At 45.6% G+C, this 144,179-nt stretch overlaps 1 protein-coding gene across 4 annotated transcripts; it reads right to left on the bottom strand.

Annotated features, from left to right (window-relative positions):
• Nucleotides 1-27,881: 27,881 nt before the first annotated feature.
• Nucleotides 27,882-113,973, bottom strand: METTL4 (methyltransferase like 4). 4 transcript variants are annotated; one of them, XM_029591087.1, is made up of 9 exons: nucleotides 113,500-113,973; nucleotides 99,534-99,599; nucleotides 88,274-88,652; nucleotides 73,694-73,763; nucleotides 72,117-72,230; nucleotides 60,739-60,913; nucleotides 60,395-60,501; nucleotides 59,990-60,081; nucleotides 27,882-28,594 (listed from the first exon to the last, which is right to left on the bottom strand). In XM_029591087.1, exons 1-9 carry the CDS (start codon nucleotides 113,737-113,739, stop codon nucleotides 28,581-28,583), a joined length of 1,257 nt encoding a protein of 418 aa, XP_029446947.1. In that variant the 5' UTR covers nucleotides 113,740-113,973; the 3' UTR covers nucleotides 27,882-28,580. The 4 variants fall into 4 exon arrangements, with proteins under 4 accessions (XP_029446947.1, XP_029446944.1, XP_029446945.1 ...); XM_029591084.1 differs by lacking the exon at nucleotides 27,882-28,594 and adding an exon at nucleotides 39,009-41,835 and having other exon boundaries at nucleotides 113,500-113,972; XM_029591085.1 differs by lacking the exons at nucleotides 27,882-28,594; nucleotides 59,990-60,081 and adding an exon at nucleotides 39,009-41,835.
• Between the last annotated feature and the right edge of the window lie 30,206 nt (nucleotides 113,974-144,179).

Here is a 144,179-nt window from a genome sequence, read left to right as displayed (position 1 = left end):
AACATCTTCTGCGACAGCTGTTGTACTTTCTCTCATCTAGGTTATTTAAGATTTCAGGTATAGTGCTATAAGATGCAGCATTTTTTGATTTATTGATGTTTTGTTTTTGTTTTGTATTTGCCATTTTTTGTTCTTGGAAATTTTTTATATGTTTGGTAGATTCTGTATGATTCTATATGATTTTTATTGTATGTCTGCCTGTGTAACACGATTTCCGGCGGGATATAAAATATTAATAAATGAAATGAAAATATCAGCATAAAATACTGGGATAGTAAGTAGCATGGTTCATAGAGAGGAGATTCAAGAGTGGGTTTCCTTGATCCCGCTCAGAATTTTTCTGCCCCTCCTGCCTCTGGGCCCAGGTCCACTACAACATCAGCTTGCAGGACCATACTCCTTTTGAACCCTACTCTGAGAGACTGGCACTCAGCCCAGGCAGGTGTAGGACCCTTTCACATTTTATGCCCCATATATTTTCTTCGGTTCTGTAGTTGTCATTTTTTGCCAGTTGCAGAGCTACTTCATCAAAGTTTACAGGTTATAGAAAAGTGTTACAAAATACAAAGCTCAACCTCACAGTGGTTCCACAAGGACGCACTTTGGGATGTACAAATCCAGAGTTCAAGAGTCCTGAAACCTGCAGCTTGTCACATGGCAGTCTCTCTAAAATTGCCCGCCATTTTTCCCCAAGCATTTTCTAGAGTTTTTTTTTGAAAACTAAAATACATTCACATACGTTTCTGGAACATTTGAAGGTTGCACGCCACTCTTCTATCTCAGCTACACACAAGCAATGCCAGAGAAGAGCAAACAAAGATTATATTGTTAAATGAAATGTCTAAAAGGGTGCATGGTTAACAACGAAACAGCAGTATAACACTGTCAAAAGAATATGGAATATAATTACACAAACTAACTAGGGTGGTGTAATAATCTCTTACAGTATTTTACGTAAAACTCTTTATACTATTTTACTCAATCCAGTTAAACAGATGGACTGCAACTGTATTTCACATGAGAAGAGCTTCTCACTCGATTATATTCTACTCAAGTGACAATTCCCAGAGTAACAGAGTTTATCACTGGATAATTGAACACAACTAAAATTAAAAGGCCTGACTGAAGGGCAAAAGCACCTCAACAAAGAATTAAGGACTATTACGGCCGTAGAGCTTGCTAACAAGGGGATAACTATTTGAAAATGGAATTATAACACTCTTTTAAGATGTATTTCCCTTTTATACCTTTTAAACCTATTGCTAATGCTTCATCCGCAGCTGCTAACTGATAGTGTCCCCGCCATGATTGTTCCTACATTTTGAAATAAAAGTAAAGCAGAGATGCTGATAAATTGTAATACAGTAAGGGGAAGATTCAGAACGTTTACACCGCCAATATATACCTATGTAGTTTTCCCAGGTGTTTATTCCCTGGCAAAGGCTACATTTGTCAGTTAGATCAGTCGCCCCTGCCTTTGCCAGGGAACAAACACTAATGCAGCTGAACATCAACCACATAAAAGGTCTGAATTGGCCCATGTCTGTACTGCAATAAATAAATAATACAGGTCCAGTTGCAAGTGAAACTGCAGGAATTGTTTTCCTCACTGCAAAATTAATCACCCAATGTGTTACTGTTTGTGGTGAAGAATTCAATAACATTCAACAGCAGCTACGTTACTTCCCTCTGCCTCTGAGATGCTAAAAGCTCGCTCCTGTCTTTTCCACAATTTAAAAGCCCTTACGTAACTGTTGTCTGGATAATAAGGGTGACAGTTGAGGCCCCTTAAAGTTCAACAGAGTGACATCATTCCTGCTAATAACAAGCTCACACTGAAGAAGGAGTGATTTACACCACTGTGCCATACCGATACTGCTCCCGTGTACAGCATCTCACACACAAAACATCATGACAATGAAAGGTCAATATCAGTCCTGACTGCACTCGGTAGCCTTAGTTAAATCAAATGGAATAACTACTGGTGCAACTAGATATAATCAACAAAAGAAAACTTAATACAATATTCTGCTAATCAGCGTGACATACAAAATACACAATGTATACACAGTTCCCTGGGATCGGGTCTCAATTGTGTCTGGAGATTTTCATGGGGCCTATCGTGAAATAGATGTCTTGCCTGAATTTAGTGCTTTGACATTTTGTTGATTCCTAAATATGAAAGTTACAGTATTAGACATCTTCCTGCTTCTTGGGAAGAGACTAATTAGATTATTTGTAAGGCTGGCTCATAAAAGCAGGAAATACTGAGGCGTCACAGTTGGTCTCGAAGATAAATACCTGTGCAGCAAGAATTCAAATGAGAACACTTATGTCTTATGTGGGTTAGCATTTCAGAAATAAAGAGGATGAACCAAAGAGATATCATTTCAGATTCCATGACTGCACTAGGAATCTTAGCAGCACCACTGTAATTCCATTTATTTCCACAGGATCTTATTTCCACTTCCACATAAAATGTTATGACTGAAATGAAGCAAAAAAAAAAAAAGAATTCCAGCTCAGGTGAGCCATCAGAACATCTGAACAAAATGAGTATTACTGTAAAACAAGGAAATCCACAATCCTGTTTAGGTTTCTAATGATGAGTTAAACTCTGTTATTGAAAGGAAGAAATCAGTGTTCATTATTGGTACAACCTTTCTAGCCAATTAAACAAAATCAAAGAAAAGCAGCTCTGGAACACATCGGCAAGCCTTTCTTAGTCCTTCTTAGGTGCACTTTCTACCTATCTCTTCTGGATGGGCAGTTCTGACTCTCACAGCTGGCAAAATATTTTTTTCAAATCAGAATCTGAGAGAAAGAAATATGCAGCTCATAAAGGATGCCAGACCTATCTGCGTAAGTACACATTTCCACAGGTAACTTTGAGCCGGGAGGTGGACCCTTGGCCTGGTGCAGGATTGGTAGGCTCCCTGGTCGGACCCAGAGAGCGCCTGCCACCAGGAGGTGGAGCACTAGAGGAGACAGAGGCTAGCTGGAGCTTCGCCACTAGCAACCCAGGGTTTCCTCAGCTTGAGCCCTTGGTTACCCGGGCCGCTTGGTCTTCGGTGGGCCTAGCAGGATCTCCTTGAAAGAAAGTTCAGAGGTGTGCCCACCACAATCAAGGGGGCGCGGTTGATGCTCAGGCTAGAAGTCCGGGGTGCCTGAGAAGGCCAGAAGAGAGTCTCTGAATGTATGGCAAGGATCAAGGCCAGAGTCAAGGTAATGTAGTCAGCCAAAGCGGGGGTCAATACCAGTGGTCAGTCCGTGAATAGTCAGCCAAAGCAGGGGTCAGGTTCCAGGCGGCAGTCAGACGTTGTCAGTGGTCAGGCAGAGGTCAGTTCCAGGCAGCGTACAGACATGGCCGCGAACCCTTTAAATTTAAACAGGAAGCGCGCGCCTAGAGGACCTGGGGGAGGAAGTAGCCAGCGGCAGCATGTCTGCCTCATGGTAGGGCTGCGGAGAGGTCGACCGCGGCGCCTCCAGCGGGCTAGGACCACCGAGAGGGAAGCAGCACGGAAGCTGCTCCCTCTACACCGCAGAGGACCCGGCTCACGCTTCGGCAATGGCACCAGCAAGCGTTAAGGATGGCTGGTTGCGGGTCCCGCGGCCGGCCGCCACAACAGTAACCAAGTTGTTTTCATTGTAGAAGCACCAAAGCTCAGTGTAAACTTTTGTCAAGAGATACCCAGCCTAGATGTGCATAATTCCATAAAGTTTGCTTCTTCTGAGTAGTCATACAAAAAACCCTGTGTTAGCAAGATCACTTTTGGGGGATGGTATATTTGATAATCCAGGATTCTGAGACTAGATTCTGCAGCAAGGTGTGTGCAGCTCTGCAGGAAAAATTGCTAAATTCTGCAGTGTGTCAGCTGTGTAAAAAAAGTACAGCTATTTCTCTTTAAATAGTGGAAACAATGCATACGGAGAGGAAATATTTATTTAACTAAAAAGATATTGAAAACCCTATTAACACTACTTAATTTTGTATATGTAATCAAGTCAAAACTCACTCAATCCCTTTTAAATGATCTGTCTGTTATACAGCAGAAAGAGGGAAGGTTACTGAATATATTATTTAACTGTAACTTTCCATTAAGAGCTGACCATTTTGACCTATCCACATTGATTCAGTGTTACAAGTTCAATACACTTGTTGACAACAAATTAAACTGTGCTTAACTTAAATCCTATTTTCTTTTACCTACTTCCTTTCAGGCATTTAAGGGCTCTAATGTTCTCACCCATATAACTCAGACAGACATTTGCATCTTATGAAGATGATCAAGATTGTGTTGCGTGTCCCGTCCGCGCTAGGCCCGCACACGGGCCTGCTCACCTTGCTCCTGCGCTAATGGGCCCCGGGTCATCCTCTCCCGCTGCCGCTACCAGTGCCTCTCGTCCGCAACCCGCAGCAGTGTCTCCCAGGCCCTCCACCTCGGGCCTAGCTCCATGCCAGGGCACGGTGTCCTCTCCGGCGCCGTCCCCACCCCTAGGCGCATGCGCGTGGAACGCCCAGCCCTCTAAAAGGGCCAAGGGCGGGAACCAACTCCACAATGCAGGACGATGATGTCACATAGTCTCCGTATAAAGGCAAGGCCCTGCTCCCCAGGACCTCGCCTTGGCAATCGGGTCGACACCGTGGTGGTTTGAGTTTGCCTAATCCTTGTTCCAGTGTCTCCTTGTTCATGTGTCTCCATGTGTTCCTGCTTCCCTACTCAGGTAGTACCTTTACGGACTGATCTTTGGTTCTGACCTCTGCCTGCCTGACCATTCTCTTGTCTGCTGCCAGGAACCGAGCTCTGTCTGCCTGACCATTCTCTCGTCTGCCGCCTGGAACTGACCCTCGCTTGCCTTGACTATGCTCGGACTGACCTTGGTATTGACCCCTACTTTGGCTGACCACATCTGGACAGATACTCTGGCTCTGACCCTTGCGCTTCACTTGGACACTCTCTTCTGGCCTGCTTTGACCAACCTGTGTGGAATTCACCCACGGCTTCCACGTGACTAGACCCGCAGGCACTGCCTGTCTCGCCCGGAGGACCTTCCTGAACTGTTTCCTCCCTAAGATCTCCGGAGCTTCCAGTTCAGGTCTAGTCCATCCTCTCCGCATCAGCCACACACCCTTGCTCGTGGTGGGCACACTCCTCCGCTATCTCTCCGGGAGACCATCCGAGGCCCACCTAAGTCCAGGCAGTCCGGGTACCCAAGGGCTCAACCTGCAGAAACCCCGGACTGTTATTGGCAAAGCTCCAGTCAGCCTCTGTCTCCTTGTGTGCTCCACCTCCTGGTGGCAGGCGCTCTCTGGGTCCGACCAGAGGGCCGTACCAATCCTGCACCAGGCCAAGGGTCCACCTCTAGTGCAACAGATTGGTCTACCTGCTCAGTGCCTTAATATTAATGTCGAACCAGTCGGAGACATTCTCCAGCATTGCTAAATTTGCTTCTGCAAAAAAAAAATGTACAATAGAATCTTTTACAGTTGTGCTCTTGCTTTGCTTTCAATTATTAAAGTAAAAATAGTGAGGTCAATAATGAAAAGTTATCTAGACAAACTCCAAGATTCAAATGTTCCACTCCACCAACAAGTTAAATTATAAAGGAGTAACCTTTTACTCAGGTAAAATTTAGCCAGATAAAAAAAAGGTAAAATGGGAGCATTCCAGGGGCATGGCCTATATTTAGCCAGGTAGTGCTGATATTCAGTACTGTCCAGGCAAATTTAAGCAGGTAAGTCTGATCGAGGAAGATCACAGTCCTAAGGTTACCTGAGTAACTTTATGCAGACATATTCAGTGGCAGACTTACCTAGGTAAGTCTCATGGAATATCCTGGCTAAATTTGCCTTGGTACCTTCCCACTCACTACACTGATCAATATGGACTTCAGCATGTGTTTCACAGGAAAATGATGAAATGGAGAAATTTTGCTGCAGAGAGCAGATTCTTTGGAGGTAAGAAAGGTCAATAAACAAAAAAAAAACAAAAACGGAAGTCAATATTCAGTAAGACAGCTAGTGCTGAAATAGCTGGCTAAATATAAATGATCAAAAAAGAGTATGAATATTGAAAACTTATCTGGCTAAGTCTAAATATCTGGATATAGTCGGGTATAAGTTTAAATGGCTACACACATGTTTTAATATTGGCAGTTAGCCATATTACTGAATTCTTTGACTATAATCTGAATATCACTAATTAGAAAGATAACTTTGTAGCAGTGCATCACAACCCTGGTGGGAGATATACCCTCTCAGCCATGTTTTCATTATCCAAAATGGCTGCCAGGAGCAGACAACCAAATTTTATGCTCTGAGAAGGAGCTTCTGGCCCACTTGGTACTGCCTAAAGAGGCAGTCCTTTATCCACCTGGCCCCAACAAAGCTAATGTACTGGGCCTTTAATTGGTAATCAAACTGGGAATTCAGGCGTGTCTGTTCCCATCCCTGAAGGAAGGCTGGGTGGCAAATGTCAGAGAGCTGCATTACAGCACTTATGGCCAATGGGTCCTCACCCCAGTAGAGTAGCAAATTGTAGAGTAGTACTTGGGAGTGGTTCCCATGTAGGGAGCATTAGCATCAATAAACAGGCAATGATGGCTTGATAGGATGGAGTGTGGAGTGTGCCAGAAGTGGGGGTAGGGCAGAGGCTCACATCTGGTGGCAGTTGGGGGTTGACAATTTTTTCTTTGCATTCATTAATAACAAATACCCAATCTTCTTACTTGCTACATTTTAAATGTTCTTATTAGTATGATTTTAATAGTTTAAAGTGAGGGGTTCCAAGTAAGATACAGGGGGTGAACCGGGGATTATGGTGGGGGGGAGAGGGTGCCATATACTTTAGGTAGACAACTGTTTGTGGGGAGTCGGGGCCGCCTCAAGTGGCAGCCCAGGGTTGAGCCGGGGGTCAGCACTAGGGATGTGAATCGTTTTTTGACGATTTAAAATATCGTCCGATATATTTTAAATCGTCAAAAATCGTTAGAGCCGCGATACAATAACAATTCCCCCGATTTATTGTCAAAAAATCGTAAATCGGGGGAAGGGGGAGGGGAAGGGGGAGGGGAAGGGGGAGGGCGGGAAAACCGGCACACTAAAACAACCCTAAAACCCACCCCGACCCTTTAAAATAAATCCCCCACCCTCCCGAACCCCCCCAAAATGCCTTAAATTACCTGGGGTCCAGAGGAAGGGTCCCGGTGTGATCTTTTACTCTCGGACCTCCGGTGCTTGTAGAAATGGCGCCGGCGCTACCTTTGGTTTTTCCGTACGGAAAAAACGATTTGCATGCAGGAAGTCGTTCCCGGACCCCCACTGGACTTTTGGCAAGTCTTGTGGGGGTCAGGAGGCCCCCCCCAAGCTGGCCAAAAGTTCCTGGGGGTCCAGCGGGGGTCCGGGAGCGATCTCCTACGCTCCTGACCTCGGGGGACAAAAAACAAAATGGCGCCTGCGCTACCTTTGACCTGTCATATGACAAGGCAAAGGTAGCGCCGGCGCCATTTCTACAAGCACCGGAGGTCCGAGAGTAAAAGATCACACCGGGACCCTTCCTCTGGACCCCAGGTAATTTAAGGCATTGGGGGGGGGTTCGGGAGGGTGGGGGATTTATTTTAAAGGGTCGGGGTGGGTTTTAGGGATGTTTTAGTGTGCCGGTTTTCGATTTACATGATTTTCACGATATTTTAAAAACCCAAACAGCGACGATCCGATTCCCTCCCCCTCCCAGCCGAAATCGATCGTTAAGACGATCAATCACACGATTCACATCTCTAGTCAGCACTGATCCTCACTCAACCTTCCCTCTTTGCTGGGATTTTTTTTTTTTTTTTTTGGGCCAGTGGTCCTTTAAGGTGATAGTGGTCCCATGACATTGGGGCTACAATTGCATTAAAGGGCCGCTCACCATGTTGTTTTGCCCTGCGGTGTTTGGCTGTGAGACAAAAGAATGCGCCATACAGCAGCAATGTTATTTGGGGGAGGGACCCCACAATCGCAGCGACACCCTCCTGCGATAGTGGAACCCCTCTCGCAAAGAAACATCATAGCTTAGTGGCTCCAGGCCTAAGTGCTTTAACCATCTAGAATTTCTTTATTTGCATAAGCAGTAGTCGCATATTTCGTTTCTAACTGTACAATTTCTATCTGGCTATGGATGGATGGCTATCTCCTTTAAAAAGGAGATAGCCATCCATTTTCAAAAGTTAGCCAGTTATATTCCTACCTGCTTCCCAGAGGTTGGCAGCATGGGCAGGAAATCAGCAGAGGATATTTTTTCTATCCATACAACCTGCTGGTGATGAACATCAGCAGCTTTAACATACTAAGACCCAGATGTGGAATAGCAGAGGGGAAAACCACAGTTGCATTCAGAGGATCGTTCCTGTCTGGGTACTTTTTACATTGCCTTACACTGTGAATATTTAGTAAATATTTACCTAGAAATATTCCTGAGTCAGCTTTGTCTTAGATAATGGTCAGCAGCGGGGACCTGATTTTGTATATCTGTTGCACTAGTGAGACCTATCTCACCTTTCTTCTGCTGAAGTCTGTGGATTTCTAAGGGGGATGAACACCCATGTTTTTTATGAGTAGCCTCTATCACCTGTGCAGTGGAGAAAAAAAGAAGTAGAGTGCAGCAACTAATCTTTATGGAGATATGCATGGTATAAAGTAAGGCATCTGAAAAGATGGCCTCCAGTTTCATGATGTCTGTCTGTATTATATGATGCACTAGTATATACAAGCAGGAAGCTCCTGCATAGATCAGAGGTGATTATGTGCCTGACTCAAATAGTGCACAAAATTACTTCTTTGTTGGGCACAAGGAGAGAGGTTAATATCCTGGATTTTCTGCATTATTCCCAGAGTCACTTCCTAGACTATTAAAAGGTAAGTCATAAAATAATCTTGGAAGAAAGTAATTTTGGAAGCTCTGACTTACCTAGGAGCCAAACCCTTGCTATTTCTCAACACTCAGACTGCTCTACCAGTCCAGTGTGTGCAAAATAAAAGCTTCATGGTGGGCTCCTTGATATTTGCCCCTGGCATTCCAAACTACCTGCATGTTCACCGAGTGAAAACCTTTCCTGTTCCTATATGCTCTTTCATGCTGCACTGAAGGCCTTAAAGCCACATGTATGCAATCAGCAGCACCAATCACAGACAGAAAATCCACTATGTCCAAGAAACCGTCGTAGTTTCTTCTCTCTGCTATCTTGTAAATTGCAAACATATATAGTCATTCATTCTTTGGCACATAGCATTAATAAATTGTTGTATACAATGAGAAGTGGCTGACTGAGTTATTGTATGCCAGTACTGTCACTTACAGTGGTTTGGAAATTGCCAGTGGCTAAAAAGGCCAAGTAAGTGGTGACTCATATGTACTGGCAAAGCATGACTTCTCTAGATCCCTTTTGATCAAGTTACAAATATCCAAAATAGTTTGCTTGTTAAAATGATACCTAGAAAACACTTGCTCTTCTGAAAGGTTAAAATAGTTAATTATGGACCTTTTCACCCTTGCTGGGTGATATCTCCTTCTTCTCTGCTGCCGAGCCCATCTCCTTCACTGCCACCAGTGCCATCATCACAAAATGGGAAGCATATTGCGTCATTGCAAGCCTACAGTCAGAAGTTATGCTGCTATAGTTATTTAAAACATTATCTGAATAAAGTTATTTGTGTATTTTGACAGGCCCGCTGCTTCAAACGTCTAAATAGCTGCACTAAACTTGGCTGGATACACGTCAGAGTTAGATGCCTCTGAAAAGCTGAAAAGCTGACTTTTGCAGCTATGTTTTGACCACGCCCTTGAATGCCTCAAACACCTTTTTTAATCCTGCTAAATGGTGCCATTCCTCTATGATATTTGGTTAAGCCACCACTGTTGAAAATACCTTGTAGTCAGATAAGCATTACTTATCTGCCTAAGTACCTCTGTGAAGATTTTTATCTATGCCCTCTTAGTTTTCTCACCTCCTTTTATCCAGATAAGGAGTGCCTAAGTTTTTGAATATCAACCTCATGTATTGTAATGCCTTCTAATTGAACTATAATTTAATATATTTCTTGACTAGTTTTGAGGGGCTAATACTTCCTTCCACAGTTCCAAACAGAAAGAGCAGGTCAGAGCAAAATATTTTGATTACCAATAAATACAAGAAGAAAATATTATAATTACCAAAAAATACAAGTGAATCATAGATCACGACGTTAGTGTGAAATGGAAGGGGAAAGAAAGGGTTTATGTGTGATAAAAAGGTGTCAGAGAATTATGCCTGGGGTGACAAAGAAATTACAAAGAGTTATGTCTGTTAAGTCTTTCATGATATATTGAAGTGTGTAATGAAGTGGAAGAGTAGCCTAATGGTTAGCTCAGCAGGCTAAGAACCAAAAAACCGGCGTTGAAATCCTGCTTTTCCCATTGATCCTATTTCTGACCTTGGGCAAATCACTTTCCCCTTCATTGCTTCAGTTATCAACTTATAGGCCAATGCAGAAAGGTGCGTTCAGTCAGACCTGGAGTTAAGTTTCCAGTGCTACTGCGCTGGCACTTAAAAGCACTAAAAAAGGGAGATAAAGTTGTTTTTTTAAGTTTTAAAATGTCCACGGATAAGTGACAGCTGCTGCCAGTCGCCCAGATAAGTCTGTACTTATCCGTGGACATTTTTAATGGCATGCACAGTAATAGCTGCCCATTCCTCTCCTGTGTATGACTATGTGCCACCATTCCTCGTCCCAGTTGGATTTTTCAGGATACCCACAATGAATATGCATGGAGTAAATTTTGCATACATTGGGTTTACAGTACATGCAAATGTATCTCATGCATAGACATTGTAGAAATCTTGAAAACCTGGCTGACTGTCAGGTCCTCAAGACAGGTTTGGGAAACCCTGAAGTAAAAAAATGTGAACTGGTGTCACGAGAAGGCGGTGGCAGCTAATAATTAGATAGGGAGAGCCAAGATCTGCCTTCAACAGGAATTGATGTGCTTGCTTAAGGAAGACTTAGAGCATCTGTAGTTGGTTAATTACAAGCAGAAGCTCAATAAGCAGTCACCACCTTGGGTGAGAAAGGAAGCTATGAGAGAGTCTATAATGCCTACTTGTAGAGAAAGGAATGAAGATAAGAACAGAGAATGGAAAAACCCAATAAAATAAAGACATCCATAGTAAGAAGTGGCAAAGCTGGAAAAAAAGATCCCACAGTTGAAAGGGAGAAGTCCATTATACTGAGTAGTTTGGAAGGAGGGATATGTACCCAGAATGCACTGTCACAAGCAAGGGTTATATGCCTGAAGGGGATGAAGAGGAAAAGAAGAAGGGCCTAGGTACCGGCTAAAATCAGGCTATGAGCAATAGGCCCACTTCAAGGAATAATTAAAGATGAACTGTATAAGTAATGATGTATATATTGACACTTAGCTCAAAAGGAACATCATCAATGTAACTGTGTTGTTAGGATGTGACACCTCATATTTTGTGTGAAGCCTCTCAATACTTTTCAGAGGGTGCTCTCGTCAAGTCGTTTTTCAAGCGTTAACCATGATATGTGGACTCGGTTATACGCTGTATGGACTTGTTGATTTTATAATCACTGGTGTCAGCAATCCCTGATCTTAAAGCAATGGATTTGCAAACATGAAACAGAAAAAATTTTTAAAGAATTTTTTAAGGTTAATTATGCGATGGAAAGCGTTCACTTATCGTATTCTGCTGAGCGTGCATGGGTGACAGCTTTTTTTCACAAACACCGGTTTAAACCCGACACGTCCGTGTTTCGTGGACTTCTTCAGGGGTTTTTTACTTTCTCAACGGTGTATAGTTGAAAGCTTGTCCCATCTTATAGACGCTTCGTGCGCGATCACAGCTTGAAAAAGCTGTGATCGCGCACGAAGCTGTGATCGCGCACGAAGCGTCTATAAGATGGGACAAGCTTTCAACTATACACCGTTGAGAAAGTAAAAAACCCCTGAAGAAGTCCACGAAACACGGACGTGTCGGGTTTAAACCGGTGTTTGTGAAAAAAAGCTGTCACCCATGCACGCTCAGCAGAATACGATAAGTGAACGCTTTCCATCGCATAATTAACCTTAAAAAATTCTTTAAAAAATTTTTCTGTTTCATGTTTGCAAATCCATTGCTTTAAGATCAGGGATTGCTGACACCAGTGATTATAAAATCAACAAGTCCATACAGCGTATAACCGAGTCCACATATCATGGTTAACGCTTGAAAAACGACTTGACGAGAGCACCCTCTGAAAAGTATTGAGAGGCTCCACACAAAATATGAGGTGTCACATCCTAACAACACAGTTACATTGATGATGCCACTTCAAGGAATGACATTGTATTAGTTAAATATATATCACAACATTTGGGCTATCCTACAGGTATTAGTCATACTTGATTAAATATACAATATATACCTGTTTTTGCTTTTCATAAATATTTATTTAATTAAATCACACACATATAACATATATCATCTAAAATCCCTATATCATTAACACACATACCACATTCACACTCACAGTGTTCCCTATTGCACAAATCCCTTTATACATTAAATACTTATACTACTAGACACTGTATTTCCTATTATGTTAAAATACATACAATGTTGTTTATTAATACAATTGAAACAATTCTCACATTTTTATCAATTAATATTATCAACAGTTCCCATGCCAAAAACAGCAAGTATATTTTTCTTATTCAATATTACTCCTTTTATATATCTCTCCCTTGCTTTATAACACTCTCGACAAGAGACTCTTGTTTCACCTAGTGGTTTCCTCTGGGGATCACTTTTGAGCCGTTAATTCTCGTTCATTTTGTTAAGGGAGTATCTGCTGAACTTTCTGTAGTTCTTAATTCACAACGGGAACTTTACTTCTTATAACAATGTTGTTGTCTTTCACCTCACTTCTGTATAACAAAACACATGATTAATTAAATATATGAATATGAATACCACTGAAAAATCACATAAACGGACAATTTATTCCGATTACCACCATCAAAACTATATTCACTCACCCGTTGCTATCAGTTAATGTTTCCTGCCACTATCTACCACCTCCACTCACTATTTTTTTTTTTTAATTATTTATCAATTATTAAACAATTTTGTTACATAAAAAATATCTTGTAACATGAAACAATACAGATCGAAAGGAAAAATTTTTTCAAATCAGAAATTTAACAACTTAGATAACATCATCTTTCTGTATTGACCAAATAGGAAATACAGGAGTAGTAAGCTATATGGAGCTTTGCACTACATCAATTTCAAAAAAAGTAAAACTGTAGGTATCCCTCCTCATTTACTTTCTTTTGCCTGAACCTCGTCTCCCAGCAGTGCCCCAAGATGTTCCGGTGTCGTAAACACATAATTGTTACCCTTAACTTTAACAAAACATTTACATGGGTATTTTAATAGGAATTGTCCTCCCCCCTCTATTACCCTTTTCCTATAATTTAGGAATTTCTTCCTCCTTAATTGTGTAGATTTTACAAAATCTGGGTAAATCCAGACTTTTTGCCCATAGAAACTTTTCTCTCTATTTCGAAAGAAGTTTCTCAATACATTTTCCTTGTCTGACATGAATGCAAAGGAAATCAATAAGGTAGCCCGTTTATCAATACTTATTTCTTCCTGTGACTTCATCAAGAAGTCTGTTAAATTCATAGATGTTTCAGTAACTCTTTCTCTTTGATCTTCAGGTTCTTTACTTTTTATAAATGTATTCAAATAAAAAGCTCTTGTTATAGTAGGTATACATTTTTCTGGTATCCCCAATATTTGTACCACATAAGATCTAAATAATTCAGTTGGGCTCATTTTATCCATCTTAGGGAAATTTGTAACCCTCAAATTAAGAGCACGGGTATGATTTTCTAAAAATTCTATTTTACTCTGAATTTCTCCTTCTCCTTTTATTTGTACATTTTGAACTTTCTCTATTTGTGTTACACGATTTTCTATCTTAACAATTTGTTTCTTTTGAGTTTCCATTTCATCTGAATTTCTTTTAACTACAACATTAGAATTTCTTTTAACTACTGAATTTCTTTTAACTACAACATTAGTTTCCTGCACAACATCACTCACTATTTTTACATAACGTTATAGCCAGTAGATCTTTGAATTTCAATGCGATGTCATAAACCCACAGCAATTCATCTCCATTTAAAAACTACTAAAAAACACACATTTTTTTCTCTTCAGTAGCTTATTAACACAATATAATACCTCAATATTCCATCAAGCATTTTTAAAATGCAATATGTACCAACCTTCTATAGATGACCTTATTCTAATTATTACTTGCCCAACGACTCATCTGATTCACATCAAATTCCTTCACAATTCCAACCTAAAAAGCTGTACAAAGAAATATATATCACATAAAACCAACTTTTTCATCACATGGTAATCACCAAACCAATCATTTTATATATAATACCAACCTCCAACGATGTTCAACACTGGTTCCCTCACTGGCTCAACTACCAAAAACGCTGCGACTGTGCTCAAAGGCGCTTCCTTCCTCCTTTTAAATTCCTCCCGGTTACTCCCCCTATACATACATCATTGATCTCTGCAAATCAAATCCTAGTGACTAACTATATTCTGAACTCCTCATCACGCCTATACAGACAACTTACTGAAAATACAATTTGACAATTCCATCCATCTTTCTTCTACAGACACCGATCTTAAATACAGTTAAATAAATGCACTCCACTCCACATCTTGATTTAACCCCAAGGGTTGCATGGTACCCCAATTAAATATATATCTTTGTTCCTTTTGAATCAGTATTTTCGAAGCATCTCCTCCTCTTTTTAACATTACTTGATTGAGAACACAAAACTTCAATTCATCAACACTATGATTTTTCTCATACCAGTGTTGTACTAATGGTGCATTCTCCCTTCTGGTACGAATATTGCTCAAGTGTTCAGTAATTCTAGTTTTTATCATTCTCTTAGTCTGTCCAATATAGTACAGCCCACATGGGCATATAATGGTATAAATCACTTGAATGGACTTACAATTAAATGTCTTCGGTAAATAATATATTCTTCCTGTTGATGGAATCTGAACTGTTGTAGTTTCATATACATTAGAGCATACTGTACATTGTGCACATTTATATTGTCCAGCTTGTTTACCACCCAACATAGGTACTGGTAACATGGTAGATGTCAACATGTCTCTAAGAGAGCGTTTTTTCTTAAATGCAAAAATCGAGGGTTCCTGAAATACATTCTCATCTTTAATAATTGCCCAGTATCGATAGATGATATCCTTTATATCCTTAACTCGATGGGAGAATGGTAGCATGCAAACAGGTCTAGTCAGGGGGATCTTATTACCAGTAATCAAAAGATTATCCCTATTGGCGTAGAGGGCACGTTTAAATGCCCTTTTTCTTATCTTATGTTTGTACCCTTGCTCCAAAAATCTCTCTGTCAATTCCCTTGACCTAAGTTTAAATTCATTGACAGTTGTGCACAAACGCCGTAAACGTAAAAACGTTTAACATAATAGGAAATACAGGGGCGGATTTTCATACTCCGCGAATAGGCCTACTTTTGTTTGCGCTCCAGGCACAAACAAAAGTACGCTGGATTTTAGTAGATACGCGCGGAGCCGCGCGTATCTGCTAAAAACCTGGATCGGCGCGCGCAAGGCTATCGATTTTGTATAGCCGGCACGCGCCGAGCCACGCAGCCTACCCCCGTTCCCTCCGAGGCCGCTCCGAAATCGGAGCGGCCTCGGAGGGAACTTCCTTTTGCCCTCCCCTCACCTTCCCCTCCCTTCCCCTACCTAACCCACCCACCCGGCCCTGTCTAAGCCCCCACCTTACCTTTGTCGGGGGATTTACGCCTCCCTCTGGGAGGCGTAAATCCCCGCGTGCCAGCGGGCCTCTTGTGCGCCGGGCCGTGACCTGGGGGCGGGTACGGAGGGCGCGGCCACGCCCCCAGACCGCCCCGGGCTGTAGCCACGCCCCCGTACCTGCCCCCAAAACGCTGCCGACACGCCCCGAAAACACCGCGACGACCGGGACCGCCCCCGAAATGCCCCCGACACGCCCCCCTCGGAGAACCCCGGGACTTACACGAGTCCCGGGGCTCTGCGCGCGCCGGTAGGCCTATGTAAAATAGGCACACCGGCGAGCAGGGCTCTTAAAATCCACCCCACAGTGTCTAGTAGTATAAGTATTTAATGTATAAAGGGATTTGTGCAATAGGGAACACTGTGAGTGTGTTAATGATATAGGGATTTTAGATGATATATGTTATATGTGTGTGATTTAATTAAAAAAATATTTATGAAAAGCAAAAACAGGTATATATTGTATTAGTTAAGCCAGAATGGGTTGGAAAACAAAGTGACAAGTAGCCCAAGGGAATCTGGAAGAAGCTTTCTCGGAATGGAAGGGGAAGGTATGGCATTTGTCGGGTGCGAGAATGTGATGGAACATTGTGCTTGTAAAAAAAATAAAAATAAAAATAAACTTTTATATTTTTCTTTTATTTAAACTTTATTCCAATTCTTTACCTTTTCTTTTCGCTTGTTAATAATTTTAATTAGAAATGTTCTTTGTATTAGACTATGGAAATTTATTTCCTGCTATTCTGTTTAATGTAAACCGGTATGATTTACATCGGATGTAAGAATGTCGGTATATAAAAATTAAAAATAAATAAATAAATAAATATATGCATGGGGAAGTGGATGAAGATGACTGAATGGATGTTTGTAATTGATATGCATGGGGAAAAAAGGGGGAAAATCTTTCTCTGTGAATGGATTACATATGATCAGTTATATACCAGATGTAATTGTTGAGGACCTTTGTATTATGTTGAGTTATTTATTTCTCTTGTACATTTCTGGAGACTGTGCTTTTGGCTGTATATCCTGTCATGAATTCATGGAATAAAAACTATTTTGAAAACAAAAAAGGAGGAAAGTAAGTAATGTAGTAGAGATTCAACCAGAGGAAACCTTGAGAGCCAGGGCAGTTGGCATGCCAGAAATGCAGAGACCACTTTGTAGGTGAAAAGTGAAAGGGAGAAAAGAGGTAGTGTTGTTTAAAGAGAGAAACAGCTGGGAATCACAGTTCAAGGAAGTTATGATCCAGAAAAGGAAAGAGGAATTGTTTTAAACAAGGCAGCTGAGAATCATAGTTCAAAGAAACTATGATCCAGAAGAGGAAAGAGCAGGGCCATCGGAAGAGGCAGGTAGGATAGACAGTCACCCAGGACACCAGGCTGGGATGGAACCAGCATGCCATGCTACCACTCTCATAAAATCAAAATCTAGGTAAAAATATGTCTGAATGAATCAGTACATCATGGAAATGTAAGCTTCAGCCATCAGGAACATCTTCACACCATGTTATCAGAACGTAAGATCTTCCCAGTTGGTCATGTCATCGAGGGAGACTGCCCTCATGGCTAGGTTATCAGAGGGGAACTCTCTTCATTGTTGCATCATTGAAGGAGCCCTCACCAGACATTGGAGGAAGAACCCCTACTTGCTGTCTGCATGGGGATGCCATCATTCCCTTGATGGTCCTGGAAAGAGGTAATGTTCCTTCAAGAGAGAGGCAGTGGGGGGTCACGTGGGGCGATGTGCTGAGGCAGACGTGCTCTCCTTCAGCTCTGGGTGCCCTGCCCCCATATCCACCAGCATCGTGAGTCACCGGACGAAACACCTCACTTTAACACCTGGAGCCGACTTAGCTCATGTCGATTGTTCATTACATGAACAAATCCTCAACCCCGATGGCTGCCTGAGGAGGAAAAAAGGACCGAGAGAAGGGGAAAGCCGCGGATCCCAAAATGGCGGCAGGAGCCGGCGAGCCCGGGCCATCCACAGGAGCGCCGCTCACGGTGGATGTCTTGAGAGAGACCCTGGACACAACCCTGGATCCCAAGCTGGCCAGGATAGCCTAGGACCTGACAGAGGTAAAATCAGCACTGGCGGACCTCGGCCCGCAGATTGACCTCCTCAAGGGGTGGGTCTCAGGGCTGGAGGACTGGAAGGCGGCCCAAACCACACAGGCAGGAGCTCAGGCGGAGGCCTTAAAAGCCTGTCAAGACAAATTAGATGATATAGAAAATAGACTCTGGTGAGATAACCTCCGGTTTCTGGGCCTCCCAGAGGGACTAGATGAGAAAGGCCTGGGGACTTTCTTAGACTGGCTCCCAGAAGCGGTCGGCCTACCGGACATGAGGAGCAAACTGCGAGTTGAAAGGGCACACTGATTGGGGACCAGATGCCCTTCGGACACTAGACCGAGGATAGCTATCACTAAAATTCTGAACTCAGCAGATAAACAGCGAATCTGGTTAGCATATAGAAAATGCCTGGAGCTGCTCTATCAGGGACAAAAAATACGTATCACTCAGGACTATTCAGTTCTGATCTCGCATCAGCGCAGGAAGTTCTCTCCAGTCTGCTCCAAACTATTTGAGAAAAGAATTAAATTTGCCCTTCAATACCCTGCTACTTTAAAAGTATGGCAAGATGGCACGCAGCATAGTTTTTCAGACCCGGAGGCAGCCTTAAAGTTTCTTCAATCTCCTGGGCCTTAACTGGCATACTTCACGCAGGAGCATGACTAAGTTGGCTGAGGAATGGGGACAGTTTGTTGTTCTGTTTGTCTCTGCTGTTACAAGTTGTTTCATCTGCCCCCGGATACAGCTGGCTCAACCGCACTGGGTTACAGCTAAAGGGGAAAATCACTTTGAATGACACAACCACACTTTTTGGTCGGCGAGGCATGGCTAACCAATGTGTGCTTCCCAGCTCAAACCCACGTGGCATACAAGAACTCGGGGGGTGGATGGACAGCACGAAATACTAACTGACTCTCTTCACTGTCTGTAATTGTACCGGCCGGGTTGTGCTGGCAAATGCTCGTTGACAGGCTCTGCAGCGGAGGAGACTTTTCAGCAGTGGCTCTGGACGAGTACCTACAGAGTTAAAGGGAGCAGGGCACCCACATGCCCCTTAAGCGTGGCTCCTCGACCTGACCCTCTCTTATTAGCGAGGGGGTAGGCCATATATATTTGTGTCAGATGCTTATGGGGATACAGAGGGCATGGGGGTGGGGGAGGGGGAGGGAGATGGACAGAGTTTTTGGGGATGTGTATGGTTATCATCTGGGAATGCTGTATCGGTTTTGGGGGGTGTGGGTATTGTGGGTGATGAATGTGATGAATGCATATCAGGAAGGGAGAGTAGCTGGGACCTCTCTCCTCTGAGATACCTTAGTTTTCTTTCCGGCAAGCATACCTTTAACTCTCAACCTTTATGTCTAAGTTAGTGTCATGGAATGTCCATGGGCCGGGCTCACCTATCAAATGTAAGAAGGTCTTAACTCACCTAAAGAGATTAAAGGGGTACTATTGCGTGCTTGCAGGAAACTCATTTGAATGAGACAGAAAACCTTAAGCTTAAGAGGGACTGGGTGGGTGAATGTATCTTTGCAGAGGCTCATAACCGGAAAGCGGGGGTAGCGATCCTCATCAGTAAAACTGCTGACTTTGTTTTGGAGTCATCCGTGACTGACCCGGAGGGCAGGTATGCCCTTGCGATAGGGAAGTGGCAGGGAACCCAAGTCACAATTTGCTCTGTTTATGCCCCCACTGTAAACCCCCAACAGTACCTCACTCAGTTTCAGAATATACTGCTGACCCACCGCACAGGTCTGCTGCTAGTAGCTGGAGACTTAAACTGTGTGGCTGATAACACTCTGGATAGATCCAATCCAAGGGAGGCACGGGGAGGTTTTCAGAGAGAAGGCGTAGATTCCTTTACAATAGAGATGTGAATCGGAACCAGAATCGGTTCGGTTCCGGTTCCGATTCAAATCTTGTAATTTTTATCGTCCGGCCTGATTGGTTTTTTGTTTATCGGCTGCGCCCGATCCGATAAACAAAAAACCCACCCTGACCCTTTAAAACTGACCCCTTATCCTCCACCACCCTCCCGACCCCCCAAAAAATGTTTTTAAATTACCTGGTGGTCCAGTGGGGGCACCGGGAGTGATCTCCCGCTCTTGGGCCGTCGGCTGCGCTAATAAAAATGGCGCCGATGGCCCTTTGCCCTTACCATGTGACAGGGTATCCGTGCCACTGGCCGGCCCCTGTCACATGGTAGGAGCACTGGATGGGCCGGCGCCATCTTTAAAGTGCTCCTACCATGTGACAGGGGCTGGCCAATGGCATGGATACCCTGTCACATGGTAAGGGCAAAGGGCCATCGGCGCCATTTTTATTAATGGCAGCCAACATCCTGAGAGCGGGAGATTGCTTCCAGCACCCCCACTAGACCACCAGGTAATTTTAAAACGTTTTGGGGGGGGGGGGTTGGGAGGGTGGGGGAGGCTAAGGGGTCAGTTTTAAAGGGTCGGGGTGGTTTTTTTTTTATCGGGCCATCAACGCCAATTTTATTAGTGGCAGCCGACGGCCCGAGAGTGGGCAATCGGTCTCGGGGCTTCCACTGGACCACCAGGTGATTTTAAAACATTTGGGGGGGGGGGGGGGGGTTGGGAGGGTGGGGGAAGGTAAGGGATTAGTTTTAAAGGGTCGGGGCGGATTTAGGGGTTGTTTTGGTGTGCCGGTTTTCCAGCCCCCCCCCCCAAATAACTCCCGTTAGTGGACACAAACCCGATTAACGATTTTTCATGATAAATCGGGGGAATTTCTATTGTATCGCACTCTTTAACGATTTTTGACGATTTAAAAAATATCGGACGATATTTTAAATCGTCAAAAAACGATTCACATCCCTACTTTACAACACACGACTCTTGGATGTGTGGAGGACCCTTCTCCCAACAGAAAGGGATTATACTTTTTACTCACACCCACACAACTCCTTCTCCAGGATTGACTACATACTTCTGGCGGAGGAAGGTTTTTCTAGGGCCCTCAAGGTGGATATTGAAACTCAGGTGATTTCAGATCATTCGCCTATCTTTCTCTCTCTCTCCTTGGGTCTTAGAACGCAGGGTAAAGCTCCCTGGCAATTCCCCCAGGACCTTAGAGGGGACAAAGATTTCCAATCTTACTTACGGGATAAATGGCTGCAGTACAAGACTCATAATGTACAACATGTGGATACCCCCATTCTGTACTGGGAGGCAGCTAAAGCAGTTCTTCGGGGGGAAATCATAGGATATACTGGGGTCTTACTAAATAGACTAGGCGTATGCTGGTTGACATCCCATCGGAGGATAATAGGAAGGCCTATCTGAGTGCCCTTAGCCAACTGAATATGGTGCTTCATCTAAGGGCCAGTAAAGCTTTACAGGTGGCTCAACAAAATTTCTTTAAATTTGGTAACAAGGTGGGGAAACCTTTGGCTAACTTAATTCGGGCACAACGCCCACGAACAGTGGTAGCTCAAATGCGTACAAAACAGAAGCAATTGGTGACCAAGATGATAGATATTTGTGAAGTATTCCGTGTCTTCTATAATACTCTGTACAAGGCTGACCCGGTTCCTCCTATAGATCATGAACAGGAGTTTTTCTCTGATGTCTCCTTGGCATGTCTCACCTTGACCCAGAGGGAATTTTTAAACCGCCCTATCCAAGCATATGAAGTGGCCCAAATTATAAACACCATGCCCTCTGGAAAATCCCCAGGGCCGGATGGCTTTTCTTACGATTTCTATAAGATGTTAAGCATCCAGGAAGCCACCCCCCTGACAAATTTCTACACCACGGGTCTGGTGACCAACTCTTTCCCAACAGACTTTAATAGTGCCCGTATTATAGTTCTCCCCAAAGCCAGGAAAGACCTCGAAAAACCAGAATTACAGATCCATTTCCCTACTGAATAGTAATTTAAAAATTATGGCACGGGTAATGGCAGAACGCCTGAATCTGGTCCTACCCCACTTGATCTCGCCGCAGCAAGTGGGCTTTGTCAAAGGACGTAAAGCTACGAGCCATATTCTGAAACTGATCAAAGCCATAAGATTTTGTCAACAGCAGGAGGTACCGGCAGTGGCCATAGGCTTCGATTCAGAGAACGCTTTTGACAGAGTATCATCGTCATATATGTTTTCTGTTCTGGATAGATATGGTTTTGGTGGGGAATTTCTGCAATATGTTCTCTTATTATATGATACACCTACTTCACGCATTATTGTTAATGGGAAATGTTCAGATAAGGTCTTAATAATAAATGTTCAGATAAGGTCTTAAGGTCTAAATCCTAGCACCTTCACAATTTGGCTTTCGCAAAGCACGAAACACCGAGACTCTATTAATTTCTTTAACAGACACCATACTAATGAATCTTGAAAAAAAACAAACCTGCCTACTCATACTCCTCGACCTATCAGCCGCCTTCGACACGGTAAATCATTCAATACTCTTGGAGCGACTATCCGACATCGGCATCAAAGGCACCGCTTTGAACTGGTTCAAGTCTTTTCTACAAAACAGATTTTACAAGGTCAGAGTCAACAATAATGAATCACACCCCGTTTGCTCTTCTCTGGGAGTCCCTCAAGGCTCCTCATTATCCCCGACTCTCTTCAACATCTATCTATTACCGCTATGCCAGCTCCTCTCCAAACTAAAACTAAATCATTACATTTACGCAGACAACGTCCAAATACTCATCCCGGTAAAAGAATCCCTACAAAAAGCCCTAGAATTCTGGAACAACTGCCTTATATCCATCAATAACCTGCTCTCAAGCCTTAATTTAATCCTCAATTCCAATAAAACGGAAATACTCCTCATCTCACAGGACGGCAACTATGCATTGACAAATCCGATCCCCACCAGTCAACCAACTTTTTCTTCTCAAGTAAGAAACCTCGAAGTCATCATGGACAATCAATTAAACCTAAAGAGATTTATCAATAATACTACTAAGGAGGGCTTTTTTAAATTACAAGTACTAAAACGACTCAGTCCACTCCTCCACTTCCAAGACTACCGATCGGTACTTCAAACAATCATTTTCTCAACAACAGATTACTGCAATTCTCTTTTACTCAGACTCCCAGCTAATACCATTAAACCCCTTCAAATGCTACAAAACGCTTCAGCCAGGATTCTAACTATCTACTCAGACTATCCATCATTTAGCAACCCAACTCTACAGTCGATCTTGCCAAGCTTACTCAGTGTACTAGGACCTTAAATTAATTCCAATACGGACCTTGATCCTCAGCCAGACTAGACTTGGCTCAATCATTTTATTCTTTTCGTTAATCTTTCTTTTGTTTGCTCCCATTTTATCTTTTCCAAGTTCTAAACCCTGTTCTATGTAATTGCATTCTTTCATGCGTTTGTTTTTCCGTTATAATGTAAACCGAGATGATATGTAACTTCTTACATGAATCCCGGTATATAAAAATGTTAAATAAATAAATACAACGAGGGGTACGCCAGGATTGTCCCTTATCTCCCCTCCTTTATATACTCATGATTGACCCCCTCATTCAGAGAATTCAGGCATCCATGGAGATCCACGGGTTTGAGAGGGCAGGGCACTCATTTAAAGTGACGGCATTCGCCGACGATGTTCTGGTGTTTTTAACTCGACCTCGAGCATCCCTGACTCCTTTGTTGTCCCTACAAGAATGCTTTGGGGTCTTTGCGGGCCTAAAAATCAATAGGGATAAATCTGAAGCCCTAGACATTACGAATAGTGTCCAACAAAATTGGGAGGAAGATTTCCCGCTGTTTTGGGCTTCCAATGAACTCAAATATTTAGGGGTCAGAATCTCAGCTTCTTTAGATACTATCTACCGTTTAAATATAGCCCCCAAACTGCAATACACCCAGGAAGCACTGAAGCGCTGGCACACACTACCACTATCCCTGACGGGGAGGATTCACCTGTATCAAATGGTAATCTTGCCCAAATGGCTGTATATCTTTCAAATGTTATCGATTTTTTTGGCTACTCTGGATGTACAAATTTTACATACATCTCTCCGGCATTTTTTATGGGGAGGTCGCAAAGCTCGAATAACTTTACAGATGTTGTTTCAACCCTTGTCTGAAGGGGGTTTGGGCTGCCCTAATCTTGCGCTTTATAATATAGCGTGTAACCTGCGCCTCATAAGGGATTGGGTCTTCAATACCTCGGATGTTTTACCCGCTCAGCTCTTCACTGCCTGATATGGGACTCCCTCCTTAAATGGACTTTTACATATGTCGGCAAGACAGGTTCCCCCCACTCTACAGAGTCAACTTCTGGTTGGGACGTGCCGAGCCACATGGGCTAAAGTATGCCGAATGCTTCGACAGCCACTGGGTATCACACCCCTGTCACTCATAGTTAACAATCCATTTTCCCCCCCAGGTTCGGGCCTCTCTCCCTTTTCAAGATGGCAGGGAAAAGGTCTCACCGATCTTCACCGATTATTTCACCCTGTCACTGGGGTACTACATTCCTTCTCAGACCTCCAATCTCAATACTCTCTCCCTAGGGAGGATTTTTATGCTTTTTTGCAAATTAGACACTTTATGCAACGACATACCACCTATTGGCGGGATGTCCAAAGAAATAGCACATTTAATGACTTGCTCTCAGAAGCTGCTCCTAAACACCCTAAGATCTCTGGATAATATGTAGAATTGAGGACTAAAGGTTACGACCATAGTCGTATGATGGCACTTTTTGCAAAATAGAGTCTCTGGCCGGCATTTTCTCTCTCCTATAAGGATTTTATACAAGTGTTTTCTCAGATAAAAGCAATTACAACCAATGAAAGCTTACAGGAAACCCAGTTTAAATTTTTATGGCAGGGGTTCCACACACCTGAGCAGGCTTTTAGATTTGGCCTTAGTGACTCCCCCATTTGTAGGAAATGCGGACACATGACGGGCTCTTATTACCATGTGTTTTGGGAATGCGCTCACATTTTTTGTAGGGAGGTACAGCACTTTTGCACGTCTCTATGGAAGAAGGCACTTCCCTTAGACCCACAATTGTGGTTGATAGGGTCCACTACCTTGCTCCCACCACCTAGATCCAAGAATTTATCACACTTTCTTGCTAAGGCGGCAGTAATCGGGAAAAAAGCTATCCTAATCAAATGGTTGGATAAAGTGGCCCCGGATGTAGACCAGTGGGTTAAACAGATGTTGAGGCTCTGAACACACAAACTTTATATCCTACACCATCAACAAACTTCCACGTCAGCAGAGGGCGAAGAGATATGGACTCCCTTTTTATCCTACTTGCGCCCGTCCCCCTCCACTTAATGTACAAGTGTTGGACAGATTTTGTCTACCAGATTCTTTCTAATAACCTTTCTAATAGGACGGGTGGGGCGTTTTTGAGCTCATGATAACCCAAGATGATCACACATACCCACACACGTCTCTGTTTTTGTTTGGTTTCTGCTGCTGTGTTTGTTCACTATTTCTGTTTTCACGGATACATGGATCTTACCCACTCCTGCTCACGGAGGTACAGCACTATCCATTCCCATCATTTACTTACCAATTAACCAAGCTATCAGTATTTCTACAGTTTGTTTATTGATAAATTGGCTTAAAAATACACACCCCAAGGGGGGGAGGGGAAGGGGAACAATGAGAAAGGTTTCTGTTGGGAATGTTAGGCCGGTTGCCTACTCTGACGGAGAAAAATTTAAGAGGTGTGCACACACGAATAATTTTTAATTAAAAAAGAGAAAGAAAAATAAGACACAAACTATGAGCAACGGACTAGTGATGAAGCCATACTTAAAATATTAAAAGATTTGTTCCAATAAAAAATGGAGATTGGAGGGTAGTTAATGATTAAATTAATTATGGCATTATGGAGTCTTATAAAATCTAAAATCTATGAAACTACCACCCATCCTCATAATAAATTTTATAAATAAGTTTGAGTAGGGCAACAACATTAGTTAGAAATATACATTATTCAGGTAGTATTGTAGGATGTCTGAATCCACCAGGGCAAGAGTTTGAACCAGACGGTCCGCAGATCAAGGAGACTGGGAGAGAGAGAGGAGGAGAGGGCGTAGTAAGGCCTAAGAACAGTCCTCCTGCAGGACTTAGGCCCGTCCGTTTCCTGGATGAATTGGGCATGTTAGGACATCGTGACCAGTCTGTCCACAGTACATTCATAGACCCCGCCTCTTCAGAAGTCTTCTCTCTTTGGAAGTCAAATGTCCGCGACCAAGTTGCATCAGTTCATCTCCACTGGCAGCAGGAATTACTGGAACCATCCGAGATGCAGGTTTAGCATTAGCCTCCTTCTGCCCAAGTCCTCTATGAGGCCAGAGCTCTTTCACCTTATCATGAAACCGGTGATCGATCCTAGTAGTCAAAGCCACTAGTTCATCCAGCGAGTCAGGTGTTTCACGAGCGGCCAGCTCATTTATCAAGCAAGTATCCAGGCCTCTGAAGAAGAGGGTCTTCAGGCATTTGGGGTCCCAGCAGAGTTCTGTAGCAAGAGTCTTAAACTTTATCGCAAAATCAGCCAGTGGTCGGTTGCCTTGTTTCAGGTCCACCAGAGCAGAACCAGTAATGGTCACTTGAGCAGGATCATCGAAAATGGATTTAAATAAGTCCAAAAATCCATCTATGTCCTGCAAAATAGGATCCTTGCGTTCCCACAGTGTAGAGGCCCAAGACAATGCCCTTCCATTAAGATAAGATAGAATGTAAGTAGTCTTGGGAAAAGCTGTGGGGAAATGAGAAGGCTGTAATGCAAAATGCATGCAGCACTGGTTTTAAAAAGCCCCTGGTCTTCTGAATCTCTCCCGAGAAATGAACTGGAGCAGCCAGTGGTACAGCAGTCTTCATGTAACTGACCTTCATTGCTGGAATTAGCGTCTTGGGTCTTCTGTGTGTGCAGCTGATGAAATGCTGAAGTGAGTTTCTCCAATGTGTCTTGCTGTTCAGAAATGCGCAGGGCCAGACCCAGAATGGCCTACAGGGCATTGAGCTGTGCCGGATCCATGGAGTTAGCAATCTGTTATTGTTTGTAAGGTTTTGGGTGGACCCTTGGACACTGTGGCTGCTGACCACACCCACGGGGGGAAGACCCGTGAGGGGCCACAGGTCAGGCTCAGCTTTAGGACACACAACACAGATAAATCTTTTATTAACAGTATTGAGGAGCCACCAGAGGTGGCAGTAGTGAGCAGAGATGGAGCCTGGCTGGGCTTGTAGTGCCTCAGGGCTCTGGAACAGCGATCCCTCAATGGCTGTGCTGTAGTGAAGAGAAACTGAGATAGTGAGTACAATGAAGTATATGCAGGGTTCTGGAATAGAGCCTCAATGGTTGAATACTCACACAGTGGTTTCTCTCGGTAGGAATCACAGGAGCTGGAGTAGAGGCAGGCCCTCGAGGAGCGAGTACCTGGTTCCAGGAAACAGCTCTGAGAGAGAAGTAGATAATAACTCACTGATGGTGTAGGCAGCGGTATCCTCCAGGCAGAAGTGAAGTCCAGGCAGCGAGTCCGGGAACATGGGCCCTCGAGGAGTGAGTACCAGTTCCAGACAGCGACCTGAAAGAGAAGAGAGTGGCCCCCGAGGAGCGGGTACCCCAAATACAGTAAGTCCAATAATGGAGAGGCAGAGTAGCTAGGTACAGAGAGCGAATCCCATCCGTAAGGAGCTCACCAGTATGAATACCTGACCCTTGCTAACTCGATTAGCTAGCTGTAGTGTAGGCATTTTGTATCCAGGATGTGTGACGTCATCTCAGGGAGATGCCCCTGAGGTTCGCGCCAAAGAAAGTATTTGAAGCAGGGCTGCTCAGCGCGCGTGCCCTAAGGCAGCTGGACAGCATGGCAGGAGGCAGCGCCCAAGCCAGACCGGGGACGCCGGAGAGGATGGCAGGCAGACGCCGTGGCAGCCAAACGTCCATCAACCACGGGAGGAGTTACCAGAGAGGTAAGGAGGGCGGAGTGGAGACGTCGGGCAGCGCCAGTCGTAACAATAATGAGGCTATCCCTTATGAAAAGAGAGGGGGATGTCTCTACCTGTGTCATCTGAGGTGGGTAGCCTTCCTTAGAGGAGGTGGAGATGTTGGTGGAGAAGGCTTCCTTTGAGGTGATGGAGCCATAGGAGGAAGACCCAGCATCATTTGTAGTATTGTACACTCAGGACAGCCTCCCACCAGGATGGTGGAACTACAGCAGGCAAAAAACATATCATGTGGTGGCGGTGCCATGCAAGGGGAGGCTACATCTAGGGAATTTGTGGCTGCCAGGGAGCCTTCAAGGCTGGCTGCAGTTGGCATGGGCACAGCCACTGGAGCATCTCTCTCCAGATAGAAGTCATGGACTGCATTTTCTCCCACAGCATCCAGCCAAGATCCTGCATTTCCTGTCTTACACCCTGCATTTCTTCATGCTTCACTTGCTTGAGGCCCTGTATATATAAATACCTACAGTAGCTGAATGTAAACCGATGTGATATCTCAGATCAAATGTCGGTATATAAAAAAAATAAATAAATAAAAAATAAAAATAAATATATCCTGCCTCAGGTCTTCCAGCAGGCATGCCACTTTATCATTTTGGAGCAGTATTCAGCTCTTAGCTCCTAAAAGTAAAACATAACATATAAAAATCATTAGATGAAAAAGTATTAAAATACATTTTTAAAAGCTTAATAACATTTCAATAACAATACAATATGAATCACAAGCCCAAAAAAAAAAAAAAAAGCAAAATAATGAAACCTGAGGTGAAACTGCTTTCTTCCTGCTGGTTTGAATCAGCATGGGGGGAGAGAGAATCGATTTGGTGGTGTGGATGTGAGGGAATAAGCTTTGAGCCTAATATTCAAAAGCTATTTAGCCAGATAAATAGGACTTATCCAGCTAAGTGGAGGCCACTGAATATCTGGCAATGTTCAGCGGTCACCACTTAGCCAGACAAGTCACGTATCCTGCTACATAGATAGCCGAATAACTCAGGGGCTGGCAATGGAAATAACAGTTTGGTGCTACTTATCCAGTTAACTTAGTTGAACAAGTGCCAATATTCAGTTATGCAGTTAAATTAACCAGTTGTTAGACCTGCCATAGAGCAGGTATAACTTAGCAGGATAAGATTTATCTGGCTAAGTAGCAATTTGTACACAGATATTCAGCAGAATGGCATTGCTGCTAAATATCCAAAGCAAATTAGCCAAATAAGTCTTATCTAGCTAACTTACATAGGGGCCGATTCAGTAAAGTCAGTGGGAGAGCGGACAAACGCCCGCTCTCCCGGCAGGCGCACAGGCCACTCTCCTGTGCGCACGATACAGTATTTAAATTAGGTGGTGCGGTAGAAACGGGCAAAAGGAGGCGCTAGGGTCACTAGCGCATCCCTAGAGCCTCCTTTTGACCCGGAGCGGCGGCTGTCAGTGGGTTTGACGGCCGAGATTTGTACAATGTTCTCTCAACCTAGCTAAATGGACTCTCTACCTGGGTAACATCAAGCTAGGTTGAGAGAACATTGTACAAATCTCATACCATAAAACACGCCCCTCTTCTTATCACATGCAATATTTTGATGAATCCAGCCCATAGCAAGGTTTAAAAAGTGATTGGATACGTTCCTGGAGGAAAAGTCATAAACCTTTATTAGTCAGGTAGACATGGGAAAGCCACTGCTTATCTCTGAGAGTCAAGCAACAAGGAATGGATCTACTCTTTGGGACCTGTCAGGTACATGTGACCCAGTTTATTAACTGTTGGAAATAGGACGATGGGCTTGATGGACCTTTGGTATGACCCAGCATGACACATCTTATGTTCTTACTGTGAATACTATACTCATGTACCCAATTTACTTTTCCTTTCAAAGATCGCTATATATGAAGAAATGTCCGCCCAGTATAATATTCTCAAAAAGGACTCAAATCTGTTTTTGCCACACTTGTCTAATAAAACCACATTAACTGTTTCTTTCCTGTTTTGACTCCAACTCAAATATTTTACCAGCTAGCTTTCATGTTACCTCTACTAAATATAACCAAGCCCTGCTTTGAATTTAGCCTCACAAGTCTAGGCAGGGTGTTCAGGGAGTGCTTAGTATGATGGTCCATTTTTAATTCTGGTTATGGTAACTATTAATACCATTGATTTGTTTGTTCTCCATAGGATGTTAAATAAATAAATAAATAAACATAAAGGGTGGTACCATGTTAGCCTTCCAAAAATAAGTGCAAACCTGGCATTCTTCTTGATTCTCCTCGCATGAACACCTAAGCTGGCATAACAGTGGTTTTATTGAGGACTTTGAAAAACCAATGTCTATGGGGTTAATTCTATTCTGCTATTTATTTATTATTATTTATATTCTGCTAATCCAAATAAGATCTCAGTGGAACACAATATAATAAAACAATACACCAATTGAAATAAAGCAGTTACATAATATCAATAGGTGAAAACCCTTTCTGACAGGAATAAGCATAGCAGGTGCAGCCAGAACCTCACTCCACCTTCTTTCACATCATATTCAATAAGTACACCACACACTGGTATGGGAAACATCAAGGCCGCAGCTTTATTAACAATATAACTAGCCCGAGCCCTTATAACATATAACTCCAGTTATCTGCCACCAGCCAGCAAGATAACCAACCCCCAGACCACCCGGCCTGGTCCTAGTTAGACAGCACCCGCTGTCTAACTCCAGCCCCCGCCACCGGCCAGCAAGGAGCTAATCCCAGTTTAGCCAGTTGACTGACGGGTAACGCTCCAGCCAGTATGTGCCCCCAACTGTCTACCTGTCGAGCCACCACCTGTCATTAAAGAGACTCGGGCAAACCGCCAACCCAAGCTGCAACAGCAACAAACCAACCCGTTACAAAAATGTACAAAACACAAGGGCGGGAGGGAGGGTCGCTGCTCGTCCTGGAAGCCCACGGGGAAGAGGAACGCAGCCGGTAAGCATGCCCCTTAAATAGGGAAATAGGGCTCTCCTACTCCCGATACTCCCCGCGGCGCTCGCCAATGCGATCGCACTGCAAGGAAGTATTCAAAATTTCATCCGGGGACTCGGGGCTCCTCCCCCCCATACCCACCCCTTCCAGCATCAAACTGCCAGAGCTTGTCTGGTGTGCCCATTAACCTCAGGCAGCCCAGCACTCCAGCCAAATTGCCGTTACAGAATTAAAAAACACAATTTTTTATTTTGTACACAATTCCAGTGGCAGTGTTCCAAATAGATGACACAATTTTGGAGAATGTCCTTGATCTGGTTTCACGTTGCCTGCAGAGATCTCTAACAAGAAATCCATGACTGACAGGACTCTGTAAAATCAAGAGCCTGCTGCAGCAGAATGAACCAGTCAGCAGCAAGAGCATAATGAGTTCCATATTCAAAAGGATTACTTCAACTAAGTTCAGAATTTAGCAGGACAAAACGGGGGATTAGATATCTTTCCCCACTGACCAGATAAGTTTTCTATGAGTAAGTCATTACCCAGTTAAAACTTATCCAGATAAAATAAAAAAGGTAGTGTGGGGGCATTCTGGGTGCAGGGCTTCAACTTAGCTGGCTAGTGCTGATGAATATCAGTGTTACCCAGTTAAGTACAGCTGTGTATATCCAGTCATGGTGGAGAAGAGCAGGTCTAAAGTTATCCAGGTATGTTTAATCGGACAACTTGAAAACAAAAAGGAAATTCACTCGAAGCAGGTTACATACAGCACATTAGAAAAGCAGCATACAAATGTTGAAATCTAACCTGCTATATGCTGAATATAGCTGATTAAGGAAAATAAAAACCCTAGCCAGGCCTTTGATTTGAATACCTGGTGGCAGAAGTCCGGGCGCACCCTCGTTTGCCACGCGCACCCTTCTTTGCCGCGCGCACAGTTTGGATCACATACCGCTCGATACAGTATTCAAATGAGACGCAAATGCAAGCCACGTCGAAAGCGGGTCCATGAAGCAGTAGGCGTTCGCATTCCATTTTACTGTATAGAGCACTCTACAGCGCCTATACAGTATCCTGGGTGCGCTGGTACCTGTCATTTGAAATGTCATTCCACCAGGAAAGTGGATGGTTCTCCTACAGACCCTGCTGCCTTGAGCGCCCGGCGCCAGCAAGCCCCAGCAGCCAGCGATCGGCGGCAGGGAGCTCAACAAAGCACCTGTGCGCGCAGCTCCGATTTTCCGCCTCCTTCAGACGGGCAAGAGCCTTGAGCGCCCAAATAGGGCGTACAGGCGTGCGTTCATGCACCTTTGCCGGCGGGGGCTGCTGGAAGCCACCTCGCATGGGGAATGCCCGATCCGCCCCGGGCTGCTGAAGCCGCTCTCGCCGCCGGCTGCCCCCGGGAGGCAGGGGAGCTGCGGTGTGCGCCTCAGGAGGAGGGGAGAGAGGATTGAGGCTGCTCCAGAACTGTCAGCGCGCCCGCATGGGAGACCAGCACCTATGGACGCCCTTTTGCGGCTGCTGCTGGGGGCTTGCATGGCCGCGGCCAGGGCAGGTGAGCGGGGGCTGGGGGAAAGTTTGCTCGTGAAATTTCGTCTCTCTCTTGCCCGTCCGAAGGAGGCGGAAAATCAGAGCTGCACGCACAGGTGTTTTTTGTGCTCCCTGCCGCCGATCGCCGGCTGCTGGTGCTTGCCTGACGCTTGTCAAGCTGGCAATCCCCGATGCCCGAGCGTAATACAGAAATGATTTTCGCCCTGCGCCTTGTTTATTTTTTGTAATAATTTTTCCCCCTTGTGCAAGAAGCATTTTTTCTGTGGATTGGGTTGGTTTGGGACGGGGCGGCTAAGTTCACTACACTAACGCCAAGGTCAGGGTAGGTGGTAAATTTGCAGGTTAAAGACGCGGCAAAATAGCTGGTTAAAAAGGCGATAATCTGGGCGCATGTTACTGTATCAGAGGGAATAGCTAATCCGATCATTAACATATCATATACATGCCGCGGGCGGAAAGGGATACTCGTCGATTTCAAGAAGCGGTAAGGACGCATAAAACTGGACACTGAATCGAGGGTTAGACATACGCGTCCAAATTGTGCGTACAAAGCGGGTTAGAAACAGGGTAACCGCGGCCGCACTTTACTGTATCAGCCTGTTGAGAGGCAGAGGGGGAGAATCAGGTGGAAAGCACCAATATTTTTAAAAATTATTTTGAAGGAGTAAAAAATTATTTTGGAGTGGGGAAATTGGACCTACTTAGTTGAGACATGTTCTTTTTGCACTTGACTGGCTATATTCAGAAAATAGTCGGTTAGGTTTAAATTTATCCAGGTAAACTTAGCCAGAACTTTATCCATGTGTATTCAGTGCCATAGCTAAAGTTATCTGGCTAAAGTTATCCAGATAAGTTTAACAGTATATTCGGTGGAGGAATGAATATTTGGGAGCTGAATATTCAGCTAAAGTTGTCTGGGAGCCTTTACCGGATAACTTTGCTATTCGCTGGCTTATTGAATATGGACTTCAATGTTTCCTACTGAGGGCAAAGGTTCTGTGACATCTGACATGGAGCTGAAACAAAGTTTGCACAGCACAGAAGAAAGATCACTGGGACAGAGACAGCAGAAGACAGATAGAGCAGCTTTCTCAGTCTGAGCTCCAGCTCAGAGGCTAGATATGAGCTGTAGATGCAGACAGAAATGATCTCTCCCTGCCTTTCCAGACAAAAAAAAAAAAAAATCCACACTGTGAGACTGAGCAAAGAGAGGAAGTGAGCTCTCCGCCACATGGAGAGAACCAAGAGCCCCCCCGTTCCATGCTTGCAGGGATGAACAGGATTTATGACTGGGAATACTTTGTGTCAGCCTGACACAGAATTTGTACCAAGGAAAAAGTAATTTAGCTGCTGTTTAAGGAGAAGCAGTCAGTGTTTCAAGTTTGTGCTGACATCAATAAAGACCCCGCGCGCACGCGCACACATACACACACACACACACACACACACACTGTTGCATGTAGACTGTTTTAATAGTGATCTTGCTAAGTTCCAAAGCAAATAAACAACCCCAACCCTTCCCCCCAGGACTAACCAAAAAACTTGATTCAGCCAGACTTTTACAAGTGAAAGGAAGTAAGTTGCCTACCTGTGAACCAGGCTCTCCATAGACAGCAGGATCAGCCATAACCAGCAGGTGACATCATCCTTTGATGCTGACACAGACCCAGGTCTCACAGCTCAGAAGTCTTGCTGAGCATGTGTGGATGTTCCCATATACGATTTCTGCCTCTTGAGCTCCTCAGTCTCTACCAGACTCTTCAGGGAAGTGGGTGGATAATAAATATATGGCTGATTTATCTTGATGTCTATAGAGAACCACAGGTGAGCAACTTTGCTTTTTCGGTCAGCAAGCAGGATTAAATCAGTCATAACCAGTGGGGAGCTCCAAGCTGTAGATTGCCTTGTGGAGCAACTACTTAAAAACAGACAATCTGAACTCTACCCAGTGGAAAGTGAACTATTGGGTGAACAGACTGCACAGAACTGCTTGTCCAAATGCAAGGTCTTTTCAGAATGTGCGGACCAGACAGCAGTGGGATGTGAAGGTCCAGTTAGGCAGATGTCCTCAATCAAAGTGGCTCTCCTATTTCATGATCCTTGACAAAGTCTGTAATCTGTAATTCAGCCAAGGCTTAGCAATGCACTATACAGTCCACTAGCCAATTGGAAAGAGTTCTTTTAGACACTGCCCTACCCAAATCTGATGGGATCAAAGGACACAAAGTTGAGAGATTTCACACTGAACTAGAGTCCACTTGAAGTAATATGCATTGACTCTCTTACAGTCCAAGGAGTGAAAAGCCTGTTCTCTTTTGTGCGTATTTGTGCACATTCAGTTTTGGAAAGACAGCACATTTGACTAGTCGATGTCAAATGCAGATATCACTTTATGAAGGAAATGAGGACGAGTGCATAGAACAACTCCATTGTGAAAAAAAAAACCAAAAACTGAAGGCATAGCAAATAAGAGACCAAAGCCTGAAATTCACTCATTCTCTGAGCCAAGATGTTGGCTACAAGAAACACCATCCAGGTATGGAAATTCAGGTCCACCAAATTGGAGTTTCAAAGGGAGGTTTCATAAGTTGTACCAGGATCACTCTGAGGTCCCATGGTACTGGTGGTTTACTGCATGGTGTGCAACAGTCCTATCATGAACTTTGACATTAAAGGTTGGAATAGGAGCTCCGTCCAACCGCTGGCAAAAAACCACAATGGCACTGAGATCCACCTTGATTAAAGTTCTGAAGCCTGATGACGAGAGGAAGAGGAAGAAGAGATACTTAAAAAGGTCCCTGGGACCAGATTGGTTTTAGTTTGCTGTTGGACTCATGAGAAATCAAGAAAAACTAAACTAAACCTCTTCCACTTGAAACTGTAAGACTTCCTTGATGAAGGTTTTCTAGCTGAGATTAGAATATCATCCACAGACCAAGAAAGGAGCAAGGAGGATACTACTGTGTGTGTACTCAATATTCACACCATGAGTAACAAGGATGGAAAATTTGGGTGGCATAGTTTTCTGTCCTCGAAGAAAATAAATTTAGAATCTGGTGTGCCCCAAGGATCATCACTGTCTGCTACATTGTTCAACATCTATATGTTACCAATTTGTCACCTGTTGGCAGGCATGGGCCTGACTTACTTCATTTATGCTGATGACATACAGTTTCTGGTACTGATTCAGGATTCCATTGAAAAAGCGCTTAAAACAACCTCCATGTACCTTTTGGTAATAAAAACTTTACTAACGCACATGAAACATACTTAATGTAAATAAGACAGAAATCCTATTTCTGGGTAGAAAAATGGCCACTAACAAACTCCTGCCTCTTAAAGTTGATGACACCCATATTGAAATCAAATTAACAACTTTTACCAGAGAACTTGGCATTTTTCTGGGCACTCAACTCAATTTGAAAAAACGCATTGCCCTAAAAGTGAAAGGTGGTTACTATAAATTATTAACCCTGAGATGTTTAAAACCTTTACTATCTGAGAATGATTTCAGAACCGTACTACAACTACTAATCTTTTCCAATACTGATTACTGTAATTCCATGCTATTCGGCCTGCCCACATCAACATTGCGTCCCTTACAAGTTCTACAGAATTCAGCGGCAAGAATATTGATAGAGAAAAAGAAATTTGAACACATTACTCCTGTATTGATTTCCCTACATTAGGCTCCCAATAAGACAGTGTATCAAATTTAAAGTATTATCTTTACTACATAAGATCATCTACGGCAAGCAAACAGACTGGCTAAATGAAGCAATTAGGCTATATGTCCCAGAGAGAAGCCTCCGATCCACCAGTAAGGGCCTTTTAACTATTCCATCCATCTCTGCGATGTTCGAACCAGAGCAATTTCCCTGGCAGGCCCCAAAATCTAGAACTTATTACCATTATCTCTACATACACAATCTAATCCGAAACTATTTAGATCAAACCTGAAAACCTGGCTTTTTGCTAAAGTATTCGAGGAAACAATCTAAGACAGGAATTGAGATATTGTCAGGGTTAACCCCTTCTTTTAGACTAATTTTATGTTTGTTTTAATAAGTTTTTAATGTCTTGTCTTTTACTCTGAGATTATTGTATTATCAAATGCCATACTCATTTGTAAACCATTATGATGGTCCTACCGAATAAAGGTATATAAAATCAATAAAATAAATAATAAATACATAAATGAGAGTTGGAAATATCCCCAAGTGGATCAGAGGCTGAACTGACAAAGAAGGTAAGAGTACCACATCTGACGTGGCAAAGCCTTGGCTATGAGAATAAACCTTGCCCTATCCCATAGAATCTTCTGGACAGTCCTGGTGATGAGTGAAATTGGAGGGAAATCATAGAACAAATCAATGTTCCAGTTTAGCATAAAAGCATTGGGAGCTGATCTATAGCTGCTTTGTCTCATGGAACAGAACCTATTGACCTTCCAGTTGTCCTCTGACATGAACAGATCAATCACTGATCTGCCCTCCTTTTGATCTGGGTGGCTCGTCTCTTATTCCTCGCTCTCTTCCCTCCTGTGGAGGCTGTTGGTTTTTCTCTCCCACCCACCCCAGTCTCCAGTGCCAAGTCACTGATGTCCAGCCACACAACCTGGAACAGACAGTAGCTGCCGAGTGTATTTAACAGTAAGGAAGCCACACTGCACCACAGTGCTCCATGCTCAGGCAGGCAGGAATGGCTCCTCAACCAGTTCTGGACATGCTACTGCTTCTATGTGTATCCACCACCTGCCACTACCACCATCCCCACTACTATTAACTAGCTCATTTCAGTATAAGTCATTGAGCCTGTTCCCGCTGCCAAACTATAATGGATAAGAAATGCTATCCCAGAGCAAGGAGTACTAATTAATGAGAGCTAAGAGACATTTATGCAACTCCCACAGCCCAGGAGAGGAGGGATTAGGGAAGGACAGAGAGTCCCAGAGAGAAGGGGAGAGAGGGACAGAATTCCAGAGCCCAGGAATGGAGGGAGGGAGAAAAAGTGAGCCCCAGAACTTGAAAAGAAGTGAATAATACTGACAGTGATTGAGTGCATGTACTACTGCCACTCCCTAAATTGTGGCGCCTAGTTTGCTTATTGTGTCCACTGGCTCTGAATTCTGATATTCTGCCCTATAGGAAAACCCCATGTTTATGCACTGTACCCTGTGGGGAATGTTAATGCTATATTTTCTATGGTGATTTCTCTCACATATCAGCTAACATATCTAGAAAGGGCTTACATAAACGTAACTAAAAAATAAACCAGCAAAGCAGTCGGGTAGAGATGATACTTCAATGAGACTAACAAATGAAAATACAAACTCTTGTATCTTTAAACATTTGTTAGCCATCTCTACCCAAAAACTTATTTGGTTTTCTTTTGCTTTATTATCACAAAGGAATAACCTTCTATCTATTCCCCCTCCTATAATTTGGAAAGCAAGAGTTCTTCATGGCAACAGTCTTACTTTCTTTATTCTTTACTATGGAAAACCTACTCTCTGTGGCAATCAACAGCCCATGACATAAACTGTTCCCTGACTGTTTAATAGGCACATAACACAAGGTTCACATGATAGCTACAGCTACAGTTATCTGCTTTGGCCACAAGTTTAATTTAGCAATGATTTTATTTGGTCCCGGAAGCATAACTGGTGAAATTATATCGCTTTCATAAAATAAAACAATAAAACAAAATCCAGACTACAGTAGGCTCAGCAATTGTGACAAATGGGTAAGCTTCATTTTATGTACTGACATAAAAATTCCTTTTTTGACATTTTAAGTTTACCAACCCTGTAGTATAAAAGAAAGAAACACAATTAAGTTCCATAAAGTACAAAAAAAAAATCTTCTTGAAAAAAAACTGGTGGAAGGTAAAATCCTTTCAAAATGTTAAAAAAAAAAAATAGTTTAACAGCCTTGGTAATGAAATCAATGTTAAACATCCAGTGAGACGATCAGATCAGATTTAACAACACACTGAACAATCCAACCTGTATTTAATTTGTAGGAGCATGTAATTTGTTTTGTGCTGTGCTGTAATTAGTGGTCATTTATCATGCTGGAAACCCTCTTTGCCTCCAATGGTGAATATAAATAAAGGACAACATTCAACTACACCATTATCTGTTTCTATGAAAAGCCTAAGGGAACAACCATTGAATATGACAGCAGATAAAGACAGCAAGGCACATCAACTTGCCCATGTTCCCTACCTGTTCATAATACTGTATACTTTATTTAATAACATGTATCAATAAAGCAATAGGGTATGATATTGTTGGTGTCACTTGAGATGTGTCAGTATCCCACTGCAATGTATATTTTGGAACATCTTATTGCACTTCTAAATCTATTTATTTTAAAGAAAAAAAAGTGATTCAGTGTGTCTAACCAACTTATGGCATTATATTGGGATGCTGGTACAGGTTAGAACATTTGGAAGCCAATCACAGCATTGGGATTTATTTGACAGATCATATTTCATTAAAAATAAGTTAGTCTTAACAAATGTATACTATTTGAGAATTTGTCATGATTTATTGCAGTAATAAACAATTTTAATATTAAAAATAAGTTGAGTGTTTCCAGTGGCATATTTCACAATTGTTTAACAGGCAGCACCTGTGCAAGCAAGCCAAATGACACAGTAAGAAGGCCTATAGTTATTTTGCTTAAGACAAAAAAGAAGAATTTACAAAAAGATTTCTAGAATTTTAGGAAATGCAAGCTTCTTTCACCTTTATTCAAACTAATTCCCTCCTTCATTCCCTCATATCATTAAGAAGGGATTTAAAACAAAATATTCTGAATAAAAATTGTATGAATTACGTTGTTTCGCCAATACTCATTCCATGCACCAAACCAAAACCAATGCAGAAACTGAAGGAAGCTTTTGTAATCAATTTATAGATGAGTAAACAGCAGTAGCAAATTCAACTTTCACAACAAGTGAATTGCACTGTCTGAGTATCAAACCAAATTCTATTTAGTAAACAGGAATCATCTGCAATGTATAACTGCTGTTGGAATCAAACTTAAAATATTGTGTACTAAAGTAAGAAGTTTAACAGTTTTCCTCTGCAGCTCAAAAAGGAAATAAAACTGCTGGCTGTTCGATACAGAAAATCAAAACCTGGTGATATAAAAATATTTGTAGGTTTTAGCCAGGCTGCAGGATGGTAGGAAAGAAACCTCTGGCCCAACATCATAAGGACTCTTCTGAAAAGCAACCTTCATACCCAAAGGCTTTGGGTTTTGCTATTGTCCATTGCTTAGTGTCTTTCGGTTGGCTAGTTATGCTTATACCCTGGCAAGAATGAGCCTTATTCTGATTTTCCCAATGAGATTCCTCTGTTGGTTATTAAAGATTCCAGGCTGGTGGTGGCCATGTAGTGGATAATTTTCTAAAGCAGTTACATGGGTAAAACTCAGTTTGATTCTCGTGACTCTTTGAAAACAGCACCAGCTGGTGTGCACCGAAGACCATTTCGTGTGCACTTTTAGGTGCTCTGGGGTGGGGGGTGAGTTGGGGTGGGATTGGTATTTATGAACATACTTTTGATTTTACACCTCTTACACAAATCTAACTTTGTATGCACACCCACAAATCACTTTGAAAATTCTTGCTAGTCTGTGGGTATAGAGAAGCCACAGACTTGAACCTATGCGAGATGTCTAAAAATTACCCTTGAATTTTCAAAACATTCCCATGTGTAATGTGTGGGTTTATGCAGGGAAATGGGATTTTTGAAAAATGCCCGGGTGGGGTTGTACACATACAAGGACACTTAGAAGCGATTCTGAGTGAACGTTTATGCGCACAGCAGAGACATTCTGGGGTTGGAGATCGTATTTATGCACAACTTTTGATTTTTGAAAGCATGCACATAAATTTTACTTGCACACATTTGTGCCTGCTAATGAGCAGATGTTAAATGTGCTTGTGTGTGCATGTGCGGCACTGTTTTCCATGCGTACATGTAAATTTTCAAAGTGGACTCGTGCACAAATCTGCTTTGAAAATTCAGGCTAAAGAGTGCGAGTACTTTCTACACGCAGCCTTCAGTCCTAAGCGCACTGTGATAAATTACCCTGCTAATGTTCAGTTTGATGATAGATGGAAACAAAAGGCAGAAAAAGGAAGCATGAACTAGTGACACCACAGGCTGTGGGGCAGCTGGACTGGTACCCACAGTCTACAACACCCCAGAAGCCAACTGGACCAATGCTGGCAGGTCAGTGGTGCCCGAGTGCCATTTAGGTATTCCACGGGAGGCCAGATGTTTAGGCAACGGCCTCACTAGTTCTGGTAGTTGTTTAGATTATTACAGAGGTTGGTGGGATAGAAGTTGGATTAAGTATGGGAGTTTATAAACTCATTTTTCCATGATGGCAGAAAGCAAAAGAAGATGACAATAAAAACTGACAGACAACAGGCTACATCCCTACATGCACTCAAACTCATACAGCAGGCAGCTGGCAGTGTAGGCAGGAAAAACTAGACAGACTGGATGCACCAACTTGTCTTTTGTTGCTGTTATCTACTATATTTCTATACTAAGTATTTCAGCACCTGAAAACTAAATACAGATATATCAATCACTAAGCACTCCAGGCATAGAGACATTTGTTCTTTTTGTATAGTGGCATGGCAATGGCTATGCAAAATAAGCATACGGTACAAATTTACTGAGAATAATATAATAACGAATTGTATGTTCTGGAATTCCTCTGACTTTCTTGAATAGACACAGTAAACCAATGCTACTTTACTCCTCAAGCAAATGGCCAGACAATTTAAAAAACAATAATACAGATTCTGACTGCATTGTTACTCAGACTTGTAGACTTCTTACTAAAAATGTTATTTAGTGTCAGTGATAAATGTTCACAGTTTGTTTCTCATGACATGTGGCTTAAGTAACACAGAAGTCTTGAGAATAATTAGTCTGTCTTTCTTTTTTTTTTTTCCCCTTTGCTAACCTTCCCTTGAGATCTTCAGTAAGAAGGTAAGCACAAAATGTGCGACTGAAGCCAGCACAATAATGGATTCACAGAACAAGGGGCTACATGGATTTCGATTACAACATGTCCAATTGTATTTACATTGTTTCCTAAGTGTTCCACTGGTAATAAAAAGCAATTCTGTGGTAGAAAAAAAATAAACCCTTCCACTTAAGCTAAGAGATCTTGGTCAGCTTTCTGTCTCCGGGGAAATGAAATAATCGATGTGCTGGAATTTGAGAACCTCGTTCCCCCAGCTGGTCCAACCAGGCTGAAGATTGCGAGCAAACAGCTCCAGTCGCCTCGCTTCTGGCTTGACATATTCTGCAAGAACCTCTGGACAAAATACAAAAGAGACAAAGAGGAAGAAGAGGCTGATGAGGAAGAGCAAACAAAAAAATCAATTTCCCTCTTAGCTATTAACAGATGAGAAAGGGAACGTTTCATTAGAAAATGAAGACAACAAATGTATTTTGAGGATTTCATTAACAGCCCATTTATGGTTTAAAAATAATCTGAAATAAGTGTCCTTGAGATTGGGACAATACAGTGAAAACCTTATAGGTCTGATTTATCGGTTTTCATTTAGAGAGGGAATGAGGATTTCACCGCCTACACGGGTGACTTTTCCATTTTTCAATACTGTCATCATAACATGTCTCCAGAGTACTGACAGCGTTTTAAACTTTGTCCGTGTAGGAGGGAAGAAGAGAAGAAGAAAAAAGAAATAAAGCCTTGCCAACGTGCAGAAAACTTACAACAATTAACACATTTGAAAATGGAGGCGGAAGATCTTGGAAAGACAAAAAAAAAAAAGTACAGTACATTGCAATACATCCAACAGTTCTAGGAAATAGAAGGTGATCACAGTCGGTGATCCCTTAAGAAAGATTTCCATCTCGGAATACCAAGGCTACAGGGTGCACTAAAGCCACCTGCTTCTGCCTTGCCCTGCCAGGGCCATTTCTTTTCTGTAATGATAGGAAATACATATTCAAACCTGCAGCTGCTGATTCCCACCTACAGCAGCAATACAGCCTCTAATCACCAGCTCCTCCCTTCCATAGCGGAATTACAACAGTCCCACTGTGAAACAGGAAGCCTGCAAGTTTGATACAAACCCCCCCCCCCCAGTGATTGTAGAAGAATTGGATTCTTGTCACACACGCTGCCGAAGAGTTTCTTTAGAAGCAGAAGTTCTGTTTGCTGAAATCAAGCTTTCTTTAAAAAGGAGGCGGTTAAAATACAAGGCTGCCGCACGCCTCTGATTCCCGGACAAAAGCTGCACTTTGAATAAAACGTATACGTCTAAAGCAGTCTTTAACTACAAAAGAGTTGTTACAAACAGAAACTCCAAATATTGTTGAGGGAAAAAAAAAAGAGGGCTAATAGGATGACAGATACATAACTGCACTTTTGCAATCCGGTTTATCAATGAAGCAATTCGAGCTGTCCCTAGCTGTCAGGCAGCACCATTCTGTGTTACAGCAGCAGCATGTTAATGAAACTGATGCATGAAGACAAATTAAAGTAGTGATTTGATGGCTGGGGGTGGGGAGGGTGATGAAACAGCCTAAAGCAAAGCTTAAGGACTGGGAAATGTAAAGCTTGGAGTTTAAAACGAATGCACAGATCTCCAGGTAAAGGAGGAGCTGTCCGCAAGCTAAACCTAATCAACAAGAAAAGGAAATTGTATACTCCAAAAATATCAAGATAATGTTTCTATTGACTTGAGCTGTGGAATAAATGATTAGCTTGAGCGTCAATTTTTTTTTCCAAACTTTCATTCTTAAAGCACTCTTAGAAAAAAATATTGTTTAAGTGCACGAGCTCACTTACATCTACTGATCATAACATTTACAGTTTCTCCTGAGATTTCTCAGGCTTAGATAACAGCGCTTACTGCTTCAGGCTTTGCTATGATACATTTCTTGTCTGACTTGATCCCTCATCATTACTGTGTTATTGTGGGAAGGAAGAAGCCTGATTAGAAGACGTCAAAGGAAGGATTTTGCTCTAGTGACTAAGGTGTACGTTTTTTGTTTGCTTTTTGTCTGTAGTAAATTTCATGATGCTTAATTCCAAGACCAAGGCACCTCTGAAAATAAGATGCATTTTCATAGACATATTAGCTTAAAGATATTATGGAATTCTAAAATATAAAACCTTTTTTTCCTTTCAGTGAATTCCATATTATGATCACCTCAAAAATTCCAACCATTTTTCCAACAATATCATCTCTGAACCTATTTGTTTCACAAATGAATCTTATATACTCATCGGAAGCTTGGACTATCAACTTCCCAGTGGAATATAATATTCCTGTGTGAAATACGGAGTGCAATGGATTTTACTATTTTTAAACATCTTACTGAAATTGTACAAGAAGAAACCCAGCATTAGCAGTAAAAGTGTTAGACACTCCCTTTCCAGGATAATTTGCCTTTCTAGCATAAAATATGCCATAGTCATAAATCAAATCTATGCCGAGGTTGAGGAGAAGAGCAGAATGTGCAGCTGGATGCCTCTGTATGCCGGCACAGTGCAGGCAGACACGGGAAGTCTGCAGCCTGTTCTTCCTTCAGCCGAGGAGCAGCCACAGGGTGCCTAGGACAACTGCACATTTCAATCTGGCAACTATGAATCTCAATAAAGAAGAAAAAAAAGACAAAAAATATTTTGAATGAATACTCATCAGATAAGTTATATTCAAAGTTTGAAAATGTATACTGCCCACATTGTCTTGCCCAGTATCCTCTTGCCTCGAGTGTTGGTGGCAAATGGTAAATATCAACAAAATTTTGTTTGGGATGCAACCCATGGGGTCGATTTTAAGACCCCTGTGTGCACGTCCATGTGTGTGCGGTTCCTGGAGTGCGCACATGGATGTGCCGATTTTATAACATGCACGTGTCACACCGCGCATGTTATAAAATACGATATCTGCGTGCACATGTGCACTGGATTTTAACATCCACGTGTGCATGTGGGGTCGGCCCGCGACTCGCACACGCAGGATTTTAAAAAGCAACACGCAACATCGCAAGTAGGGCTTCCCAAGTTCCCTATACCCCTATCTAACCTTCCTACCTTTTCCACTCTCCTCCCCGACCCCTACCCATTAGATTTTTTTTAAGTTTTTACCTTACTGCTCCTTCGGAGCAGCAGTAGACTCCGCATGCCGGTCAGCTGCCAGGGCGTGCTTCCCTGGGACAGCGGCTAATGGCGATGTCCTGGCCCGCTCCCCCCCCTCCCCCGCCCTGTCCCTCTGTGCCCAGACCACGCCCCCAGGCCACCCCTTTCAGTAGGCCCGGCACTTGTCCGCGTATCGGGGGTTACGCGCGTGGCCGGGCCCGTTGTAAAATGCGCAGCGCGCGCAAGGCCCGGTCACGCGCATAACCCCCGAAATTTACGCGAGGACATTTTAAAATTGGGCCACATGTGCTTAGCCTTAGTTACTGTACACAATCATGTTATGCTGCTTTGTAACATTAAGTAGTAATTCTCTGTTCAATTTAATTAACTTACTGTTAACTAATGACCCATCTGAGGGAGCTGAACCCAGAAAGGACATTAACTGGAAGTAAATGCCCTTTCTAGAAGGGATTATTGCTGTTATAAGCTAAATTGCCTTTGATTTAGGGTTTTGTAGGATCTTTTCTCCATAAAATATTCATGTCTAAAATGGATAAATATGTCACTGATAATCAGCAAATTCTGCAGAATTTCAAAGTGCATTGTGCTCCAGAGTAAAAAGAAAACTACACCCTCTATGTATTTTACAATATTTTAAAAAAGTGTACATATCAGCAATCTTCACAAGATTATCAATTACAAATCTTACTTTTAAATCATTAACCTTGTCATTCTTCAAACTGTTCTACTGTAATGTATTTGTTAGGTAAAAGCAGTGTTACAATGCTGTGGAGAATTCGTGCACATATGGGCACTGTTTTGAGTAGACTGGGGAAGCCCCCTGCATGTAAGAGTGTAACAGAGGAGATGATGGCAGATAAGGACCAATTGGTCCAGTTATGTTTCTTTCTATTTCTCTACCACTGTGAATAGATGAGTATATACAATAAATTCCCATCAATCCCAGCTCCATCCCATGTCTTTTACCTAACCTCATAATCCTCTTCCTGCTATTGCCCTTAATATTTAGTCCAAGCATGTTTAAATTCTGTTACATTGTTGGCCCTCCACTCCCTCTTGCTGTTAGGCTATTGCATATATTGTCATTTTCCTCTCGTCCTTACAAGTCCCACATTTAATCCAGGTCCCCTTCCATGTCTTACCACCAAGCTTTGTAAGAATCCAAACAGCCACCAAGACAAGTGGCTGGCCCCACCTTGTGCTTGTTTATGTTAGGGTTATGACCATGGTCATTCTGTACAAGTAACCCCAGCCTTCTGGGAAGCCCAACATAGCCAGATTACTACTCTCTTCTCACCAGTTTCTATTCTCTTCTCTTTAGCCCTCTAAAGATCCATATAACTCAGCAAACCCTCAAGCCCCTCCCTCCTGTCTTCTACCTGTTACCCACCAACTGCTTTGTGTCTGTCCCAAGTATGTTGGAATTCTAGGCATTTTCTCATGTTTCCTATGAATTTTCTCCCTGCAATTTTGTATCATGGCCCCTTGCTCTTGAATTTCCTTGAAAATGACACAGTCCCATTCTTTATTGAAACCTATCAAATATTTAAGTCTTTGTATCGTATCTTTCCATCCCTTCTTTACTCCAGCAAGTACATCTTGATTATCTTATGCTCTCTTCATAAGGACTGTGTTACAGGATTTTTATCATTTTAGTAGCTCTTTTCTGAACAGCTTCCATCTTCTCAGTCTCTTTATGATGGTACAATCTCCAATACTGAATACAGCACTCAAGGTGAGATCTCAATAATAACCTAATCCTGAGCAATATTATCCCCTTTTTTTCTGCTGCTGATACTTCTGCCTATGCTATTGAGCATAGTGTTAACCAATCAAGATAATAAAGCTACTGCGAACACTAATGTTAGATCACATGAGATGATGACCTCTAGATCTCATTCTTAACTGTTTTCAGTTCTTATCCTCTTACTTGGTATGTTGTTAATGAAATTTTATACCCCAGTTTGCACTTTTTAACACTGAAACAAATTTACCAAACCCTTGACCATTCTTCTGGTTTTATCAAGTTTAATTTTGGATTTTTTTTTCACCCCCTTTCGGGTATGTCTACTCTGTTACAGATTTTTAAATTTTTTTAAAACAAGAATACTTTACCCTCATGTTCCTCTGAAACTCACTAATAAAGAAATTGAAAAGAAACAATCCTAGTATGATGCCCTCCTCAGAGTGAACGCCATTTACCACCAATCTATATCCTGCCACTCAACCATTTCTTCACCCAGTTTACAGCTTTCAGTCCTACTCCCATATCATCCAGCTTGCTTACCAGTCTTCTATACAGAAGAGTATCAAAAGCATTACTGAAGTCCAGATAGGCAACTTCTCCTGCACCCCTGATCCACAATTTTTACCACCTCATTAAAGACCTCAATCAGATTTATCTGATAGGCTCTTTCCTTTACGAAAACATGTTGTCTGGTATCTTGTATATTAAGGGCCAGATTTTAAAAGGGTTACGTGCGTAACCAGCCTTACATGCGCTGGGCCTATTTTAAAAAGGCCCGGCAACGCTCATAAAGCCCCGGTACGCGTGTAAGTCCCGGGGCTTTACAAAAGGGCGGTCTGGGGTGGGGCTGGGGCGGGGCCAGAGGCCTCCGACATAACAGCCATTGCCGCTGTGTTGGAGGATCGCGTGCTGGCAGGTTGCCAGCGTGCGCAACTTGCGCCTGCCCAGAGGCAGGCACAAAAAGTAAGACAAGAGTCGGGGGGGGGGGGGTTAGAGTAGGGCTGGGGGGGGAAAGGTTAGGTTAGGGGGAAGAGAACGGAGGAAGGCAGCGCAGCTCGGTGCATGCAAGGTGCACAATTGTGCACCCCCTTGTGTGCGCATGTTATAAAATCGGGCGTATATGTGCATGCACCGGGTAGCGCGCGCACATGTAGGCCACGCATGCTTCTTTTAAAATCTACCACTAACTGTTTTAAGGTACTGAACTGCCTTTTTTGTTAGTAATGTTTCAACAGTTTTGCCCAACATTAGAGTAATAAGACTAGTTGCCCACCTCCTCTTTGTTCCTATTTCTGTGTAACTTGATTACATCTGCTCTCAGATCACTCAAAACCTCTCCATCTTCAAGGACAAGTTAAGGAGGGCTGTGGTAAATATATTCTTGAGCTCTTTTAACATCGTGGAGTGGATAACATTGGGTCCCATGATATTGTATATTCTCATATACTCTCATTTGTGTAAGTTCTTCAGGCATTTCCTCCTCTATAATTTGGTTTGTAATCATTTCAAATTTATCAATGCCATTTTCTGCCTTAGTGTTAAGAGTGTGGATCCTTGTGTTGGGATGAGGCCATCACCGCCAACTGGCGGAGCAGACGATGCAGAGACTGAGCTGGAGCTTCGTCTATATTGACCCCTTTCCTCCCTCAGGTTGAGCCTTTGGATTCTGGGGGCCAGCAGGTCTTAAGTGCAGATGACACAAAATTGTTCAGAGTAGTTAAATCACAAGCAGATTGTGATAAATTGCAGGAAGACCTTGTGAGACTGGAAAATTGGGCATCCAAATGGCAGATGAAATTTAATGTGGATAAGTGCAAGGTGATGCATATAGGGAAAAATAACCCATGCTATAATTACACAATGTTGGGTTCCATATTAGGTGCTACAACCCAAGAAAGAGATCTAGGTGTCATAGTGGATAACACAGTGAAATCGTCGGTACAGTGTGCTGCGGCAGTCAAAAAAGCAAACAGAATGTTGGGAATTATTAGAAAAGGAATGGTGAATAAAACGGAAAATGTCATAATGCCTCTGTATCGCTCCATGGTGAGACCGCACCTTGAACACTGTGTACAATTCTGGTCGCCACATCTCAAAAAAGATATAATTGCGATGGAGAAGGTACAGAGAAGGGCTACCAAAATGATAAGGGGAATGGAACAACTCCCCTATGAGGAAAGACTAAAGAGGTTAGGACTTTTCAGCTTGGAAAAGAGACGACTGAGGGGGGATATGATAGAGGTGTTTAAAATCATGAGAGGTCTAGAACGGGTAGATGTGAATCGGTTATTTACTCTTTCGGATAGTAGAAAGACTAGGGGGCACTCCATGAAGTTAGCATGGGGCATATTTAAAACTAATCAGAGAAAGTTCTTTTTTACTCAACGCACAATTAAACTCTGGAATTTGTTGCCATAGAATGTGGTTAGTTCAGTTAGTATAGCTGTGTTTAAAAAAGGATTGGATAAGTTCTTGGAGGAGAAGTCCATTACCTGCTATTAAGTTCACTTAGACAATAGCCACTGCCATTAGCAATGGTTACATGGAATAGACTTAGTTTTTGGGTACTTGCCAAGTTTTTATGGCCTGGATTGGCCACTGTTGGAAACAGGATCCTGGGCTTGATGGACCCTTGGTCTGACCCAGTATGGCATTTTCTTATGTTCTTAAGTGGCAGCCTCTGAGGCTCCAGAAGAGTGGTTCTGGATTCAAGCTGTGGTCGAGACAGGCAGCAGGCAAGGATGGTCGATGGTCAGGCTGAGGTCAAGGCAGGCGGAAAGCAAGAATTGTCAGGTCATAGGTTAGAGTCAGTTCCGAGAATCAATCCGATGGCAGGCAGACTAGGAGGAAGGAGAAGAAGACAAAGTGGGAGCTAAAGGCAAGGCTGGGTGAGGCTGAAGACAAAGCAAGACTGGATAAGGCTGAAGACAACAACAAGGCTGGATGAGGCTGAAGACAAAGGCAAGGCTGGATGAGGGTGAAGACAGTGGCAAGGCTAGAGACAAAGGCAAGGCAAGGCAGGTTGGAGACAAAGACAGGACAGCAACTAGCCCTACTGCTAAGGTAGTCAACCTGTTGCTGAGGTAGTGTGGTCAATAGCAAACACACTAAATTATTTAAGATTTCTGCTTTTTGCCAATCCTCCTCTTCACTAATCCTCCTCTTCTCTCTTACAGGTCAATTTTAAAAGCCTTGCTCACACAAAAATACGCACATATGCGGGCCACGTGCAAGCAATGCAGATTTTAAAAAGATGCAAAATATGCACATGTTTACTCGTGTGTAGCATTCCAGGCTAGGGCCAAGACTTATGCATGTACCTCCGTATTTTAAAACTGAAAATTGCAGAGCAGCACACAAGATATCCATGTAACTTTACTGCTGCTCCTGATGAAGAGTAGGTCTGTGGATCTCGAGTTTTAGTGCTTATAGAACAGGATGAGAGGTCCAGGTCAATTGGGCGGTGTGCAGAATGAAGAACCAGAGAGATCTAAAAGACCTCAATATTAACTGGACAAACTGATGGACAAATTGGAAAACTGGGAATATGCCTCATGCGACAATGTTTGCAAATCCGCTGACTTAAGCGCATAAAAGCTGACAAAGTCCTAGGGAAGACATATGTGTGCTAGCTGTGCTCAAGCAACCTCTTAAAATTAAGAGCATACTTACGTGCAGTTGATGTATTTTACAACACACGTGCACAAGTGTATGCATGATTAAAATTCCAGCGTATCTTTGCTTGCGCCCCGATATGCAAGTGTATGGGCTCACGCATGCTCGTTTTAAAATTACCATCTTGATTTGTCCATCTACCTTTCATTTTTCACTTTTCCCTTCCATATCTAAAGCATGTTTTACCTCCTCCTTTTATGAATTAGGAAATGTTCTCTTCCTTTTGAGCCTATGTTCTCTTAACTGCCTTCCTTGCTTCCCTTCATTTTTCCTGATAATTTTGCATGTCCTTTGCCTGCTTTTTGAATATTCTTTTTTAAATCCAAGTAAGTCACATCTATCACATAACCTCAATCTAATTCTCAAGTCACCCAACTGAAAAAAAAAATCAATCATATTTTTTGACACGATCTGCCTCTGGTAATACCAAACTGCCCATGAGCCTGCAACCCACTGGATTGTAGGTAGTTCACTATTCTTTCCTTTCAGCAGTGTCTCTATTTATTTTCCCCACCACTGAAGTAAGACTTACTGGCCTTTACTTTCCAACCTCCTGTTATGCTCTGCTGGCCGGGAGCACTAGAGGGTGAGAGATGCCTTACCTTTGCGGTAAGGCAGGCCTCATCTAGGGTTGGAGGCGACCAGGCCCCTGCCGACCTGCCTGCCTTAGTGAGACCAACCACAAAAGGTTGGTCTCTGAGTGGTCCTCCGACTACTCCACACCCTTTCGGACTTGCCGCTGGGTAGCGAGAGGCGGCAGGCTGGACAGGAGACAAGGGCGGACTAGGACTGAAGCTTGAAGGCTGAGACAAAGACTTCAGGACTCAGGAGTGGAACACAAGGCATCGACAACAGGAACAAAAGACTTCAGGACATCCGGAAAGGCAAGCGGATGGAAGCTCACCCACAGAAGGCATCTGGAACTAGAGTAGATGGAGGCTCAGGGCATCAGAAATGTCCGAGGCAAGGATATCTCTTATGGACCTTGGGAATTCCAGATGAGACGAAAAGGACTTGGAAGACTTGGACGAAGACAGGTGTGCACTGTTCCTCAGGGCGCCCTACACAGCCCACCTCAGGGCGGACCCAAGGGGCTGGTCATGGACCACCCTGTCCTCTGCGTGCCCTACACTGTGTAGGGCACCCTGTCCTCTGCGTGCCCTACACTGTGTAGGGCTGGTCGTGGACCACGTGGGAGTGGGGCAGGCTCAAGAAAGGAGTCCAACTGACCAAGACTCCAATGACCGGAAACAGGAACCATACAAAATGGATTTACCCTCGGGGTGGCCATCTGGAGAACTCGAGAAGCTGGAACATCAAAGGAACCGATATCAGGAAGTTCAGGAACATAAGACTTCTAGCCATCTAGGACGTCAGGCCTTCCGGAACATCAGGACATCAGAGACGGAACGAAGAGGACATCGGGAACATCAGGACATCAGAGATGGAACGAAGAGGGATCCCTTGTTCCCTTGTAACACTGGAACACCAAGCAAGAGCAGGAACATGGAGTCCAAGAGGAAGGAGAAGCTCCTCAGAAGACTTGATCATTGCGAAGGCACTGGAGGAATGACTGAAGAGCCCTTAAGTAGGGCTAAAGAGGGAGGCTCCCAGATGATGTCATCAGGTGGGGCCAGGAGGACCCCACCCATGCTGTCCCTTTAACAAGGGAAGAGAGCCCTATAGGAGGAGCAGTGAAAAGGTCTGCAGGACCCTGGACAGCAGCCCTGCAGACGCTGAAGTAGGGAGGAGCCGGAACTGCTGTGCAGGCCCCGACGTTGAAGGAGGAGCAAGGCGGTGATCCTGCCGCTGCGGAGCAGGCCTCCAGGCCTATCAGGAAGCAGTGTGGGCGATGGCTCTAGTCCGCGAAGAGGATGCCGAAATCCGCGGCTCCTGCCGCGATGAAGAAGCAGCATGGCAGTGCGGGGGTGGCTTCCTGCCGCAAAGGAGAAGCCTGGTACGGCCGGGGAAGGTCCTGGCAGCTGCGGCCTCCGGGCCGTGGAGGTAAGAGGCGGCTCATGGCTCCAGCCACGGGCCGCATCACAACACCTCCTCTCTGTTACCACTTTTGTGATGAGGAACCACAACCACCCTTCTCCAATCCCATGGAACCACTCCTGTCTACAATAATCTATTGAATAAATCCTTCAGCAGAATCTCTCTGATCTCCTTGGATGTAGCTCATTGGGCCCCATGGCTTTGGCTACCTTCAATTTTGCAACTTCTATACACTCTCTTCTGTGAATGGTTTGATATCGACCCCACTCCTATCTGTACCCTTGCCAATCCTCAGCAGTCCTTCTCCAAGGTCTTCTTAACTGAAAACAGAACAGAAGTATTTGCTTATAATTTCTGCTTTCGCATGGTCTCTTTTCATATGTTGCTCCTTGTCATCTTTAATCTTACAAATTTCACCTATCTCCTTCCATCTTTCTCTGATACACCTAAAAATTGTTTTGTCACTTCGCTTTACCTCTTTAGCAATCTTTTCTTTGTGTTTTTGCCATCCTGATTTCTTTCTTTGTCTCTCAGCTTTGCTAATTTTTATTCCAATTTTTTCATCTTTTTCACATGTTTTGTACTACTTGTTATACCTTGAGAGGTGGACCCTTGGTCCAGCGATGAACGTAAGTCCCACCGTCGGAAGGCGAGGCCAATCCCGAGGGTCACTGTTGGTGATAGATGAAAATCTGGATGCAGGCGCCTCCTGCAGATCATGTAATCCAGATAGCTGGCGCCTCCAGCAGGTCGTAAGAACAAAAGCTGGCGCCTCCAGCAGGTCATGAGATCAGGAGCTGGCGCCTCCAGCAGGTCGGGAAATCAGAAGCTGGCGCCTCTAGCAGGTCGTGAGAGATAAGCACAGTTCAGTGATCAAAGTCAGAAGAATACTCCTCAGCCAGTCCCGGGGTCGAGAGCCAGAAAGTACCACAGCCAGTCCAGGGATCAAGAGCCAGAATACTCCGCAGCCAGTCCAGGGGTCGAGAGCCAGAAAGTACCACAGCCAGTCCAGGGATCGAACACAGAGAATCAAAACAGGAACCACGAACAAGCATGACAGCCAAGAAGCCAAGGCAAGGTCTGAGGCTCCAGGCCTTGCCTTAAATAGTCTAACCTCCATTGGAGCACACAGGAAGGTGTTCATCCATTTCCTGTCAAGGCCCCTTTAAGAATCGGCTACTGCTGCGTGCACGGCCCTAGGAAGCTCGGCGGGGGCGGAGCCAATAGAGAGCAGGAGACTGGCCGACGCCGCGGCCATGTTGAGCAGCAGGAACCACCACGGGACGAGCCCGTCGACACTGCAGAAGTCACCGAGAGCGGAGTGGTCTGCCGCGCTGGTGAGTGCTTGGCCCCGGTTGCGGCTTGCCGCCGCCGGTGACCATAACACTACTTGAATGCTAATCTTTTGGCCTTTATCTTTTTCAGCCACCTATTTGGAAAATCATATTGGTTTCCCTTTGCCAGTACCACTATTATCTCTAAGCTGTGCACATGTGCGCACATGCACACACGTCATGAACTCTGCACACATGACAAAACATACTGGGCCAGATTTTAAAAGCTGTACGTGCGTAAATCCAGTGGATTTACGCACGTAAAGTGCCTTACGCACACCGGGCCTATTTTATAAAAGCCCGGCGACGCACATAAAGCCCTGGGATGCTAAGTCCCTCGTCTTGCAAAAAGGAGCAGTCCAGGGGTGGAGTGGGGCGGGGCGTGGGTAGGGCGGGGCAGTCTGGGGCAGGGCCAGAGGCCTCCGACACAGCGGCCATTTGCCGCTGTGTCGGAGGATCGCGTACCGGCAGGTTGCAGTGCGCGCAACCTGTGCCTGTCTCCAGGCAGACGCAAAAGGTTTGATAAAAATTTGGGAGGGGGGTTAGAGTAGGGCTGGGGGGGAAAGGTTAAGAGAAGGGGTGGGAAGGTTAGGTTAGGGGGAGGGAATAGGGGAAGCCCGAGGGCATCGGCGCACGCAAGGTGCACTAGTGTGCACCCCCTTGTGTGCACCGACCCCCGATTTTATAGCTTGCGTGCACCTGCGCGCGCAAGTTATAAAATCGGGCATACATGTGTGCGTGCCGGGTATGAATGAATGGCGTACTTGTTGAACAACATGTCGCATTAAGAGAGGACGCGTCGAAGAGCTATGGTTCATGGAGAGGACCCGCTGAACATCACCCCCCTGAGGAAGGATGGTTTGTTTGAAACATGGACACGTTGGGATTGTTTTCATGAATATGGGACTTTAGGCAGGGTTCAATCATATTTTATGTTAAACTGTGTGGAATAATAGAAAAAAACCATTTAAAAAGAAAATATTTAAGAAAATGTATGCCATTTTATTGAAAGCACATTATATATGAGCATTTAAAGCAAAATATGGAGGTGGTTGGTAGTTGATGATTATATTACAAACTACTATAGTGCCGGGGGCATTAATAATTATATGAAATTTACAACTCCTTCTAAAAAATATTTTTGTGTTTGAAAATTCTTAAAATTTTAGAATAATATTAGAACCAGATTTTCTGGTATGACATAAAAGTTGATATCAATTAATTAAATATTAGCATAATATATAGCAGTGATGGGACATCTTGGTCCAATTTGATTGATATAATGTGAAGATCACTGCAAGTGGTGGAGTGAATTAGGTGCATCCCTACCACTGGCATCTGGAAGACAGACATTCCTCTCCATATGGCTATTTACCAACTCTATATCCCTCACTATGGCACCCCCTATCAGAATCTGTTTGGTTTTCTTTTAGGTGCCTCTGCCATCTCTTGAAAGGTTCTTATGACAAGTGGTCTCCCTCATTATTTTAAATCCTCTTCTGGACTTCTGCAGAGGTTGCTTCTGCATCACACATGTGTACTTAAATATTTGCAGACGAATAGGACAAGGCAGAGTTCTTTCTGAGACTGCAGTAAGATGGACTCTCCTCCTTTTTAGAGGCTTCTGTGCCAGTGATATTGTAGCCCAATTGCTGTTTTTAAAAAAAACAAGAAAACTGTAGCTCAGCCCTAAATCTGGTAATTTCTGTCTGAAGGCCAGATAGCTGGGCACAGATATGGCAACCTTGACATTTCCATTGGATTAATTTTACAACTACAGCCCCACAGAATTGCAATGTACTATTTCCCTTGCACTTCGCTACTTATATATCCATTACATCAAAAATACCAAAGATTATATTCTGATGCTCCCACCTCCAGGCAGGCGTCAGTTAATATATAAGAAAAGGAAGCAAGGTGGGCAGGTGGCTGATGCTGGATGCAAGAACTGTATATTTACAAAGCTTTAGCTGCAGGCCCCCTACAGAGCTAGAAAAAATATTATCTACTCAGAAAAAATATTCTAACCCTAAAAAGCAAGCAATCACAAAATATTCTAGGCAACCAGAGTCAGTAGGCAGCAGGATCTAAGTTGGGTCGATCTCAGGCACTGGAGTCTACTGAAGGCAGGTAGAGGGACTAGCTCACGAGGAAGGCTGTAAGTTCTATGTCTGTTTTATGGAGTATTGGTGGTAGCAGGAGGTGATGTGAGGCAGTGGCATATGCAGGGACACCTGGTATAACAGCATGTGTATGTGTGTATGGGATAGAGAAGTGTGCGAGGAGTGGTAGCAGAAGATGCAAGGTCCAGAGGAGTGGCACAGAGATGAGAAAGTCATTTTTACTCCCAGCAATGTTTCCTGATGAACACTACAGTACTCATGCTGCAGAGGAAACCGTATCCTAACATCCCTAAGAAAGATCCATCTTGGGATTCATTACTGATGCTGGCAGAGAGAAGGCAAGGTGGCTGTAAGTATGTAATAGATGAGGCTTGGAAGGAAAGTAACTTTGTTTCTAAACTTTAAAAAAATGTTAAATTACTTAAACTTAAAAAAAAAACCATCCAGCAGAAAGAAAATCTGCCATTTGCAACTCCTACTAAGCATCAAAATATGAGCAGACAATACTTCCTTATTAAAGAAATTTTAAAATAATAACCAAGTAATTGCTTTTACTGATGAGGATAAGTAATACTATTTGCCATGTATATCTCTGAAGTATTGCAAAGCAGTCACACTGAGGTAGATTTTAAAAGCCTGGCATGTGCAGGGCTTGCGCGTGCCAAATGAATTTTAAAAGCCACCCAGATGCATATGTAACGCCCGCTGCACGTACATCTCACTCGATTTCAAAAAGGGTCATGGTCTGGGGGTGGCATGGGCGTTTCAGGGCATGGACAAGAGATCTGCACGATAAATACTTATGTGTCCCGGCTTGCACCCAGGTCCTCTGCCATGTCACTTTAATTCTGCTATGGAGGAGGTGTAACTGTAAAAAACGAAAAAACGGCCTTTTTGGAGGGGTTTAAAGGGTCTGGAGTAACTGGGGAGAGTGATGGCTATTAAACCAGGGGGGTATGGAAGATCTAGCTCAAAACTGGGCGAACTGGTGGACGAACTGGTGGTCATGACATGGACGCATGCAGGTTTTGAGCTAGATCTTCCAAACCCCCCTGGTTTAATAGCCATCACTCTCCCCAGTTACTCCAGACCCTTTAAACCCCTCCAAAAAGGCCGGGGGGGGGGGGGGGGTTTGTTTGTTTCTACGCGGTAGAAACCCAATTTATGCGCCTGGGTACCTGCAAACTTAAAATTGTGTGCACGGTGGCCGGGCTATTTTGTAAAATGGCTGCATATCTGGGCGCATGCCAGTATACGCGCGCCAAAGTGAGCCTGCACGCCAGTTTGAAAGTTACGGTCACTTTTTTTAAAATTAAGAATAGAAGCATATATGAAATTCTTGACAGATAAGTCAGCAAAAATGGGATTTCTAGGACATTGTTTCTTGTTCCATCTAATTACATTCTTTGGTCTCAACCTATGCATTCTATCTGGATTTTAATTGAAGTTACTTTTATAAAAATGTATGAAGCAATTAGAAAACAAATCAGAACAATATTGTTTAGTTTTTAGGAGAACTGATAAACTGGGAATGGTAATAATACAGAAATCTAGTAGCATTATATAGAACACAAAAAATGATATTGTATACTATTTACGTTTGTGCATATTCACTTCACCACTTGATATGATACAGATGTCTAAAATACAATTTAGAATTAGGTTGCCTGTCCCTTCAGACATAATTTGCATCTTCAAGTAGCAATAAATGTAAGGTTTTTGTCAAATACAGATTTTTTGTAAAGTTGCCTAAGAAAGTGCTACACATTTCAAATTAAAAAATTCCTATCTTTAATTTTTGTATACTATCGCGTTATTAATGGCAACTTGTAAAAAGAAAGAAGGAACTTGTATGATAACATCTGCAATCAGAAAGCTCACTGAAAAATGCTCTTTTGCAAGGTGGACATTCCTAAAACTGCCTCTTAGGCAGAAGTTTTCCAGCCCTAATAAATTTAACCAGAGGCAAAGCTTGCTGTTATTTGAATCAAAACCATGAGCAATATAATTTCACTTTAAACAATTGCGCAAAGTAGTTTAAGTACCTTTATAATGACATATTAAAGCTTTGAACATTAAACACAGAGCACGGCTCACCAAAAACCCCTACAGTCATGATTTCATAGTTAAAGGCACTGCAGGAAATGGAATGTCTCTTTTTGATGGCTTACTTTAATTTGCATCTTGTTCTCCAGTGTAAACTAGAGAAATAAATTGATACAATCATTCATTAATAAGCTACAAGTGCACCCAAATATATTCTTTCCAATAGCAGCAAGCAACAAAATGATGGACAATAATAATAAATACCAATGTTTTGGTCTTTGCTGCTACTTAAAACATAAAGGATGCATGTGAGTTGGCAAGTTTGTTTCTCCTCCAATATGAAACTTTGGTTCATACTGCTCTTAACAGCCTAATAGTGTGGCTAAACTGCTCTCTGCTGACAAATGAAAATAGTGCAAGTATTTTGCCTGCTAGTATCACAAATCAGGATAGCTGCAGCTTCCTTGGACTGCACCAGGCTTCTCCTAGTCTCTTTTTCCTGATTTAGTAAAACTACTCTTTCAAAACAAATCTTCACAGATTGTAAAAGCTACATATTTGAGCCTGCTGAACAGTACTCAGCCATAAATTCTCATGAACTTTAGCAATTTACTAGGGTAATGCTTGGTCTGTGGGAATTTTCTGTTGGACACAATTTAAAATAAATAATAGTAATAATTATAAGCAGCATAACATAATTGGCAACCACCAGCAGGGTACCCATCAAATCACAACATGCATTCAAATGGTGAAAAATGAAGTTGTGCCATTCAGAATGGGTTTTTACCTGTACATCTAAAAGCATCACCTGTGAGACAGATCTGGTCTAAGCAGTTGCTGATCAAGTGTTTCACAAGTTTGTTAATGCCCAAATAATCCTATGAACACAGTATGCATCACCTAATGGTTTGAACGACTCTGTTGAATGGACATCGCTTATCTAGTATCTCCGTCCGTTTCGAGTTAATTCCCTCTGACGTCATAATTAATGAGTTCCTCCTATCGCGGTAGGTATATAATCATTGAGCAAAATGGCGGATCCGGCTGCCCGAATAATAGCTGCAGCCTAGTAGCAGAGCAGAGCGGCAGTGCTTGGAATCGTAGGTATTAAGCATTGCGGATTCTATTTTTTGCAGTTTAGTAAGGAATTGTTAACTGTGCATTTCTATTTTCAGTAGTGGCATTGTGAGGCCCCTGAGGAAGCTGGTGCAAGAAACACGAGCCGTGTCGGGCCAGTGCCAACATTTATATCCTTACTGCACACTCCGCTACAACGCTACCAACGCTACGATAAGTAAAATGTTATGACAATAATGATGATAATTTCTCACTGCCTAACTTTTTGCTAGTAAACCGACACAAGTTGTCCTTACTTTCATCCTTTAACAAAGAGACCGATGATTTGAACTTTGATGACGGTGCACTCAGAAAAGTTATCACCGCACAACCTGAGTGGCGTTTTGGGCACTGCAAAGGGTAACCCAGCCACATTTGTATGAGGTCTCTTTGTTCTCAATAATTAAGGCTACAGCATCTTTTGCCGTGGTATGGTGATGGTATTTAGAAATTGGTCATTTTAAATTTGATTGCATAGAAAAATTAGTGATTCAACATCAATGTTTTGATGCAATGTGACTGCTTCAAAACTCACTTAGGAAAAAAAAAATGACACTTAGGGAAAAAAATGACATTTTGGCATCATTTATTTCAGATGCTTATTTCTTAATTATGGGATGGATGATCACAATGATAGAGGCACAACCACTACTGTCACTTCCTTGGCCCAAGCAGTAGAATGATTCACCTTTCAGTCCTTGGAACCCAAGTTATTATACGAGGTCTTCGGTGAAATGAGCTTGGATGACCCTAGCTTATTCCCTAACAGACACCAACATGGTCCTTGATTCCACAGAATTGGGAACAACCTATATTTCACTGATGTGTAAGAGCTCAACAAGAAAGCAGGAACAGTTCTGATTATAGATGAGGCGATAAATCAAAATCCATGGCAACGACCACAAACCCTGTTCATGACTAAAGGATTCTCCTGCAAGAAGGGTTTATTGGAGCACAGTCATGAATTGTGAAAAAAAGAATTCTGCAAACTGGAGAAAAACATGGCCCCGAAAAGGTCCCTGATCATCTTAGATAAACTCCACATGGCAGAAAATAGCCCACTCCCCTCCCCGATTATGAATGGAATTTGTTATCATGATTGTGGAACACAGTTTTTCTGTCCAATTCTAGTTCTGATCCCATTGGATCACTTTAAGCCCTCTACTTAGGTAGTTGGCACCTGCTTTGCCTCACAGCTATACAGCCATTAAACAAAATGAATACTATTTCACTGATTTTTTTCTCTAGACCTCTGTAACCATTCAATGTATCCAACCTTGTCAGGAAGCACATACCAGTAAGTGGAGGTTTATATGAATGAAGCATGCAAGGCACACTGACAATTATCTTGTGATAGGGAACTGGAAACACGTCCGCCTCTGCTTCCCTGTTGAAGCAATCAAGACAGAAAAAGGAATGTCACATTATTTTTAAAGAGTGCTATGGTGTTCTAGTTTGCCCTCACATGCACACAGTCTTGGAAAGAAATGTGCCACTGCACAGAAGCCATTTAGTCATTGCCACATGAAGACGGTCTCATGTAGGGATGGAAAGAAGAATAATTTCCAAAATAATCAGGAGATGGCGCAAAATCAACTGTAAAAGAAAGAGCAAAATGTTTTCTTGCGGTCCAAGAGGCACATTTACAAAAGGTGCCAAAAGATCCGGTACATTAAGTTTGAAAGCTGCATGCCCCATACCTCGAAGGCGAGTCTGTGCTTCGTCTACACCTTCCCAACACAAGAACTTCATAGGGTTTCTTGTGTGTGGAATCTAATGGAAACACAAACTGCCCGGCTCTGGTAATCTGCAAGAAAAGGAATGTGTCAGGAAAGGTTCCACATTGAAACGTCATGCACAGAAAAAAATAATAATTCTTTCAATTACAGCTTAGCATTCTTGCCTGAAAAGGGTGAAGTACAGTTATGTTGGGTTTGGTTTTTTTTTTCATTCTTACTATTGTGAGGAATGCAGGTTGGGGTGAAGCACACTGACACAGAAATGCAATGTTTTGTGGTATAAAGAAATCAGCTTAGGCACTTACTTTAACCCAATGCCATTCAGCCAGAACTTCCACAGACCAATGAGGATAAAGATCATCCTTAACAAAGCGCAGGTGTTTCTGTCTGTTTGTCACCCAGGTGATCACAAGGCAATCGGCGGCTGCCAGCTCCGGTATGGGAATCTGTTGGATTTGCCATGAAGACAAATGGCCATATCTGTATTAACATATTAGAGAACAAGTTAGCAAACAAACAACAATAGGGGGAAGGCGGGGGAAGAGAAACTCCTAACTGTGAGAAAGATTCTACAAACACTGCAAAGCCGACAATTTTTCATTAAGGAGCAAGTCTTGTTGTCACACAGCTAGTTCGAATGATCCACAAGTGAGACAAGAGTGACATCTAGTGGCCACATCCATGTTACCCTGATGACATGGGCAGCCAGCTCTGTTTCCTTTTACCAGTTTTCTAGTCCTCTGGAGTCTTAGTTTGCGTATTTATTCAGTTACAAACTACAAATCTAGTTTTATGCACAACTGATTTCCCTAGCTACAAGATATTTATAAAAAAAAGATTGCAATTTTCACAGTTACTAACAGTCCCAATGCTGGGTTGCTTTGGACATGTGAAACTAGAAAGTTAAATCCTCTTTATCTTGCTGCTTCCACTTAAGTTAATGTTATTTCATCACTTAGCCATTCACATCTGGCTTGCATCCATGTTATGAAGCACAAAGAGAGTCACTTTTGAGTAAGGATCAACAAAATGCTTTATTTTCAAATCTCATCAAAATGCTTAGAAGCCAACTTATTTTTGAAAATCATTATTTTTGGGGAGAACATTACATGGCATACATCACTGCACAATGGCAAATATTTTCCATGAAAACTGTGGATATTTATTTAGGATCATTACTTGTTAAAAAAAAAAAAAAAATTAAGGTGAGACCCTGCAGAGATTACAAACCCCAGTTGACTGAGATATTTCTGAATTAAGGAATAATAGTGAAAAGGAACAGAGGTTCTGATGGCAAAACTGAAATATGAACACCTCTGAAAGATAAAGAATATTGTATCTGTCCAACCTGTTGCTAGCTCTTTAGCTAAGCTTTTGGCTATTTCTTTTAATATTTTTAATGCAAGGAAGTATAGGTCAGAAAAAAATATTCGGTAAAGTAATATCTTTTTATTGGACTAACTTAATGCATTTCTAGTGAGTTTAGTGGAGTTAATCCTCTCTTCTTCAAATCCAGATGTGGAGCCTAGTTACCAAAGATTTTTCTCCATTTGGCTTTCTGTGCTTAGTAAATGGGGCCCAATAAGCAGGTCAGAGTAAAAGATATTGTTATCTGCACATATAGTTAATTTTCTAGGATTGACGTGTTTATTCAGGTAACCTCATTTTTTGCTCTGACCTGAGAAAGGGCGTATTACCTGAAAGCTAGCCATGAAATGCATTTAGTCCAATAAAAAGGTATCACTTACATTTTTTTTTGTATACTGACCTATATTTCTATGCATTAACACTGGAACCAATGCTGCTTAATATATTCATAAATGCTCTTGAAAAGGGAGCAAGTGAGGTGATTAAATCTGCAAACGAAATGAAATTATTCAAAGTTTTTAAAACACGAACGGATTATGATGAGTTACAGAAGGCCCTTACGAGACTGGGGGACTGGATAATCCAAGATGCCAGATCTGGATTGGTCTCTGTCAGAGACAAGATGCTGGGCTCAGTGGAATTTAGTCTGACTCAGCATGACGTATCTTATATTTTTATGTTCTTACCTGGGACAATGTAGGGGAAAGTGACCTGCTCAAAGTCACAAAGAACATCAGTGGGAGAAGCGGGATTTAAATCCTGGCTTTCCTGGTTCTCAACCCACTGCTCTAATCACTAGGGGAACTTATAGTTGGATGCGGGTAGAATAGGTGCTAATCAATCCCCTAATGCAATAAGGGGATTATTGCCTATTCAATGCGCGTCTAACGCGGAGTGAATGCAATAGCTCTCTTCACATGTAAATAAATGTGAATGAGGCTATTAGGCATTCACTCCCAATGCAAAAAAAAATGTGCATCTCCGACGCACATTTAACTGTCATCTATTAACGCCTGCCAGGAACAGGCGTTAATAGATGTGTGCATCAAAAAAAGAATGAAAAGAAAAGAAAAGAAAAAAAAATTAACAATCGGGCCCATCACAAAAATCGACACCAAGTTTAACAGCGTCGGTTTTCGTTACCGGCGGACAGCCACGAAAACCGATGCCGATAAACCCGCCATTGGTTTTCAGTGAACTAGTCACGCTGGGTTTATCGGCATCGGTTTTCGTGACGTAAGGGCAGAAGCCGACGGTGTGGAAGGTGCGGCACAGCTCTGTTTTAGCTGCGCAGCTCGTGGAAGCCGTGGCCGAACTGGCACTGACCTTTGTTCAGCAGGGCCGTGCTCACCGAGCCCTCCTTCAGGTGGCTGAAGGAGTTGCCAGGGAGCTTGGAGGCGGCGCTGTTGTTGCTGGCCAGAGCCGGTAAGTTGTTGGTCAACTGTCTGCGCAGGAATCCCGGTACAAAGCTGGAGCTTTCGTGACTACCGTAAGCCGGACACGAAAACCGACGCCGATAAACCCGGCGTCGGTTTTCGTGACAGCCATACGGCAGTAAGGAAAACCGACACCGATAAACTCGGCATTGATTTTTAGCGACTAAAACCAACGCCAGGTTTATCAGCGTCAGTTTTTGTGACCGGCGTATGGCAGTCACGAAACCCGTCTGGGTTCACGTTAGCCCCCTTTGGGGCACCATGCTCATGTTAAGAGAGCAGGCGCTGACTGTTCAGCGCCCACTTTCTACGTGCCTTTATTACATCGGCCCCTAGGCCACTCTTTCATTCCTTCAATTCATTTGCCTAGATTTAGGAACCAATGCTCAGTGTGAACATTTTTTCCCCATTCCCTAACTCCACCCCCCACAGATGTCCACTTTTTAGGCTCCTAAATTAAACAGCTCAGCGTTATTCAGTTTTCAAAGAGGCTGATTTAGGTTCCTAACTCCCAAAGTTAGATGCTTACAACCTTTGAAAATTAACTCCAAAGGAGTTCTTAAATTGTGTAGACAAATCATAAATTTGTCCACAGAGCGATCATATCATATTTACAAAAATCTCTCCAAGGGTAACAGTCTTAGGTTCCTTCAAAACTGACCTAGGGGGCCTCTAGGTAGTTGTTCTCTACTCATGGCTGTCATTACAGTCACTTTCTTCAGCCTCAGAAGGATCAGCTCCAAAGTAGGCCTTCTCTGGCTTGTTATCTTACACTCCTCCACTGTCCAGGTCACCACCAATGGCAGCTCCACTGGTGCATTTGGACATGCTTCACAGCTGGTCAGCTCCAAGGGCCAAACTTCCAGAGCTTGTGATGTTTCATTTTCCTATCATAACTTCTCCACGCGGCGACCCGAAGACCTGCGCGACCGGCGCCGGAGCCCCACCGGGGGAAGGTCAGGTTAGTGCTCGGCCTCCCCACCCGGGGGACCCCGACGCCAGCCGCGCTCGCCGAGGCCCAATCCGGCGATCGCATCGAAAACAAAAAAAAGCAGAGAAACGCGCCAAGGCCCGCCCAAAATAAAAAAGGCAGCCAACCAGAGGAGCCCGGCAGGGCTTTAAATCCCGACTGCAGGCGCCATTTCCTCCTTCTCCACGCGGCGACCCGAAGACCTGCGCGACCGGCGCCGGAGCCCCACCGGGGGAAGGTCAGGTTAGTGCTCGGCCTCCCCACCCGGGGGACCCCGACGCCAGCCGCGCTCGCCGAGGCCCAATCCGGCGATCGCATCGAAAACAAAAAAAAGCAGAGAAACGCGCCAAGGCCCGCCCAAAATAAAAAAGGCAGCCAACCAGAGGAGCCCGGCAGGGCTTTAAATCCCACCTTGCTAGGCGCCGCGCGCCGAGCGTCGCGCGCCTAAGGAGCGCAACAAAGGGGCCTGCCCCTTTGTTTCGCCCCTTCGTTTCGTCTCTCGCTTCCCCGAGCAGCATCACTCCAATACCTCACTAGAGCTCACCCTGCGTCCATCTTGCTCACGTTCCTCCAGCTCTCACCCAGCAACCACCATACCGCGCCCAGCCAACGCCATCTCAGCAAGCATACAGCAAGCAACCACCCTGCAAACATCCAGCAAGCAACCATCCTGCAAACATCCAGCAAGCAAACATCCTGCAAACATCCAGCAAGCAAACATCCTGCAAACATCCAGCAAGCAACCATCCTGCAAACATCCAGCAAGCAAACATCCAGCAAGCAACCATCCTGCAAACATTCAGCGCCCTTCTCAGCAAGCTCTCAGCAAGCAACCATCCTACGCTCATCCAGAGCCCTAACCAACTAATTATTTATCTCCTAATTCCAGCCTTTCCTCCCATCTGCCTTCCGCCTACCCACGGCACCAGCCAGCTAACCATCCACAATGTCTCTAGTGCTCCCAATACCAATTTTACAACACCGCCTCCCATCTATAAGAACATCCGCCAGACGAGCCCTCCACAAGAACTTAAAAACCCTCACCCCTATCTTGATTACACCAATCCCTCAGTTTTTAGGCCTCTCACTCTTCACACTCTCTCTCTTCAATGCACAATCCCTAACAAAAAAATCCCTAATTCTCAATGATTATCTCACCGACGTCAAGCCTGATATTTGTGCAGTAACCGAAACATGGCTTAAGCCCTCAGATACAGCTTTAATAAACCAACTACCCACACAGTCCTATGATGTCTTCTCACTTCCGAGACTGAAAAAAAGAGGAGGTGGAATCCTTCTAGCCACCAAAAAAAGCTTGAACTTCTCCCAACATCCTTTCAGCTCTAACTCAAAACTGGAAGTCGGCTTCTTTACCTCACAACATCTTCAAATCCTGCTTGTCTACGCCCCCCCGGGGCTCCTAGAATCCAATGTTTCCCCCATCCTTGAAATCACCACTATGCTCATCAACCTGGATACTCCAGCAATCATCCTAGGAGATTTCAATCTGCACATAGACAATCCTTCACCATCCAACAGCTGCGTAACCCTCCTCACAGCCCTATCTGCTATGGGATTCCAACAACTAATCAACGAACCCACACACAAAGCGGGTCACACCCTGGACCTGATTTTCGTCAACAAAGGCATTACGACCACTTCCAACTTGAAGAACAAAAAGGTTCCTTGGTCAGACCACACTCTCATTTCCACCTCCTTCGCGCTGAAAGAAACCAACACTCCTAACATCCCCTCACCTTCATTCCACTACAAGAAGCGTTGCTCCCCAGAAGACCTTAACACACAGCTGGTCTCACAGCTCCCCCTACTAGACTTCACCGACCCTAACACTGCCATTCGATCCTGGAACAACATAACAGAAAATATAGCCAATAAGCTCTGTCCTTCAACTACAAAAAAATCTCACACCAATGCAGCCAACAGACAACCTTGGTTCACCATCGAACTCAGGAAACTAAAACAAAGTTTAAGAAAAAAAGAAGCGACTTGGCGTAAAACCCCTTGCGACACCACCATCTCGTCATACAAAGCTACACTATATCAGTACAAATCCCTCACCTCAAAATCAAAAAAAGACTATTATGCATCTAAGATTCACAACCTGGTCTTTGACGCCAAAGCTCTCTTCGCCTATGTCTCCAGCCTCACTCAGACCATACCACGAGAAATCCCCGGCAACATGGCTCAATCCAAAGCTGAAGAACTCGCTCAGTTTTTCCAAAATAAAATCACCAATCTCTTAATACAACTGCCTTCCGACACCGCCGCCCTCCAGACACATCAACAACCTGCCCACAAAAACGCCAGCTTAAACACCTTTGAACCCGTTGCTTCCACTGAGATACAAGCCATCCTGAGAAGAATGAAACCGTCGTCTCATCCTGCAGACCACATCCCTTCTAAACTTCTTCTATCTATTCCAGACACAATAGCCACATCTTTGACAAATATCATCAACTGCTCTCTAGCCCAAGGAACCTTCCCTGATGATCTCAAAATGGCTTCAATCTCACCGCTCCTAAAGAAACCTAACCTTGACCCGAAGGACCCCAACAACTTCCGCCCCATAGCTAACCTCCCATTCATCGCCAAGATCATGGAAAAACTAGTGAACTCTCAACTCTCAGATTTCATTGAAGACAACAATCTTCTCTTCACCCCACAACACGGCTTCCGAAAAAATAGAGGCACAGAATCCCTCCTCACCTCGCTGACAGATCATATTTTAATGGGCCTCGATAAAGGAAATTCTTTCCTACTGATCTTGTTAGACCTATCCGCAGCGTTCGACACGGTCAACCATGCCATCCTCCTAAACCAGCTTTCGTCCATAGGAATCAGCGGCACCGTCCTATCCTGGTTCAAAACCTTTCTCAATAACAGAGGTTACAAAGTTAAACTCCAAAACAAAGAATCCTCAAGATTTGACTCTGTCATAGGAGTCCCACAAGGCTCTTCATTATCTCCAACTCTATTTAATATCTACCTTCTTCCTCTCTGCCAACTTCTCACCGACCTCAATCTAAAGTATTTCCTTTACGCAGATGATATCCAAATTATCATCCCCATCAAAGACACATACTCTAAAACTCTTGACTACTGGGAATCATGCCACCAGAAAATCAAACAATTACTAAACAGCTTACACCTCATCTTAAACTCATCCAAGACTGAAATCCTACTCATCTCTCCTGAAAACAATATCACTAATACTACTTTTTCTACCAACCTACCTACCACACAAGTTAGAGACTTAGGAGTGATAATTGACAACCGGCTAAACTTCAAGGCACATATCAACAAAACAACCAAAGACTGCTTCTATAAACTCCAGGTTCTGAAGAGGATAAGACCTCTTTTCCATGCTCAAGACTTCAGATCAATCATCCAAGCAGTCATTTTTTCAAAAATAGACTATTGCAATTCCCTATTGCTAGGTCTGCCCTCATCCTATTCCAAACCATTACAGATGGTTCAAAACTCAGCAGCCCGATTACTAACAGGCGCAAGAAAGAGAGACCACATATCTCCCATTCTGAAAGAGCTACATTGGCTACCCGTACACTTCCGTATCATGTACAAAGCCATATGCATCATCTTCAAAACTATTCATCAGCACATCTCCCTCGATCTACAAATCCCCCTCCAAGTATACAACTCGACAAGACCGACCAGAGATGTTCACAGAGGCGCCCTCAAAGTTCCCCCTGCGAAAATGACCAGACACATCACCTTAAGAGATCTTGCCACCTCCACAGCTGGCCCTTCCCTGTGGAATTCCATTCCTACAGACCTCAGACTGGAACCCTGCCTCTTAACTTTTAGGAAAAGACTTAAGACTTGGTTATTCAAGCAAGCTTTCCAAGACACAATCTAATAACACAAGTCAAGGACACATTCCAAGGACTCCACAAAACTCTCAACCACTAATCATGCCTTTGTACATAGCATTTAATTTATTTATACCGTTTAACCGTTTATTCTTTCCTATCTCTTCCTTCTTCTCCAAGTTCTGCTACCCTTGTTATTTGTAACTGCTCCTTCGGTCACCACAGTTCGAATTGATGTATTTAATGCACTCCCGTTCCATGTAAACCAGCAAGATATGTTTTCATGATTGCCGGTATATAAAAACCTTAAATAAATAAATAAATAAATAAATAACTGACCCAGAATCAGCGATGATAATTTCTGAGTTGGCAAAAGTCTCCATAACAGATCTTGCCTCAGGATTCTTAGGTGGCTCGCAATCCCCAAGACTCAGATCTACTACTTAGAGACATTCTGACACACTCTCATCCTGTGCGGCCTCCAAGGATATGTCAGGAGAAAGAGTGGCAGCTTGTGACACCTGGACTACATACTGATCCATTGGCTCAGAAACTGATGTTTTTTCAAGGCTGCCCAGACAAAAACCATTTAAGTTTCGACAACATTGGTCTTGCAGTTCAGAATGAATAATTTATGCGTTATGATGCCCTTATGGTCTAATGTACATTGGAAAGACAAATCGGATGCTGAAAACACGAGTCTAAGAACATTTCAGCTGATTCCAATGTGAAAGGATGGAGGTGCCAGCTGTGGCACATTGGATTGCATTTTCACATAAAATAGAAGAAGTGAGATTAGTCCAACCACAATGTTCACCAAGAAGAGGGGACCATGACACAAAATTGCTCCAACTGGAACAGAGATTCGTTTATAACTAGGACACTATCATCCCCTGGGGTTTAAATAGAGACAATGATTGGTTATTGTTCTACTAAGGGGCTGTAGGAAAGAAATAAGTAAGGAATGCTGGATGAAATTGAAAACTACCTTGACGTAAAGGCACATTAACCTGATCTGGAATTGTGGTTTTTCATCTCAGCTGGATGCAATTGGAAACTATAGAGAAACATGCAACGCTAGTTGGAGGGCAGAATGTAGGACGCAATTGAGAACTATCTTGACGTAACGGCACATTAAGTCTGATTCAGTGGTATAGTTTTTATCTTAGTAGGTCATAATGGAGAACTATATTGAGACACGTGATGTCAGTTGGAGGATAGAATGTGATTGGTCCGATATTGTATAAAAATTTACGTAACAGAAGAGATGCAGCCTATTCACACAAAAAATGGCGACCATATAAATGAAGAACACTGACTATAAGTAAGTTTTCAAGAGATTGCATGTCTAACTGAAGTCTGGGAATGTTAATTGTGTAATGATTACTGTTTTTATTTTTAATTCTCTCCAACCCCTGAAGCAGGTGCATGATGTCAAAATGCAGTGAGGGTCAGGCATAGGCCACCACAGGAGGACATAATGAGCGAGAAGTTTACAGAGAAATATTAGTCTCAACCAAAAAGATAAATGGAAAGTTTTATCATCCCCTGTGATGTGAGAGTACTACTGCCAAGAGAGTATTTTTCTCGTTATATAAAAATGCTTAAAGCTTAAGAGCAAAATTTTAGTTGCATATAAAAATAAAAAAAAAAAAAACAAATAATCATTGCGAACACAATATTAAAACAGTACTATATTTAGTTACAACCTAAAGATTGGTTTGTTTCTATACCTGAAATACCGGTCATTGCAGTTAATTAGTCTACACACCCTGTTTTGGTTTTTATGTTATAGGAACAAAGGGCATATAGAAGAGGCTTATTGGATACTATAGTTTCATGAGTTGCCAGGACTACATTGAGGTCCTATGGCACTAGTGGAGAGAGATTGGAGTCACTGATATCTGATGAAATAACAGTTCAAGCAACTGACCCCATTGATGCTGGGGTCCCGCATGGGTCAGTGCAAAAAAGGTGTTTTAACGGGTCCTTACTTCACTTCAACCAGCTCCAGCTGCCGATGGCGGAGACCTGAGGGGCTCCTTCCCACAAGTAGCATCACTCTGCCCAAGGGGTTCACTTCACTGGTTGCACTATGGCTAGATTTTGTACAAAAATATCTCACAAACTTTCTTGGCTCTCCTCCTCCCCCCTTTGCTCAGCTGTAATCTCCTGTTTTATAATCCTTTCTCCTATAGACAGAATCCCAATTTTCCATTTCACTGTTTCAAGCCCAAGACACCACTGGATCCTCCCATCAAATCTCAAAGCTTCCATTCCTCTAAGGAATACACTTTAGAGTCAGTCCCTTCTCTGTAGAACTTACAATCCAGTCAAAACAATATACAGGACAAAAACGATGTTGGCAGATTCATTTATTAAGAAAATGGCTAAAATCAAAAGGCTATGATCGGGAGAAAGGTTAAGATTTAAAAGCAGTCTCAAAAAAGGTTGGCTTTTAGACTAGAATTTGAATAAGGCCAAAGAGGGAGCATTACACAGCAAACCAGGAAGTCTATTCCAACAGTGCAGCTAGATGGAAAGCGCAAGATTGGGAGTTGGCAGTGGAAGAGAAGGGAACAGATAAGAGTGACTTGCCCAATAAGCAAAGTTCACAAGAAGTCACAAGCAGGGATATAGGGAGAATTAAGAGAGGAGAAGTAGTGAGAAGCTGTATCCTATTGGTGGCCTGAAGTAACCATCACTCCTGAGCCTAGTCACCTCCCTCAGAGTACATCTCACCCACCAGAACATCATCCCCACTGCAGCTGAATTCCCTCTCCTCCACAAGAGCAGAAAAAAACTATAGCCCCCGGCCTAAAAGAAGATCCCCCATCCCCTCCACAAGGCAAGGCAAGGATAGGCCGGAGTAGACCACAAGGCAACAGTGGCTAGGGCAAGGAGCCAAGCGCGACTCCATGCGAAGGCGAGGAGGGTTTGGCAAGGCTGGATTATATAGGTCTGGGGCTTGGGTGTGGTGCAAGCAAGGAGGAGGAGCATGGCAAGACTGGAAACTATGTTCACCGAGGACTCTTGGTGGCTAGGAGTCTGCACCACAGGCTAGCTTAGATGATCTGTGAGGAGACGGCTTTAGTGGCTATGAGCAGGGCTCATTGGAGGCCTCTGCAGGTGGGGAGGCGTCATAGTCAGAGTAGGATGAGGTTGCATAGCAGGCGGAATCCTAACAGAACTCTTCATTTTCATTTTTTTTTTAAATCAGAAACTTCTAATCAAAAGCTATGTGTGGCCTTCATCCATATACATTGACTATGCCTGTTCACTTACTATAAAAGTAAGTGAAACAAAGAAGCCAGAGATCCTGCCACTATCAACAGTAAATGTTCTTTTGACCAGTATCAATGATGCTGCTTGCATCCTTTCCTGATCTTCAATGTTCAAACAGACACTGAGTTGAGATGCCTACACCAAGTTGATGAGCCTTCCAGAAAGAAACTTTCCAGCTTCTTGAATCTTTGTTTGCATGCACGGTGAGAGAGTCATGGACTTGAACTTTTTATTAAGAAAGTCTTAATTACTCTTAGTTGTCTAGGGGTAGATAGTCTGCAATTTCTCTAAATGAAATCTGTGTAGATTTTTAGTCAGTGATCTGCAATGCTACTTCATAAACTTTGAAAATGCATCTAATTTTCTTGAATCATAAAGCAACTGTTAAAATTAATTATGTTTTAATTGATAAATACCTCATTAAAATTTTTATCTTTAGATTACATTTAATGTATCCTTGTTCTTACTAAAAATGAATTCTGATCGACAATAGTTTGCATAATTAATAAATTGTAGTGTTGAAGGTTCCTATTATTCCTACAGCACTCAATATATGACAAAATAAAATATAAATGAATATATAGTACTCTTATTTGAAGTGCTGTATCCTTTAGGTTTTTATTCAGGGGGTAAGGAGGCAGTTGGCCTGGCAGCTGCTTCCTGTTCTTTTGGGCTTCCAGTTCAATCAGAACTGGACCAGAATTCAATGCCATCAGGCTTCACTTGTAACTACTCAGGATTTTAACCCTATTTTATATCCCCTCCCAACTCACCTAACCAAGTTACTGCAATGAAGTCCTCCTTCTGGAACCCTACAATCATGAGTCCTAGGGCTGTAAGTCTGGCCATCAGATGTCACCATTGTGCAATGACTGGGACTCCCTTCCCTGTCCCACCAGGAAAAAAAATCTATCACTATATATATATATATATTTTATTTTATTATTTTTTTTTTTTTTGGAATGCAAGATATACAGTATGCAGTACATGAGTCTGAGTTCTCCCTACGGGGAGGAATTTGCAGCAAGTCAGATCTTACAAATTATGATTAAATTTTGCCATGACACCCCGACCTACCTTCTCATCTGAAAGATGACATTTTCTGCAGTATAATTAGGGTCTTTTGTTTTCAGTTTATACTGATTTTCACACATACATTCCTGGATTTTTCCAAAATTGAATCACTTTAAACCAATTTTCATCCTCATTTTAGGAAGATTAGAGAGCAGCACCAGAGCTGCAGACTGCAGTGTCTCAAGGCCTCCAGCAACTGCTGGAAGTCAGTGTGGGCCAAAGCAACTACAGCTTTTCAAGGCCTGCTCCCCATCAATGAAAGTGCTCGCCCTTCAGTGCTACTGATGTGGTGTTTCATGTCCCACCTCCTCCTCCCACCAAGCAACAAAAGTGCCTGCTGTTTGGTACTGCCAATGCAGCATTTGAAGCAGGCCATGCCCACCCGAAGCACTTCCCAGCAGGATCCCTGGCCCTACACAAAAGCAGAAGTGCAACGTTGCAGAGCATGGGAGCCTCAGTAAGCATACTGCCAAAGGAGAGAAGAGAAACGTGGAGCACCCACTAGTAAGGATGAACGCTGTTGAAATGGGGAGGAGGAGGGAGTGTGAGAGAAAGGCACATGTTAAGTAGGGGATGGGGCAGAGATAGGCATACTGCTGAGTGGGTGAGTGGGAGAATCTGCTTAATATTGTTTTATTGTCCTGGCTTTTGTCCACCAAAATAAACTCCGATATTTACCAAGAAAAATGAGTCACATTTTTCCACTGATTTTTTCCTGTTTTTGTTCTTGTCTTAATAAACCCTCATAAATACCCAGAAAAAATTAAAAAAATAAAAATCTAAAATGAAGGTCCTTAAGTATAGTGCATCCTGGAGTCCTGATTCAGTACTGGCTCAGAAAGTCCTACTAAGCTATGTATACCATGTTGCTTTGATGAAGTGGTAGAAACATACAGATATTGTGAATAAAATTTTTAGTGGCCAGCAGCAGCATGCAGGCCCACAGATACATGCAAACTAATTTTCAAAAGGAAAATCCCACTGGCTGTAGTTTTGCCGAGTTTCATTTACCCCATATGTTTTGCAGGTTCAAATTATGCAAGTTAAAAGTGGGAGAAGCAGGCATTGTGATTTTAAAATGAAATCCCCAAGCTTGCTTTTCGGGCCCTTCCTCTTTTCAACACAAAAGGCCTGGGGTAAATTTTAAAAGGTTTTTTTTCTGTCCGTTTATCTGCAGATATCCCTTTGAAAATTGCCCTCTGTATGATATTTACAAAATCTCTTTTTTTTTTCAATCACTGCACATGATGCTTCTAAAATAAATATTGGACATTACCTCTTGCTTCTTTTCACTGATTTGTTCTGCCACGGTGGATCAATGACAATGACATCATATTTTTTGCTACCTGGAAGAAAGCACAACTTCTGAAACAGCTCTCTTTGCATCTGCTGCACAACCTTGCAAACAAATATACTAAAACTAGGAAATGTACCACAAATAGGAGGTCAGCTACAAGAAAAGCAGGAAGGAAAACAATAAGGGTTCAGCATTTGAGCTATCACATAGTAGATGTTGTGGACACGGGGCTAGTGGACCCTTGGGCCGACCTGCAGGAGACTTGGGAAGAACTTTACTGGTCTCGACTGAACAGGCCGGGAGGCAGACTTCAGGCAGGCAGGTAGAAGCGGTTTCACCCTGGAAGCTGGTACTCCCCCAGGAGAAGCCCTTGGGAGTCCAGCCGCTGGGACTTAGGAGATTCACCCTGGAAGTCGGAGCCCCCCCAGGAATCCGACTTAGGCTGTAGACAGGCTGGAACCCGGCTTGGGCTGTAGACAGGCTGGAACCCGGCTTGGGCTGTAGGCTGGCAGGAACCCGGCTTGGGCTGTAGACAGAATGGAACCCGGCTTGGGCTGTAGACAGGCTGGAACCCGGCTTGGGCTGTAGGCTGGCAAGAACCCGGCTTAGGCTGTAGACAGGCTGGAACCCGGCTTGGGCTGTAGGCTGGCAGGAACCCGGCTTGGGCTGTAGACAGGCTGGAATCCGGCTTGGGCTGTAGGCTGGCAGGAACCCGGCTTGGGCTGTAGACAGGCTGGAATCCGGCTTGGGCTGTAGGCTGGCAGGAACCCGGCTTGGGCTGGCTGGCAAGAACCCGGCTTGGGCTGAAGACAGGCTGGAACCTGGCTTGGGCTGGCTGGCAGGAACCCGGCTTGGGCTGAAGACAGGCTGGAACCCGGTTTGGGCTGGCTGGCAAGAACCCGGCTTGGGCTGAAGACAGTCTGGCAGACAGGAACCGGCAGACAGGCAGGCAGGAACGGAGTAGTCAAACCGCTGGCTGACTTTGGAGCTCAAGGCAACGGGGGACCGAAGGAACCCTGTTGCAAGGCACTGGTCGGGTGCCTGCGGTGGCCTTAAGTAGGCCGTGGCGTCTGACGTCAGACTCGGGGCAGAGCCACCCTCTGGCAGGAAACTGTCTAGAAAAGTGCGGGGCGCTCGCGTGCCTAGAGGCAGGCCCACAATGGTGTCTCCCCCGCAGGGACGCCCAGATCCTGACTTTGCTTTGTTCCCAGCCGGCAGGAACCCTTGAGGTAAGAACCGGGACGTGAGCTTCACGGACCGGACCGCAACAGTACCCTCTCCTTTATGCCCCCTCTTAGCAGGTCCAGATTTACCTGGATGTTCCTGATGGAAGGTTTTGAGCAGATCCTTATCTAGGATGTTGCGGGCAGGCTCCCGGGTATTCTCTTCGGGACCGCAGTTCTCCCAGGAGATCAGATACTCCCACCGACGCTGATTAAAGCGGACATCAAGGATCTCTCGGACTTGGTAAGTTATTTCTCCTGGCACCGAGGGATCTGATGTCGGGTGCCTTCGAGTGGTACCTGGAGAGGACAAGAGGCTTCAAGAGGGAAACGTGAAAAACTTTATGGATACGCATGGAGGTGGGCACGAGTAGCAGGTAGGAGACGGCTCCGATGCACTCGGCCACACGGAAGGGTCCACAGAACCGCGGGGCAAGTCTGCGAGATGGGGTCTGGAACTGCAGGTTCTTGGTGCTCAACCATACCCGATCCCCGGGTAAAAAGGCAGGAGCTGGTTGACGATGTTTATTGACCCACCGTCGAGTAGCAAGGGCGGCTTTCTTCAAATTCTTCTGGATTGAGGTCCATAAGGAACGCAGCTGGCGAGCAGAGAGTTGTACGGCAGGCACAGAGCTAGGATCCGGCGAGGGCAGAGGAGGCCGGAGTTGCCTCCCATAAACTAGTAGGAAGGGGGAGCTTCCTGTGGCAGAGTGGACGTGGTTGTTATAGGAGAATTCTGCCCATGGGAGCAGCTCAGCCCAGTTATCCTGTCTCTCGTTCACGAAAGAACGTAGGAAAGTCTTAAGCGTGCGATTCGTGCGTTCCGTCTGCCCGTTGTTTTGAGGATGAAATGCGGTGGACTGGCTAAGCTGAATGCGGAAGTGTTTACATAAGGCTCTCCAGTAGCAGGCGGTAAATTGCGGGCCCCGATCCGATCCGATATCTTGGGGGAGGCCATGGAGCCTAAATATGTGTTGAGTAAAGAGCTTGGCAAGTTCCGGGGCAGATGGCAGGGCTGGCAGGGGAATGAAATGAGCCATTTTAGAAAAACGGTCGACGGTGACCCATACGACCGAGTTTCCCTTAGACGTAGGAAGATCTGTGATAAAATCGTTGGAGATGTGCGTCCACGGCTCCACCGGGACGAGCAATGGCTGGAGGAACCCTCGGGGTTTGCCCCCTAGTGGCTTCTGTAGTGCGCAAACAGGACAGGAGTCAACAAAAAGGCGCACATCCCTTCTGGCCACCAATAAAATCGGGTAACAAGGTCCAGGGTGGCAGCTCGGCCAGCGTGTCCTCCCGTGAGGGACTCATGAGCCCAAGACAAAACTGCCCGATGGGACTTCCGAGGAACCACAGTCTTGGGTTCGGGATGCGGCGTCGTGGAGGCTAAGCTGACCTTCCGGGGATCCAAGATCGATGGGAAAGCTCCCAAGGATTCGTCAGGTTCTGAAGGTTGAGACAGGCCCTCAACTCGAGCGTGTTGGACTGGGCTTTCGACTATGCACTCTGACCTAGTGCAATTTCCCGGTAAAGACAGGGGGCACGCACCTCCCCGGCTGAGGGGAGTGCCTGGCCGAAGGTCCCTGGGGAGATAGTACGATGACCTGTCTGCTTCGGTCTTGAATGGAGCATCTGTGACTTCCTCACAAATGGTGGGCGTACCTGGTACAGTATGCGAAGGCCGATGAGCAGGCGGCCTAGGAAGCGTCATACAGTGTTTAATACAGAAAGGACTCCAGTCGGTGATCTGCATAGTAGACCACTGGATGGTAGGTGAGTGTCGTCAAAGCCAGGGTAGTCCGAACACCAGGGGGTGGATAGCCTTTTCCAGTACTAAGAAGGCTATCTCCTCCACATGGATCGCCCCTGTGCGGACCGTCAGCAGGACCGTGGAGGTCAGGATTCTCATCCCGGGAGACGAGTACCTTGGATGGAAGTGATCTGTAACGGAACCTCTCGTTCCACGGTTGGGATTCCCAGCTGGGTAACTAGTTGTTCCTGGATTATGTTACCCTCTGCCCCCGAATCCAGGAAGGCTGAAGTTTCCAAGGTCCCTCTTGGGTATTCCAGGACGACCGGAAAGGTACCATGGGGAGCAGTTGTACAACCTAGGAGGAGCTCCCCCCAACCTCCTAGGCCTTGGCGTTTCCCACCCACTCTTGGCAATGTGCCAAAAAGTGACCCTTTTGGCCACAATACAGTCATAAGCCTAGCGAGCATCGACGCTATCTCTCCTCCTTGGAGAGCGGTGCCCGGCCCAGTTGCATAGACTCAGGCAGGGGCCTCAGTGCGAGGAACTCTTAGTGGCGGAGGTATCCGAGATGAAGCGCGGGACGGGCTAGATCTCCTCTGGCGGGATTCCTGTGCCTTTTGCTGCAAGCGTCGGTCGACCCGGGCAGCCATCTCTATCAGAGCATTGAGGTCTTCGGGGATCTCCCGGGCTGCGATCTCATCCTTGATTCGTCCAGAAAGGCCTTCCAGGAAGATTGCCCGGAGACTCCCATCCTGCCACTCCACCTCTTGGGCGAGGGTTCTAAATTCCATGGCATACTCGGCCAAGGGGCGAGTCCCTTGACGCAGCTGCAGAAGGTCAGAGGTGGCAGTGGCCCGGTGGGCTGGTTCGTCAAATGCCTGCTTAAAGATGAGGATAAACCACTGTAGGTCATTTAGTGCAGGATCATTATTCTCCCACAAGGGAGAGGCCCAAACCAGGGCCCTCCCATCTAGTAGAGACAGAATGTACGCGACCTTGACGGAATCGGCAGGGAACTGTCGGGGCAGTAGCGAGAAGCGGATGAAACATTGGTTTAAAAATCCTCGACAAGTCCTGGTATCTACGGCATAGCGTGAAGGTGCTGGTAGTTGAGTCGCCGAGGCGGCAGTTAAGGCAGAATCTGCATCCGCCACAGGCCAGGGAGGGACATCCAACGCATCCATTCTGGCGGCTAATTGCCCCAGAGAACCAGCAAGGGCGTCCAGGTACTGCTGTTGTTGCTGCAATTGTTGACATAACCCCGGACGATCCTGGGACTGTGGGGCATCTGCCGAGTCCATGGCCTTGCAATCTGTTGTGGACACGGGGCTAGTGGACCCTTGGGCCGACCTGCAGGAGACTTGGGAAGAACTTCACTGGTCTCGACTGAACAGGCCGGGAGGCAGACTTCAGGCAGGCGGGTAGAAGCGGTTTCACCCTGGAAGCTGGTACTCCCCCGGGAGAAGCCCTTGGGAGTCCAGCCGCTGGGACTTAGGAGATTCACCCTGGAAGTCGGAGCCCCCCCGGGAAGAGCCCGTAGGGGCCCGACCGCTGGGACTTAGGTGAGGCGGTTGATGGCGAGGAAACGGACAGGAATCCGACTTAGGCTGTAGGTAGGCAGGAACCCGGCTTGGGCTGTGGCAGGCAGGAACCCGGCTTGGGCTGTAGACAGGCTGGAACCCGGCTTGGGCTGAAGACAGGCTGGAACCTGGCTTGGGCTGGTTGGCAGGAACCCGGCTTGGGCTGAAGACAGGCCGGCAGACAGGAACCGGCAGGCAGGCAGGCAGGAACGGAGTAGTCAAACCGCTGGCTGACTCTGGAGCTCAAGGCAACGGGGGACCGAAGGAACCCTGTTGCAAGGCACTGGTCGGGTGCCTGCGGTGGCCTTAAGTAGGCCGCGGCGTCTGACGTCAGACTCGGGGCGGAGCCACCCTCCAACGGGAAACTGTCTAGAAAAGCGCGGGGTGCTCGCGCGCGCACGCACCTAGAGGCAGGCCCGCATTGGCGTCTCCCCCGTGGGGACGCCCAGATCCTGACTCTGCTTTGTTCCCAGCCGGCAGGAACCCTTGAGGTAGGGACCAGGACATGAGCTTCACGGACTAGACTGCAATAGTAGAAGCATAAACATTAAAATCTGGCAGGTAGAATTAAACAGGTAATATTAATGCTTTGTTAGTTGGGAAGGAACAGCAGTGGATTTACCAGTGGAATACAGTTTACCCGAAGGGGGTTAAACAAGGAAGTAGATTGGGGTGCTTGTTAGTCCTGTCTCGCACACTGTATTTATGTATTGTTTGATAGCTGTATTGATCAATGTCATTTGGATAGTTCACTGTTTTAAACCCAATAAGTTTGGCTGTTTTTTATTCCGCTAGAGCGTTCATGCCAGTTCAAGAGCCATTTGTAAACATGATAGAGGTAGGGGTTGATGTTAAACTAAGTAAAATAATGTTGTATTTTATTTTTAGTTTTAGTTTCACATAATAGTGTAAGTTGATCAAGTTCTTTAGTTTTGTTTTAGATCACATAACTCTTGAGACAGGTGACAGAAGGTCACCGAAACATTGGCCAATGTCGGGGGTTTGATAAGAATATAAAAAGATAAGTGCGATAAGTAGTTTGCTCTTTTTCTCAAAAACATTTTTTGTTAGAGATATACACATATAGATATTTGGAAAGATATTAAAAGGTATTTTTGATGTAAAGTATTGAACCGGTGGATGAGGAATTGTTAACGCTGGTCTCTGAAGACTGCTTAAGGCCCACTGCGTGGCGTAAGGCAGCAGATTACATCGTTTGCACAACATTCTAACACTGCTTCAGTATTTGTTTAGTTCATTGCTGTACTTTTGATGTTATTATATTTATGTATTCTCTCTTTGTTTTTGTTTACTTTAGGTAGAATGCATGCCAGTCCCTGGTGCAAACATACTCACAGGTTATGGTGAATCAGTTATTTACTCTTTCAGATAAAGAACTAGAGGGCACTCCATGAACTTAGCAAGTAGTACATTTAAAATAAATCGGAGAAAATTCTTTTTCACTCAATGCACAATTAAGCTCTGGAATTCATTGCCAGAGGATGTGGTTAAGGCAGTTAGCATAGCTGGCTTTAAAAGGTTTGGGCAAGTTCTTGGAGAGGAAGCCCATAAACTACTATTAATTAAGTTGACTTGGGAATAGCCACTGCTTATTACTGGCATTAGTAGTATGGGATCTGCTTAATGTTTGGGTCCTTGCCAAATACTTGTAAAGTGGATTGACCACTGTTGGAAACAGAATGCTAGGCTTGATGGACCCTTGGTCGGACCAATATGTTATGTTCAAATTAATGAACATGTTTTACAGACTCTGGTAGTGTTGCGCTGATGGTGGACCCTTGGCCCAAGGTGGGGTTGGTGCAACCCACAGGGCAAGCCCTTCGGGTCCCCATCGTCGGTTGGCGGAGCTGGCTAGGAGACGGAGGCCAACCAGAGCTTCGCCAATGCCAGCCCACGTTCCCCTTAGGTTGAGCCCTCGGGTGCCGGGGCCGGCTGGACTTAGGCAGGCCTCCGTGAGATGACTCCCAATAGATGTAAACAAGGGTACACCAGAAACCAGCAGAGGTATTGGAAGACCGAGGATGGTCCGGACAAGGCAGGGTTCCAAAGACCCAGACGCCAACAGGAACAACAGAGAACAGGGGATGTCCAGGTAAAGATAGGCCAAAGCCTGGAAGGCCAGGTCCATAGGAGACAAGGAGAGTCCAAGGCAAGCTGGAGTCAGGGCAGGCGGCTGGAAGACCCAGTACCAGGAGCAATGCAGAAGTCAGAGCCAGGAGATAGATCAGACGTGGTCCAGACGAGACGGAGGTCAATACCAGAGAATCAGTCCAAGCGTAGTCCAGGCGATGCAGTAGTCAATACCAGAGAATCAGTCCAAGCGTAGTCCAGGCGATGCAGGGGTCAATACCAGAGAATCAGTCCGAGGAACGAGGAGCAGACAAGGGAACACGCAGGGACAGGAACCAGGAACGATGACAGGAACTGAAGACAGGAACAGGAACCAGGAAAGAGTAACTAGTATGTGAGCAATCGTGGAGACCCGTTGCCAAGGCAGGGAACAAGTGGCTGGGCCCTGCCTTTTATACAGAGGCCCAGTGATGTCATCATCCGGGGCCGCGGGCTACTTTCCCACCATGGCCCCTTTAAAAGAGCGCAAGTTGCAAGCGTGCGCGCCTAAGCCGGAACCCGGAGGAAGGAGGGCGGTGACGACACTCCACAGCTCGCGCGGGGAGGCCCGTCGGGCAACAGGAGGAACCGTGCGGGAGTCAGAAGCGAGAGAGGTGGCTGCATGCGCTCGGGGACAGAGGCGGCTGCCCACCACCGTGAGCGAAGGTGAACCGAAGCTGGCAGCTGAGCTCCCAGGGTGAGTAGGCCCGGGCATGGGTCTTGCATGGCCGGGACACGTAAAAGGTAGATCATGTAATTACTACGTTAAATACTGAATACATTCTTGCGATATAAGATCAGGTTTTTTTTTAATCAGATGCATGCATTCAGTATAGGAGTTGCATCTCAATTTTGACAAAAAGTGGGGGCAAAGCTACAAATAACCAAACCATATCAAAAATGGAGAAATTACTTATCTGATAATTTTGTTTTTCTTAGTGTAGACAGATGGACTCAGGCCCAGTGGGATGTATAAAATCTACTCCTGAACAGGGCAGGAGGCTACCCACAGTCCAGTCAACAATGCACATGCAAAAGCTGCGTCCTCCTGGGCCTGCACATCCAGACGATAAAACCTGGAAATGGTGTGTAAGGAGGACCAAGTCATAGCTCGGCAAATGTCAACAGGAGACAACAACGTAACCTCCACCTATCACAATGCTTGAGCTCTAGTGGAATAAGCCCTAACCTGAGTAGGCAATGGCTGTTCAGCATCCACATACGCGGCCGTGACTACCTCCTTAATCCAGTGAGCTATCGTAGCCAGCGAAGCTGGTTCGCCAGCTTCCTTCCACCATGAAGGACAAACAGACGATCCGACTTTCGAAAAAGGTTCAAAAACCTCTAGATACTGCACGACATGTCTCTTGATATCCAAGGAACACAGGAGGTGATAATCCTCCACGTTCCTGACCTTATCCAGGGATCGCAAAGAAATGGACTGATTTAATGGAAACTCAGAAATCACCTTAGATAAGAAGGATGGAACAGTACACAACTGCAACTTCCTTGGAGGCACCCGAAGGAAAACTCCCAGCAAGACAAGACCTGCAACTTGGAAATGTGACGCGCAGGACATATAGTCACTAGGAACACTGTCTTCAGGGTCAATAATCGCAAGGAAAGGCTATGCAGCGGTCAAAATGTAGTGCCCGCCAAAAAATCCAGTACCAAGTTAAGACTCCACAAAGGAACTGAAAACCGCAAGGGAGGCTGAAGGTGCTTCACTCCCTTCAAGAAACAGGCCACATCAGGATGGGACGATAGGGAGACACCACTTACCATGCCTCTGAAATATGTAAGAGCCGCAACCTGAACCTTCAAGAAATTAAGGAATTATTCAGCCCATCCTGCTAAAAATCCAGTATAAGTGGGATTTTAACCGAACGGGGAAGAACACCGTGCTCCTTGCACCAGACCTCAAACACTCTCCAAACCCTTACATATGCTAGAGAAGTGGAGAACTTCCAAGCGCGGAGTAAGGTAGCAATCACTGCAGAAGAATATCCACGCTTCAACAGGCAAGCCCTCTCAAGGGCCAAACTTTAAGACAGAACCACAGCCCTCAGCTGGAGGAGCCTCAGAAGCGTAGACTTTGCTGCCTGCTTCTTCTGCGGGAAATGGCAAGGAGACACCATGAACACATCCCGAGGAATACTGAGAAACTCCAGCGCATATCCTTCCCATATCACTTCCAGGACCCCTTGATCCAATGTGATCTTGATCCACCTCTGATAAAAGAAAGATAGGTGTCCACCTATCTTCTCCTCCAGAAGGTGGGTCTCAATCTTTCATTGGGAAGCTCAGGACAGGCCACCACCCGAGCCTGCTCCTCTCTTGGACTGTCGGGGACGAAACGACTAAGACCTACCAAAAGGTCAGGTTCTCTGAAAGGGAGGAGGATCATGCTGTGACTGAACCCTGCAGCCAATTGTAGGAGGCAGGGCTTCTATGGGGAGGCAGAGCTACGGTGGGCACTGGGCAATTGCTTCAATTACCTCCCCCCTAACGACAGCCCTGCATATGAGTACCACCTTTCTTTCTAGAAAAAGCACTGAGAAGGCCTATACTTGATTTCTGAGGTGGATTCTTGCTAAGCTTTTCCTCCTGCGCCACCGTCCTGGGCTCCTCCCTCGGCTCGGGTCAGCACTCCCCGCGCGGTCAACGTCGGCCCATCGGGGCCAGGGGAGGTGGACCCGTGACAAGCCTCCCACGAGGCCACCGAGGCGATCTCATAAAAAAAAAAAAGCAAGCTGCGTTTTAAATTCAGACGGCAGACGGAAACAAAACAAGCTTGAAACGAAAACAAAAAAGGAAGGGAACCGGTAAGCCCGCCCCGCAAGCCCCGACATCTCCCTCGGCTCCCCAGAGCCCTTTAAAGGGCTGAGACGGCTCCAGGCTCACCCTTTTCCTCCTGCGCCGCCGTCCTGCGCTCCTCCCTCGGCTCGGGTCGGCCCTCCCCGCGCGGTCGGCGTCAGCCCATCGGGGCCAGGGGAGGTGGACCCGTGACAAGTCTCCCGTGAGGCCACCGAGGCGATCTCATAAAAAAAAAAAGCTGCGTTTTAAATTCGGACAGCAGACGGAAACAAAACAAGCTTGAAACGAAAACAAAAAAGGAAGGGAACCGGTAAGCCCGCCCCGGAAGCCCCAACGTCTTCCTCGGCTTCCCAGAGCCCTTTAAAGGGCTGAGACGGCTCCAGGCGTCGCGCGACAAAGGGGCCTGCCCCTTTGTGCGCCCCTTCGTGCGCACCAGATCATAGAAATAGAAGCCACCCACGCTAACTCCTTCTGGTATTCCACCCTCTCCTAACCTAAGCGCTCCTACAACAGCTCTCCTCAAACATTCATCCAGCCACTCCAGCATTCATCCAGCCACTCCAGCATCCAGCATCCATCCAGCCACCCCAGCATTCGTCCAGCAACTCCAGCATCCAGCATTCATCCAGCCACTCCAGCATTCGTCCAGCCACTCCAGCAGTCATCCAGTCACTCCATCATCCAGCATTCGTCCAGCCACTCCAGCAATCATCCAGACACCCCAGCATCCAGCAGTCATCCAGCCACTCCAGCATTCATCCAGCCACCCCAGCATTCATCCAGCAACTCCAGCATTCGTCCAGCCACTCCAGCATCCAGCATTCATCCAGCCACTCCAGCATTCGTCCAACCACTCCAGCATTCGTCCAGCCACTCCAGCATTCATCCAGCCACTCCAGCATTCATCCAGCCACTCCAGCAGTCATCCAGCCACTCCAGCAGTCATCTAGCCACTCCAGCAGTCATCTAGCCACTCCAGCATTCATCCAGCCACCCCAGCATTCGTCCAGCAACTCCAGCATCCAGCATTCATCCAGCCACTCCAGCATTCGTCCAACCACTCCAGCATTCATCCTGCCACTCCAGTATTCATCCTGCCACTCCAGTATTCATCCTGCCACTCCAGCATCCAGCATTCATCCAGCCACTCCAGCATTCATCCAGCCACTCCAGCATCCAGCATTCGTCCAGCCACCCCAGCATTCGCCCAGCCTCTCCAGCATTTACAGCAGTATCTCTACTCCCTCGTAACATATTTCCCATCAACTGCACCACAAAGATGCACCTTTGCACCATACCCACAATCTGGAACAAACTCAGAATGCACACAAAACCTGCATATCATCACGTTGCACAACAACAAAGGCTAATCCCAATAATGATATCGCCAATTACACAAATCCTAGGTCTCTCTCTGTTTACTCTAACTCTATTCAATGCTCAGTCGCTCTCCAAAAAAACACACATCCTCAATGATTATCTTATAGAAGTCAACCCTGACATCTGTGCAATCACAGAAACATGGTTAAAACATACAGATACTGTACTAACAAACCAGCTTCCCACGCAATCTTATGACCTCTTCTCAGTCCCCAGACCCAAAAAAAGAGGTGGAGGGCTCCTCCTGGCAGCAAAAAAAGGACTAGGCATAACTTTACAACATACAAACACCTCCACCAAACTAGAATTCTCTCTCTTTAAATCTGAACAACTCCAATTAGCCCTCATCTACGCCCCATCAGGAACCTTAGAATCAGACCCCTCTCCTTTGATTGAGCTTATAGCCAAACACATTAACGCCGACAAACCCGCAATAATCCTAGGAGACTTTAACCTGCATGTGGATGCTTCTCCACAATCCATCAACTGCGTAACAGTTCTCTCCTCACTCAGTCACTCGGGTTTCACTCAAATTGTCAACAGCCCCACCCACAAGGCAGGCCATACATTGGACCTCATCTTCATTAACGATAGCTTTACCATCTACTCCAATCCCACCTGCTCTCCAGTTCCCTGGTCAAACCACCGGGTCATCTACACGACCCTTAAGATAAAAAATCCACCACCTCATGTCTTCACCAAATCCACCATCCATTTCAGCAAACCATGTTCACTAGACCTACTCAGCGAAAAGATCCCAAGCACTAAACCAACTAGACCTCACAGACGCAACCACAGCAACCACCTCATGGATCAATCTCAACAATAAAATTGCAGATAAAATCTGCCCAACTTCAACCAAAACCATATAACCTGCATTGGACAACAGAAAACCTTGGTTTACCCCTGAACTTAAATCCCTCAAGCAAACACTAAGAAATAAAGAACAAAGCTGGAGAAAAAACTTGACCACTTCGTCACATACTATCTACAAATCCCTTCTCAACACATACAGGAACGCCATCCTTAGAACCAAAAAATCCACAACTTCATTTTTGACTCAAAGGCACTTTTCTCCTACGTCTCTTCACTTACCAAACCATCTCCTCCCTCCATTCCAGACCACCAAGCACTCAACAAAGCCAACGAACTCGCCAATTATTTCAAGACAAAAATCTCCAACCTTACCTATTCTCTCACAACCAACAGCCTCCCCCCAATACACCATCTCATAACCCTGCCTCAACAAAACGCTAGTCTCGAGTCATTTGAGCCCACCTCTTCTCTTGAGATAGAAAATACCCTCAAGAAACTCAAACCATCTTCCCACCCATCAGACCCATTACCAACAAACCTGCTCATCGCCATCCCGAACACCATCTCAAAACCAATTTCTGAAATTATTAACACATCTCTATTTCAAGGCTTAGTACCTAACCAGTTAAAATTGGCAATCCTCAAACCTCTGCTAAAAAAACCAAACGCCACTCCATCGGACCCAGCTAACTTCCGACCAATCGCAAACTTACCTCTCATTGCCAAATTGATGGAAAAAATTGTCAACAAGCAACTGTCAGAATATCTGGAAGATCATAACATTCTGTCTCCGGCTCAGTACGGTTTTCGCAAATCCCTAAACACCGAATCTCTCCTACTATCACTCACGGACACCATCCTCGTAAACCTGGAGAAAAAACAATCCTACCTGCTTGTTCTTTTAGATTTGTCTGCAGCTTTTGACACGGTAAAACACACCATACGTATAGACCAACTAGCCAACATAGGCATCAAAGGCTCAGCTCTCAGTTGGTTTCAGTCCTTCCTGAGCAACAGGTTCTATAAAGTCAGGATAAACAACAAGGAATCTCATCCCGTCCTTACAGACCAAGGAGTCCCTCAAGGATCTTCATTTTCACCCACCCTCTTCAATATCTACCTCCTCCCTCTCTGCCACCTACTCACAAACCTTAAGCTTACCCGTTACCTCTATGCGGATGACATACAAATCCTTATCCCGATCACAGAATCCCTTCAAAAAACTATCACCTGTTGGAATGACTGCCTTCAGCCAATTAAAGACCTACTCTCTAGCCTCAACTTAGTATTGAATGCCAATAAAACGGAAATGCTCATTATCTCCCATGACACCCCCCCCCCATCTCATCAAGCACCTCTCAATCAAGAAACTCAAATAGCATGTTCTCTCCTGACGTCAGGGATCTAGGAGCCTGGCTAGACAACAATCTAAACCTAAAAAAGTTTATAAATACTACCACAAAGGACTGCTTTTACAAACTGCAAGTGCTCAGAAAGCTAAAACCCCTCCTTCACTTCAATGACTTCCGGCTAGTACTCCAATCCATCATACTATCTAAGCTCGATTATTGCAACTCCCTTCTACTCGGACTCCCCACAAATACTATCAAACCCTTACAGATGGTACAGAACGCCGCCGCCAGAATCCTCACAAACTCTAACAAAAGAGAACATATCACTCCAATCCTCCGTAACCTTCACTGGCTTCCTATTAAACACAGGATCCTCTTTAAAGTTCTCACAATCGTTCACAAAGCGACACACAAACTCGCTCCCATCATGTTAAGCACACAACTTCAACCTCATACATCTTCCAGACCCATCAGAAGTGCATACAAAGGCACACTGTATGCCCCGCCGGCAAAAACATCATTGAGCAAACAAGCACTATCTTCAGCAGGCCCCCACCAATGGAACGCGCTCCCCCCAGATCTAAGACTTGAACCAAGTCATCAGGAGTTCAAAAAAAAGCTAAAAACCTGGCTCTTCCGCCAAGCCTTCCCAGACACTTAATGCTGCCTAGATGCTATGATAAACTCAATCATGGGCTACCTCATTGAGTTATCCTATTATGACTTTTTTTTAACTGTACTATGATTCTGAGTTCAAATGTTTCTTGCAATTATACTATACTATGTTCAATTTGTACCTTGTTCTATTGTTCTATGTAAAGCCCCCCCCCCTTTTTTTTTGGGCAGTTCACTGTTTTATGTAAACCGGAGTGATTTGTATTTCATACAAGAACATCGGTATATACAAATTAAAAATAAATAATAAATAAATAAGCTGAAATCTGGTCAGTCACTTTTTAGGGGAATTTAATTTTACATGTTGCTTTCTAGAGTAGTAAAATGTGTTGGGTTTTTTTTTATCAGCTCAGCAGTATTTAGCTGCAGTGTTGTATTTGTATTTGTTACAGTCTATTAGGGACTATCTATCTACGTTTTATTTAGTATCCTTTTTGAATTATAAAAAAGTGAGGCTAAAATGTGTTTAGTTAGGTTTATTTTTTGAATTTCATGAATTTTTAATATACACCGGTTGTGGTGTAATTTTTACTGTTGTTAACTACTGGGAGCATATGTTTCAATCTAGCAGGCTAAAAATCGAATGAAATAATTATATATTTGCAGGACAGAAAAAGGAAACATTTACATTTGCTTAAGCAGCAGAACTGAAAGAACGATTGTTTAACTAAATGATTAGGAACAACCAAACTGAACAGGGCAAACATGAACCAAAAGTAAAGAAAAACACTGACACAAATATTTGGACCTCCTTCCCAACTAAACATCCAGAAGGCTGTTCATAACCTGTCTCAGTGATATGCTGTGGTCCAGGGCTTAACAATACTTACTCTGCAAAAGAGGCTGCATGCATGAAATATCTGATAAAAGGAAGTTGCTTTTTGGTGGCAGCAAATACTTTTGTCCCAACAGAGTTATTAGCTTTGTTCTGTCTGTGTTGTTTTCTGTGATACGTGATAGTAGCTCCAGTTCTGGGTTGGACAGCATTTTTATTTCATCCATCGCTTGGTGAGCTGCTGGTTCATGTCCGTCCAGAGAATTCAACTGCTTTGCCATTTCACACAGCTCGGCCAACCTGCAGCAATAACCAAACTCTGCTGAAATGTTTCTGCTGCAATTTTCCCATTTCCCTGAATTTGGATGAAGAAAACCCCTTTTAAGTCCTTCTTGGATCAAAGACTTGGATCCATCCATTATCAGCCCACTGATCTAGAAAGTAATAAAAGACAAAATGGGAAAAGGAAGAACTCTGTAAATATGTATCTGTACACAGAGACTGAATTAACATTTTTGTCTTCTTTAATTTATCCTGTGCCAGACTGAGATCAAGAGTCCTGTCAAATTTTAAGATCATGGGATATACTTGCAGCAAACTATGCAAGTATGCTAATATGCATACAAACTGAGTTTAGAGGAGGATGAAAATATTCCCCACACAGAACAAGCATGTGAACTGAACCTTGAAGAAATACAGCACTCCCCAGACACAAAAGAGACAGTACTTGTTCTGTCGAACTTATAATCTAATGAAGACACATAGACAAGACAAATAAGAGGCTTCAGGAAATGTAATTAGCATAAGCATGGTTAAAATCAGTAAAGCTGTGACTAAAGAGAGCAAGAGTTAAAGACTGAAAAGCATCTAAAAAATGAGAAATTACTACTTACCTGATAATTTCTTTTTCCTTAATATAGACAGATGGATTCAGGACCAGTGAGTTATGCACCTCTACCAGCAGTTGGAAACAGAGCAAACTGAAGTCACAGTTTATATACTCCTGCAGTGACATCAGCCTGCCAGTATTCTCTTCAAAAGCCAACTGTGGACAGACTAGCAAAAACTTGATTAATAACAGATAACCATTACAGTACTCAACCCACAGGAAACACTGAACTCAGGCAAAGAATGTATGAACACTAATCTAAGGACTAGATAAACACTTACCAGTAATCCCCTGGAACACATGGCCACACAGGAGGACCATAACACAATCATTCAGCAACCAAGGGCAGGAAGCTGAATCCATCTGTCTATATTAAGGAAAAGGAAATTATCAGGTAAGACGTAATTTCTCATTTCATAGCATCTAGACAGATGACCAGTAGGATGTACCCAAGCTACTCCAGAATAGAGTGGGAGGCTGCCCGCAACCCAGTCAAAACCGCACATGCAAAGGATGTGTCCTCCCGAACCTGCACATCCAGGTGATAATACCTGGAAAAGGTGTGTAAGGAGGACCACGTCAACAGCTCCGCAAATGTCTAAATACGAGCTTCTGGCAGGAAAACTTTGCCTTCCTAGTGTCGAAATGAACACCAACATACTCCAACGACTGAGATGGCTGAAGACTGCTCTTGGCTAGGTTCACCACCCAATCTAGCTTCTGCAACAGGAAGATCACCTTGCAAGTCATCAGGCAGCTCTCTTCCAGACACTTGACCCAAATCATTCAGTTGTCCAAATACAGGTGTACTCATCCTTTCTCAATTCTGCCGCCACCAACCTTGGAAAAAATTCTGAGAGCGGTGGCCAGACCAAAAGGCATCACCCAAAACTGAAAATGGCACCCCAACACTGCGAAATGCAGAAAAAGATAGTGCTCCAATCGGATGGTAATATGGAGGTATGCCTCAGACAGATCCAAGGAGGTCAGAAATTCCCCCAACTGCACAGGTATTATCATTGAGCGCAATGTCTACATGTGAAAATGAGTCACCCGCAAATGAAAATTGACTCCTTTGAGATCCGGGATGGGATGAAAAGAGCCCTCTTTCATGGGCACAAGGAAATAAATGGAATATCCCTCTGACTGAGGAGCCTTGACACTGTTCACTCCACTGCCTGCTTTTTCTGCGGGGAGTGGCAGGGAGACTGAGATGACTGAAGACTGCTCTTGGCTAGGTTCACCACCCAACCTAGCTCCTGCAACAGGAAGATCACCTTGCAGGTCATCAGAAAGCTCTCTTCCAGACACTACCCAAGCCCATGCCTCCCTCAGGATGTCTGGGATGAAAGGCCGAGTCCTCTGAAAGGACATCCCTGTGTATGCATGAAACCACTTGGAACCCCTGAGACGACCCGTCATACCAAAGGGGTGCAGCAATTGCATCTTATCCTCTGGCAACCTAGGAACTGGGGATTTGCCAGTTTCTCCAACTCGCTCCCAAACAAGAGCGAACCTTTAAAAGGTAATTTCATAAAATTAGCTTTGGAGGTCGCATCGGCTGACCAATTTTGCAGCCATAACTGATGCCTGGCCACTATTACTAAAGTCACTCCTCTGGCCAAGGTACAGACCAAATTGCATCCCCCATCTACTAAAAAGGCAGTGGAAGGTTCCATAACTGCCTTGGGATTCACTCCAGAGTCATCAACCTCCTGGGAGAGAATCAAAGAAGTGCAAGCCACCAGGGAACAACAGGAAGCTATCTGCAATGTAATTGCCACTGCTTCAAATGCTTGCTTAAGGACGGCCTCAATCCTCCTATCATGCATGGCCTTCAAAGCTGTTCCTCCCTCCACGGGGATAGTCGTCCATTTAGAGATAGCACAGACAAGCGCATCCACTTTCGGATAACACAAACACTATCTCACCACTGGTTCCATAGGGTACAGGGCTTCCAAGGTCCGACCCCCTTTGAAATTTGTCTCCAGGGAATCCAACTCAAGATCAATCAATTCTTGAATGACCTCCATAACAGGGAAAAAAAACAAGATGCTTTACACAAAAAAACCATAATGGGATTTTTCTTTGGCTCAGACATGGAATCTGCCTCAGGTACTCTCAACATCTTCAACGTCTGGGAAATCAGGGCCGACAGTTCATCTTTATGAAAGAACCGCAAAATAGTCCTATACGGTTCCATTCCAGGAGGAATTTCCTCATCCTTCAGAGAATCAGGATCTGCCTCATCATCAGTGCCATCCAGATTCCTGTCAGGAATACCTGCAGCTAATTGAGATGTACTTTGGCACTTAAACGTAGTAGGGGAGAAGGAGGGAGAGGCCACCGCCTGAGGATCTGACCTGACAGGATTGGACGGGGCTGAAGACTGAGCCTGAAGAAAGGATTGCAATCCTTGAAAAACGTCTACCCAAGAAAAGGCAGAAGGATCCAAGCCAAAACCTGAAGGTACTTGTGCAGCGCCCACTGAGCTGCCTTCCCCTGCTGAGGAATCAGCCAAGGGAGTTCCAAGGTCAGGCATCCCTCCTGACATGTCCTTAACCAGGCCATCATCAAGCTGAGAAGAGCCAGGCTTAGTAAAATCAGAGGAAGATAATTCTCCCTGAGCTTCTAAGCAGCATTGACACAAGTTAGAGGGCACTCCAGGCTGAGATGCCCGAATATGACAGGCAACACAGAGGGAAAGGTGCTTAGATTTCTTAGCCACCAGCGCCATTACGTCAGTACACTTAACAGGTGACTGAAGATGTACGTCCAGCCGAGGCTTAAAAAATTTATGCTAACAAAAGTTAGGAGTCCCAAGACTTATGCGCCACAAAACTAAATGCCCTCTCACCGCGCCAAACCTGGGCGCACAACTGATATGTGCCAGAATGTGAGCACATGCAGTGTGCCCAAAAGAAACTGGGCACACAATTCGGATGCACAGCCGGTACACCTGCATGCACTGACGGTCCTTTAGAGGACAGCCGAATGCACAGAAAAAAGCACACGAAAACGCTGCCACGGCCTACCACGCGATGCACAGAAAGAAGCCTAACAGCAGGGCCTAGTTCACCGAAGCTGCTCAACCGGCCAGGCTGCCCAGTTCGCTTAACCCCCATGGAAGCGGGAACAAATGTTGGAACGGCGCACCAAACATGGAGACTGGAGGAAGTCCTACAACAACCCCTCTATTCTGTCTCTGACTTACCTGAGCTCAGCCTTCCTGGCCGAGTACAAAGATGGTCTCCGGCTGCAGAGAGCAGAGAGCATATACCATCACCTCTGCACTCGGCTTCCTGCACCCGCTACCTTTCGTCTGATTCATTCAGCTAAGTCCACGCCAGCTGAAGAACCAGCTACCAGACCAAGGCACTTATCTGAGGGACCATGGATTCACCTCAGGAATTCTCAACTGGGGGAGGGCCCATTTGGTATTACAACAAGGGGCAACTCAAATCTCCAATTAATTCTCCTCTAAATTCTGAAGCAATCCCCGGTAGGGAAAGGCATGTCCACCATCTGCTGGAGACGGAGAATACTGGCAGGCTGTCACTGCAGAAGTATATACACTGTGACATCAATTTGCTTCGTCTCCATCTGCTGTAACCCATTGGTCCTGAATCCATTTGTCTAGATGCTAGGAAAGGTGGATTTTTAGGCAAAACTTGAGAATGACCTGAAAGTAACTTCCTCTCCGTGCAGGTTATCCCCATGCCTTATGTTAAGGGTAGTAATATTTACAAACAGAAACAGGAAACTATCAATCTCATAACAAAATTACTGCTAACAACATTTTTAAGGGGTGAGCAGCCTTCTTGATAATTCAGACAATGCTGCTTGAACATGCTTTGCTTTTGGACTTGGCCATAGAAACATTTCTGTACTTTATCCCTAATGTCTGCATATCTGCACCTCGGACCATAAAAGTCAGGGCTCAGTGTTTGGTGTCTTCTAAATACAATTCCCCTTTTTCAAAGCAGAAAGCGATGCTGCAGTTGCATCACAAGTATCAAGACTAATTGGTTAAGGGTAGTAATCCCCATGCCTTCTGTTAAAGGTAGTAACTGCCGCATCGTGAGGTTTACCCACACCCTTTCCTTCATTTTCAACCTCTAGTCTTAGGGGTCTAGTGTTTGTCCCATGCCCTTTTGAATTTGTTTATTGTTTTCGTCCTCATCACCTCTTCCGGAAGAGCATTCCAGGCATCAACCACCCTCTCCATGAGGACATATTTCCTAATATTGGATCTGAATCATCCCTCCTGGAGTTCCATATCATGATATTAATCCAAAAGATATTAATCCAAAATAAAATCAACAATCTTTTAACTCAACTGCCTTCCAATACCGCTGACACCTTTCCATTATATCAACACCCAACCTTCAAAAACTCCAGCCTAAACACTTTTGAGCCCGTCTCTTCCACTGAGATACATGCCATCTTGAGAAGAATGAAACCTTCGTCTCACCCCGCAGACCACATCCCTACCAAACTACTTCTATCTATTCCAGACACAATAGCCACATCATTGACAAACATCATTAACTGCTCTCTAGTCCAAGGATCCTTCCCAGATGATCTCAAAATGGCTTCAATCTCACCACTCCTAAAGAAACCCAACCTTGATCCGAAGGACCCTAACAACTTCCGCCCCATAGCTAACCTTCCATTCATCGCCAAGATCATGGAAAGACTAGTCAACTCTCAACTTTCAAACTACATCGAAGACACCAATCTTCTCTTCGCCCCACAACACGGATTCCGAAAAAATCGAGGCACAGAATCCCTCCTTATCTCTTTGACAGACCATATCCTACTGGGCCTTGACAAAGGAAATTCATACCTATTGATCTTGCTGGACCTGTCCGCAGCGTTCGACACGGTCAACCACGCTATCCTCCTTAACCAGTTGTCATCCATAGGAATCAGCGGCACCGTTCTTTCCTGGTTTAAAACCTTTCTCAACAATAGAGGTTACAAAGTTAAACTCCAAAACAAGGAATCCTCAAGATTCAACTCTGCCATAGGAGTCCCACAAGGTTCGTCTTTATCTCCGACTCTATTCAATATTTACCTTCTTCCTCTCTGCCAACTTCTCACCGACCTCAATCTAAAGTTTTTCCTATACGCAGATGATATTCAAATCATCATCCCTATCAAAGACACATACTCTAATACTCTTGACTACTGGGAATCATGCCACAAAAAAATCAAACAACTACTCAACAGCCTACACCTCATCTTAAATTCCTCTAAGACTGAAATCCTACTCATCTCTCCTGAGAACAACACCTCCAACAGTTCTCTTCCTACCAATCTGCCTACCACACAAGCTAGAGACCTAGGAGTAATAATAGACAACCGGCTAAACTTCAAGGCACACATCAACAAAACAACCAAAGACTGCTTCTATAAACTTCAGGTCCTGAAAAGGATAAGACCTCTTTTCCACGCTCAAGACTTCAGAACGATCATCCAAGCAGTCATTTTTTCGAAACTAGACTATTGCAATTCCCTATTGCTAGGTCTACCATCATCATACTCCAAACCCCTACAGATGGTTCAAAATTCAGCAGCCCAAATCTTGACAGGCGCAAGGAAAAGAGACCACATATCCCCCGTCCTGAAAGAGCTTCACTGGTTACCAGTCTACTTCCGCATCATGTACAAAGCCATAACCATCACCTACAAAACTATACATCAACTTACCACTCTCGATCTTCAATTCCCTCTCCAAACACATAATTCTACCAGACCTACTAGAGATGCTTATAGAGGCTCCCTCAAAGTTCCCCCAGCGAAAACGACCAGACACATCACCATAAGAGATCGCGCCACCTCCACAGCTGGCCCTCTTTTGTGGAATTCCATTCCTACAGACCTCAGACAGGAGCCCTGCCTCCCAACTTTTAGGAAAAAACTTAAGACTTGGTTATTCAAACAAGCATTTCCGGACACAACCCAATGACACATTCCAATGACTCCTAAAACACCACTCCTCTTGTATATAACATTTATTCTGTATACTATATTTAAATTGTATATTGTTTAACCATCTCTTTTCTCTCCTCTCTTCTTCCTTCTCCAAGTTCGGCTACCCTTGTTAAATGTAACTGTACTTTCGGACACCACAGTTCTAGTTTTTGTTTATAATGCACTCCTGTTCGATATAAACCAGCAAGATATGTTTTCATGATTGCCGGTATATAAAAACTCTAAATAAATAAAATAAATAAATAAAAAGAGCAGCAAAAAACTAACGTGCATGGACCAGGAGAGGGACTGTGGAGTAATAATGTCTAGCGATCTGAAGGCAGCGAAGCAATGTGACAAGGCGATAGCTAAAGCCAGAAGCATGCTGGGCTGCATGGACAGAGGAATAAACAGTAAGAAAAAGGAGGTGTTAATGCCCATGTACAAGTCCTTAATGAGGCCACATCTGGATTACTGTATTCAGTTTTGGAGACCATATTACAAAAAAGATAGAGACAGGTTGGAAGCAATTTAGAGAAGGCGACCAAAATGTTGTGGGGTCTATGTTGGAAGGCTTGTGAGGAGAGGCTGGAATATATAAATATGTATACCCTGAAGGAGAGGAGATGCAGGCGAAGATATGATACAAACCTTCAGATACCTGAAAGGTATTAATGATGCATGAACTTCAAACCTTTTCTGAAAGATCAGAATGCATGGGTTCTGGTGCTGAAGGGCTCTTTTCCTAAGGTAAGCTTGTAGTAGAGTCACTGAATGAGCATAGTTCATTAGTTTTGCTATTATAACTCGTGGCTTCTCCTGATCTGAAACCCAACCTCCCAGTCAGTGAACTCGTTTGATTACAACTTTATCCTGAAGCTCCACAAGGCCTAGCTCAGTTGGGAACCATGTTTCCAGTAGGCCCACAAGCTTTTGGTCAGAGATTGATTCCAATAGTCCCATGAACCTGAGGTTGTTACGCTGTGACCTGTTTTCCAGGTTGTCAATTTTGTCTTCTTGTTCTAGTAGAAATTATTCTAAATTCTTGATCTGCTCTCTGAGGGAATTTCTATCATCCTTTACCATGCCAACCCACAGCCCCCCTCCCCCCCAACCTCCAGATGGGTATTAAACTCGGAAATCAAATTTTTGATATCTGAAAATTGTTCTGAATCTGTTCAAACTTGCCGTTCAATGCCACGACTACCGCCGAGGTGAACTCTACTGCCACCACCACCTTATCCAACGAGCATGGTGGCACACTCTTTTTTGGCAGTCATTTTCATTTTGGTCTGGCAGACTCTCTCTTTTTCCTTTTTTTCGTCCTTTGAGGACATCACCTCAGGCGATTTTGTTTAATAAATCTGTCCATAGGCCGAAAAAAACACTGAAAATTAAGAAATTCTGGGGTATGGCACCCGGAGGTCAGAGACACGCATCTATCCAAGCTCATCACATCATGTGACTCCCAAATTTGATTTCTTAATAATTAAAAGGAAGGTAAGTGACATATACCCTTCTTCAGTGAAATCCAAGGTAGATATGCTGCCCTGCAGTTACCAACCGCTATTACCACTTTTATAAAGAAAGACGACATTTGCCCTTCTCCAGTCATTTAAAATCACTCTAATTTCCAAAGAATGAATGAACAGAATTGTCAGTGGAGATGCCATATTCTCTCAGAGCTCCCTTAATAGCTTAACATATAGTCTGCTATACAAAAAAACAGCAAAGCACTCTGAAAGAACTGCTTTCAAACTTTTAGGCTCTTGGCTTGGAGGGACAGATGCACGTATCAGAGGCTTCCTGAGCCTCTTGAGAGCCAATCTGACCACCATGCTTTGATGTGGAAGCAGGATGTAGCTGAATCCCACAACTGCACGAGAGTGATAATTCATATCTGCCTTATTGTTTACTAGCAGTAAAAAGCATGGGTATTCCCATGTTCTCTAAACAATGTCCCTATACAATGGCCCTTCACTCTGGAACTCCCTTCCCTCCAAACTTACGCCTTGAACCATGCACCATCAAATTTTAAAAGAAGTTAAAAAACAAGCCTATCCGGATTAGCCCTCCCCCTCCCTCCTACGATGCTATACTATCTCCCATATAGACTATCCTATATTCCTTATATTAAGGAGCTCTATGTTCACCTATTGTTAAGTTTTTTTATGTTCGCCTGTTGTTAAGCTACATTTCTACGCTGCTCTTGTGTTATCCCCCTCCCAGTTCTTTCTCCCTTTTATTATGTACTTTCAAACCTGCTGTTCAAATGTGAACCGGGATGATGTCCCTACTAATACCGGTAAATAAAAGTCTCTAAATAAAATAAATAAATAAATACAATGTCTTATGGTAGAAGAATACTGCCATCAGATATTTAGGTGCATCCCAGTACTTTAGAAAATCAAGAAAGGGTGCCCTGCGTTCCCCTAAAACCTGCAAATCAAATCAGACGGCTTTAGTCATCCTCTGTGAAATTCATGAAGAAAATGTCCTTCTGTGGAGAACGATTTCCAGAAGGCAGTAGAGAGACATCAGAGGGGAGATCTGAAAAGTAGTCCTCTGCAGAGCCAATCTGTACAGAACTTTCAAGGTCTGAGCCTATGGATTCCTCCAAATCCAACATCTCAACTGGCTGTGGAGCAGAAACAGATCTGGCCAATCTGGAAGCAGTAGATGTCTTAGGCACTGGTTTAACAGTAAGCCTTAGAGGAAATTAAACTTCACCAGTACTTCATAGAACCATCATTGTCAAACAAACATATATGACCATCATATAAAAGACAGTATTGTCTACTTATTAGTAGAAAAAGTGGTCTTTTCCAGACCTCGTCTTAAGTTATAATCATTGGTCATACGAATGTGTGTTTTTGAAGAATTTTTCTGTATGCAATTTTTAAGAAGAATAGAAAGTATGAGAACTTAACTTAAAACTCCTCTTGTTCTTAAAGGAGAGCTGCCCAACACTACCAGCACTGTTTCAGTGTTTCGGTTCCTTAGAGCAACAGAATGACCAACTTATTTGTCCTTTCACAGAGGTATTTCATACACGAAGATAGCAGCTGAATAAAACTGTCTAGATCCTTTAAGTGCCAGTATGGAAGTTAGCTTTTGACTTGCTGGTTGTGCTGAGCTGAGCTGTGTTATTTCAACGCTTGTTCCAGTCAGCAACACTGTCATTTCTAGGAACAACACAGCTCAGCACAGCACAACCAGCAAGTCAAAAGCTAACTTCCATACTGGCACTAAAAGGATCTAGACAGTTTTATTAAGCTGCTATCTTCGCGAGTGAAATACCTCTGTGAAAGGACAAATAAGTTGGTCACACAACTGCGCTAAGGAACCGAAACACTGAAACAGTGCTGGCAGTGTCGGGCAGCTCTCCTTTAAGAACAAGAGAAGTTTTAAGTTAAGTTCTCATACGTTTTATTCTTCCTAAAAATTGCATACAGAAAAATTCTTCAAAAAAACACATTTGTATGACCAATGATTATAACTTAAGCCGAGGTCTGGAAAAGACCACTTTTTCTACTAATAAGTAGACAATACCGTCTTTTATATGATGGTCATATATGTTTGTTTGACAATGATGGTTCTATGAAGTACTGGTGAAGTTTGAATTCCACTGTTGTTTGATTGAGTATTCACTCTTTGGTTTCATTTCCACTAGTGTTAACAATAAGCCTGCCTAGCAGCAAGAGGTAGTAATGGGAAACTGAATATGGGCTGGAAGAGATAGGGATGGAACCAGAGAAGCTTAACTTGGAGGTGCAGGTGGACCAGAGAAGCAATGACTGAACCTAATGGCAACCAAACAACTGCTAGCATCAGCAAGGCTTTCTAATGAAAAATTTGCAGCTCTCAGACTACAGAGGGAACATCACTCATATCACTGAGAAAGAAACATCTTGGGACATTTCCTGGCACGAGCTGAAAGACGAAGGGAAGGAGGCTGTGAGCTTATTGATCCCAAGGCTTAGGTACAGAGTAACTTAGAAATGTTCACCCAGTAGAAAAAAAAAATCTTGCCAGTTCCAAATTCTAGGAAGGTCACAAACACAATATGTAAAATACGTGTAGAGGATACTTCCCCCTTTAAAAAGACAGGAAACCGGGGGGGGGGGGGGGGGGGGAGATGGAGGAAGAGACAAAAGGAAGCAAACTAAAGAGCTTATTTACCAACACACAATAACATGTTAATACAAACTGCTAATAAATAGGACCCACTGAGATTAAAGGGGTCTATTTACTACCAATGTGCATTATCACATGTTGGTCAACAGACCCCTAAAATAGAACTTCACTAGAGAATATTCAGAATTGAAGATAGGAGAGCTACAGTACATATTTACTTTTAAGAACAATTAATTATACATCAATTAGTTTTTGGCATGCAACTAATTATTTTGAAAAGTAGCCATATCTCTGTGTAAGCTCTGCTTACCTTTGTGTGGTATTCCAGCGCATCCAGTTCACCTTGATTGAGGGCACTACACCTTCTTTTATGCTTCTGTAGTTTAGTGCAACACAGAAAACATTATTAGTTTCAAGTTTATCAGATTATATACAGCACAAGACATCACAGCATCGTTGGAATCTGTATTAACAAATACTTTTGCAGTATTTCTGGAGATTGTCAAATGCACTTTCTTAAACCTCAAGTGCCTATGAGTCACAGCAAAATTAAAATCTGACCCAAGAAAAGTAGGACAGCACTCACTGCTCAAAAACAATAGGGTAGCTGAGAGAACATTTTCTAAAGTTTTCTTGTTTTGAAGAAAGCACAGGTCAAGAACTAATTACTCTGGAACCAAGAAACTGATTCAAGAATTCTTGGTCTCAAATTACTTAGGTCTCAAATCAACAGTATCCAACTGGTGGCTGGGGGCATGGACAGACAGAAGAGGACTAAGAGAGAACATTTAAGCATTATAGGTGAACTAGCAAAGTTTTATAACAGGGTTCTTCCCATTGACAATATGGGGATTATTTTCATTCATAAACCTAGGGCAGTTTTTGCACTAGTACAAAACTAGTACAACACACAGATCATGATTTTTTTGGCCACGTCAGCACACCTACTAGGAAAGAAAAGAGCATTTGCATAAAAATTATGAGCATTTGTTCACTTCTGTGAGAACTGAAAGCCTATATAAACTATATAGACTTTAATATGCTAAGCTTATGTAGCATAAGAATACATTACGCTATTTAAACTTAGCGTATTGAATTCGTTAGATTATGTCTTGTGAGTAAAGCCCTGGAAAACCATAGGGGCATCAGAGCTGTAAGACATAAGCCAATGAATTCACCATGTTAAGTAAAGCACACACAAAACAATGACTTTATCCCAGTCCCTAAAATATCAGCACCATATTTCCAAACAGTTAAACTTAACACATTTCCCCAATCTTATTTTTCCCATTGCCTCTTGAAAGCTCCTTTACTATAATGCATTTCAGTATGAAACTAATACAGCTCTCTCTTTTTTTCATCAAGTCTTAGCAACAAGTATGGCGATATATGTTTCAAATCAGAAAGACAGAACAAACATTTCCAGCCTAGTATAATGGAGATCCATCGGAAACTGCTCAGTCAGCTCAGTTGACAGGTTGGCTTCTTTCTGCACAAACATTTCCGTTATTCAAAAGATGCTTGCTGATTGGAAAAATGTTAAAGCGGCAAATACTGATTTTCAAATGCTTCTAAAGAGGGGTTCTGTTAAAATTATTTTTTTTTTTGGAAATAGAAACAAAACATGCGTTAGGGCCCTAACGCTCGTTAGGGCGTTAGGGCCCTAACGCTCGTGATAATGCCATAACACATGTGGTTTTTACCACATTGCGAGATGTATACGCAAATTTTTAAATTTTAGTCAAAGGGGAGTTTGGGTGGGGTTTATGAAAATGAGGGTTGTTTAATGTTGTGTGATAATGTAATGCACATTATCCAGAGAGAGCCTCTAGGTCGGCACACATATTAGTAAACAACTTATATCACTGTAGGAGGGTCAACTAGTAACTCGAGGTGAGGTTTTGGTGGTGGTCTAGGGTTTTGGGGCCAGTTTTACATTCTCAGTGAGATGTACGAACCGCACAGTACACATCAATGAACATTTGATGTGATATGGAATGAGGAAAGATACACAAGATGAGATTTCTACAATGTACACTCGCCCTAGCTTGATAGCCCCTAGGTAGATAGCACCTAGGTTCATCAAGCTAGGGCGAGAGTACATTGTAGAAATCTCATCTTTGTGTACCTTTCCTCATTCCAAATCACATCAAATGTTCAATGATGTGCACTGTGCTGTTCGTACATCTCACTGTGAATGTAAAACTGGCCCCAAAACCCTAGACCTCCATCAAAACCTCACCTCGAGATACTAGTTGACCCTCCTACAATGATATACAGTTTACTTATATAAGAACCTTATAAACAGTCTCTCTCTCTCTTTCTTTCTCTCTCTCTCTCTCTCTCTCTCCTCAGCACTGAAGAGACAAATTCATAGCACTTTTAACATTCCAGTCCCCTTACACAGCCATATTTTGCCAGAAGCTGTGTCGGGAGGGGCAGAGAAAATGTACAAAGTCCTTGTATCAAGTATTTAAAGGTACCTCTGCACTGAAAGTAAAGCACAGCACTTAGATCCATTAGGCCAATCAAAATGTATAATTCGTATTTTAGCTTTCAGACATAAAAAACCTCCATCTTGGCATGAATTTATATTGCATATGCACCTCAAAATTCACCTTTGCCATTCAGTTAGAAGATACAATTTTGGAATCCTTACAAAATGTCAAGGGAGGTTCAGTCGATCAAATGCTTGTTCATGCCTCTAATTCCAGGTTAGTGTTAGCACAAACATTCAGATGGCAGTCAGATAATTCCACTGTAATCTGTGAGTGAACTCTACCCATGACATTTTTTAAGAGATGAAACCAAAACTCAATTATAAAGCATGACCATGGTTCAAACAAGTTAATAATGCTGCCAGCTGGATTTTATTACTTAAGGGTGCCATAATTGTTCATCTTGCAATTCTAGTACTTGTGTGCACAGCAACTCACAGCTGACAAGTTCTTTTGAGTTGTGAAGGCAAAGCTTTAATCTTTATTAAAAAAAAGTCACTCATCTCCTGTAGAACAGCAGATGGTGACAGATATAGACAGCTGGGAAAGGCAGCCTTTGCTCTTTATCCCTATGCAACTGCTGCTCTCATTGATCTAGGCCCTAATCCCTCTCTCTCACCTTTGAGATAATACTGAGACCCAGCCGCTGTTTCTTCCACCCCTTTCACCCCATGATGAGATAGCAAGCCCTGTCCTTTCACCCCTTCTGAAATTGTGAGCCCCATCTTCTTTCTCTCACCCATGCCCTCATAATATAAGATTCCCCTACCCCACTAATGCCAAAGCCACCATCCCTCCTCTCTCTCCCTCTTGTGACACTACTGGGCATGTCCCTACCTCCGACCCCTGTGATATTAAGACGGTACCCACATCCTCCTTCTATGCCTATACCCCTTCATTACACCCTTGCTGATAAAAACATTGACTCCTCCCTGTTTCTCTTTCACTAACCACAGTAGAACACAGAACCTTTCACCTTATTCTCACCCTTCCCACTGAAAGGCTCTCATTTGGTGACTGCTGAACTGCACCCTCCTCTCTCTAGTGATGCCATCAAACCATACCCCGTTGTAAACATTAACACCCCTTTCCTTCCTCCCTGTGATGCCTCCACGACCTGACCCTCCTTATGATATAACACCTCTATCCCCTCATTCCTTCCCCTCCAGTGACAATTCTTCTCCTAGTGCATCCTCCTCTCCACCTGTAATAAATCTGCTCCCCCGAGGGGCGGAGTTAGCAATCTGTAATAAATCTGCTCCCCAGAGGGGCGGAATTAGCAATCTGTTATAAATCACCCCGCCAAAGGGGAGGAGTAGCAATCTGTTATAAATCCGCTAGGGAGTTAGCAGTCTGTTATGGATCACCCCGCCAAGGAGAGGAGTTAGCAATCTATTAAATGCTGCTCCCCCAAGGGGAGGAGCTAGCAATTTGTAATACTCCATAGGCGGAGTTAATGGTCTGTTGTGGGTTGGCTTCCCACAGAGTGGCAGTCTGTTATGATACCGCTCTAGTAGTGTAAGGAATGAACACTTAATGTAAATTGGTGAATCCTTGGGCAGATGGCAGATGACAGCGCCCCCAGGAGGATATCCTGAGAAGGACCACCGGCTAGGCTGGAGTATGGAGACAAACACAGATAGTTCTTTATTAGATTGGAAGAAGGACCACCAGAGGTAGCAGTAGTGAGCTGATGTGCCCGGCAAGGCTGAAGTCCCTCAGATACTGGAATTGCGGTCTCTGGGTTGCTGAGCTGTAGAGAGGACTATAGGTAGTGAGTAGACAGGGTATGCTGGATACATAACCAGTAGTAGATGATACACTCACAATTGTAGATATCTGTAGTGGCTTCTATGCAACAGAGAGTCTTCGGTATATTCAGGAAAAGGAGCCATAGGCGAGTACTGGTTCCTATATGCAGTCTGGAAATAAGAACACACAATATCTGTGATTGAGATGGCTTCTGGAATAGAAGAGAGTCTTTGGAGGGTTTTAGGAACATAGGCCCTCATGGAGCGAGTACTGGTTCCTATCTGCAATCTGTAATAGTAATTCACAAGATATAGGTATGTGATAGCTTCTGATACAGAAGAGAGTCTGTGAAGGTTTTTAGGAACATGGGCCCTCATGGAGCAAGTACCGGTTCCTATCTGCAATATGAAATAGTAATGCACCAGATATAGGTATACGATAGATTCTGAGATAGAAGAGAGTTTTTGAAGGGTTTTAGGAACATGGGCCCTCGTGGAGCGAGTACCGGTTCCTATCTGCAATCTGCAATAACTCACGATCTCCGTACCTGCGATAACGTCTTAGACAGAAGAGAGTCTTCGGAGATTAGGAACATAGGCCCTCGTGGAGCGAGTACCGGTTCCTATCTGTAAAAGAACTCACAGTGTTCATGTCTGCGATCGCTTCCAGGCAGTAAGGAGTCTTCGGAGAGAGAGCGGGGCCCCCGAGGAGTGGGTACCCCTTGGTAAGTTTGTGGAGGCAGAGCAGCAGAGCAGCAGAGAAAGAATTCTCCTTGCTAACTCGATTCGAAGTAGCAAATAAAGACCTTTTAAGTTGGAAGCGGATGACGTCACTATGGGGGATGCCCCCGAGGTTCGCGCCCTTGCCGGTACAAACTCTGGAGCCGCGGCAGCATCTGTCCGTCAGACCCGAAGGGAGTCGCCACAAAGGTAGAGAGGGTGGAGGGAGGGCAAGAACAGGCACGAATACAACAGTACCCCCCTTCAAAGGGCGGTCTCCTCTTCGGGTACCAGGTTAAGTACCAAAGATGTACGAGATGGAACTGATGAAGCATCTCTTTATCCAATAGGTCTGAGGCTCCCAAATATGATTTCGGGGCTGAAGCCCTTTTCAGGCTTACAAACTCAGCCTCTGTACAAACATCCAGGATCTCTAAATTCTTGAGTTCAAGTTCGTATATTCACGATGACAGATGAATGTTGAGATTTGAAGAATCTAGCAGAGTGTATAATGAAGTCAGCAGCAATGAGAGGGCTGCCGTGGATGTCACTGAGGTTTCAGTGGAAGTGGTGATGTAGAAACTTGTCCAAAATCCACTTCCGATTAGCTCTTCCGCAGGATGCTGGAAGAGAGATGATGGCAATACCAGCAAGACGATCAGGCTGATGGATGGAAATATCTTCATCCACGGAATCAACAGTGCTGTAAACCTCCAGCACGACTTCCAAGTTAACCAAATGTAAAGTTGATAGTCGGAGATATCTTCTTCGGAATCAACAGTGCCATAGGCTTCTGGGCACGACTTCCGAGTAATCCAAACGTAAAGGTGATAGATAGCAAATGTTGCTTACCTGATGTAACAGGTGTTCTCACAGGACAGCAGGATGTTAGTCCTCACAATGGGTGACATCGAGGATGGAGCCCACCACGGAAACTTCTGTCAAAGTTTAAACAGAACTTTGACTGGCCCCTACTGGGCATGCGCAGCAAGGCACTGACCCTGCAGCCAGCAGGGGTCTCCCTTCAGTCTGGTTTTCAAAGCTACAGGCAGTGCCTAAAAAGTAAAAACAAAACGAACCCAACACCGCGGGGTGGCGGGCGGGTTTCGTGAGGACTAACATCCTGCTGTCCTGTGAGAACACCTGTTACATCAGGTAAGCAACATTTGCTTTCTCACAGGACAAGCAGGATGGTTGTCCTCACAAATGGGTGAGTACCGAGCTGAGGATGTCCTGACCTGCACCAAATGTACCCAACGATGTGCAACAGGCACAACAACTGGGGTGGAATTTGGGAAAGGGCATCCGCACCCTACCGGGAAGGTGGAAGGGTGTTGGTACATCATGTTGGAAAAAGGTTACGCAAGACAGATTGGCCAAAGATGGAGTCTTGTCTTCCAGCTTTGTCCAAACAATAATGGGCTGCAAAGGTATGGAGAGAACTCCAGGTTGCAGCCTTACAGATGTCAGGAAGCGGCACCGATCGAAGGTGTGCTACTGAAGTCGCCATGGCCCTCACAGAGTGTGCTTTGACACGGTCTTGGAAAGGAATGCCAGCTTGCTGATAACAGAAGGAAATGCAGTCCGCCAACCAGGAGGAAAGAGCCTGCTTACCCACAGGTTGTCCTAACTTGTTAGGATGGAAGGAGACAAACAATTGAGTGCTCTTTCTGTGAGCAACTGTACGGTCTAGATAAAACGCTAGAGCTCGTTTACAGTCTAGGGTATGCAGAGTCTGTTCCCCAGAGTTGGAATGGGGCCTGGGAAAAAAGATAGGTAGTATGATGGATTGATTGATATGAAATTCAGAAACTACCTTGGGTAAAAATTTAGGGTGAGTGCGGAGTACCGCCCTGTCCTGCAGGAGTTTAGTGTAAGGCGGATAGGTGACTAAGGCCTGTAACTCACTAACCCTGCGAGCTGAAGTAATAGCCAACAGGAATAATACTTTCCATGTGAGATACTTCAATTCACAGGAGTGCAGAGGTTCGAAAGGTGGTTTCATAAGACGACCAAGAACCAGATTAAGGTCCCAAGATGGGGCCGGAGGACGTAAGGGTGGCTTCAGATGGAGCAAGCCTTTAAGAAAGCGTGTCACCAGGGGTTGTACTGAAATAGGGACACCCTCAATACCTTTATGGAAGGCGGCTACCGCACTGACATGCATCCTAATGGAAGAGGTTTTAAGACCTGATTCCGATAGATGCCATAAATAGTCCAAGAACTTAGAGATTGGACAGGAAAGGGGATCAAGGGACTGAGAAGTGCACCATGATGTGTACCTTTTCCATTTGTATGAGTAAGACTTTCTTGTGGAAGGCTTTCGTGAAGCTATCAGGACCCGAGAAACTGAATCCGAAAGGTTAAATGGTTGAAGGACTAACCTTTCAACATCCATGCCGTCAGGGACAAGGCTTGGAGGTTGGGATGGAGGAGGCATCCGTCGTTTTGAGTGAGAAGATGCGGGTCCATTCCCAGAGGAATGTGCCTGCGGATGGAGAGATCCTGGAGTATTGGAAACCATACTTGGCGTGGCCAGTAAGGCGCTATCAGGATCATGGTTCCTCCGTCCTGGCGTAGCTTCACGAGAGTCTTTGACACAAGAGGAAGTGGAGGGAATGCATAGAGTAGACCGGCTGTCCACTTGAGGGAGAATGCATCCCTCGGCCGAGAGTGCTGGCTCCGAATGAGAGAGCAGTAATCGTCCACTTTGTGGTTCTGAGGGGACGCAAAGAGGTCTATGCGGGGAGAACCCCACTTGTGAAACAGAGAGGTCGCTACCAGAGGATCGAGTGACCACTCGTGTGGTTGGAAGACACGGCTCAGCTGGTCTGCCAATACATTGTCTACTCCCGGCAAGTAAGTGGCCCTGAGGTACATGGAGTGGGAGAGGGCTTCCGCCCAGATCTGCGCAGCTTCCTGACACAGAAGGAAGGAACCTGTGCCTCCCTGCTTGTTTATGTACCACATGGCCACTTGGTTGTCCGTCTGGATTAAGATTATCTGATGGAATAGATGATCTTTGAAAGTTCGGAGCGCATAGCGGATTGCTCGAAGTTCCAGGAAATTGATCTGGTGTTCGGCTTCCTCTTTGGACCATAATCCTTGGGTTTGGAAGTTGTCCACATGGGCTCCCCAACCGATGTGAGAAGCGTCGGTGGTTAGGATTACTTGCGGATCCGGTGGAAGAAAGGGTAAGCCCTGAAGGAGGTTGACCCGAGTCGTCCACCAGGTTAAGGATAGGAGTAGCGCCTGTGTGACTGTGATAATGGAGGACAGAGGCTGAAAAGCTTGAATCCATTGGTGTCGTAGAGTCCATTGCGTTACTCTCATGGCTAGTCGGGTCATGGGAGTGACTTGAACCGAGGATGCCATGTGTCCTAGGAGAATGAGGAACTGGCGAGCCTTGGCAGTGTGTTGCGACTGGAGCTGGCGAGCTAAGGACATGAGAGTGTGGACTCGTTGAATTGGAAGGTAGGCTTTTGCCTGTAAGGTGTCCAAGTCTGCCCCAATGAAGGATAAGGTCTGAGATGGGACCAAGCAAGATTTCTCGTAATTGACAAGAAACCCTAAGGAAAGGAGTGTGTGAATTGTCAATTTTAGGGAGGATTGAGCAAACTGAGGGGTAGAGGCCCTGATGAGCCAATCGTCCAGATAGGGGTAGACGTGGACACCTTCCTTCCTGAGAAATGCTGCTACTACTACGAGACACTTGGTAAAGACTCGTGGAGCAGATGCCAGACCGAAAGGTAGTACCCGGTATTGATAATGGTCGTGGCCTATCAGAAAACGCAGATACTTGCGATGAGATTGTGTTATCGCAATGTGGGTATAAGCGTCCTTGAGGTCGAGAGAGCACAGCCAATCCCCCTTTTGCAACAGAGGGAGCAAGGCGCCCAGGGTTACCATCTTGAACTTTTCTTTTTGCAGATACTTGTTGAGGGCTCGAAGGTCCAGAATTGGACGAAGCCCCCCTGATTTCTTTGGTATTAGGAAGTATCTGGAATAGAATCCTTTCCCTTGTTGACAAGGAGGGACGGGTTCTATAGCATTTGATTGTAGAAGAAGGAATACTTCTTGTTGTAATTGAGTCAAATGGCTGGTTAGACTCCATGCCTGAAGGGGCGGGGAGTCTGGCGGAAGTGTTATAAAGTTGAGGTGGTAACCCTGTGCGATAATTGCTAGCACCCACTGATCTGAGGTGACCTGTTTCCAACGGTGTAAGAAGTGGTACAGACGACCTCCCACAGGGATGTGTGGAAGAGGGAGTTGGCTTGTGCTCAATACAGGGAAGTCAAAGGCCCGCCGCAGGCCCAGGAGGTGGGGCTACAGTAGGCCTTTGCTTTCGCGGCTGACGAGGCTGAGGCCTGTTAGAGGACCGTACAGGACGAGCCCTAGTTGACGGAGGGTAGTAGCGACGTGGTCGAAAGAACGACTTTTTAGAGTCCTTCTTTTGCGGTTGCTTGGAGGTCACCTCAGATGGGATAGACGAGAGTTGTTTCAACGTCTCATGGTGGTCTTTTAACTCTGCCACAATCTGTTGAATTTGTTCTCCAAACAAATTGTCGCCTAAGCAGGGTAAATCAGCAAGACGATCTTGGACCTCTGGGCGAAGGTTGGATGACTTTAACCAAGCCCAACGTCTGGCTGAGATGGCTGTGGCTGAAACCTTCGTGGAAGCATCGAATATATCGTAGGCAGTCCTAATCTCGTGCTTCCCTGCCTCAAATCCCTTGTGAAGAAGGGCTTGAAGTTGCGGTTGGTACTGGTCCGGTAACGTGTCAGCGTAGTCTTGCATCTGCTTAAGGATAGCTCTGTTGTATTGAGTCATATAGAGCTGATATGAAGCTATGCGTGAAATCAACATAGCTCCATGGTACACTTTTCGTCCCACACTATCCAGGAACTTGTTGTCCCTGGTAGGTGGGGTAGAAGAGTGTGGCTTAAGACGCTTGGCCTTCTTCTGCGCAGACTCAACTACAACAGAGCGATGATCCAGTTGAGGCTTTTGGAAACCTGGTGCTGACTGGACAAGGTATGTGGAGTCAGCTTTCTTATTAACTGGAGACACCGATGAAGGAGATTCCCAGTTTTTCTTGAGCAGATCCAAAAACACCTGGTGTATAGGGATGGAAGCGATGATTTTTGGAGCATCCAGAAATAGAAGTAGTTCCATCATCTGGTGTCTATCATCGGCTTCAGATTGTAACTGAAAAGGTACAACTTCTGACATCTCTTTTACAAAATTAATGAAAGAGAGATCCTCAGGAGGAGATCTTTTTCTACTCTCTGTAGGAGATGGCGGCGAAGGCAAATCTGTGTCAGAAGATGTATCATCATCATCACCCCAGGTATCGTAGGGATCATGTGGGGCTTGTAGCCCCGATGGACCTGGCTGAGGTTCTGAGGGCATCGATGGAAACCGAGGTGGAATCGGTGCCGTAGGTGGAATCAGAAATGGCATCGATGGCTTCGGTGCTGCCGATGGAATCGGTGCCTGGCGCGGAATCGATGGAGCCGAAGGATATATCGGTGGAGATATGCCAGGAGGTACCGATGGAACCACCCCGGAAGGGGGAATCCGAAACGGTGTTTCTCCTGCCGATGAGAATCCAGTCGGAGACGGTGGTGTTGTCGATGGCACTGGAATCACCGATGGAAGGGCCGTCATGAGCGCCTCCATACGGCTGAGTAGCGGTGCTAACGCTTGTACCAACGGCTCGGTGGTCGGTTCCCTCCTCGGTGGCGAAGCCGGTGCCGGTGTCGGTGCTGGGGGCGGCACTGGAACCGGTGCCGGAGACGGTGCCGATGGAGGTTGTAATTTCTTCATCGCCTTCTCGATGGCCTCCTGGACCAGCCGGTCCAGTTCTGCCCGGAGACCAGGGGTAACTATACCCGGCTCAACGGGAGAGGGAGGCTGAGGCAGGGCCGGAAGGACCACCGTAACCGGTGGGATCACGGCCCCCGCACCCCGGGAGGGTGAGGGTTTCCTCGATGCCGGCGAACGAGACGTGGAAGGTGTCCGGTCTGTTCGCGGCTTCTTTGTCGGTGGCTCGGCTTGAACAGAGGTCGATGGCTGTGGATCCTCGACAGGCCGAGACTTGTGCCGTCGATGGCGATGCTTTTCTTTCCGATCCCCTCGCCCATCCGGGGAAGGGACGGGAGTCGACGGCCGAGAAGCGATCGATGGCGGACGGTCACCGGAGGGTTGGCGATGATGGTACAACTTCGACGGTGCCGGTTCCGATGACGTCGATGCTATCGATGGCGTTGGGGTGGGTGCATGGAAGAGGAGCCCCATCTTCTCCATCCTGGCTTTGCGACCCTTGGGTGTCATTAAGGCACATTTGGTGCAAGTCAGGACATCATGCTCACTACCCAAACACATTACACAAACCCTGTGGGGGTCTGTGATGGACATAGTCCGGGTACAATCCGGACAACGGCGGAACCCCGTTGCCATGGCTGGAAGCCAAAATTTAGGCTGGGGATCGGTAAGTGCCAACAGGCCTCAAGGGCCAAAATCGACGGCAGTCGATGGAAGAAGGCAAAAAACTTACCGGGTTCCGAAAGATGACTAAAAAATTTGTCGAAGGGAGACCCCTGAGGGGCAAATTTTCTTAGGAAATTAATTTCCAGATTCCTGTCAGGAACGTGGTTAGAGAGCTCCTTTCACCGCGTGGCAACTGCTGCGCGGAAAAAAGAAGACTGAAGGGAGACCCCTGCTGGCTGCAGGGTCAGTGCCTTGCTGCGCATGCCCAGTAGGGGCCAGTCAAAGTTCTGTTTAAACTTTGACAGAAGTTTTCCGTGGTGGGCTCCATCCTCGATGTCACCCATTTGTGAGGACAACCATCCTGCTTGTCCTGTGAGAAAGAGATATCTTCTTCCTCTGAATCAACAGTGCCATAGGTTTTTGGGCATGACTTCCGAGTGAACCAATTGCAAAAGCTGGTAGCTAGAGATGTCTTCTTGTTTGGAACTGATGGTAGCATCAGCAGACAGCCAGGCTGGTAATTAGAGATATCTTCTTCTTCAGAATCAACAGTGCTGTAGTCTTTCAGCACGACTTCCGAGTGAGTAGATCATAACGGATACCTCAAATTTGTAGTCCAGGAAGACATTAAAGATGTAGAGCGCCACCTAGCTATGGCGCGCATAGCAACCGCTATGAAAACAGCAGATAATAGAAAACTGCTGGTGATGTTGATAAGATCCTCAAGAGAAGTGGTGGTGAAAAGAATCGTCCAAGGCACACTTCAAATTGTGATACAATAGTGGATCTTCAAATTTGCTGAATGGATTCCTCAGGTCTTCCACAAAACGTCTGCCACAAATCGTCCTGCCCCTGAGTCCTTCAGGGCAGAGGTTTGAACCGTCACTGGTTCAGGGATCACAGAGACTGAACGAGAGAGTGGAGGAGATATTGCTGTATAGCCCAAGAACAGTCCTCCCGCGGGACTCAGGCTTGTCCGTTTCCCGGACGAATAGGGCAGACAGAAACATCATGGCCTGGCTGACCACAGTACATGCACAAGCCGTTCTTCCTACTGCCACTCTGTGCAGGCTACTCCCATATTTCTCTTAAGGGTAGTAACTGTCGTTCTGTGCAGTTATCCCTAAACCTTATGATACCCATAAAAATTTCAGCTAGTGACATTTTTTTTACTGGGTGTTGAGCTTTTTTCAAAATTCAGATAGTGTTGCTTGTGCTTTTTCTCTTATGTCTGCGTATCAGTACCACAGACTATAAAAGTGGGGCCCTCTTAGTTGTCTGAATCCAATTTCCCTTTTCCCCCTGCGGTTGAAGCATCAAGGCTTTAAATGCAACTGAAACATTAAAAGAAATCCATACCACATTTACTTATTTATAAGCATTTGATATTCTACATTTTCCTAAAGGTAGGCCCAAGGTGGATTACATAAAGTAACAAGGCATTGAGTATATTGACTTCACTGCCAGGAAAAAATGTAGAAACTATTCTAAAGAACAAAATCACAGAAATATAGAAAGGCATGATTTAATAGGACACAACCAGCATGGATTTGCACAAGGGAATCTGATACATTTTTTTAAAGGGGTAAATGAACATGTAGATAATGGTGAGCTGGTGGATGTACTGTATTTGGATTTTCATAAGGTGTTTGACAAAGTCCCCCATAAGAGATCGTGAGAAAATTAAAAAGTCATAGGATAGGATACAATGTCCTACTGTGGACTTCAAACTGGTTAAAAGACAGGAATCAGAGTAGAATAAATATTCAGTTTTCTCAGTGGAAAAAAGTAACAGTAGAGTGCCTCAGGGATCTGGGACCAGTGCTTTTTAATATATTTACAAATGATCTGGAAAAGAGAATAATGAGTAAGATGATCAAATTTGCAGACGACACAAAATTAATGTGAGTTAAATTACAAGAGGATTGTAAGAGCGGCACTTCAACAGTAATGCAAGATAGGAGAGAAAGCCTGAAAATTGTCTTCACCCTCTCCTCTAACACAAATTTTCCCACTTCCCAGCAGCTCCAACTCTAATACTTCTCCTCTTCCATCTTTGCCCATCTCCCAGTGCTGATGCCCTCCTGTGTCAATTACCCCTCCTCATCAGCACAGTGGTGGCATATTTTAGGGTCCTGAAGGTGGGAGGATTTTTGAGGATGGATGAGAAACAAATGAACCTGGGTAGAGCAAAAGGTGAAGAGCATTAAAATGGGTGAGCATGATGAGGAAGATGACCAGCATTGGAAGGCAGGAAAGCACAAGGTGCATCACCAAGGTGGGGATAGTGCAATGGAAGGAGGAGTGTCACCAGGGGAGGAGATGACAAACATTAGGGGAGAGGGAGGAGCAGGAATCTGACAATGAATTGCTGGACACAAGGGAAAGAGCAGCCAGCAGCAGCCCCATCAGAACTAAGGCTTATTTGAATTAAAGCGCCCAATACACATTTGGTTGCAATCCCAATGACTGTCAGCAAAAGGTTTGCAAAAGTGATGCTCTTACATAAAGGAATAACAACTGCGGATATTTGTAAATCAACTGTAAATTTCTTATTTACAAGCGCTTCCCCACCCTTTTATTTTCACTTTCCAAAAATGGAATGAGAATTGGTTCCACCGACTATAAAAAAAAAAAAAAAGACTGTTAAGGGACGCGTCATTCGTAGGAGCGATTTCATTGGCTGAACGTCTTCTCGTTTATGGCACTGCGTCATTAGAGACGCAGCATACCGCCTCTGAGTAGAGCGAGCAGGGGAGAGGTTATTAGCTTGGGGTAGGGCACTAGGATAAGCGCGCGCATTGCCCTTAGTACCTTGGTGGCGGCGGGCTGCTGCTGGTCGCTTCCTGGTTTCTGAGATGCCTCCTCCAAGCTGTTGGCTAGGTGCGGGCGCAGAAGCTGGAAGAAGTCGGCTCGGAAGCTATAGGCGCGAGGGCGCTGTTGTTGCATATCCTGACCGCCCGGCGCCTCGGCGGGGCAGTACGGGTGAGCGGTGCGCAGGAAGGCGAGATGATCGAGCAGCCAGCCCGCTGTGTTCTTGCACAGTATTGACATGGCGACCTATCCCCTCCTCTTCCCAGCGTCTGCACTGAACGCGTTGTAGTCGGTGTTCGTCGAGAACAAGGAGGCAGCGGCCATTTGTCTCGCGATCACGCGTGGCTTCTGAGCAGGAGCGGGAGCAGACGTGTGCATCGGTAGTTCTTGCGCCCTCTGCTGGTCGCCGCTGCGCTACACGCCGGGACTGTGTTTCCCCAACCTCGGGTCGTCTGTCTGTTTTCAAATGTGGGCGATAGTGATTCTCTATGAGCTTAAAACAGTGTAATTTTCAACTCAAAACCCCTCCCACCAAAGGAAAATTCAGGACCGCTTACAAGTAAAAAATATAGTAGGAATCTGAATTACAATGTACGATAACATAAATAATCTTATACAAAAACAATGAATCTCTCCATCTTATAAACAATATTATAATACAGTGCAACGCCTGTACCCCCGCCAACACCCTTTCTCATAGGAGACTGGAAACAATAGCTTCCAACTAAACACAATGCCCGCTTTTCCATTTCCTTCCCCTTTTCGTATGCCCCTTGGGTGATACACTGGGGCATTAAATTTGCGCTAGCCTAAATGATATTGTAGAATAGGGTCAAAATGATTTCCACTTGAGGATATTCAGTCGAGTTCATCCTTTAGAATTTATAGTAGCCTTAAAATAATGATAGAGGTGCGGGGGGGCAGTACTTGATGAGCATCCCTAGGAACTTTTGAGTTGTGGTCACCCTGAGATTGCTGTTGATTTAGGAGCTGGCGAGGGGAAGAATGGAATAATATGTATGTTTTCTTTCTTCCACCCAGCACCTGCCCCCCCCCCCCCCTCCAGATATTATCCCAGTATATTTCTTTCTGCTTGACCTCAGCAGGCTCTTTGCTCCCAACCCCTATAAGTTACAGCTCCGTGATTTATGCATCCTCTACCCTTAGCTGAGTGAGGCCCAAGCCCTGGAATCACAGCTGCAGACTGAGTTTTGTGTGTTGTGCAGTCCCTCTCCAGTTTTTCCCCATATGCTGCTTGCTGTGTCTGCTCCAGACTTGCCACACTTCTGTTCTCTGCAAGCTTACAGCTCGATACAGTAAAGTGGGGCCGCGGTTACCCTGCTCCTAACCCGCTTTCTACTCACTTTTCTGCCGCGTTAGTCCAACCCGTGATACACTATCCCCTTTATCCCATTCTTACCGCCTCTTTAAATCCCCGGGTAACCCCTTCCGCACGTGGCATGTATATCAGATGTAAACGATCACATTAGCTATTCCCTCCCATACAGTAACGCGCGCCCCGACTATCGCTATTTTACCCTGCCGTTTTGCCGCGCGTTTAACCTGCTAACTTACCACCTACCCTTACCCCTGCGTTAGAGGCAGGGGTAATGGTAGACGGCAAACTTTCCCCCAAAAGAAACCGAAAATCCCCTCCTCCCGAAGCGGCTCAACATGTGGCAACTTACCTTTTGTTGCTTTTCAGCTCCTTCCCTTCTCTGCCGCCCTCCGGAGGGGGCAGCCGGCGGCGAAAGCGGCTCGCAGCGGTCCCCCCCCCATCCCCCCCCCCGCGCAGGACCAGGTTCTCCTGGCTCGGCAACAGCTAGGGCTCCATCGGCCCGTCGATTTGGGCGCTCCAGCCTAACCTCTGCACAGCTCCCAGACTTTGCCAAAAGATGGCACCCAACTTGCCTCCCCTCCCCTTACAGCGTCCATAAAATTTATCTAGCACGAGTCTGGAAACCCACCTTACTAGCCCTCCCCCCCTACACAGCACCTAGCAATCTGCCCAGTGTACCCCAATCTAACAATTCTCACTGTCCCCATTATCCAAAGTACGCCGAACACTACCATCACCTGCGATTCAACCTCCATCATCCAAACGTACTTCAGACCCGCAGTTCATTTCCTCCCCTACACATACCCTCCAAACGCACATAGACGGGCGTGCTTTCATTGGCCGGAGCTCCCGTCAATTTGGGTGCACCGGCCAATGAAAGCACATGGACGGGTGCGTCACGTGCGGTTTATGTAGAAAGACAATGCATGTTTGCAGTCCAAGGTGTGTAAGGCTCGTTCCCTGTACGTACCTGGATCAGTCCAGACAGTGGGTTATATCCCCCGACCAGCAGATGGAGTCAGAACAGAGTTTGAGAGCGTCAGCATATAGAGTAGTGCACCCTCTGCTGAAGCTCAGTATTCTTCTGACTCCAGCAGATGCGAGTGGGGGGATCCACTAGCTCCCCCAGATTGACAGGGTTTCTTCATTTTTAGTTATTTCTTTCTTTTTCTCCACAGTATTTCCCTGTCTTATGTTTCTCTTCATTTTGGATCCTTAAAGTTTAAAAAAAAAAAAAAAAAAAAAGTTTTCAATTTTTGAGGAGGCGTGTGTCTGTGGCTTTGCCTTCTCTATTCTGTACTCCTTTCCTCTTCCTTTGGGGTAAGTGGAAGTTTTTTGAGTTTCTTTCTCCACAGGTTTGCTTCTTTTTGGTGGTGCCCCGTGGATGCCGGTGGTTCCGAACGCTCCACGCGTCGTTGGGGGTCCCGCGGTTCGCAAGCTCCGCCCGTGGGTGTGTGCTCAACTAAAACGGGGGTTTTCCCCCGCAGTTACTGGACCCCTTCGGCGGGTTGTTAGGGCCATTTCCAGGCCCCCCCGTGGCACTAGCTCGTCTTTGGGCCCCCCCCCCGAGGCTTTTCTTTTTCCCAGTGCTGACATGCCGCGGTCCTCGAGGTGTGAGGCCTGCGGCGAGCCGGGAAATCAATTTCTGAGGGAGGGGCTTTGTGAGCGGTGCTTCCCTGACAGGGAAGGCACCCTGCAGTCCTCCGGTGCGATTTCGGACCTGCCTCCTCCTCAGCCCGGGTGGTGCGGGCCGGCCACGACGCCGCCTTTGGCGGGAACGGCGGCCATTTTAGGGGGTCAGCGTGAGACGGACTCGCTCTCAGATGCAGACAGGATTGGTTGCACTGGCTCTCAACAGGCTTTGCCCCCAGCGGGAGATTTGCCCGACCGGGGCTCCCAGGACTGTCTCCCCCCAGGGATTCCAATCAGCTCTCCGTTTTTTTCACCTGACTTTATTCTGGCAATGCTCATGGCTTATTTGCAGGGTATGGGAGCGCAGGCCCCTAATCCCCTGGGGGCCCCTCCCCCCAAGGTTCCTAAACTTGCTGTTGGTCTCACTGCCTCGTCCGTTACGCCTGGATCCCTGCCGGGTCCCTTTCCCGTGCCACCCCGGCGTACCACGGGGGCGGGTTCGCCGGTGAGAGACGTCTCCCCGGAACCCCCGGAGGCGCATCCGGATGGACATACGGAGGGGGACGACCCTCGAGCCCTACGGATTTTTCAAAAAGAAGAGCTGGATGAACTCATCCACCACATTAATTCAGGAGCTGGACCTCGACCCACCTCCAGATCCGCCGATCCCTGTGGCTCCTGCCGTCGCCACCTCGTCTCGCAAAGGAGATCCAGTACTTGCCGCCCTCTGTCCTAGAGCAAGGGCTTTCCCTATTCATGAGTCCTTCCTACAGCTTCTCACCAGGGAGTGGGACACTCCCGAGGCATCCTTGAAAGTCACACGTGCCATGGAAAAGCTATACCCGCTCCCTGAGGATTTTTTGGATCTTATCAAGGTTCCCAAGGTGGACTCAGCGGTGTCGGCAGTGACCAAGAGGACAACCATCCCGGTCACGGGGGGAACGGCCCTGCGGGATACGCAGGACCGTAAACTAGAGACCTTCCTCAAGAGGGTCTTCAAAGTCTCCGCCCTGGGTATGCGGGCCGTGATGTGCAGTTCGCTCGCGCAAAGGGCCAGCTTACTCTGGGTACAGCAGCTTCTCACCTCTCAGGAATTGTCCCCCGAAGAGGCCGCCCAGGCGGACCGGCTGGAATCTGCCATAGCATACGGGGCGGATGCCCTGTATGATCTTTTTCGCGTAATGGCGAGGTCCATGGTTTCGGTTGTAGCAGCCCGACGGCTCTTGTGGCTTCGCAACTGGGCAGCGGATGCTTCCTCCAAGTCGAGCCTTGGCTCCCTCCCCTTTCGGGGAAAGTTCTTATTTGGAGAGGACCTGGATCAGATTATCAAGTCCCTGGGGGAAAATTCGGTGCATCGGCTGCCGGAGGATAGACAGCGTTCCTTCAGATCATTTTCTTCCGGTAGAACCAGGGCCAGGGCACAGCGACGTTATAGGTCTTACCGACAGTCCGCTTCCCGGACACAGCAGACAAGACCCCAGCCTTGGTCTCGTTCCTTTCGTGGGCAGAGGCCCGCGAGAGAGGATCCAGGGCAGGGAATTCCGCCCACAAAGTCATCCCAATGATGCCAAAGGAGTCCACTTCTCACCTCCCTGGATCGGAGGTTGCCTCATGGACTTCTACGAGGAGTGGGCAGTTATCTCCACGGACCAGTGGGTGCTGGACACCATAAGAGGCGGTTACACCTTGGAATTTGTCCGCCCCCCCCCCCCCCCCCCCCCCCCGAGGGACCGGTTCATCTTCTCCCCCTGCGGTTCGGATCTCAAGAGGATAGCGGTTCAACAAACACTAGACCGACTGCAGGAAATAGGGACCATCGTTCCCGTCCCCTTTGACGAGGTGGGCTTGGGCCACTATTCCATTTACTTCATCGTTCCCAAAAAGGACGGTTCCTTTCGCCCCATCCTGGACTTGAAGGAGGTAAACAAGACCCTCAGGATCACCCGGTTCCGTATGGAGACTCTCCGATCAGTGATTGCCGCAGTGCACAAGGGAGAATTCCTCGCTTCACTGGACCTCTCAGAAGCATACTTGCACATTCCCATCCTGCCGGCTCACTGGCGGTATCTTTGCTTCAAGATTCTCGGTCAACACTTTCAGTTCAAGGCGCTTCCCTTCGGTTTGGCGACCACACCTCGGACCTTCACAAAGATCATGGTAGTGGTGGCGGCGGCCCTCCGCAAGGAGGGTATCCTAGTACATCCGTACCTAGACGACTGGCTGATTCGAGCGAAGTCCTTCTCACATGGTCAGACCTCAGTGGCCAGAGTAGTACAATTCCTACGCTCTCTGGGCTGGGTGGTGAACCTTCCAAAGAGTTCCCTTGTGCCCTCGCAACACCTGGATTTCTTAGGGGCAAGCTTCGATACCCGGCGGGGGATGGTGTTCCTGCGCCAGGACAAGGCGCAAGCCCTGAGAGAGCACGTGTCTCGGTTTTCGGCTCTGGAAGAACCAACCGCCTGGAATTATCTGCAGCTCCTGGGAGTAATGGCCTCCACCATCGACATGGTACCCTGGGCGTTTGCACACCTGCGTCCCCTGCAGGGGTCCCTACTATCCCGCTGGAAACCAGTCTCCCAGGAGTATCAGGTGATCCTGCCGCTCCCACCATTAGCCAGGAAAAGCCTGGATTGGTGGCTTGTGCCCTCGCATCTGGCTCGGGGAGTCTCGCTCGAGGTTCCCAATTGGGTGGTGGTGACCACCGATGCCAGTCTCGCGGGATGGGGCGCCGTCTGCGAAAGAAGCGCCACTCAAGGGACTTGGACGCCAGAAGAGGCAAAGTGGCCGATCAATCGCCTAGAAACGAGAGCCGTGCGTTTCGCTCTCCAGCGTTTTCTTCCCCTGGTGCGACACAGGGAGGTGAGGATCCTCTCGGACAACGCCACCACCGTGGCCTACATCAATCGGCAAGGGGGGACAAGAAGCAAGCATGTCTCCCTCGAGTCTACTCCCCTGATGGAGTGGGCGGAGAGCAATCTCGTCCGGATAGCGGCCTCTCACATCGCCGGGGTGGACAACGTTCAGGCAGACTTCCTGAGTCGTCAACAGCTAGACCCCGGCGAGTGGGCTCTCTCTGACGAGGCAATGCATCTCATCATCCGTCGTTGGGGGACTCCATGCCTCGATCTAATGGCGACCTTTCTCAACGCCAAGGCTCCACGCTTCTTCAGCTGCAGAAGAGAGCGTGGCGCGGAGGGGGTGGATGCCCTCGCCCTTCTGTGGCCGTCGGATCAACTGCTCTATGTGTTTCCTCCTTGGCCTCTGGTCGGCAAGGTTCTCCGAAGGTTAGAACATCATCGAGGGACTGTAATTCTCGTCGCCCCGGAATGGCCCCGTCGGCCATGGTTCGCAGATCTACTTCAGATGACGGTGGACGGCCCACTTCGCCTGTCCCATCTTCCTCATCATCTGCGCCAGGGTCCGGTATTTTTCGAGCGGGCAGAACTCTTCTGTCTTGCGGCCTGGCTTTTGAACGGCGCTGTCTCCGCCACAGAGGCTACCCGAAGACAGTGATCTCAACGATGCTTCGTTCCCTCAAGCCTTCGACCTCGAACGCAAGCCTTCGACCTCAAACTCAAGCCTTCGACCTCGAACGCAAGCCGTCGCTTGCGTTCGAGTTTGGAAGGTCTTCGAAGCATGGTGTTCCGACCGCGGAGTCCAAACCATGGAGGCGACTGTCCCGCTGATCCTTCATTTCCTACAGGATGGTCTGGATAAGGGTCTCGCCTATAATTCACTCCAGGTTCAGGTGGCGGCCTTGAATGTCTTGGTACAGAAGGACTGCTCTCTACCCCTTCAGCCGGATAGTGCACGTTTTCTGAAGGGTGCCAAACACCTGCGGCCACCGGTCAGGGATCCTTTCCCTTCTTGGAGCCTCAACTTGGTGCTGCGCACGCTGTCGGGCCCTCCTTTTGAACCCCTGAGGGGGTCCTCCCTCAAGGACCTGACCCTCAAGACGGTTTTCCTGGTAGCCATCTCTTCTGCTCGCCGGATTTCAGAACTTCAAGCCTTGTCCTGCCGAGACCCTTATCTGCGTTTCTCCGACTCCGGGGTTTCCCTTCGTACGGTGCCATCCTTCCTACCAAAGGTGGTCTCGGCCTTCCACGTCAGTCAAACGGTGGAGCTTCCAGCGTTTGCTCCAGAGGAACCCCGGTCTCTCCGGCTCCTGGACGTCAAGCGTGTACTGCTCCGCTACCTGGAGGTTACCAATGACTTCCGGGTATCTGATCATTTGTTTGTCCTCTGGTCAGGACCGAGGAGAGGTTCTCAGGCATCCAAGACGACTATTGCTCGCTGGATAACGGACGCCATCTCTTCCGCTTACATTGCAGTGGGGCGGGTGCCGCCTCGCAGCGTCTCGGCTCATTCCACGCGATCCCAAGCGGCGTCCTGGGCGGAATCTCGCTCTGTTTCCTCCCAGGAAATCTGCCGTGCGGCGACATGGAAGTCGTTGCACACTTTTTCCAGACATTACAGACTACACTTGGCGCCTCAGTGCACGGGTTCTTTTGGCGATCAGGTTCTCCGAGCAGGTCTATCAGGACCCCACCCGGTTTAGGGAAGCTTGGGTACATCCCACTGTCTGGACTGATCCAGGTACGTACAGGGAAAAGAAAATTATTCCTTACCTGCTAATTTTCGTTCCTGTAGTACCATGGATCAGTCCAGACGCCCGCCACTAGGGGTTTCATTAGGTCCTGCTCGGATTCTTCCAGGTATCTTTCATTCTGTTTGTCTCTGATTATTGTTACTGTTCACAGCTCCTCACAAGTTGACTGTTGCTGGTCCCGTTGACCGTTTGTTTACTTATATCTTTCTCTGTTCCTCTTTGGGAACGGTTCTGGATCCAAAATGTGTGTTTTTTGATTTTGGGCTTTGCTATGCGTAATACTGAGCTCCAGCAGAGGGTGCACTACTCTATATGCTGACGCTCTCATACTCTGTTCTGACTCCATCTGCTGGTCGGGGGATATTACCTGGAAAGGACTTGATGTCAGTGATCCATTCGGATCCCTTGGCTCATGGTTCTCTAGTTTAGGTTTAGGATTCAAAATTCTAATTGGCTCCATGTGTACGATTGCCTTACTTGGGCTAGTTGTCTGCCTCTGCTTACCATGCCTCTGTATCTGCCTACGAAGATGCCGCGATCAAGTCTCTGAAATGCTGATAACACAGACCAGCACTCGGATCATGCTCAATCAAGCTGAAACCTTGAACCTGATGCTCCTGGATTCTAATGATGATATTGAACCATTCCCCACCACCTATAACGACTATCTGTGAAAAACGAGCATATTGGCACCATGAAGGGTAAAGTCTCTAGCCAGTAAGGATTAGCCTTAACTAGGCGGGACAACCTAAGACAAGCAATATGCGACGCAGATAGGTATGAAGGGTTCCTAGGTGTCACCCTTCAAAGGGTGAAATGTAGAATAGTGAATTGCATATATCCTGCACATGTGTCACTGGCACTATGAAACACTATGATAACTAAGCTTACCAGAGAATTATCCAGCACAGATGACATCATTATTGGGAGGACGGAACTAACTTTGGCTTATTCCCTACTACTGATAACAGGAGGCTTCACCCACAGTGAGAGCACACGCACACATGCTAAAATGTATTGATTGGCTATAAGGTAAATGGGTTGGCTTTTGCAGACATTCTGTGATAGGCTGATGGAATCCCTTATAAGGCTGAGCACGCACGTCAGATCTTTGAGCAAGCTTAGACTTAAAATTCCACTTGTTTTGTGTTGCTTCTCCATGGGGACCCACGCTTTCCCCCATTAATAAGTCTTTTAAACTATTTGAAGCTGGTATTCATTGAATTAGTCAGAGGTTACCAATTTAACAGGACGCATATGAGCAAAAGCCCAGGGGACAAGGTCGATGGTGGAAGCCATGGATCCCAGGACTTGAAGATAATCCCAGGTAGTCGGAGAAGGTAGCGTGATCAGATTCTGGACCTGATCGATCAGCTGGAGGGCGCGAGCCCATGGTAAGAAGACCTTGCCTACTCGGGTGTCGAAGTGGGCTCCCAGGAATTCCAACTCCTGGGAGGGCTGAAGCTTGCTCTTGGAAAAGTTCACTATCCACCTGAGGGAGGCAAGGAGCTCCAAGACGTGATCCACCACCCGTTGGCAAGAGGCCTCCGACTTGGCCCTGATGAGCCAATCGTCCAGATAGGGGTGGACGAGAATCCCTTCCTGGCGCAGAGCCGCCGCTACCACTACCATGACCTTCATAAAGGTGCGAGGAGCGGTCGCGAGGCCGAAGGGGACAGCTCGAAACTGGAAGTCCTGGTTGAGGATGTGGAACCGGAGATACTTCTGGTAGTCGCGGTGGATGTGAATGTGGAAGTACGCTTCTGCGAGATCGAGAGAAGCAAGGTACTCTCCGGGGCGGACCACCGCAATGACCGCACGCAGGGTTTCCATGCGGAAGTGGGGGATCTTGAGGGCCCGATTGACCCTCTTGAGGTCCAGAATGGGGCGGAAGGACCCGTCCTTTTTGGGCACGGTGAAGTAAATAGAATACTGGCCTGCGCCAATCTCCTTTTCCGGAACTGGGACCACCGCTCTCAGATCCAGGAGTTTGGAGAGAGTCTGGACCACCGCGTCCCTCTTGGCCCGTCCGCAAGGCTAGAAAAGAAAGAGATCCGTCAGGTCCCTGACGAGCTTGAAAGCATACCCGTCTTTGATAATGTCAAGGACCCACTGCACGAAGGCATCCATTGATGAAACGACAGTGAAAATAACATCGCTTAAGGAACAGATCATTCAAGAATTTTCAGCGGAACATCTTCAAGAAATTATAGATAAAAACAACAACAAACTAGATGAATTCAAAACTTCAGTAAAGCAATTAAAACTCAAGACCCTCAAAAGGGATGAAGAAGACTACGCAACTAATAATGTATACCGCTGGCTTAACAAAGAAGATAACCAGTCCGGCAGAAAAGTCTATTTTGAAGATTCTGAAGGAAGCGGATCCAATGAATCCGATGAGGGTGAGACCGCTAGATATGTGAAGAAAGGCCCACAATCACAGCCTTCTTTAGGACGAGGCCGACGAGGGAGGTGGCAACGCTCGACCCAGCGCAAACCATACCGGACAGACCCTGTCACACAAGCGTATACACACCGAGACCATCGCAACGAGACATCAGCTTACCCGCAGGAGGGGCCCCAAACACGATCGAGGACCCGGTACGATCCACAATTATAAATATATCTCAGCACAGCCTTACTGAAGCACAAGAGCAAGTGCTCAATCTGGGGCTATCTTTTGTTCCATATCAACGACACGATCCATTTCAAAGCCGGATCATGTTAACAAAATTCATTAGGAAACTTCAAATTAAACTTTATTGCACGACTAATGAAATCCCAAGTGACAATTTGTCTATAGTCAGAGGCAAGTCCAAATGGACACCTCCGGGTCCCTTGGATCATCACATTAGCACATTTCGAGACCTCATTTTAAAGGATATTGAAGTCTTTGAAAATATCAAAACCCACCCTTACATCAACTTTTCCCACCACGATCGTCAAGCATTACGATCTTTAGCCTCAGATCCGGAGATTATTATTAAACCAGCGGATAAGGGGGGCAGCATTGTCATGATGAATCGGGACCAGTACATATCAAAACTAACAACTCACTTAGCAGATTCGAAATATTACAGAATTTTACAAGAAGATCCTACCACAGAATTTTCTCACACCATTGAGATGCTGTTAGAAGAGCAAGTGACGCCCTTCCTTACCCGCAAAGAGAGAAATTTTCTATTTCAGCAACACCCACGTATCCCCTTAATGTACGGGGTACCTAAAGTTCATAAATCAATAACAGACCCCCCGTTGAGACCCATCGTATCGAGTAACGGATCCCTTTTGGAACCACTAGCCATTTTTCTCGATAAATTTCTCAAACCTCATGTTCAAAAAATGAGGGCATATGTCCAAGATTCAACGGCCATCCTTAACAAATTGGCAGATTATTCAACTTTACCAGATCCTACCATTCTAGTCACGATGGATGTCGTCTCATTATACACTAATGTGTCGCATTCTACAGCCCTACTTACTATTGAAGAAACTTTGAAAAATAATATGGAAGGCTCCAGAATTCCATTCTGGTTCTTATTTGAAATAGCTAAACTAGTTATTCAAAATAACTATTTCTCTTTCAACACCCAATTTTACCTTCAAACCCATGGCATAGCAATGGGGTCCTCGGCAGCCCCCTCTATTGCCAATCTCGTCATGGACAGACTTGAAAGATTACATATTTACAGTTCGGGCTGGTTTAATGCTGTCTCACTCTGGATCCGTTATATAGACGATCTCCTTATTCTCTGGGACCAAGATTTGGCATTGCTTCAAGAATTCATCACTTGGATAAATACAGTGGACCAGGACCTACAATTCACTACACAGTACAGCAACACACATATATCATTTTTGGATATATCAATTACTGTTCAGAATCAGCAATTACACACTTCCATTCATCGTAAGGAAACTGAAAGAAACAATTTACTTAGATACCATAGTTTTCACCCGAGAGCATTCCGGTCAGTCAATTTTTCAGACTCAGACGTTTGTGTTCATCGGATAGAGACTTCAAATTACAAGCAGGCAGACTTGCGGAAAGGTTTTTTTCGAGAGGATACCCTTACAGTGCAGTATACAAAGCTTTTAAAAGAGCATGGCATTCACCGAGGACAGCCTTGTTGCAGTACAAAACACGGCCCCCTGTTACAACTGATATCTGTGTACTTACACACATGGATAAATCTTATCTAATTATGCAAAGTATAAAAAAACACTGGCACATTTTACAACTGCATCACATCTTTTCTGAATACCCACTCTTTGCATACCAACGCAGCAAGAACTTAAAGGATTCTGTTGTGCATGCAGCTGTCACTTTGCAGCACCCGATAAGACAGCAAGGCAGTCATCGTTGCTGTGGTAACTGCGAAATGTGTTCGATCACCATAGAGGGATCTTCATGGAAACATCCACGCACAGGTCACATCTATCATAAAAATTCAGAGACATCTTGTAATTCCACGTCCGTGGTATACCTCATAGAATGTCCCTGTCAACTAACATATGTTGGACGCACGAGTAGAAAAATCAAAACGCGGCTTTTTGAACACCGCAGCTGCTTAAACACAGAGAACCTGGAAGCACCGATGGTAGACCACTGTATTGCAACTGGCCATACGTTTGATCAATTATGATGGACCATTCTTGAACAAATTTTACCCAGTCCACGTGGAGGAGACATCAAACAAGTACTCAACTTCCGGGAACAGTGGTGGATTTTCACTTTAATGTCCGCAATACCCTTTGGTCTCAATGACTCAGTTGAATGGGCATCGCTCATCTAGTTCTTGTTCTAGCTAAATTGGTTTGACGTCACTATCACTTGTTCCCGCCCATAGCGGTAGGTATATAATCAGCACTTTAAAATGGCGGATCCTGCTGCCAAAATATCGCTGCAGCCAAGTAGCAGAAGAAGTGGGCAGTCTGGAAAATAGTAAGTTATGGCAGCTAACAGCTTGAATTTTGTCTGTCTTGAATATGGGATGCATTATCTCTGTTTTATCACATTGTAGCACTGGCACACTGCGGCCCCTGAAGAAGGTTCCCCAGAAACACGAGCCATGTCGGGCCAACACGCCAGTACCAAGTCCCCGACTGCAAACCATGCTACGATAAGTGTTTATCCTTTTTACTGCCTATAACACTTTGTAACTGACAAGACGTTGTCGGTACTTTGATCACCTAGAGAGACCTATGATTATAATTTGAGACGGTGCACGCAGAGTTTATCACCGCACTATTGAACTACTGGCATTTAGGGACTAATTCACTAGTACCCTGCCATAGCATATATGAGGTCTCATTACCTAACAAACAGGCTACGGCAAATATTGATGGTATAATATGATGTTTTAAATAATTGACACAAGATTGCATCATAAATTCAACAGTCTTATATTTATCGTTGCTAAGGAGGCAGCATTATGAAAGGATTGCATAAGCCTGTTTACATTGGTATCAACCCTGGCCCCTATCAGGACTATGCCAAAGTTTAGCCAGGAAGAACAGGCAAAACTCACTGAGATTGGGGCAGTTCAGAAAGAAGCGGGGGCCTGGCTCCTCCCCGACGGGCGCCAGATGCTAAATAAGCCACTGGTAAAGGAAATTATGGCAATCCTTCACCAGGGGAGCCATTGGGGAGCTCAAGCTCTTTGTGATGCAGTCCTTAGAAAATACGGTTGCATAGGTATTTACACAGTGGTTAAACAAATATGTGAGAGGTGCCCCATATGTCAGAAAATCAATAGGAGAATTTTGAGAAAAACAGCTCTGGGAGGAAGGATCCAGGCCTAAGGACTTTTCAGAGTATACAAATAGATTTTACTGAACTGCCCCCATCCAAGAGACTCAAATTCCTTTTAGTAATAGTTGACCATCTTACTGGATGGGTCAAGGCTTTCCCTATGGCATCTGCCACGGCTAAGGAGGTAATGACGGTCCTCCTGGAACAAATTATCCCAAGATATGGATTGGTTGAGCACATTGATTCAGATCAGGGGAACCACTTCACTTCCAAGGTTCTACAAGGAGTTATGGAAGGGCTGGGGCTCAACTAGCACTTTCACACTCCCTGGCACCCACAATTCTCGGGGAGGGTGGAAAGGATGAACCAGATCCTAAAACAACAAATTTCCAAAATTATCTTAGAAACAAGATGCCCTGGATTAAGTGCTTGCCCCTGGCATTGCTACGGGTAAGGACTCACCCCAGAAAGGATTTGGGAATATCCCCCTATGAGATGATGTTTGGATTGCCCTACCTGGGAGGGCCTGGGGAAATACCAGTATTTGAAACCAAGGACCTGTTTCTAAAGAATTATATACTGGCATTGTCTTCTTCTTTCTCATTTAAGGGAAAAAGGGCTGCTGGCTCAGACCTTTCCTCTGGACTTTGTGGTATACCGGTTCTGGCCTGGAGACTGGGTGCTGATAAAAGTGTGGAAGGAGTCCAAGTTACAGCCAAAGTGGGAAGGACCATTCCAAATCCTTCTGACCACAGAAACGGCAGTGTGGACTGTTGAGAAAGGGTGGACCCATCATTCTTGAGTCAAGGGACCCATGGAGCCACCTGCAGTTCCTCCTCAGTGTTATGAACCTGCCACGGAGCTAACCCCCACGAGTAGGCACTGCTCACCTTGCTGCTTCTTCACCCGATGCGGCATGGACGCCGCCGACTTCGGGCCTTCCGGTGCGGCTGGAGCCACGGACTTGAGTTCTCTCGCGGTCTGGAGGCCGCTCCTGGTATTGTTCTTCACCGTGGCCGGAGCCACGGACTTGTCTGCCCTTCCATGCGGCACGGAGCCGCCGCCGTCGCCGTCATCTTCATCCTCCGGGGCTGAAGGCCGCAAGCCCCGGGCTGGAGTAGCGGCTGGAGCCGCCCTCGGGGCTTCCTGCAGTGGCAGGAGCCTCTGCTGACATTGAGGCCTGCTTTCTAGCTCAGCCCTGCTGTTCCGGCGTCTACGTCTGTGCAGGCCGCTGTCCACGGTCCTGCACAGTTCCTGTTTCCTCTTCCTAGGTGCGCAGCTGCGCTTCTCTGCTGTATTTAAAGGGCCAGCCACAGGAAGTGTGCTGGTCCCACCTATGGACTGATTTCCTGTGCTAGCCCTATAAAAGGGCTGTCTTCACACTACGTCTTGGCCTTGCATCGGAGTTACTTCACTCTGGAGGCTCCTGCCTGCCAGAGCTCAGTCAGGTCTTCTTCGTGGAGCTCCTCATTGTCTCGTCTTCTCGTCATGCCATGTCTTCGTGCCTGATGTCCTCGTCCTGGTGTTTCGTCTCTTGGTGTTTCGCCTCCTGGTGTCCTGCCTTTCTTGGTGTACACTTCAGCGCTCTTGAGCCTTCTGGTCCTGTCAGGCTTTGCTCCCTTGGACAGTGTGTTTCCCGAGTTTGGAGTGGCCTGCAGGTGGAATTCGTTCCTGTGCTCCTGAGCCGTCATGTCCTGCCAGCCTTTGTGGTGCTTCGGACGACATCTGGCTCCTTCGTCGGAGTCCCACCTCGACTGGATTCTTCCCTGCGCTCGTCCCGCTCTCCGCGTAGTCCGTGACCAGCCTCCTCGGGCTGTGTAGGGCGTGCAGTGGGACAGGGTGGTCCGTGACCAGCCCATTGGGTCCGCCCATGAAGGTGGGCTGAGTAGGGCGCCCTGAGAGACAGTGCCAATGTCCTCCTACCCAGCTTCTCGTCTCGTCTGGACTTCGTCAAGTTCCTCGTCATGTCTCTGATGTCGTCGCATCGACCCTGGTCCGGGATGTCTTTGCATCAGCCTTGGTGTCATGTCTTCAACAGTCCTGGTGTCATGTCTTCAATAGCCCTGGTGTCATGTCTTCAACAACCCTCGTCTGTGATGCCATTGCATCAACCTTGGTGTCATGTCTTCATGTCAAGGCCCGTCTGCCCTCATCCTCAGGCCAGGCCTGCTGCTCCATGCCGATCCAAGTGGCAGGTCTGAAAGGGCTCGGAATGTTCGGAGGACCATTCAACTTCCAACATCATGTTGTTGGCCTTGGGAGCTTGCAGGCCTGGCAGAGGGTAAGACCGTCTGCCATGCTGGAATACCCCGTCAACCCTCGGTTCGGCCCTGGATCCGTCTGGGGTTGGGTTGAGGCCCAAGGGCACACTAAAACACCCATTACGTAACAGAATGCAAGGCCTTCCGAGGCTTACGTAACAGAATGCAAGGCCTTTCGAGGCCCCTACATTACAGAATGCAAGGCCTTCAGCGGCCGTTCCGACCGCTACATAACACTCAATGGACAGTGACAAGCACAGACAATCCGTTTAAGATAAGAATTACCAGAAAAGACTGGAAATCTTGCATGAACAGTTATACTTTGAATAATCCTTTGGGCTGGGATCCCGGCCCGGATGATAACCCTGTTTGGGACCCCACACCAGATTTAACGTACTGTGTGAACCATTGTTGAACATATGGATTACGGGACCAGGAACATTTATAGTGTGGGAGGGGGATTTTTACTGATTAAGGGTAATAAGAATTGAACAAGGGGATATGTCATTAATCAGACCTAACACAGGGGAGTTACATCTTGGTACACACATATGAGGACCTAGGAGGTAGAAGGTGTCTGTGGTATTTCTTAAGGAAAAGGGGGAACAGAACCCTCAAAAACTTTGAACTAATTTATATAGGTGAATCTCTGGCTCCCGCATTGGGAGCCATAAGCCAGTATTTTCCTTGAAAAATCTGCTTTAGTCCTCAAATTCTATGAGGTCAGGAGAATTAGAAATTGAGATATTGGTATCATTGCTTATTATAGGACTAATTGTCTTTTGCTGGGTATACAGAGAAAGGTTGTACGGGATGAGGAAAGAGGATGTGGTGGTATATTCTGTGCTGGATGACTATTAGAATTGACCCAGGAGAGTACCAGTATGGAGAGCGACTCATGTGGGAATAAGGAAAGAGAGGCCTGTAACGTTTCAAATATACATTGAGAATGTAACTGAACCCCAAGTGGTGAGATTTAATAGCTGTACACTAGTAGACCTGGAATTTGCATACTCAGCACCAATACACTAGGGAAGACAAATATCTTTGCCCAGAGAAGGACTGTTCATACTGGTCTGAAGTTTACTGAACCACAGAACCAGGTGGGTGGACAACATCAGAGATCCCCCCACCACTCACAAATGAAAAGTATGATTTCAGTGTTTAAGGGATCATTTAAAACTGACTGCACCAACCAAGGGTGCAATCCAGAGTATATGACAATCAAAGCAGTCTACTGGTTTGAAGAGATAAGGGGGGTAAATTACTGGAACTCGATTAATGGTTCTAGGTTTGGGATGGGGGTAGCAGTAAACGAAAAGCATCCAACAGCCTGCTGCTTTCAAATCCTTGTTAAGAATTCGCCTGCCCCAAGAGTAATCTCCACGGTTATGCCTGCCTCCGCCCCCCCCCCCCCCCGACCGACGCTAAGATGGTAAAAGTAGTAGCTGTCAATGATTTAAGAAAGACCTTTGAAATAGAAACAGGATATGAGGAGGTAAATGCCTGGGAAGAATGGATAAAATATACTGTAAAAACCCTGAACACAAGCAACTGTAATGCATATGCTTCTGGGAGACTCACTACACAGAGAGTGCCATTTCCTTTTGGTTGGAACAATCCGGAGAAACTGGAATGTATCCTGGCATTATATCAGGACAAAACAGTTTGGAACATTGCCACCTGTAAGTCTCTGGCCCTCCTATTCCCAGCCCTGAAGCCAAATAAGGGGCGGCGGGTACCTCCAGTATTCTCTCCAAATTCTGGGAATCACATTGCCTGCCTCTCACGGCGGGGGTCAGGGTTCATCCAGCAAGCAGGAGTACTGGATACCTGTACTGTTACCTGGAATGTGACGGGATTACTGGAGACTGGAAATAATTCCAATATGCAAATAGCCAGAGCAGGCCTATGGTGGTACTGTGGAGGAAGAGTGATAAGACCTACACTGCCCACTAATTGGACTGGCACTTGTGTGGTAGTGCAATTGGCAATTCCATTCACCCTGGCATTTAAAGAAGAGAAAATAGAACATAAAAGAATGAAAAGAGATATTTTAGGAACATCCTTTGATGAAAGGGTTTATTTGGACTCCATAGGAGTACCAAGAGGAGTCCCTGATGAGTTTAAAGCTCAGAATTAGATAGCAGCAGGATTTGAATCCTCCCTCTTTTGGTGGGCCACAATAAATAAGAATGTAGATTGGATAAATTATTTATACTATAATCAAGAGGTTTATTAACTACACCTGGGTTGCGATAAAGGGAATTGCAGAACAACTGGATGCCACTAGTAAAATGGCCTAGGAAAATAGAATAGTCCTAGACATGATGTTGGCTGAAAAAGGTGGAGTGTGTGTATTGTTGGGGGGGGGGGGATGTTGCACCTTTATACCTAATAATACTGCCCCAGATGGAACAATTACAAAGGCTTTGCCAGAAGAACTGGCAGAAAACTCGGGAATAGACACTACACTTACGAGTTGGTTAGAGTCCTGGTTCAGAAGATGGAAAAATTTAGCTGTGTCAATAATTATCTTCTTAATAGTAACATCAGGAGCGTTAGTGGCACTAGGATGTTGCATTATCTCTTGTGTGTGAGGATTGGTGCAAAGACTGATAGAAACAGCAATTGCCAAGAAAATGCCCCTAGTAACCCCTTTGTATGTTGAGGCAATGTGATTGTTGGATGAAACATGGGAACCAGAGGGACAGAGAGCTCAGGAAATGCTTGAGGCTTTGGAGGCAACTTATGAAAAGTTGTAAATGTAAGAGACGGGGGAATTGTGAGCAAGAGCAATGTTGCGACGCATGAGACGCAGGGAAAGGAGACACTTCAGACAGGATTCTTAGTGAGCCATCATCCTTCGATCATCCTCCGATCTCCGTCTGAGGATGTTGTTTTTATTATATCGAGTTACAGAATTCCACAGCATCTACTATACAGTATATGATTGGTTAATACATCCTACGTGCTGGTACATGTCTGCATGCATGCCTACGTTGCTATGGCTACAATCTCTCATGCTGTGCCGGTTTCAGGGAAAAACAGGCAGGTATACTGTATCTAGAGCAAAGGGTTATTTGTACTAAGAGGTAAAGTCTGTCTGTAAAAACAAGAGCTTAAGAAATGCAGACACAAGCAGGCTCTGTGTCTGTTCAGAGCGAGATAAACAAAATACTGAGAATGTTTATATAAACAGATTCAGTGAGAAGTGCTAATGTAGGCCTTTCAGTGAGAAGTGCTGATGCAGGCCCTTCAGCTCCTTCGTGGCTTGCCAACCAAAAGAGAAAAGGCTTGCATCTCTACAAGCAAGAGCTCACTAGTCCTCCAGTCAACGCTTTTCTCTAAAACAGACTACTGTAACGCCTTACTCTTGGGGCTCCCCATCTCTGCCACCAAACCACTACAGATGATCCAGAACGCAGCAGCCAGAATTTTAACCAACACCAACGACGTGCACATATCACCCCCATACTCCGAAACCTTCACTGGCTGCCAATAAAATACAGAATCCTGCACAAAGCATTCACCATAATCCACAAAACCATCCACAATCAACTCCCATTAGACCTTCAGATCCCTCTCAAACTCTACTCATCCGCAAGACCCATCAGAGTGTTACGGCTATGGCTGCAGTGCAACCGCCTCACCACCAGGGGTCCCTCTAGTGCTGGCTCTCCTGACAGGCCCAGTCCATCTCCCCTGTCCACTCTATGTTCTGGGCTGTCCCTTATAACCCTGCCTGACAGTTCCCTAGGTGCTTCGGCATCGAGCTCGCCTGGGCTCCCTGCTCTAGCCTTCCTTCCCTGCTTGCTGTGCATTTGGTCCCAGGACCTTGCCTTGCGCGGCCTTCGGGCCTTATTCATTCCTTGCTTTGCCTTGCCTTGCCTTCGGGCCTTATTCCTTGCCTTGCCTTGCGCGGCCTTTGGGCCTTATTCATTCCTTGCTTTGCCTTGCCTTGCGCGGCCTACGGGCCTTCTGTGTGTGTGTGGCCTACGGGCCTTCTGACCTGCCTTGCCCTGCTTACTGTGTGTGGCCTACGGGCCTTCTGTGTGTGTGTGGCCTACGGGCCTTCTGACCTGCCTTGCCCTGCTTACGGTGTGGGGCCTACGGGCCTTCTGTGTGTGTGTGGCCTACGGGCCTTCTGACCTGCCTTGCCCTGCTTACTGTGTGTGGCCTACGGGCCTTCTGTGTGTGTGTGGCCTACGGGCCTTCTGACCTGCCTTGCCTTGCTTACTGTGTGTGGCCTACGGGCCTTCTGTGTGTGTGTGGCCTACGGGCCTTCTGACCTGCCTTGCCCTGACCCAGCCTGAACCCAGACACTGCTAATTGCCGCCTGCCCTGACCCAGCCTGGACCCAGACACTGCTAATTGCCACCTGCCCTGACCCAGCCTGGACCCAGACACTGCTACTTGCCGCCTGCCCTGACCCAGCCTGGACCCAGACACTGCTACTTGCCGCCTGCCCTGACCCAGCCTGGACCCAGACACTGTTTCTAGCCATTCCTGTCTCTCTTCACCTGGAGCCACCCTTCTGGGTGGTGTTCATGACTCCTGACCGGAGCCCATTCGTAACACAGAGAAGCATATAAAGGTACCCTACAAGTCCCACCAACTAAATCCACCCGCCTAACTTCAACCAAAGAATGTGCATTCTCCACCGCGGGCCCCGTCATTTGGAACAATCTGCCGACAGACCTTAGACTGGAACCCTGCCTTCTTACCTTCCGAAGAAAACTTAAGACCTGGCTTTTCCTACAAGCCTTCCCCTAATATCTACAATGTCAATCCAGACTCAGCCCAACTGACGAGATGCTCACACCAGGCCCAGTATTCTTCATATTCTTATAGTTTTATTGCTGTCTTTCTACTTCCTGGCTATTCTAGCCCCCCAAGTTCAATCTCCTTGTTATATGTAACTTTGCTTTGCTTTGGCCTACTTGTTATTTGATTATCTAATTATTTAATTATTATTTGGTTATTTATTATTTAGTTAGACCCCAAGTTCCATGTAAACCGGTTTGATATGAATCCTTTTCATGAAGGTCGGTATAGAAAAATGTTAAATAAATAAATAAATAGATAGATAGATAGATAGTGTTGCTCTTGCAGTAGATAATACAAGACAGAGAGAAAACTGTATTTTTTTATTCTTTTATATTTTAATTTTAGCTGCTTATAAACATACATGGGAACTTTTGACTTCCAGTCACCCTGAGATTACCATGGATTTGGGGGGGGGGGGGGGGGGGGGGAGAGGCGGGACAACTGCACAGTGGGACCGGATGCTCACAAATTTGCTCTCATAAACACTTTCATGTTCACACTTACTTTCACTGCTCATTTTCTCACATGTCCATTTACACCTTTACTTCTGCCATTCTCCCACCAACACACACACACACACATCTCTCCCTCTTCCATACATGCCCACTCAATTTCACACCCATGCCTCCTTGCACTCAGCTCTCTCCTACTCACCTACATACACTCTTAGATCTCTTCTTCCTACACAAATACACACACTCACTCTCACAGACATGCTCATTCATTCTCTCTCCCCCCCCTTTCAAAACACACTAGCAACAGCAGACTCTAACTTGGGCTCCTGGAGCTGCAGCAGCCTCTTCCTTCTCCTCCTGTGCTGCAGAAGTGGAGCTGCCTGTTTCTTACTCCTCGTTGATGCACGGGCAGGAAATCTCAATGTCGATTGGCCAAGGCAATCAGGATAGGGCAAGCAAGTGGTTGGATACAGGAAACAGGCTGTGCAGGAGCAGGTGGTGTCACGAGGAAGCGAAGTGATGAGTTAAAAAGATCTGGAGATGGTAGAAATCACTGTCGAGTTCCTCCTTTTTCAGCCTCGCAAGACCAATGACTTTCCTTTCTTCTTTCCGGGTCCAAGCAGATTAGTTTTGCAGCAGCACCCGGAGATTTCTGGTATTGGCCCGGAGACCCGGTAATTCTTTTAGAATTCTGGAGTATCCAGGCCAAATCCGAAGAGTTCCCAGCAGGGGCGGATTGAGGGAAAATAGTGGCCCGGGGGATTTTTCTCCATACTGGCCCATGGGTACCCAATTACATTTACATATATAATTTACATATATATGTACACACCCCTATATTTCGGCATGGTCCTCCCGTATCAACACAGTACTATTTGCCAAAACTCAAAGAATAAGAACCCCACCTATGAAAAAGATTACCACAAATATTACACCAGAATCTAAAATATAAATACACCTATCAGGAAAACAGAACAGGCCAAGCTACTACAGATTCCTAGAGAGAAAAACCACAAGCTAAAATAATGCTTCATCTCAGTCTCGCATGCAGAACACAGACCCTCATCAAATACAGAATAAAGCCACATAAGGTATAAATAGAAATGTGCAGACAAAAACTAAACTGTAAAATGTATCATGCCAGACTCTATACAGTGCAACAATGGAAAAACAAAAATGTCACGATTCCTCATGAAACAATCAATAAAATCAAGATATATAAATCATGAATCATAATTATAAAATCATACTAATAAAATCATTTCAAAACAGCTGATGAATAGAATATCCATTAATTAAAGACTCAAGCAAATTTTGAAACCTTTACCAAACACCAATAAAATATTTCGAACATCAGATACATCACATACTACCCAATAATTAAAATGATAGTCAATCAAGAAAAATGAACTTAAAAAGCCATCTTTACATACCCTCTCCAGCAGTTCTCCTACTCCTTTCGCTTGCAGGCCACTCCAGAAGCAGCAGTAGCTGCTGAAGCTGTCCTCACGGTCCTCTTCCTTAGGGGCCACAACTAATCTCTTCTCTCTCGTTCACTCACACCAGTCATACCCTCAAGACCAGTTTCTGTCTCTCACACACCAATCATCTCCCCAACCAGTCTCTCTCTTTCTCTCTCTCTCTCTCACACACACACAAGCACACACATACCAGTCATCTCCCTGATCAGTCTCACACATACACATGTCATTTCTCTGGCCAATCTCTCTCAATAAGAAAATTATTCCTTACCTGCTAATTTTCGTTCCTGTAATACCATGGATCATTCCAGACGGTGGGTTATGTTCCATGTCCAGCAGATGAAACATAGAAATGACGGCAGAAGAAGACCAAATGGCCCATCAAGTCTGCCCAGCAAGCTACGCACTTTATCCATTTTTTTCCCCTTTTTCTCTCTCCCACCTGTTACTATTGGCTTCCAGTACCCTCCAGCCCTAATTCCCCTCCACCCAATTTAGAGAGCAGCTTTGAATCTGCATCCAAGTGACATCCAGCTCAATTGGGGGTAGCAACCGCTGCAACAAGCAGGCCACCCCCTTGCCCCATACTCTTACCCACCCCTGTTTTTATTTTTTGTTTTGTTTTTTTTTTGGAAATAGCAGCCCTCCATCCTTCCGCTCCGTGAAGGTGGAACACCAACTACTGGCCACTGACATCCCGCTCCGTGAATGCCTCTGTGGCTACTGCCGCTCCGTGCAGTGTGAATGCCGCTGTGGCTACTGCCGCTCCTTGCAGTGTTTGAATGTCTCCACTTTATTCACGCCCTCTAGACTTGATGGATCCACAGTGTTTATCCCATGCCCCTTTGAAGTCGTTCACAGTTTTAGACTTCACCACTTCCTCCGGAAGGGCATTCCAGGCATCCACCACCCTTTCCGTGAAGAAATACTTCCTGATATCTTAGTCTTCCTCCCTGGAGCCTCAGCTCGTGACCTCTGGTTCTGCTGATTTTTTTCTGATGGAAAAGGTTTGTTGATGTCTTTGGATCATTAAAGTTTTTCAAGTATCTGAAAGTCTGAATCATATCACCCCTGTGCCTCCTTTCCTCCAGGGAGTACATATTTAGATTCTTCAATCTCTCTTCGTATGTCATCCTGTGAAGACCCTCCACCTTCCTGGTCGCCCTTCTCTGAACCGCTTCTATCTTGTCCTTGTCTCTTTGTAGATACGGTCTCCAGAACTGAACACAGTACTCCAGGTGTGGCCTCACCAAGGATCTGTACAAGGGGATAATCACTTCCCTTTTCTTACTCGATATTCCTCTCTCTATGCATCCCAGCATTCTTCTGGCTTTTGCATTGTTTCGCAGACTTCATATCATTAGACACTATCACCCCAAGGTCCCTCTCCTGCTCCGTGCACATCAGCCTTCCCCCCCCCCCCCCCCCCCCCCCCCCCCCTTCGAATATAGTTCATTCGGATTTCCACTCCCCATATGCATGACTTTGCACTTCTTGGCATTGAATCTCAGCTGCCATATCTTCGACCACTCTTCCAGTTTCCTTAAATCCCGTCTCATTCTCTCCACTCCTTCCGGCGTGTCCACTCTGTTGCAGATCTTAGTGTCGTCCGCAAAAAGACAAACCTTACCTTCTATCCCGTCCGCAATGTCACTCACAAAGATATTGAACAGGACCGGTCCCAACACCGATCCTTGTGGTACACCACTTAAAACCTCTCTCTCTTCAGAGAAAGTTCCATTTACCATCACGCATTGTTTTCTGTCCATCAACCAGTTTTCAATCCAGGTCACCACCTCAGCACTCACTCCTAAGCTTCTCGTTTTATTCACTAGTCTCCTGTGCAGAACCGTATCAAAAGCTTGGAGTCAGAACACAAAATTCCCAGGGGAGGAACCATATAACCACGCCTCCCCTGTAACAGCTCTCAGTAACTAGACTAACAAAGCCCAAAAGAGAGAGACTAAAAACAGAGGGATCAAGTAATCAAAGAAGGAATTGAAATAAACGCTGTCCAAATAAACAGCAACTAAATTCTGAACAGTGAACTTGCGAAACAGCAGTGTGTGTACAAAAAAGACGCGCAGTATTCGAAATACAGAGTAAAAGATTGTTAAGACAAGTAGGCAGGGATGTCCCACAAGCAAACCCCCAAACCAAGGGAGGGTGTCTGGAATGATCCATGGTATTACAGGAACGAAAATTAGCAGGTAAGGAATAATTTTCTTTTCCCTGTACATACCAGGATCATTCCAGATGGTGGGATGTACCAAAGCTTTCCCATCACGGGTGGGCCGCAGACAGCCCTGCTCGTATTACCTTGTCTCCAAGCTGACCGCCCACGGAGCACCAACGTCCAGGCGATAATGTCTCGCAAAAGTATGGATCGACTTCCAGGTGGCCGCCCTACAAATCTCCTGAGTGGAGACGGAGGAGCTCTCCGCCCAAGATGTCGCCTGGGCTCGAAGAGAATGAGCCTTGACAACCAGCAGAGGGGACTTACATACGCCAAAGTACGCCGCTATGATCGCTCCCTTCAACCACCGCGCTATAGATTGTTTGGAGACCATGCAACTCTTCCGGGGTCCGGACCAGAGGATAAACAGATGATCGGAGAGCTGAAAATCATTAGTCACCTCCAGATAGCGTATCAGAGACCACCGTACATCCAGTCTACACAGGTCTCCAGACTCAGAAGAGGCAAAAGATGGTAATTCCACCAATTGGTTGAGGTGGAATGCCGAAACCACTTTAGGGAGAAAAGAAGGAACCATCCTCAGCGAAACCCCTTCAGGCATGAAACGAAGGTATGGTTCATGACAGGATAGGGCTTGCAGCTCGGAAATACGTCTTGCTGAACTGATTGCCACGAGAAAAATGGTCTTGAGAGTGACGTCCTTGATGGTAACCGAGCTTAGAGGTTCGAACGGCGAACCACAGAGGACCCGGAGCACCAGAGTCAGATTCCACGACGGACAAGGTGGGCGAATCGGAGGCTTCAAGTGTTTCACTCCTTTAAGGAAACGGGAGACGTCCGGATGCGAGGACAGAAACTCCTTATTTCCACTGCGAAGAAAAGCCCCCAAGGCCGCCACCTGAACCCGAAGAGAATTGTAAGCAAGACCCAAATCCAAACCTGCCTGCAAGAAGGAAAGGACTTGTGGCACTGAGGCCTGCATAGGAAGAATGTCATTCGCTCCACACCAATCCTCAAAGAACTTCCAGACTCGAACATAGGTAACAGAGGTGGACATCTGACGTGCTTTCAGTAGCGTTGAAATAACCGGCTCTGGATAACTGCGCCTCCTCAACTGACGCCTCTCAAAAGCCAGGCCGCAAGACAGAAGCGATCTGCCTCCTTGAAAAATATTGGTCCCTGGCGTAGAAGACGTGGCAGCTGACCGAGACGAAGGGGACCTTCCACCGTCAAATTGCGCAGATCCGCGAACCACGGTCGTCGGGGCCACTCTGGCGCCACAAGGATCACCGGCCCTTGGTGTGTCTCTATCCTGCGGATGACCTTGCCCACGAGGGGCCACGGTGGGAAAACATATAGGAGACAGTGGCGTGGCCAGGGCAGGACCAACGCGTCCATGCCCTCGGCACCGCGCTCCCGCCTGTGGCTGAAGAAGCGGGCGGCCTTTGCATTTCCGGCGGTTGCCATTAGGTCTACGTGCGGTGTCCCCCATCGCCGTACTATTATCTGCATCGCCTGCTGCGAGAGCTCCCACACTCCGGGATCCAAGTTTTGACGGCTGAGAAAGTCCGCCTGTACGTTGTCCACTCCCGCTATATGTGAGGCCGCTAGTCTTTGGAGGTGAAGCTCTGCCCACTCCATCAATTTGTCGGTTTCCAGAGAGACCCACCGACTTCTCGTGCCTCCCTGGCGATTGATGTACGCCACTGTAGTCGCATTGTCCGATAGCACCCTGACTGCTTGATGGCGTACTATGGGGAAGAAACCCTGTAACGCCAGACGGACCGCCCTGGTCTCCAAGCGGTTGATGGGCCACTTCGACTGTTCCTCCGTCCATCGACCCTGGATTGAGCTGTCCCGACAGACCGCTCCCCAGCCTGTGAGGCTGGCGTCCGTGGTGACAATCACCCAATCCGGGTCCTCCAGCGACACACCCTGAGCTAGGTGCCGCGGTTCCAGCCACCAATGGAGACTGATGAAGGTTCCTCTCGGAATCGGAAGGATTGCCTGAAAATCTCTAGACACCGGCTGCCACTGGGAGAGTAGGGATCTCTGCAGAGGCCTCAGATGCGCAAATGACCAAGGAACCAGATCGATGGTCGAGGCCATGGTCCCCAGTACCTGCAGGTAGTCCCAGGCAGTGGGCGTCTCGAGCGCCATAAAACCTTGAATCTGCTGACGCAGAGAATGAGCTTTGTCCGGATGCAGAAAAACCTTGGCATTTTTGGTGTCGAAGTGAGCTCCCAGAAAATCCAACGACTGGGACGGGACCAGGCTGCTCTTGGTGAAGTTGACAATCCATCCCAGAGATTGGAGAAGTTGTACCACTCTGTCGACTGCGAGGATACACTACGCTCATGACTTTGCACGGATGAGCCAATTGTCTAGGTATGGATGAACAAGGATGCCTTCCTTGCGCAAGGTTGCCGCCACTACCACCATGATCTTCGTGAAAACCCGTGGAGCTGTGGCCAGGCCAAAGGGAAGAGCGCGAAATTGGAAGTGTTGACCCACAATTTTGAAGCGTAGGTAACGCTGATGAGCTTGACAAATTGGTATGTGGAGATATGCCTCCGTGAGATCCAATGAAGCCAAGAATTCTCCCGGATGAACTGCCGATAACACTGAACGGAGTGTCTCCATGCGAAAACGAGGAACTCTGAGGGACTGGTTGACCTGCTTGAGGTCCAGGATAGGATGAAAAGTACCTTCCTTCTTGGGAACCACAAAGTAGATTGAATAATGCCCCCGGCCCAGTTCGGCGGCTGGCACCGGCACTATGGCCCCCAATTGAAGGAGACGATTGAGGGTCTGCCGCACGGCTCCCTGTTTGATTAAGGACCCGCAAGGGGAAAACAGGAACCGGTCCCGAGGAGCGCAAACAAAATCCAAAGCGTAACCACGTCTTAGAATATCCAGAACCCATTGATCCGACGTGATTTGGACCCATTCTTCGTAAAAGAGAGCAAGGCGACCCCCCAGTCGAGGGACCACCTCGCGGGTCCATCTGGCATCATTGGGTAGATTTAGCGGATGTACCAGCACCCTGCGCTTCCTTACCCTGGCGGCGCCCACGAAAGGGCTGGTTCCAGGAGTGTGAACGAGAAGAGGGAGCCCAAGGTGGCTGTTGCCTCTGAGGACGCGCTCTCCACTGGTTACGATAAAGGTTTCTGGAGTAATTATATGATCTTGACGAACGGGGTTGATCTTCAGGCAACTTGTGCACCGCGTTCTCATTAAGGGACTTGATGATCTGATCCAAGTCTTCACCAAAAAGATACCTACCCTTAAAAGGAAGGGACCCCAAACGTGTCTTGGAAGAGGCATCAGCCGACCAAATGCGAAGCCAAAGGAGCCGACGCGCTGAGACCCACCATGGTTCAGACTAGGACCCTTAAAAGATCATATAAAACATCCGCTCCATAGGCAACCACGGCTTCCAGTCTGTCTGCCTGGTGAGCCTCAGCATCTGGAAAGGACTGGGAGGTGAGAAGCTGCTGCACCCACCGAAGACCCGCTCGCTGTGCGAGGGAACTGCAGATAGCCGCCCGCATCCCTAAGGCCGAGACCTCAAAGATTCGCTTGAGGTAAACCTCCAGCTTCCGATCCTGCATATCCTTCAACGCCGTCCCTCCAGTGACAGGAATAGTGGTATGTTTTGTGACCGCTGATACCGCAGAATCTACGGCGGGAACCTTGAGAATTTCAAAAAAATTGGCCGGCAGAGGATACAATTTTTCCATGGCTCAACCGACCCTAAGGTTGGCCTCCGGGGAATCCCATTCCCGAGTGATCAACTGCAAGATCTTGTGATGAGTGGGAAAAGACTTGGCTAGAGGCCGCAGACCTGCTAGGAGGGGGTCCCCCTTCTTGACAGCCGGGTCAGGCCCCACCGGTTCTGGAGGTGGATCAATATCCATTTCCTGGAGGATGTAGAGAATGAGGTCATATAACTCCTCCATTGGAAGATGCGGAGGACCCTAGGTTCGTCGCCCTCCACCTGGGCCGCCAAGGTGGGGTCGTCCACGTCAGGGTCCTGGGATTGTCCTTCCCCTGACGAAGTCTCCTGAAGGTCGTGTCTCTGCTCTGAAGAAAAGCCCTTTGCATCAGGACTATGAATTCAGGGGAAAAGCCTGGCATCCTGAGGGGTCACCCTCCGGGGGTCCCCCCTCTGCCTACCAGGATTAGACTCGGAGTAAGGGTCCAAAACGGGCCTAGAAGTGGGGAACGGATTATCCGTGTCCTCCTCAGAAAGCGCGGCATCAGAATCTTGCAACAAAATGGCCGCCGTTCCCGTGATCAGAGGGAACGGGGCCTGGGGCTTCCTTCCCACGCGGTCTCCAGCTCGAACGTCCTTGTTAGTAGCTGGCGCACATTCCCCCTCGGGGAAACAGCCTGAGCACAGACCCTCTTCAGAAAATAATCCGGCCCTGTCGGAGCCCTCACAAGGCACCGCGGACTGCATCGCCGCAGGGAGAGAGAGAGGGGGGGGGGAGGTTCTACAGGTGGCTCGCGCCTAAAATGAGCACCGACCCGGCAACGGACGCTTGCCACGGTCCCCCACCGACCTGAAGAAGAACTGACGGGGAATTACCCTCCCAACAGCAGGCAACCCCGGGGAATGGTGCTTCGCGGGGCCACAGGTCGGGACGTCGGTCGCTCCCCAAAAGGGAGGGGGGAAAACCTGGGTCAGGAGGGAGAGGCCGGCGCTACCGACTTTCACCTCAGAGAGCCGAACGGAGTCCAAAAAATTGCAGTCTTCTGCTGAAAAAGAAGATGAAACAAAATATACACTTACCCCAACTGAGCCCTCAGTGAGGAAAATGAGAAAAGAAAGAAAGAAAACAGGCAACAGCCTGTCAGCAAGTCACCAGGCTAGAGAGCGATGAGCCAGCACCAGCGGAGAGCTCTCCCCCTGCTGTAAGAGGAGCCTTAGCAAAGTGACCTAAACTGTAAATTTAAAACTTTCTATTTTATTTTATTTTTTAAACTTGATCCCCCTGAAGAGGTAGCCCTAAGCTAACAAGCTGGGGACCACAAGTCCCCTGCTCACATCTGCTGGAGTCAGAACGTTACTGAGAGCTGTTACAGGGGAGGCGTGGTTATATGGTTCCTCCCCTGGGAATTTTGTGTTCTGACTCCATCTGCTGGACATGGAACATAACCCACCGTCTGGAATGATCCTGGTATGTACAGGGAACACACAATGCTCTCGCTCTCTCTTACTTACACAAAGGCTTTCAATCACACACATGCTCTCTCTATTTCACTTACACACAAGCTCTCAATCACACATGTTCTATCTCACTTACAGGCTCAATCACACACATGCCCTCTCTCACAGCCACAAGCCAGCCAAAAACATGCTCCATCTCTCTTGCGCACACACATTGACACACAGAAGCACCCTCCCTGTCTCTCACTGAAGCACCTTGCTTTCAGACTTGCAGCATTTTTCACTTTTACTAAAAGTGAAAGTGATGATCCCAACCATTAAATAAGAAAACCACATTTCTATCAGAAGGCGAAATGACACCCTTCCTTCAGGTTCTGTCCTCCCAAGGGACAGCCACCCACACCCTACAGCTTCTCTTATTTTGCGCTTTCAGGCAATAAAGCAAGTGTCTTTCTTCAAACTATCAGTCATATGATTATTCATGTGGGAGATATGGAACCGAAAGACATCCTTAGTCAACTTCCCTTTTAAATAGGAAGATTCCAGTCTTAGTCATTTAAAAATATACATTTTCTAAAGGCTTAAAAAAAAATAGCAAAACCGTTTCAGATTGGAACTATTCTAGTCTTCATGCTTAAATTATGCTTAAAAAAAAACAAACCCCACCTGGCATCAGTATCTTAAATTTGTGATTTTGCTGAGATGAACATTTTAAATAGTTTAATTTTTTTTGCTTTAGTATTTGTCTCTACCCACTTTGCTAAATTTTATTTTCCAGAAGAGGGATGCTTAACATTCAGTAATGTAATCTTTCATCCATCTTTTCAAAAGTTGCACTACCAGCACAAAAGTTGAAATATATGTATTATCACATTTCATTTTTTTTTTAAACTGGCAGATTCCTTTCTCACATACATAACACACACACAAACACCATTCCTT

This window comes from Rhinatrema bivittatum, chromosome 2 (assembly GCF_901001135.1).
Source record: "Rhinatrema bivittatum chromosome 2, aRhiBiv1.1, whole genome shotgun sequence".
NCBI classification, from domain to species: Eukaryota; Metazoa; Chordata; class Amphibia; order Gymnophiona; family Rhinatrematidae; genus Rhinatrema; species Rhinatrema bivittatum.
Note: the sequence above shows the minus strand (reverse complement) of the source record. Positions and strands in the feature narration are given on the sequence as shown.

Bases quoted from the DNA above. Each gene is read 5' to 3' on its own strand.
- METTL4 (XM_029591084.1), bottom strand. From the start codon at position 113,739: ATGTCAATACTGTGCAAGAACACAGCGGGCTGGCTGCTCGATCATCTC. The intron at 88,653-99,533 runs GTAAGCAGAGCT...ATTACTTTCTAG, and splicing joins CGCTGGAATACCACACAAAG to ATCAGTGGGCTGATAATGGA. The intron at 72,231-73,693 runs GTAATGTCCAAT...CTGGTGGGACAG, and splicing joins TCAGTGAAAAGAAGCAAGAG to GGAAGGGAGTCCCAGTCATT.